The 144,179-nt window shown below is 38.3% G+C and overlaps 3 protein-coding genes and 1 long non-coding RNA gene across 5 annotated transcripts; 1 reads left to right on the forward strand and 3 right to left on the reverse strand.

Moving 5' to 3' along the window:
* Positions 1-23,148: 23,148 nt before the first annotated feature.
* LOC117342783 lies at positions 23,149-24,042 on the reverse strand. Of its 2 annotated transcripts, XR_004535893.1 has the most exons (3): positions 23,680-24,042; positions 23,371-23,447; positions 23,149-23,193 (listed from the first exon to the last, which is right to left on the reverse strand). It is a non-coding gene; the product is annotated as an uncharacterized LOC117342783 (long non-coding RNA). The 2 variants fall into 2 exon arrangements; XR_004535892.1 differs by having other exon boundaries at positions 23,371-24,042.
* Positions 24,043-26,347: 2,305 nt separating this feature from the next.
* On the reverse strand, positions 26,348-27,484 carry LOC117341729. The gene is made up of 2 exons (XM_033903593.1): positions 26,919-27,484; positions 26,348-26,831 (listed from the first exon to the last, which is right to left on the reverse strand). Exons 1-2 carry the CDS (start codon positions 27,482-27,484, stop codon positions 26,348-26,350), a joined length of 1,050 nt encoding a protein of 349 aa, XP_033759484.1.
* Positions 27,485-42,248: 14,764 nt separating this feature from the next.
* Positions 42,249-74,981, forward strand: LOC117342799. Its single transcript, XM_033905058.1, has 5 exons — positions 42,249-42,445; positions 65,313-65,485; positions 71,194-71,302; positions 74,186-74,285; positions 74,673-74,981. The coding sequence occupies exons 1-5, from the start codon at positions 42,365-42,367 to the stop codon at positions 74,759-74,761; spliced, it is 552 nt and encodes a 183-aa protein (XP_033760949.1). The 5' UTR covers positions 42,249-42,364; the 3' UTR covers positions 74,762-74,981.
* Positions 74,982-102,981: 28,000 nt separating this feature from the next.
* On the reverse strand, positions 102,982-123,319 carry LOC117342800 (integral membrane protein 2B-like). The gene is made up of 6 exons (XM_033905059.1): positions 123,143-123,319; positions 112,671-112,829; positions 111,903-112,205; positions 110,577-110,687; positions 104,210-104,363; positions 102,982-103,312 (listed from the first exon to the last, which is right to left on the reverse strand). Exons 1-6 carry the CDS (start codon positions 123,221-123,223, stop codon positions 103,176-103,178), a joined length of 945 nt encoding a protein of 314 aa, XP_033760950.1. The 5' UTR covers positions 123,224-123,319; the 3' UTR covers positions 102,982-103,175.
* Between the last annotated feature and the right edge of the window lie 20,860 nt (positions 123,320-144,179).

A 144,179-nucleotide genomic window follows, 5' to 3' on the forward strand; every position in this document is an offset into this window, starting at 1 on the left:
CGGCAATCACTTCTTTGCCTTCGCTGTTCAAAGTTTAGCTTCTTGAAGGCGTTTAGCACTATTGAACATTATTTAAACGTTTTGCCTGCTAGTTGTTCAAATGTCAGCAAACGAGGGATCCATTTGGCACCAAGTTTTTTTTTCTTTTCAAATTTCTAACACTTGCAAGTAAGTGACATGTGCTGTCTTTTAAAACACAGGACCATGATAATGTGTTGATGTTATGCTAAATTTTAATCTAGATATCTTATATCTTTTATGGGATATCTTATATCTTTTATGGGATATCTTATATATTATATAAGATATTTTATAAACTTTAAATAAGATATCTCATAAACCTATAAGATATCTTATAAACATATAAGATATATCATAAACATATAAGATATCTTATGTGATATATAAGATATCTTATAATATAATTTGGTAAAATACTGGATCAACATTGCTCCGCGAATAAATGACAACTTGGCTTGCCATAATTCAGCAATGTATAGCTTGCTCAATTCTTTTCTGATGGTGTTAAAACTCTACAATTGTAGTCCAAAGCCTTTGTGGTGTGCGAATTCGTACGGTAGACATTTAGTGACATAATTCAATGAATGACCCTCGTAATTACAGATTTAAAACAATAGGCCATGTTATTAACAACACAGACACATGTAGTAATGACAGGCTACAATCAGTTGCCCAAAAACGTGTGGCCATTAATATAAAAAGCAGAAGAGTACAAAACGAATATATTTGATCACGAACAAACAACATATCCGTGGAAAGTATCCGAGGTTGATTCAAGATATTTGTCTGTTTACCTAGTTACTATAATGATGTTGTCAAAGTAAATAGAAAACGTGTGATTAAGCAGTGATCGATACGACGATTCGTGGCAAAAATAAACAACTAATATACAAAATGCCTGTACATATTTACACAAGCTCACATCCATTTAATGGAGTCTATACCTGGTCTGGGATAAAGCGGTCTACTCATTGATCCATTCCTCCTCTCTATTTATCAAATATGGCGGAAACCCTATCTGGTTTTTATCGTTTGTTTCTCACTTCGCCAAATGTATTTCATATCTCATATAGTCCAGATTTAGCCCGTTTTTTTTAAATCTTACAAAAACTGCGAAACAACTTATATTAATTACTTTGATACTCTGTTTGGTAGAGCACGGGTGTCTGAATGTGAGAGGATACCGGGGTACCCTGGGAAAACCCACGTGGTCGGGCAGGTGACCCCTTAATATTTTCCGTCCGATTGAGGAATTGATCCCTGGTCGCCTTTGTGAAAGGCAGGTGCGCACATAACATTACGTCATTCCCTAATATATCCGTAAAATCAGGTCAGCAAACACACTACATTACGTCATTCCCTAATATATCTATAAAATCAGGTCAGCAGACACATTACATTACGTCATTCCCTAATATATCCGTAAAATCAGGTCAGCAAACACACTACATTACGTCATTCCCTAATATATCTATAAAATCAGGTCAGCAGACACACTACATTACGTCATTCCCTAATATATCTATAAAATCAGGTCAGCAGACACATTACATTACGTCATTCCCTAATATATCCGTAAAATCAGGTCACATTACATTACGTCATTCCCTAATATATCTATAAAATCAGGTCAGCAAACACACTACATTACGTCATTCCCTAATATATCCGTAAAATCAGGTCACATTACATTACGTCATTCCCTAATATATCCGTAAAATCAGGTCACATTACATTACGTCATTCCCTAATATATCCGTAAAATCAGGTCACATTACATTACGTCATTCCCTAATATATCTATAAAATCAGGTCAGCAGACACATAATATTACGTCATTCCCTAATATATCCGTAAAATCAGGTCACATTACATTACGTCATTCCCTAATATATCCATAAAATCAGGTCAGCAGACACATAACATTACGTCATTCCCTACTATATCCATAAAATCAGGTCAGCAGACACATAACATTACGTCATTCCCTAATATATCCATAAAATCAGGTCTGCGGACACATTATATTACGTCATTCCCTAATATATCCTTAAAATCAGGTCAGCACACACATAACATTACGTCATTCCCTAATATATCCATAAAATCAGGTCTGCGGACACATTACATTACGTCATTTCCTAATATATCCGTAAAATCAGATTAGCAGACGAATAACATTACGTAATTCCCTAATATATCCATAAAATCAGGTAAGCACACACAACAATACTTCATACCCTAACATATCCCTCATGTAGCCCTGGTAAATACTAGCTAATATATCGCTCGGCTAGAGAGATCTTCTCTTTAGCTCGATCGGTTGAGCGTAAGGGTCATGACCCCATCCCCTTTTTCCGGAGGATGAATTTTTTTACAGCCCCCAGACCCCTCGCCAAAAAAAAATCAACTCGCGCCTAAGGCGCTCGCATTATCACTAAATTACTGGACCCCCCATTTCCAAAATCCTGGAACTGCGCCTGAAATATATATTAATGTCGATGTTGTGACGTTACTCCAAAATGAGTCCAGTTGTTTTTGAAACTGAATACATTTGGGTCTTGAACATTTTATGGTAAAGAGTTCCAGCTGTCCCCAATTCTTTGAGTGAACGAGTATTTCCTAATGTTCAGTCTACTCCTTGATTTTTCAAGGCTGAGGGAATTCCCCGGGTCCTTTTCTCTTGTTTTATTGGCAAAGGACCATGTGATGCTATTGACTCATAGCCTCCCTTCAAGATTTTGAAAACTTCCATCATGTCGCCCCTGTTACATCATTATAGTAACGATGGAAGTTTAAGACGACACAATCGTTCTTCATACGAAATTTTATTCCTGTTAGTAATTTCGTAGCTCGCCGTTGAACGTTTTCAAACAGATCAATGTCTTGTTGTTTGTATGGTAACCATGCTGTATGCATGCTCCATATTCCAAATGGAGTCGAACAAAAGCCTTATACAGTAAGCAGAACGATTTCTTATCCAGGTGTGTTTATGGTAGTCTGATGGCTCCAAGTATTCGGTTCGCTTTGTTTACGACTGCTTGTAGAAGATTTTTAAAGTTTAATTTATTATCGACAATTACTCCAAGGTCTTTCTCTGCCGCTTCCTCTGATAAAATTACAAATTACATATCCTAATATTTCCGTAAAATGTTGTTAGATAATCTACTTGATTTCATATTACCTTTATCAGACAATTCGTTGTATATTTATTGTTATGGTTCTATCGATAAAATATTGTTATATAGTACTGTAATATAATCCAATCAGAATGGCATTTCTATTGATTACACTGAAACGCAACTTATGTAAGCACATAATAGTAAGATGATAGCACAAGCTTGCGCGTGACGCCTAACAATTAAAATATTAAAATTCCCCACAAAAAAGATTTATTTTGTAATTTTTGGAGTAAACTGTGAAAAAAATAGAAACAGTGCCAAAAATACGTTGTTATTAGCAATCATACAGTTGTACATACAGTACAAAAAATAGGTTGCTTCTAGCGATCATACATCTGTACATAGAGTACCAAAAATACGTTGCTTCTAGCAACCATACAGTTGTACATACAGTACAAAAATAAGTTGTTTCTAGCGATCATACTGTTGTACATACATATGTACAGTACCAAAATAGCTATGCAAAGATTGGCTATATACGGGAGCTGGGAACGGACATCAAATAACACTATTATTGCGTTGGAACGAGATAATATTGGATGGGAACGAAATATTATTGCGTACGTGTTCGAACGAAATATTATTGCATGCGAACGAAATATTGTTGTGTGGCAATGCAAATACTATTACGCGACCTCGGTACGAGATATTACAGCATACAACATCGTGATTATATGTTTTATCAATAAGAATATACTACTGGTGTACACCATTCCCAGCCTTATTTATTATCAACAAGAGTTTATACTGTTGGTTTCTACCACAAAAAAATTAATACTCTGTGTTATTCAACTCTCAGAACATCAGTTAATCATTACAGCTGTTGATTAACAATCTGTTTATACCACACGTGGTATAAACTCTGTACGCATTTTGATTGGCTAACACGGTGAACTTTGACCCAAGCTGCAATTGTCATTGACGTCATCAATAATCTAATGACGTCACATCACCGGGTCCCGGACGTCACCGGTACACTTTATTTATACTTGGCCACGTTTCTATGGGGCGCCGTTTTACTATTTATTAACAAATGTGGATATCCATAATTCGAATTTTGGATATCCATAATTCATTTTTGGATATCCAAAATTCGAATTTATGATATCATTAAATAATTTTGGATATCCAAAATTAATATTGGATATCCAAAATTCGAATTATGGATATCCAAAAATGAATTATGGATATCTAAATTCAAAGCATTTTAAGATATCATCAATTCGAATTATGGATATCCAAAATTCGAATTTTGGATATCCAAATATCATTTCTTGATATCTATAATCGAATTTTGGATATCTTAAAATGCTTTGAATTTAGGATATCCATAATTCGAATTTTGGATATCCATATATCGGGGAAATGTTAATATTTTACTGTATAATGATTTCTTCCTGCTACATCCTGTTCCCGCGGGCGCGTTTTTTTTGTAGGATCGGAAGTCCTCGGACTTCACTATACGAATCAATGCGAATCCAAGATGGAGCGAACAACGTTGCGCTGCCAAAATCTTCCCCCTAATGTGCCGCAGTATGTCTGTCGCCATGTTCTGTTTTGTACAAATTTCTCCGTTGACTTGTCGGAGCACCCTAAGTAGTAACTTTTGGTAAATGTTGTATGTAAGGGCCTAACTGTCTGGGGAAGTTTGTCCTTTGGAACTCCTCTGCTGTATTCTATTTCGTAAACGTTGTTTCCGGTCCATTATGCGTATTTACAAGTTCGTAACAAGGGTCGGTTTTGACCGGTAGTAGTGCCGGGAGCAATCCAATTTGATAACACTGAGCATTTTTGGATATCACAAATTCGAATTATGGATATCCAAAAATACATGGAATTTAGGATATCCATAATTCGAATTTTGGATATCCAAAAATGAATTATGGATATCCTAAATTCGAATTATGGATATCCAAAAATGAATTAAGGATATCCAAAATACGAATTATGGATATCCTAAATTCAAAACATTTTAAGATATCCTAAATTCGAATTATGGATATCCAGAAATGAATTTTGGATATCCTAAATTCGAATTATGGATATCCAGTTTTGTTAATAAATAGTAAAACGGCGCCCCATACGTTTCCCTTTGATTCAAGCCGATATTATTGTGGTAGAAACAGGTCACACGACTCGAAATTGTTGGATATGGAATTTATTTCACACTCGTAAGTTATTTTTTAAAAGTTGCAAAAAACACTCGCTAAAGCTCGTGTCTTTTGTAACTTTTAAAAAATAACTTACTCGTGTGAAATAAATTCCATATCCAACAACCACTCGTTGTGTAACCTCTATATACACCATTCCCAGCCTTATTTATTATCAACTAGAGTATATACTGTTGGTGTACACCATTCCTAACCTTATTTATTATCAACAAGAGTCTATACTGTTGGTGTTTTACTGTAAAACCCACCGTTGCATTGTGGGACTAATTTTCATAGAAACTTGGTCCGGCAGCCACAGTTATTATTTTTGGGAGCTCCCCGTATACTTTAATAAATACACATTTTCTTTCAGTTTCTTATTCACGATAGTCTTAGATATGTATCAAGTCCGAAAACTGTAAAAAGCTCAAAATGTAAACATTGATATATGTTTCTTCGGAAGTATGTGGCTTTAAATAATATGAAGAAGTTCGCATGCAATAATATTTCTTTCGTATGCAATAATATTTCCGTTCCTATGCAATAACATTTCGCAATAATATCTTGTATATGATGTCCGTTCCCAGCCACCGTAGCTATATGTAATTCCTTAGACTACACGAACACAATATACTAAATATAATGATGAAGATTAGATGCTACATCGACGATAAAATCACTATGATTGATTGAAAACGAGAATACCCCATTATATAGTTTATGTCATTTCCACCTTCCAGAGACTTTGACAGTTTCTCTTTTCATCTTTAAGATATAAAGTTGATTGAGTGTATCCCTGTTTTATTGTGTTCCGCCTATATATATCAGTTTGAATCATTTTGGTGATAATACCATGCGCGTAGCCAAGTTATTTTGTATGTGTATGCAGAGAAATGTAATGAGGGGTGAATGAGTACCGTATTATGATATACAGTTAAGTGTTTGGACAATTTAAGTCCGTCATTTAACGATGTCCGAATTGTTACGTTGTCCTGAAAAAACAAGAGCCTTGTACAGGATTTAGAATGATAATTTGTGTCGACTTTACCTTATTTTGCACGCTTGGAACACATTTACATAATGTCCGAATATGTGTCCAATAACCATACTTACATAACCATAGTCCATTGGGAAAAGCAATACTTTTCCTGTGGGAAGGGCTGTAAAAGAAAGAAATCAAGACCAAAACCCTGAGATCAACCTTGTATTTAAGTTGCGTTACCGTAACACGACGTTTTGGGATGCTCATTGCGACAATGGGTGATGTTTTCATGACGGTATGTGTAGGTAAAATACGTTTAGATATAAAAATACAGTTGTAGTTATAAAAGTTCCAGTAAAGTCGAATTGAATTTAATATAAATGAATCTTTCAACTGTACCGGTGGTCATAACATAGCATGACATATGTTCAAGAGTTAAGTTAAAAGTTGGAATTATAACGATTATCATTATACTCAGATAGGGGTTGATTGACGAGGATTATTGTCCTTGTTCCGGTTATAGCCGAGCCTAGGACACTCTCTCAGAAAGGGGTCAGAGTTCAGAAGCTTAACTACCAGGGAACTGTGTTCATGTGACAACTTTTTTTAAGTTTCATAAAATTTCATTCAATATTTACAGATAAAAACGTCATTCAATAATTGGAAAGTAATATGGAATCAACATTGTAATTATTATCAATACATAACTCCTTTAAAAAAAACCATTTTAAATAAATAAATAAAGCACAAAACCATCGATGTAATTATAAAGAAACAGATCGGATACCAGTTTACCCTCTTGGATGGAGCAAAATATATTTGTAGTACACCAGTACTCAGAGAAAATCATCTGGGGAAAACGGGAAAAATCAGATTGCATACGCATACAAATGTTGTTAAGAAAATGGCAGACAAGAGAATTAGAAGTAGGTGACTTTTGGTACAATTTCTTGGAACAACGGATAAACCAAATCGATGATAGGGATTCTGCCATTAAATACAGAACAAGAGACTTTACTTTTAGAGTGAGACCCACAGGGGCATGAAAACGCCAAAACTCTGAATCAGTAGGGACCTTTCCATCTGAAATCTGGTGTACCCAAGAATTAACTAATGCAACTAAAGGTTGAATAAAGGAGCATTCATAAAATAAGTGCGAAATGGTTTCAAAACCATCACAAAATGTACAATTTTTCGACGCATCGACACCAAATTTGTACATGCGAAAATTAACAGGTAATATTTCATGAACAATTTTAAAAACTACATCCCTAGAGCGGGTATCCAAAAACTTGTTGCATACATTCAGAAAAACAGACTTGAAGTCAACTAATGGAAAAAGTCTTATAACAAGTGGTGCCTTAACAATGCCAGACAATATTTGTAAATAAAAATCTTTAGTCGACGATGACTCAAAATTACTATCCGGAAAATCCGTTTGATACTTTTTGAACAGTTCATACATACAAGTATAAAAAGGGGGACACCACTCACTATGAGGGAAATTATTATCAAAAGAATAAAAATCACGAAACTGAATAGAGAGCCAATACATAGTAAAAAATCTCCACTTGGCTTCAGACTGTTCACAAACAAATTTTGACAGTGCCTCAGCCGAATAGCTTGTAGTTTTACATTAATATTAACAATAGAGAGTCCACCACTAGCAGGATAACCATAAGCTACGGAGCGCGCAAGTGGCTCCGCCCTGGAATTCCACAGAAATCTAAACAGCGTTCTCTGATAAAGTGCCAAATAATGCCTAGGCATTGTGACAATAGTACCAACATACCAAATTTTACTGCACGCAAGGACCTTTATAATAATTGATTTTTGTTTCAAAGATAAATTTCGCATTTTCCATAAATCTAAGATCCTTGAAAATTTTATAAAAACCGGCTGCCAAATCTCGTCAGGGGTAATATTATTACCTACCAAAACCCCACAAATTTTATGCTTCTCTATCCAGCTTATGCCAAAAGGATGATCAGAACGAGATTTCCACTTCCCCAACCAAATTCCCTTAGATTTTAGCCTATTCAATTTAGCCCCTGACGCCTTGCCATACAAATCACACCAGAAGAATAGTTTTTGAATAGATGAATGGGTGCATCAAATGCCAGTAATATCGTCAGCATAAAGGGAAATGTTTGCAGACTCAGCGGAACCCGGAAGTTTAATACCAATAATGTCGGGGTCATCACGAACTTTTTTAGCGAAGGGTTCCAAAACCAAAATGTACAAAAGGGGAGACAAACTACAGCCTTGTCTTACCCCACGAGTGATGGAAAAAGGTTCAGAGATAAACCCATTAACAATAACAGAGGAAACTACCTCATTGTATAGAATACTTACCCATTTGATGAAATCAGGGCCACGTGACAACCCAGGCAAGCCAAGAAAACCACACTTGGTCTCGTTTGGAGACGTTAATCCCACTATTTAGCAGCCTTGATATATAAGGCAAAACATTCGTGACAGCGTTGGTGTGCAAACCTAATGATTAAAAAATACATTAATTTACTAATTTCATTTTAAGATCAGACAAAGGGTACATATAAAATATCAAAATCTGTACATTTGAAAATTAGATTTCTGTGTCTATCTGTGTTCAGAAAGCTGTGTTTCATTATTTTCAATAACATTCCTAAGCATACGTATAGTAACGTTCACATAACGTTTGAAAGCAAACGATTTCCTTAAAAGTATTGATTCATTTCTGCATCTTACCAACTGTCATGTAGTGAGGAAAATTCCAATAGTGAATTTTGTACTCTATGCGCATATATAACTCCGGACCTGTTCTTTTGGTTAATGTTTTATAATTCATTTTAAGATTAACAGTAACAAATATGTAAATCAGACTTCACCCTGGTGTCCGGTTGTAAGTAGTCCTTTATAGGAATGGCACCAAAGGGAGGATGGAGGGCTAGATCAGACCCCAGATTTTTTTTTAATGTTACTATGCTCAAATTTTAAATCATATTTAAATCAGCAATTTGAATATGTAAATTAGATATTATCTCAAATTTTCACTATTCGCTCATTCACTACATCTACGTATAACAATAGATATATAGGGGCTTATTTTACTTTTCTTAATTGAGAAAGTATCAGATTATTTTTCCTACAAGTTTCATGCAATTTGTGTCGAAATACACACACACATATTGAAAAAAAAGAGAGTTTTTTTTCGTTGTGTATAATTGTTATTATGGAATGAGTTAAATTATAATTCTATGTTGTATTGTGTTTCGGCATATTATCGTGATAACATATCTTATATAACATAATATCTTTAAGGGATAGGAGATCTAACAATGCTATATAGTTTACATTCAGCACGTATCTGAATATATATATAGCTGTTAGATTGTCTGACATGTGTAAAAGAGCTTTCAGATACCCCTTTTCCTCGTGGAATCAATTGAAATCTACTTTTACCTGAAATGGTTTTACATGTACGTCTAACTGCAAAAAAAGCAAATACGTGTACTTGAGACATATTTAAAAATATAATCTGTTTAGTATAAAATTGATAATTTGAATTGTATAAAATAAATATGTATTGTAAAAGGGAATGGTAGGAGAGATAAACAGAAGAAAATTAGGAGAATTTAGAAAATAATTTGCTCTATTTTGAAGGTACAATACCAAATAGACTGATTGATCAAGACAAGAGAGGTGTAGGACGCCAAACCGGAATCAAGTTAATAATCATTTAGTAGAGTTAAGTTACAAAACAATATTATTGAATTATTCTATTTTTTTCCTTTTAATTTGAGTTTCCTATGTTTAGGACTTAACGTTTTTGTATCGAAGCTCATTTTAAACTGTTCGAAACACTTTTAAGTCTATATTAAGTTTTTAAGTCTATATTAGTATATATATCTGGCATCTTTTTTATTTGACAACTAATTTTGAAATTATTTGGATTTATTTTCATTTTTCCCATATTTTGTGTAAACCGTTGGATATCAAAACTAAGTTTTGTGTGCTATCTAGGATTTGCTTCAACCTCTCATATATACATATATCTTGCAAATTTTTGCAGGTTGCCGGATTTTTCTTTGTCCCACTTTAACCGACCGATTGATTGCGTTCCCTACCATGTAATGACTAGTTATATAAATTAGTGGGTTTGACTAGAACCATCCCCTAGGGACAGCATTCATAGTTTGTGTATAGATAAGCTCATATAAATAACAGAGTTTTTTCTTTCTTTGTTTTGTTTGTTTGTTTTTGTGTGTGTGTTTTTTTGTTGTTGAAAACTGATGTGTACGCAACTGCGTATTTGCGTATAGGCAGCTACGCGCCTGAATACGACTGCATTTCAATCAGGAATATAATTGTATTAATGTGTCATTTGAAAAGATGCATCCACTTATTCAGCTTGCATTTATACTTAGCTTTGTTCCGTTTTTAACTGCATATCTGCATTTTGCATTTACTGCTACATTGACCAATCACATACTTCATCTTGACCAGTAACGCCACCTGTCGCGTCATTTCCGGGGACAAAAGAATATTAGACGGCTATGCCGAAAAAGCTGTCGTTACAACCTTTCCCATAGTGCATTGCGGTTACCCTTCATAACACATGGTGTTGTGTAGTGTAACCGCAATGCACTCTGGGAGAGATTGCTATCATTATTTTTCCTTTTGCTTGATTTAAACATGTTTTATTGTATCTTAATATATACATGGGAATTGGGCACAAGTTATCAAACTTATATTAAGCCCTTTCCCTATATAATTTTACATACATATAATACATTTATTTTTACAAGATGACATATATTTACATATTTGAGAGAGAGAGAGAGAGAGAGAGAGAGAGAGAGAGAGAGAGAGAGAGAGAGAGAGAGAGAGAGAGAGAGAGAGAGAGAGAGAGAGAGAGAGAGTTAAATGAATATAAATGAAGATATAATTAAAAAAATCATTATGACTATAGATTATCTAATGAATAAACAATTCAAGTAAACTATTCCAATAAACTATTCCGATGCCGATAGCAGAAGTTCACACTATTCACTTTTCAAAACACTCTGCTGTTTCTAAAGTTCATCACATCCTGTGCCATGGTTAACTCTCTCCGTTCGCTTCCTATGCCTCCTGGAAATTCGATTCTCTTTTGTTTGTTTTGTTATGTTTGGGAGTAAGTGATAGCGATGTAGGATCTTTGAATCCACCTAGATATTTTGATATGGCTCTCCGTTATAACAAACTCGCCAAAACTAGTAGTGTTATTATTCTCATTTGAATTAGTAACCAATCTTAATCAATTTGTGTCTCTATCCTAGATTGAATAAAAAATGCATAAAAATCCAATATATCCACTGTTTACCAAACAACCCGATATTGTTAGTTTTCCTATAGATTACAGCATGCCATTAAATCACTGTCCACGTGGGATATAGCCGGGGCTCACTATTGTATATCGACCCTTTACACGGTATAAGGGCCCTCTACTCCACACGCTGTGATGTAAGAAGCCTTAGCAAACACTGTTAGAGCTTTCACGTGTTATACAGCACGGTAACTGATGGGACCCACTCGACCTTCGGTTAATGTGTTACTTACCGGTTACACGTGAAATCAAATGTGTGTTTATTTTGTGGACAAACCGTGAAATGTAGGGATGCAGTATTCTACTAGACCAGTGGTAGATCGTGTACCACGCATCAGTGACTCTATAAACATCGATTATCATTGTATCTACCATCATAGGAGTTAGATATTTGTCGTCCAATAAACAGGTCATCTTAAGACCAGATATAGATTAACATAACCTACATGTTTGTTTTATAATCCCTCTATAAACTCTATTTCGTAATGTACATTATCCTGTACATTCGTTATCATTCAATTAGACTCTGTATAAACTTCCCCATACACACACTCGAGATACCCTCCTAAGATAATTACGATCCGTAAGTTATTTACCATTTCTTCTTTAGTTATTTCGCACAGTGAAGTATTATATATTATAAAAACTTCAGTTTTACTACAAATATGTGCCGTGTTTCCTTTCAGATTCGGGTAAATATAAGTAAGGTCGCAATTTTAACTCCCAATCAATAAAAAGTCATGGAAACCATTAACAGGACCAGGAACGTAAGGCCAGATATAAAGATGGCAAAAAGGATTTTCTTGATTATATTCAATTTGTCCTTGTCTAACCATACCAACATTTAGTATGATGTATACAAGAAGGGACGCAACTCTAGTTACATATCGTTACGAAGGACAACTCTGACTGCCTTATGTATCTAAATTTACTGCAGTACTGGGTCAAAGTAGGCGATCCTAGTTGATGGTACATGATGCGGAGTAACTTGGTCGCAAAATGGTCTGTCTAATGCGATATCAGATATTGTACTCAAATCATTCACAAAATACAACCAATTTGGGCTACCAAAAACGAACAGTGAAAGGCGCTGAAAGAGTGTGCATAAATACATACTGGCTAAATGAAAAAATAAAATAAAAAAATATATATAAGTAAATAAGTAAATGCGGTCGTTAATAAGTATATATCAAATAACATTAGATAGTTCAGCCTTTGAAATGTGTTAATATATTTGTATTATCAAAATGTGTAAATCCGAATGATCTCGGTCGCTCTCGTTGACCGTTGTCTGGTATGTCAATAGTTTCATCGAAAATTCAAGTTGCCAGACAGATAACGATAGTGAATGTTGAATTGAAAAAAATGCAGTTGTGTCACATTCTGATAAATTACACCTGGACACGGTAGTGTCACATTCTGATACATTACACCTGGACACGATAGTGTCACATTCTGATAAATTACACCTGGAGACGATAGCGTCACATTCTGATACGTTACACCTGGACACGATAGTGTCACATTCTGATACATTACACCTGGCCACGATAGCGTCACATTCTGATACGTTACATCTGGACACGATAGCGTCACATTCTGATACATTACACCTGGACACGATAGTGTCACATTCTGATACATTACACCTGGACACGATAGCGTCACATTCAGATACGTTACACCTGGACACGGTAGCGTCACATTCTGATACATTACACCTGGACACGATAACGTCACATTCTGATTCATTACACCTGGACACGATAACGTCACATTCTGATACGTTACACCTGGACACGATAGCGTCACATTCTGATACATTGCACCTGGACACGATAGCGTCACATTCGGGCGAGACGTCCTTACCGCGAGGTATAAGACCAGTAGCCAAACTGAGAACCAATGCCATATGTTTGTCCCAGGCTGGAGACATAACTCATTGCCTTCCTCGCTGTCGTGGGTTTTGGGTTTGTTTGTTTTTGTTTAACGTCCTATTAACAGCCAGGGTCATTTAAGGACGTGCCAGGTTTTAAAATCAACCGGCCTACGGTCAATACCTGGCAACTACCCAGAGGTGGAGGGCTAGTGATAAAGTGTCGGGACACCTTAACCACTCGACCACCGCGGCCCCCTAGCTGATACGCTGTGGCGGGCTTTCAACACCACGTGAGGTTGAATCAGAGATATTCTAAATTCCACATGGATGCTGGTGATACAAAAATGCATGTTTTGGTCGCTAATATCCACAGTGTCAGATCTGCAGCAACAATGTCCAACACAATAATTCTTATGATAAACAAGGTATCGTAAATAACGTGCAATTAGTCCCGATGCCTTTTCGTTTGAGGTATTCTCATACTTGACTACGAGTTTGGTTAAAATACAGAACGTAAAGAAATGGCCAAAGCGTTGACAAATTGTTTTTATGAACTTTGAACTCTGAAACACGGACTCGATCGAGGTATTCTCATATTTCACCATTAAATGAGAAGTTTGACCAAAATGCTTTCAAAAATGAAGTCACCAGAGTGCTAACAAAGATCGGGTGGCGGATGGCAATATATATCATTTATATATTGTCATTTTGGCGGACTAATCTATCTTCCGCTCACCTTTGCTGTATAAGGTGTTATTCATACAAAGAATTCAAAGAAATACTATTAATAATCAAAATCTTTTCAATTATCATTATCAACATAAAAGAATGAAAATTAAATAAAATAATTGCGGCCACTCCTAAAAAAGTGAGCCAATTTATCGCCACACATTTGTCTTGCTGGTTTTTATTTGGTACACGCGTTTAGAATGAGTCAATGCAGCAAACAGAGCTCTACAACATGGAGGTAACATGTCAAATAACAAATTGATTTGTAAAAGGGAGGAGGATAAGCACTTGTCATAAATTTGAAGAGAGTTTTATTACAGTGGAGGCAAAAATAATAATACATTGTCCTGGACTTTACCAGACTTAAACACAAACTCGTGCGTACATATAATGTGTACTCATATACTCACATATCAACGTACGTACATACCAACGTACGTACATACCCACGTACGTACATATAATGTGTACTCATATATCAACGTACGTACATACCCACATACGTTCATACCCTCCCACGTACTTTCATACCCACGTACCTACATACCCACGAACGTACATACCCACGTACGTACATATAATGTGTACTCACATATCAACGTACGTACATACCCACGTACGTACAGATAATGTGTACTCACATACTCTCATACTCACATACTCACATACCACGTACGTACATACTCAAGTACGTACATTCGCACTTACATACAATTTGTACTCATATACGTACATACCCACGCACGTCGCACCCATTTACGAAAGATTTCATCGTAACATTCATACCATTGCGACAATATTGGCGACCAAATTCATTGTATTGTTTACGTGTCCTTCAACAGTTGATATCGTACACGTGGTAACCGCCACGGTGGGAGGGAGTTAACAACTAGGAAAAACTCATTATGAGAATATCTGTAAAATCTTTTAAATGGTCTGTATTGGTAGATGTGGTCGATGTTCATAAACGTTTTGTTATTTTTAAGACAGCAATTCGTCTAGTTTAGTTTTCATGGAAATTATAGAAATCGCAAAATCTGTGTGTTACAATACCCTGTCTGAGAAGAGCTCTTCCATCTAATCAGGTATGCTAATTCTAAATGTTACCTAACTCATTATATCAGGACAGCATCACAGTGAATACGGCATAGATTAGTATTGAAACTGATTACCAACAATTTTATGAAACTATTTTCAAACAATCTATTTATTTCAGACTGTCTGTCTCTAGAATGTGTTGCTTTACTGGTAGTAAGGTATCTCCCTCTCCTAGGGTCAAGAAGGTTATTTGATGCGTAGAAATCCTTCCTGGTTTACACATTAACCGCGGTAATTTTCCATCATAAACTGCGCAATAGATAATTTAAATTGTCATATGTTCTATAGTACACTGCAGTATATATACACAGCTGGCATTGTATCTGAAGTACTTGTATATATATATGTACTTATATATGTACTTAATAGACACAACTTGACCTACCACACGGTGCTGTATTTTACGAACTTAATAACAATCCATAACATATACGAACGGAAGAAAGAAACTGTTCATTTTGAAATCTAATTTTATCAGAAGCTACCGAACGTTCTCAATAAAATTTCATGGGCATATTATCGTGTCATATCATATGCTATCACGTGGTTAGGTCACCTATCGCACGTGTGTTTTGAGACATACCTGGGCGATATGATTTAGACGTTATTGGAAGGCAGTACAGGTGTAAGTGAATACCTATCGTTATTTTTGTGTCAGTATCTTTCTATGGGTATCATTTGAAAAAAAAAAAAAAAAAAACCCCAAAAAACCTAGTTTAAAGAAATCGCAGTCTCTGGTAATGCCACGGTTAACGGAAAATGAGTCTTTGTGGATAATAGGCATACTGGAGGAAGGAATGGCCCTAACATAACGCCGCTCAGCGTTTCCATGTGCATAGAAATACCATACAGTCTGTGGTGAGACGTTATCGGCAATATGGCACAAATCGGGATGGACCGCGTTCAGGACGTCCGCGTGTAACGTGACGTCAACAGGACAATCACACACGGTTATTGCATCTTAAAACTCGTTTTCAAATGGCCAGTTTAACGTCTGGATACATTCCTGGACTACATGTAAGAAATATCCACCGAAAAACCGTCCATAACCGGTTGAGAAAACACGGAATCCGGCCGCGACGCCTCGCCATACGTCCTGTATTGCTTTAACGTCATCGCCAAGCACGATTAGCGTGATGCCGTATGCATATCTGATAAAGCCAACGCCAATGGACGGGTATTTTATTCACGGATGAGCCAAGTTTTCTTTTAGATAGCTGTCACGGCCGTGGATGCCTGCGCCGTAGCACGACGTTCTTTTGGTGATGGCAGTGTCGTGGTTTGGGGAGGGATCACTGTCCATGCCAGAACCCCTCTTGTGTTAGTCCAAGGTAATTTGAGTGAAACTCAATACAAAGATGTAATCATTGCACAATATGTTATGTCCTTCATTCGTGCCCAAAAACGTCAAGTGACGTTACAGTAAGACAACGCCCGTCCGCATGTTGCACGCGTTGTTCCTGACTATTTAAACCAACAGAACATCAATGTTCTTCCTTGGCCGGCCTTTTCGCTAGCACCCAGGGAACATGTGTGGGACGAGATAGAACGTCGTCTACGTTAACTGTCTAATCAACCATTGACGTTAAATGAATTCGGCCAAGACTTGATCAGAGTGTGGAACAATATTCTCCAGCGCTAATTTGCTCCATAAGAGGTCGTTGAAAAGCTTGCATTGACGCAAATAGTAGACACACTCGATATTGACATTGTGAGTTCGGTTTTGATCACTCCGAGGGGGAGAGTTTTGACTCATGACTGATCAGGAATGAAACAATTGTTTTGTTACCTGATTAATCCACAATATTTCACATATAGGCTATTTTATTAGGCCGAGGAATGAGTAAACAAATCTTCAGTAAATTGTTAATTGGTGCATTTTCGAACTCCAAAGTTGACGTTTCTTTGGTCTAGCAGTACACTCTCAGAATTCATTAAGACCCTTTTATGACATTTTATGTGGTAACCAAATCCCCATTTTCAATGAGATACAACAAACCCAGATTAGAGATTTCTTCGAACCTTTCTGACTTCGAATCTCGGCGTTGCTAGGGATACTGTTTACAAATCACGATCAGAAAGACGCTTCATCGTAATCATTTGGTGTTTGGGCGCGTGCGGATGTTCTTCGCAAAAATATTGACCGATCAACAGTCGAAAAATACTTAATCTACATTTACATAAAGAGTCAGGTAACAGTTCAAAATATAGCTTATGCGTATATCTAAGGAAAATCAAACGCATAATGTAATAAATAAAATTATTACCAAATATATTCAAACATGAAATATATCAAACTGATAACCAGGCATACTAGATCTATATACAAGATATTCTAATATGACTATAACTGAGAGGTATATAAAACGCTAGAATTGGGATCGGTAACATAAAAATCCCGCCTATTTGACTCTCTATGATCCTATTTAGATCTCATTAAGATTGAGCTGGACTATTACAACTCTTATGAACCCTCTCTAGGAGTTATACACTATTAGGCTTGGCTGCTTGTTGAGACACGAGAGGAGAGATTGACAGAGGCCCCTGTATAGAAGTACCAGTGACCACCCTCTTGTATCCTCCTCGAATTACAGCCATCCATTGTGGTGAAGATACAGACATCTCCCTACTTATACTGCCCACAGCTGTCCGAATGGTTATGTTTGTTCTTAACAAACGATAATTAGCTGATCTTCTTTTGTAAATGTCATCGATGAGATGATGACTATATATCATCTTATAAGAGATGTAAGTGGGTAGACACTCCTCGTCCTCTAAAGAGGTTCTCGATGGTATTCCAGGCCAATGTGATTTCATCTAGCTTATTCAGTGCAATCACTGGGGCTCCAAGTTTAGCCCCAATACCAGTCGGAACTCCTCGTCATTGTCTACGAAACTAGACTCCCAAGCCTACGTTGGCAGACGGAGGCGAGGTGTTCCGATTGGCCCCGATAAATGGATACATATCTGACTAGGCGATTAGGTACCGTAGATAGTGAGTTCGAGGCGCCGTCAGGTCACGAGTCATAAAATTTAGTCAGTGGTTAGTTTCACAGACCCGGCACCGTTTTCCTTAATTAATCGTGTTGTGTACATACGTTAAATTAAATCGCGTTCATGTTTTAGTTTTAATAGAATTTAATCACATTTCTATTGTTTACGATACAATTATGCTGCTGATGATGAAAGACAAATTGATATAACATATATTTGGAAGTTATAAGCAACTGTGATTGGATAGAAATAAAACAAAACGTGTGCTGAACGAACTTTATTACAAGAACTCGGCATTCACAACGGGCTAAGGCTTAGCACAAAACCAATATCTCCGCGGGTAGAGAGAAGCTTATCCCAGCCAAGGCGAACCTCACAATGGAATCTCATCTCGCGAGATTACGACAAAATCCCCAATTTCGTCATTCATCTCCTACATGGACGTCACAAATCCAACCTGTGAGCAGATCAACTTTGTCTGTTATTTACAAGGGTACTCCATCTTTAATCAGTCTAATGAAAACAAACAATAACCGCTAAATTACACCAGTTATCATACATGAGACCTGGGAACAATACGATTACATTGATACGATTACAGTAATTTGGTTTAAAATGATATTCATCCAACACCTTTGTAATCAGTCACTATATACGGGGATTGGCAGGCTACTGCGTCTCAGAATTTATTTCTACACCTTAATTTGGAAAGAAGCTTAATTATAAGGACACAATATACTTAGTCGGATAGTTTCCACGTCCGATTAGGACCAGTCGCCATGGTGATAGGGGCGTGTGCTGTCCATTGTGTCATCAGAACAGGATTTCGATTTAGCTGGTGATGATTGTCTGTGAATATGTAACCGTTTTTAGTAGTTATCTTGTGGTAGACACTATTGGTGGACATTTGAACAGTGACATGGTTCAGAATATTCACATGAATTTGTTTCTTAAATTCAATACATGTATTTAAAATCATGAAAATGATTAAATGATGAGTATTTTACACTTTAGGTTCTTATCACTTACATTACCTAGAAGGACAAAACAACTGTATGGTGTAGTTTAACTGATTTTGTCTCGACTCTATCTAACTCTCAATATGTTTCAAAATGTACTAATATACTTTTGTACAGACATTATAACGAAGGCATCTTATCACACTGCCATATTGTAATAGTATTGTGACATTGTCATGTTGTAATAGTATTGTCACACTGCCATGTTGTAATAGAATTGTCACACTGTCATGTTGTAATAGTATTGTGACACTGTCATGTTGTAATAGTATTGTGACACTGCCATGTTGTAATAGTATTGTCACACTACCATGTTGTAATAGTATTGTCACAATGTCATGTTGTAATAGTATTGTCACGTTATCATATTGTAATAGTATTGTCACACAGCCATGTTGTAATAGTATTGTCACATTATCATGTTGTAATAGTATTGTCACATTATCATGTTGTAATAGTATTGTCACACTGCCATGTTGTAATAGTATTGTGACACTGCCATGTTGTAATAGTATTGTGACACTGTCATGTTGTAATAGTATTGTGACACTGTCATGTTGTAATAGTATTGTCACATTATCATGTTGTAATAGTATTGTCACACTGTCATGTTGTAATAGTATTGTCACACTGCCATGTTGTAATAGTATTGTCACACTGCCATGTTGTAATAGTATTGTCACATTATCATGTTGTAATAGTATTGTCACACTGCCATGTTGTAATAGTGTTGCCACACTGTCATGTTGTAATAGTATTGTCACACTGTCATGTTGTACTAGTATTGTCAAACTGCAATGTTGTAATAGTATTGTCACACTGCCATGTTGTAATAGTGTTGTCACACTACCATGCTGTAATAGTATTGTCACACTGCCATGTTGTAATAGTATTGTCACATTATCATGTTGTAATATTATTGGCACATTATCATGTTGTAATAGTATTGTCACACTGTCATGTTGTAATAGTATTGTCACAGTATCATGTTATAATAGTATTGTCACACTGCCATGTTGTAATAGTATTGTCACACTGCCATGTTGTAATAGTATTGTCACACTGTCATGTTGTAATAGTATTGTGACACTGTCATGTTGTAATAGTATTGTCACACTGTCATGTTGTAATAGTATTGTCACACTGTCATGTTGTAATAGTATTGTCACACTGTCATGTTGTAATAGTATTGTCACACTGCCATGTTGTAATAGTATTGTCACACTGTCATGTTGTAATAGTATTGTCACACTGCCATGTTGTAATAGTATTGTCACGTTATCATATTGTAATAGTATTGTCACACAGCCATGTTGTAATAGTATTGTCACACTGCCATGTTGTAATAGTATTGTCACGTTATCATATTGTAATAGTATTGTCACACTGTCATGTTGTAATAGTATTGTCACACTGTCATGTTGTAATAGTATTGTCACACTGTCATGTTGTAATAGTATTGTCACACTGTCATGTTGTAATAGTATTGTCACATTATCATGTTGTAATAGTATTGTCACACTGTCATGTTGTAATAGTATTGTCACATTATCATGTTGTAATAGTATTGTCACACTGCCATGTTGTAATAGTATTGTCACGTTATCATATTGTAATAGTATTGTCACACTGTCATGTTGTAATAGTATTGTCACACTGTCATGTTGTAATAGTATTGTCACACTGTCATGTTGTAATAGTATTGTCACACTGTCATGTTGTAATAGTATTGTCACATTATCATGTTGTAATAGTATTGTCACACTGTCATGTTGTAATAGTATTGTCACATTATCATGTTGTAATAGTATTGTCACACTGTCATGTTGTAATAGTATTGTCACACTGTCATGTTGTAATAGTATTGTCACACTACCATGTTGTAGTAATATTGTCACACTGTCATGTTGTAATAGTATTGTCATGTTGTAATAGTATTGTCACCCTGGCATGTTGTAATAGTATTGTCACTATACAATGTTTTGATAGTATTGTGACACTACCATATTGTAATAGTATTATCACACTGTCATATTGTAATAGTATTGTCACACTGTCATGTTGTAATAGTATTGTCACACTGTCAAGTTGTAATAGTATTGTCACACTGTCATGTTGTAATAGTATTGTCACACTGCCATGTTGTAATAGTATTGTCACACTGTCATGTTGTAATAGTATTGTGACACTGTCATGTTGTAATAGTATTGTCACACTGTCATGTTGTAATAGTATTGTCACACTGTCATGTTGTAATAGTATTGTCACACTGTCATGTTGTAATAGTATTGTCACACTGCCATGTTGTAATAGTATTGTCACACTGTCATGTTGTAATAGTATTGTCACACTGCCATGTTGTAATAGTATTGTCACGTTATCATATTGTAATAGTATTGTCACACAGCCATGTTGTAATAGTATTGTCACACTGCCATGTTGTAATAGTATTGTCACGTTATCATATTGTAATAGTATTGTCACACTGTCATGTTGTAATAGTATTGTCACACTGTCATGTTGTAATAGTATTGTCACACTGTCATGTTGTAATAGTATTGTCACACTGTCATGTTGTAATAGTATTGTCACATTATCATGTTGTAATAGTATTGTCACACTGTCATGTTGTAATAGTATTGTCACATTATCATGTTGTAATAGTATTGTCACACTGTCATGTTGTAATAGTATTGTCACACTGTCATGTTGTAATAATATTGTCACACTACCATGTTGTAGTAATATTGTCACACTGTCATGTTGTAATAGTATTGTCACACTGTCATGTTGTAATAGTATTGTCACACTGCAATGTTGTAATAGTATTGTCACATTATCATGTTGTAATAGTATTGTCACACTGCCATGTTGTAATAGTTTTGTCACACTGTCATGTTGTAATAGTATTGTCACACTGTCATGTTGTAATAGTATTGTCACACTGCAATGTTGTAATATTATTGTCATGTTGTAATAGTATTGTCACCCTGGCATGTTGTAATAGTATTGTCACTATACAATGTTTTGATAGTATTGTGACACTACCATATTGTAATAGTATTATCACACTGTCATATTGTAATAGTATTGTCACACTGTCATGTTGTAATAGTATTGTCACACTGTCATGTTGTAATAGTATTGTCACACTGTCATGTTGTAATAGTATTGTCACACTGTCATGTTGTAATAGTATTGTCACACTGTCATATCGTAATAGTATTGTCACACTGCCATGTTGTAATAGTATTGTCACACTGTCATGATGTAATAGTATTGTCACATTGTCATGTTGTAATAGTATTGTCACATTGTCATGTTGTAATAGTATTGTCACACTGTCATGTTGTAATAGTTTTGTCACACTGTCATGTTGTAATAGTATTGTCACACTGCCATGTTATAATAGTATTGTCACACTGTCATGTTGTAATAGTATTGTCACATTCTCACTCTACTATGTTTTACCATCGCGATACCGTGTATTTAATACATTTGATTACTTTTTTTGGTGTTAATTCCCTATTTAGAATTTTCCATTTATTTATTGCAGCGTGTCAGGATTTGTTGCCAAGTTGGTAAAAAAATCTGTTATGTCGACATGATCATGATTGTTTGTAAAAAAATATTTCATTGTGCTAAATGTCGACTTGATGTTGTTCGCGTTTCCCGTCATTTGTCATTTTGGTTCCAATTGTAGCGGGGTGTAATATGTCTTAAAATGATGACAATGCCGCTGGGTTCGTTTGATTTCAAAGGTTTTATTATTACTCAAAAACCCACGTTCTGAAACATACATAAATAAAACATAATTAATTTCATTCACAAACCATACATCTGTCATACAACAATAGTTCACGCGTACAATTACATATAAATGAATAATATTTCCAACACAACGTTAACACGATAAAATATCACAGATAATGACGATTACTTGGTAATATAAAATCACACACTTACAACACGTATAGTGCATCAACGTGAGGCTTAACACTGCTCACTTCCATGACCGTCATATACCGCACAACAGATGTAAACTACAATAATAAAGTATAGTTTTCACACTTGTACAATAGGTTTCAATATGAACACTATTACATTTATAAAAAATATCTCTGCTGTACGATAACCGTGTACAGTACATATACGTATATTTATTCAAAGTATTAAAAATATGGAAAACATGATCTTATCACTTATAACTTTCAAATATCATTCTTACAGAAACAGGAACAGGGCAAAACAACTAAAGAAAGATATCAAACTTACCAATACAGGAATACGACTCTATATGGTGACAGATGAATTCGAAGACCTACATTTTGTAGCTCCGGCTTCAATGACGTCGAAATTCAAATGTCCCGAAACACAAAGAAACAAAGACTAAAACCACAGATAAGAACTTTCAACCAATCAAACAACTTTGTTACAGTCACATGTCACGTTCGTCAGTGAAATATACTCACAGGTACAAAGACATACACATACCAATATACAAACACGCGCACGGGATCGCCGGTAACGAATATATATATACGCACGGACGCAGGTAAAAGGTCGCGAGGGCCTTATACCTCAATAATAAATACCTTACATATTTATTATATTTTATTAATAATTATCACACATATACATGTACACATTTCACAAATATCAAACACTTTATTAAAAATAACCCTATTACACAATGTCAGAATACTTTTTCGGCGATGTTATTACTTTGTTTTAAATTTTAAATATTCAATAACAAAACAAAAAACAAAAAACTGAACCACAGATATTGTGGTCATCACTTCGCCCTCTTCTATGTAGACAATATCGGTGGTGATAGAGAATTGTCTTGGAGAAGTACTTCAACAAGTGATATACAATAACGTCTGATAATAATATAATACAGCATTATAAGTCTATACATTGGGTGTGATCCCTACTGTACAGTGCAGTGTTCTCTTTTTGTAGTTCAAGGTTTATACAACCTTAATACGTTTTATTTTAAATTCCGTTAATATTAGCTATTCATAATTGACAATTTGATAAGTAATTAGGTAAGCACAGTTCTGTCTTAAACATTTGTTTGTCCAGTTCTTATTTTCAGACCAACCTTCTGGTTTTAAAGAGGCTTACCCGCAGACGGACCGGTAAACGGCACATCTCCGATCACTAAATAAACTTCAGTACACGTTTCTATGTGACAAAATTAGAGGCTTTCCGACTTTATTTCTTGAAAACAATTACAGAATATGTATTTAAAAGACGTTTTAAAACTCAACCTGAGAGGGAAATGTATGGAATATAACGGCAAATCTTCTTTGTAAATCGCCGCTGACTTTGAAGTTATCACTGTGCGGCACTGTGCACGTGCTTGTTTCTTTGATGTGTCAATCAAATTAGACTTATTGCGGGTTGCGATTAAATAAATAATATTTAAAAATGAGGTTTTAATATCACTTTTCAGCGTTTTATAAGGAAAATAAAATGAAAAACTCAACAGTTCCAACAATCTGTCATGTGTAAAAAATCGTTTTCTATTAGCCAATTTTTCTGATCTCTCTGCGGGCAAGCCTCTTTAAACACCAGAGTCGAGACCATGTGTTTCGTAAGAGTAAGTGTCTTCTGTTTCATCTAGGATTCCCGCCATACAAATCTAGGTCACGACGACACCAGCCATACAAATCTAGGTCACGACGACACCCACCATACAAATCTAGGTCACGACGACAACAGCCATACAAATATAGGTCACGACGACACCAAACATAAACATCTAGGTCACGACGACACCCTTCATACAAATCTAGGTCACGACGAAAATCGCCATACAAATCTAGGTCACGACGACACCCACCATACAAATCTAGGTCACGACGACACCAGCCATACAAATCTAGCTCACGACGACATCCGCCATAAAAATCTAGGTAACGACCACACCAGGCATACAAATCTAGGTCACGACGACAACCGCCATACAAATCTAGCTCACGACGACATCCGCCATACAAATCTAGGTAACGACGACATCCGCCATACAAATCTAGGTAACGACGACACCCACCATACAAATCTAGGTCAGGACGACACCCACCATACAAATCTAGGTCACGACGACACCAGCCATACAAATCTAGGTCACGACGACATCCGCCATACAAATCTAGGTCACGACGACACCAGTCATACAAATCTAGGTCACGACGACAACCACCATACAAATCTAGGTCACGACGACACCAGCCATACAAATCTAGGTCACGACGACAACCGCCATACATATCTAGGTCACGACGACGCCAGCCATACAAATCTAGCTCACGACGACATCCGCCATACAAATCTAGGTAACGACCACACCAGCCATACAAATCTAGGTAACGACCACACCAGCGATACAAATCTAGGTCACGACGACATCCGCCATACAAATCTAGGTCACGACGACACCCGCCATACAAATCTAGGTCACGACGACAACCGCCATACAAATCTAGGTCACGACGACACCAGCCATACAAATCTAGGTCACGACGACACCAGCCAAACAAATCTAGGTCACGGCGACACCCGCCATACAAATCTAGGTCACGACGACACCCGCCATAAAAATCTAGGTCACGGCGACACCCGCCATACAAATCTAGGTCACGACGACACCCGCCATACAAATCTAGGTCACGACGACACCCGCCATACAAATCTAGGTCACGACGACAACCGCCATACAAATCTAGGTCACGACGACACCGCCAGTCATACAAACCTAGTCCGGTTTAAGTCACAACCTGTAATGAAAGTTAGGATTGTGACAAAAATCAAACACGTCTTACTTCATATCGCATGAGGAATTATAATGTTTCCGTGTGGGATGTGATGTCGGCCATAAAACTTTCCTACGGTCTCCATCAACCTAATATCTCCATCAACCTAATATCTTGTGTCCTTAAACCTTCCTACGGTCTCCATCAACCTGTCTCACTAGACTCCTTGTGTCCTTCTCTCCATCAACCTGTCTCACTAGACTCCTTGTGTTCTTCTCTCCATCAACCTGTCTCACTAGACTCCTTGTGTCCTTCTCTCCATCAACCTGTCTCACTAGACTCCTTGTGTCCTTAATATCTCCATCAACCTGTCTCACTAGACTCCTTGTGTCCTTCTCTCCATCAACCTGTCTCCCTAGAATCCTTGTGTCCTTAATATCTCCATCAACCTGTCTCACTAGAATCCTTGTGTCCTTCTCTCCATCAACCTGTCTCCCTAGAATCCTTGTGTCCTTAATATCTCCATCAACCTGTCTCACTAGAATCCTTGTGTTCTTCTCTCCATCAACCTGTCTCACTAGAATCCTTGTGTCCTTAATATCTCCATCAACCTGTCTCACTAAAATCCTTGTGTCCTTCTCTCCATCAACCTGTCTCACTAGAATCCTTGTGTCCTTAATATCTCCATCAACCTGTCTCACTAGAATCCTTGTGTCTCACTTCTCTCCTTGTGTCTCACTCCTTGTGTCTCACTTCTCTCCATCAACCTGTCTCACTAGACTCATTGTGTTCTTCTCTCCATCAACCTGTCTCACTAGAATCCTTGTGTCCTTAATATCTCCATCAACCTGTCTCACTAAAATCCTTGTGTCCTTCTCTCCATCAACCTGTCTCACTAGAATCCTTGTGTCCTTAATATCTCCATCAACCTGTCTCACTAGAATCCTTGTGTCCTTCTCTCCATCAACCTGTCTCACTAGAATCCTTGTGTCCTTCTCTCCATCAACCTGTCTCACTAGGATCCTTGTGTCCTTCTCTCCATCAACCTGTCTCACTAGACTCCTTGTGTTCTTCTCTCCATCAACCTGTCTCACTAGACTCCTTGTGTTCTTCTCTCCATCAACCTGTCTCACTAGAATCCTTGTGTCCTTCTCTCCATCAACCTGTCTCACTAGAATCCTTGTGTCCTTCTCTCCATCAACCTGTCTCACTAGAATCCTTGTGTCCTTCTCTCCATCAACCTGTCTCACTAAAATCCTTGTGTCCTTCTCTCCATCAACCTGTCTCACTAGACTCCTTGTGTCCTTAATATCTCCCATCATTAGTCGACATCTGACATGGAAATCGTGATAATTGGAACAAGTCCTTGTTACGTAAAGCAGGTGTGTTCGTCATCACTCTCTATATATTATATATATTCAATGTTTCTTACTAATTAATATTCTAAAATCATAGATCTACGACATTCCTGTATTCTGGAAAAAACACTCTTAATGTGAATGAATGAAAAAAATACCTTAAACAGTTTTGTTTTCACGGTCATTATCGTAAATAAAGATATATTGATGATTGCTTTTCGTCGACTAATTTTTATCGTAAACCTACCGATTTGGAACGTACGGAAATCGCATTTCTTCTCAAATATTCAAGATTAAGGAATGTTTCATACGATGTTTTTTGCGTTTAATTTCATTTTCTTTTGTATGTCATTAGTACCATCATAATAACACATTCGTAGCGAAACTGGTTTATGTTATTATTCTCAGGATACAAGAACTTCTTGATAGTCACACCGTCTCCTAAAGTAATTTAACAAGACGGTTGTGGGATTCAGTTTTAAAGAGAGGAGTTCTATTGATTAGTTTCTATTGGAGAACTTGTCAAAGATACAGGAACAAGGAAGGTGGCGTTACACGGTTTCTGAGTGCGGAGCCGTCAGCATAAACCTATTATATCCCGCACATTTCTGTTAACTACGTAATAGGGAGATAAATATAATTGCTGTTCTATGGTAGGCCTAACCTTTTCATTAATAGCTAAATGTTGTTGTATTATGTGGGTAGATATGTGGTATAGAGTCCTTATAAGAGGATTGAACAGTTGGTGTTTTGGGTTCCGCTTAACCTTTCCTTTTATAAAAATACAAATTATTTTACTAGGGATAATAATATATGACGGTGAAATCTTTCAATAACCTTTAACCTTTATAAACGATGACGCAGGTTTTTTTTCATTATTAGGTAAATGCTTTACTCGCTGTTAACATCTAACGTAGCTACCCACACGTGTATGTGCCTTGTACAATAAAAAATACATGTAGCTCTATAATTAGATGGACACAGCTCCCATAATAGGCAGTAATGTTTAATACCCTTTTGTCGTAGTTACTCGTGGATAAGAATACATATACAGATAAAGAAACTCGCAATAAAAAGCTACTGCAGCGGAAGTAGGAAATAGTAAACTAATTCATCCAATCTCATATTATTCATAATTGATTTTTTTCCGGAGAGAAATAGAGACTGGATGGGTAAGCACAGTAGCCAGTTTACCGGTACTACGAGACAGAATGAATTAACATATACATATCTCATTAACACTGTTAAGTGTAATATAACAACTTCATACAATGGCCGTCATTATTCCCCACTCAGACAAGTGATTGGGACGGAATGATACTACCTGTGTCTATCCGACACCAGACAGATCGTTAACGACAGGTCCCCTCTACAATAGAACCTCCGTACGGTTCTCCATGGGTCCGACCTGCTACACTGTACAGCAATAATAGGAAAATGATGGCGGTAAGTTAGGAATCATTGCGATATTATCGATAAACTCGTCAATCTAACACTGTTACACTGCTGGCTGTAGTCAAAGTTAATAATCTCCTGTGAGATCCTGATGTGGTACTAACTTAAATGTTATGTTGTATGGTAGGACAATCGACCCCTTTTGTCCTAATTACATCGTATTGAGAGTACAGGGGATGGAGAAACGTCGTTGGAGACAAAGACACGGCTATCGAGTTAAGAGAAGATATGATATATTAAATTAAAAAAAAAACTCCGTATGAATAGGAATGAAAATTTTCACAATGTTTTTGTAAATGCTGGACTTTTCGTGTTGTCGTGTCTTTGAAAACGAGTCCTTGTGACGACATTGACAAATTTTGGTAATTTCCCATCTATATTAGCAGTAACTAACGCCACGACTTGTGAAGTTGTTTATTTTTGCTGTTGTGGCTTATGTGACTAAATGCAGCGGGTTGAAGTTAGCAGCGGTTCGTTAGAATCCGATCCCCAATCCGCTGCTGACCGTTATTCGAATCCCCACTAACGAATAACGAATCCGCTGCTAACTTCAGCCCGCTACTAAATACTAACTATTTTAGAAACTAGGCCTGTTGATACGAAAGTAAAAGGCTGTCATTTTGAATTTGTTTTACCAAGAACACCCGGAGCTTTACAATTGCAGTCTACAGTCTCATAACTACAACACCGTTTACTAACGACATTTAGACAAATACAACACAGAATGTAAATATTACATGTCTATAAATACCGACACCGTTTTTTGGTCCCCGATGTTACATAAGTCTATATATATAACAAAATGTTCTTGTGTTCCTGGTCCCGAAGGACAGGCGTAATTGTTATGTAAGTGATATAAAAAAAATAACGTGGGTATCATATCAATATGTGAAGACCCCGAAATCTAATTAACTATCCATCGTATTAACTATCGGGAAACATTATCTAACTTTTGAGATATGGACATTTCTGTAACATGTGACCTCGAGATTATAGTGGATGACTCGGATAATTACGAAATACCTCGTTTAGGATGCAAACAGTGAAAAATAGTTCTTTCTTATTTTAATGCAATAATGAAATATTAAAGTCATTACGGGTTTTTATCTCGGTAAAACATCTGCATGGCCGTGAAGATATATGGGTCGTGAAGTGTTCTTTGAATGGTGTTCTCAGTAATTGGTGAACCTTGTAGAAATTGATTAATTCCTCGCCACTTCTATGCTGAGATTGTCATATCTCATTCTGTGTAGTCGTATGATCGATTTCTCTAAAATTACTTCATATTGAAACTTGCTTTCAAACATCCTATTTTTTATTGAGTTGTATTGTGACAGTTTGTTCCTGATGTAATACCATTCTTTAAGATTTATTGTATGTTTACCATCAACCGTGACCATAGCCTGCAAGAAATCTAACTTAAGCATTAGAAAATACCTTCATAATAACAAAACCGTTTTTCTAAAATAAATAAGTAAATCAGATTTTTAAAAAATCCAAAAAACGAAGGCAAAAGATGAACAGAAATATAGATTTGTACAGAGACTCTTGAAAGGTTCAATGACAATAAGACCAGGTGCTCTGAGAGAATAAACGTCTTCAGCTTCACTGGCGATACCCGCCCTAAAATCTAGGTCAAATCCAGATTAAGGTACAACCTCAAAATGTCAACAAGAATACGTCGGACTTCATATCTCAAAGGAAAGTGTTCCTTTGCAAAGTATGGTGTAAACCTTCATATGTCTTTGAGCGCTGTAAACTATCAATCACAAGTCTGACAGTTAATGTCTGACGTCACTTCCTAACGTATGAGTAACAGTGAGAAGACTGCTTCCTCTCCTCGGTTAACTGCACTGTGAATATTTTCTCTGGTAAATGACACCAAACTTGTTTACCACCAATGATTGACTTGTCGATACGTTTTCACGTCAACACATTTTAATTAAAAATCTTTTATCACTAGTACCTACTATTTTTTTTTTTTTTTTTTAAACGGCTTTTTTATTTTGTAGCGAGGTTTTTTTTCCGATGTTAGAATTACACTATGATTCACCATCATGGCACTCTTTGTACCGTACCGGTCACCAACCGTTATCTAAAACTTTGTCATTTACATGGTATTAAATATAAATAAATAAATAAATAAATAACAAAAAATAACAAAACAATCGTTAACATATAGAAATGTAAAACAGTCCCAGATCGGTGAGATGTACCTTGAACAATTATGGAAATTGTAATTCCAGCACATATATTGACATCAACTCTGTCATATAAACTATTGATAATTGATTGATAATACAATTTTTATCAAGATGCAATTATAAAGTGGAATGGAAACCGTTAAGATAAAACAGTTATCACCGCGAATCATATTTGTCCCTTTAATTGTTACATTTACAGATAGTATTTATTACCATAGAATGGTATTTTGCACATTCTCTGATTGGCCAAAATAGTGTGACGAGATTCCTGATAAAGAACCATTAACCGACCGTGAAAAAAAGAAGAAGAAACTGTTAAAAATGCTGGTTGTGACTTGGTGTTTCTAAAATAGATGTATAATAGATCACTTCCCTTGGTATAGGCCAACAGTGTAAAATATCTTGTGTGCTATTGAAGCATGACAAGTAACAACTCTGATGCATTAGTTTACTTTTGATTGTGTGCTATTTAAAAGATATAATGAATATATATATATATATGATTACAAATGCTCCACAAGCAGACTCTTTCAAAACTGTTATAGCCTTTTTATTTCGGTAAATACGTGGCTCTATGAAAATGAAAAAAATATATGCATAGGTTTTCAATGACAATGACAATTGTTAATTCTCGTAAACAGTACATACAGTACAGAGAATATGAATGGATAAAAACAGGATGTACATCATTATTGTGAATTAATTATCTCATTTATATCAAAAATATATTGCCAATGATACAAGTTTATTTTGAGTTACGTAATTTAATAGTATATGAAATCTAAATGTATTTGGTCTATCATAATAATATCTAGACATATATTTCCTTCTGCCATTGAGTATAAGTTGTTGATCACAGTTTAATAAATAATTTCTCTTAAATTACATAAAGTGCAAATTCTATTTTCACGTGGTATATTAGACCATCTACCATTAACGATTGGTATTTTATCGTACCTGTTCTAAATTTACAGTAAGCTTTGCTAGTTTGGGAGGGAGTTTTAGTAAATCGAAAGAAGCTTGGAGTAGTATAATTGTGTTCTCGATAAAGCGACATTAGACAATATATTGTAGCGTGGAGTAACGGCTTAACAGCAACTATAGTGATGAACCGTGTCATACGCACGAGGCTTGTATTAACACAATTTTTAGTACGGAAGTAATATTTTATTTCAGATGTCTTCTTTTTACTTAAAAATAGTAAACCCTTTTATATCGAATATGGCACTTTACCCGTCGTAGGCCTGGAATACGAGCTGCGTCAAGTTGGATCGATTCTAAGGCGTTATATTTTCTCTCTGTACAATTGGCCCAAACTATATTCACTTACTCTTGTATCGATCTATTAGAAAATGAATATAAGATTCAAAGGATTTTTTGTCATTGATTTTATTTCAAAATTCTAAGAATTTTTAATTTAATTCTTTTATAATCTTTTTCATTGATATGACCGATTTGATTAGACCAATTTTCACGGCTGTTAAAAACAATTGTGACTCGTAACTGTTGTACATGTAATTGGTAAACAGGTCCGTCTCACAGTCATAATAATGATAACATTTTAAAACCCGAATACCTAGACTGAAGTATTTATGTCATGTCGGATACAAATTTTGGTATTAGAAAACCTTTCTGTATCACACAGTTTACAGACTTGTTTGATAGTGTCGTAGGGACGTTAACAATACTTCACTGGCAAAAAAAAAAAAAAAATGAAATACACACGTCGTTCATATGTAACAAGAAAAAGAGAAAAAGGGTAAGTAGCTATTATATGTACTTGTCGTGCGCGGGAATTATTACATTGTGCTGATCTATCCACAGTTATTTTTGGAAACTTCATCTGATCAGACGGATTCAATTACACGTACCATCTACATTTACTGTAAGAACGTCAATACCATAAACAGCTTTTATAATTTGATATCGGGCTTCGTTACATCAAATTCATCAAACAAACGAAAAGTTCAACCAAAGCTATTTCTCTATTTGATTATGACTTATATCGTTACATCCCCATGTAACAAAAACAAAACAAACCCACCTGTAAACAGATATGTAATGATTACAAATCGAGGAAACGATCACACGAAATATTTACTTAAGTGGCAATCATACACAGGCAAAATGTCTTCATGTCAATTTAATCTGAACAAAAATTGACCTGAAATTGACATGAATTTGACCTGAATTGACATGAAGAGATTTTGCCTGTGTAATAAGAATGTTGACTCCGCAATTTTAATCGTTATCTATTAACAACTATGAGTTTTAGCCTTATCTACGAGTATGGACGGCACAATGATATAAATCCGCCATCGTGGAAATCGTAGAAAGCAGACTCCTATGTTGTATCAAGTGTAAATTAAATTTTTTCGTTACGTTGTTTGGCCTTCTGAAATGAATTTTGTGCCATTTTATTTTAACACACCTTCAATATTGTGGTTGTCTCTCCGGACTCGAATATTCTATTGTCTTTACTAACTGTGAAGAAACGACGAATCTTAACCATAAACATTTTATTTGTATTCTCAAGTTACATCTCGTCACAAACACAGTTCTCGGTTAATGATTGTTTATGCGGTGGTAGCGTTCATTATTCCATACCGTTGCGCTCGTTAAGGATAATATCGTCAGCAGTAACACAGAGAGGGCCCACTGGGTGTCGTGTCATAGGGGCAGATGTTAGATGTTCTCTTGTAACCTCGATTTGACTCGGTATGTACAGTTATGTGATCGCACAACGTTCCACGCTGTGCGATGTGCTCACGCACGATGTGCGAACGATGTGCGATGTGCGCACGATGTGCGATCTGTGCGATACGGACCGTGCAGGAAAATGTGCGCACGATGGGCGATTGGAACGGTACATGTGCGATATGTATCGTGGTCGATATAAAATGAGGAACGCGTCATCTAATTATTCAAACGTGTGGAACGATTGTAAAATATATACAACGATTAACATTTTACGAGGCAGCTAATTACCATATTTTTGGTGAAATATATGCAATAGTTATTAGGAATGAAACTAAATACCGATGTATAGTTAAATAAGTTATCTAAATGATTATTAAAGAACTTTATATAATTTGCTCGGACGTCGTCGAGGACACCACTAAGCCTTGGCGAGTCGAAGAAATGTGTATTCAGCGAGATTATATCACAGGCGTCTGAAGTTCTGACAGTAAACTGAGATATAATACCATAGAAAAAATACGAGTATCTACTATAAAAAAAGAACAGGTATGCAACGCCTCCGATGTCAACAATCACTTAAATCTCTGCAAACGGGAAAAATATACGATTTACAATATAATTATTGGTATACACAGATGCCGCTAACATTATTTAACACTCGACAAGCATAAACCATTACTCACTGCGTTTAATAAGTTCTATTTCAGCTAAAAACTTTCTGAGATGGTCTGTCACGTCAACCATGTCGTGAAAATGGCGGACATTGTTATGCAGGTCCGCAGTGAATATCGAGGTAATACCTTTTAATTCATGAAAAAATAAGAGTTACCTGCCCTTTATTTTCAAACGTTTTAAAAACTGAGAAACATGTTACACCAGAAGTATTAAAAATGTTTCAACGACACAGAATATAAATATAAATTGAAAGAATCCATGTGCTTATAGAGTTCTTTTTTTATTGTCAATATCATGAATTAAAAAGTATTACCTCGATATTCACTGCGGACCTGTATAACAATGTCCGCCATTTTCACGACATGGTTGACGTGACAGACCATCTCAGAAAGTTTTTAGCTGAAATAGAACTTATTTGAAATGTAACCCTGGAAGTGTACAACAAGATAAAGAGTTCTGGAAAGGTAAATGAGTTATGTTTGAAATCTATGTTAAGCTGAAATAATATCACGTCAACCCCCCTCCCACCAATAAAAAAAATCTCAAGATAATACTGACATGTAGACAATTCTAACTCGAACTCAATAAAACGAGAAGATAAACTAATGAATTCGGAGACGGACAGGTGGTAAGAGAACCAGAACAGATGTTTAGGAAGGGTAAGTCAGTTATGGTTCACTGACGACGCCCGTCACATCAGGACAGATGTTTAGGAAGGGTAGGTCAGTTATGGTTCACTGACGACGCCCGTCACATCAGGACAGATGTTTAGGAAGGGTAAGTCAGTTATGGTTCACTGACGACGCCCGTCACATCAGGACAGATGTTTAGGAAGGGTAAGTCAGTTATGGTTCACTGACGACGCCCGTCACATCAGGACAGATGTTTAGGAAGGGTAAGTCAGTTATGGTTCACTGGCGACGCCCGTCACATCAGGACAGATGTTTAGGAAGGGTAAGTCAGTAATGGTTCACTGGCGACGCCCGTCACATCAGGACAGGTGTTTAGGAAGGGTAAGTCAGTTATGATTCACTGACGACGCCCGTCACATCAGGACAGATGTTTAGGAAGGGTAAGTCAGTTATGATTCACTGACGACGCCCGTCACATCAGGACAGATGTTTAGGAAGGGTAAGTCAGTTATGGTTCACTGACGACGCCCGTCACATCAGGACAGATGTTTAGGAAGGGTAAGTCAGTTATGGTTCACTGGCGACGCCCGTCACATCAGGACAGATGTTTAGGAAGGGTAAGTCAGTTATGGTTCACTGACGACGCCCGTCACATCAGGACAGATGTTTAGGAAGGGTAAGTCAGTTATGGTTCACTGGCGACGCCCGTCACATCAGGACAGGTGTTTAGGAAGGGTAAGTCAGTTATGATTCACTGACGACGCCCGTCACATCAGGACAGATGTTTAGGAAGGGTAAGTCAGTTATGATTCACTGACGACGCCCGTCACATCTAGGTCTAGTCCAAGGAACGTCATATTCGTTCCATAAAGAACATGGATACTGACACCTTAAACATACAGCTCCCATAAAAAGTAAACATGTTAAGATCACTGTTTTCATTAAACCATCATATTACACTGGGCTTTCTATTTGGATACCAATACATATAACGAAAAGTTTGGAGGTAACGAGATCAAAGTCGCTCAGAACGTAATATGCTTGACCAATGATTTTACATCAACTGTAAGATTCATCGTTCAGGAGTGATATATTGTTTTCTATACATGTTTTACTCGCATGCAGTGTTTAAATTTAAGATCTATAGTTATGTTTACTAACAGAAAGGTTAAGGCTATCATACTATCATATACATTATATACAACATACAGTATTCACAAAATTACATCCCGTATCGAGACACAGATGTATGACGTAATAGAATGACATCATGCTCCACATAATTTATCAGGAAATAGTGAAACCAATTTCGCAATTGTTATTTTACTCTAATTTGTCTTTAGCTTATCCCCCCCCCCCCCCCCCCCCCCCCCCGCCGAATTTTGAGAGACATTGTTATGTAAACTCAATTTAAACGTGAATTTCATTTCATCACTTCAAGCAGAACATTTATGAGGGGGACGTAACTCCTGATAAGAACGTTTTACTAACGTATGAAATATAATGATGTAACCAATTGCAAATCAGGGTATCAAGAAAATGCAAAAAAAAAAGTGTTTAAGGCCACGGATTTGCCGTTGAAGTCTGTTGGTAGAGTTTAAGGCCCGTCATTTTCCGTTAAAGTCTGCTAGTAGAGTTTCCATGCTACATACAATTTCTTTATGAATAGTGATATCGATTTGAGAAATCAAGTTTCTTTTCCTTATAAAGTATGTAACCCCAAATTGATTAACGAGATTGATTTCTATTGTTTTAATAAAGGAGTCAGTACCCCCTCTGTATTGTAGGTTAGTTCAGCTTTTCTTAGATCGACCATTTCCATCTCCACGGATTTCGTTAAGTTTATTACTTAGCATCACTGGCGGGTCTATCAAGTTACAGCGACTGCATGATGTCCCTAGAATCACTGACGAGTCACAAAAAACGCAATAGCTCTATAAGATTCATACCATTAATGACGAGTCCTAGAATGACGAAGCATCTGTATGATATACCTACCACCCCCACTGACGAGTCTTAGAAGGATGGTACATATTAATAGATCCTTAACACCACTGACGAGTCCTAGAAGGATGGTACATATGTATGATATCCCAACCACCCCCCACTGACGAGTCCTAGAAGGATGGTACATATGTATGATATCCCAACCACCCCCCACTGACGAGTCCTAGAAGGATGGTACATATGTATGATATCCCAACCACCCCCACTGACGAGTCCTAGAAGGATGGTGCAAATGTATGAGATCCCTAATACCACTGACGAGTCCTAGAAGAACGGTACGGCTGTATGAGATCCCTAGTATCACTGACGAGTCCTATAGATGAAGCACTTGTATGGTGTCCCTAGTATCACTGACAAGTCTAACAGATGAAGCACTTGTATGATGTCTCTTGCATTACTGACGTGTCCTAGAAATGCAAAACTACTTTATGAAATCCTTAGCATCACCTACGAATGTTAGAAAGATGAAGCACTTGCATGAGGTTCCTAACATCACTGACGATTCCTAGGAAGATAAAGCAAAATATGCTAGATGTCCCTGGCATCACTGAAGTGTCCTAGAAGGAAGAAACAGCGGCGTGATGCCTCTGGTATCCCTGACGAGCCCTATGTAATGTAGAAACTCTATGATGTCCCTGGCGTCAGTGACAAGTCCCATAAGGATAGACCAGCTATATGATGTAGTTTTGTACTCCCTGTCAGCTCTAAAACAACAATGTGATTTCTGGATACATTTTAAACAGAAGACGCTTACTCTTTCTAAACACATGGTCTTGTAATAGTTGTACTTTTTTCGAGGTCATCGATACAGATCTTTATTTTGTTTCATATTTGCCACCGTTTTGTAATAAGTTAAATTATGTTTTCGTGTGTGTGACAAAATTTTCTATTATTGTTATTGTCCTCAATTTTAACTTCCTATATCACGTACCTAACGAATGTCTCCTCAATGTTATATTTTATATAAAGTTCCTATATCACGTACCTAACGTATGTCTCCTCAATGTTATATTTTATATAAAGTTCCTATATCACGTAGCTAACGTCTGTCTCCTCAATGTTATATTTTATATAAAGTTCCTATATCACGTAGCTAACGTGTGTCTCCTCAATGTTATATTTTATATAAAGTTCCTATATCACGTACCTAACGTATGTCTCCTCAATGTTATATTTTATATAAAGTTCCTATATCACGTAGCTAACGTGTGTCTCCTCAATGTTATATTTTATATAAAGTTCCTATATCACGTACCTAACGTATGTCTCCTCAATGTTATATTTTATATAAAGTTCCTATATCACGTATCTATCGTGTGTCTCCTCAATGTTATATTTTATATAAAGTTCCTATATCACGTAGCTAACGTGTGTCTCCTCAATGTTATATTTTATATAAAGTTCCTATATCACGTACCTAACGTATGTCTCCTCAATGTTATATTTTATATAAAGTTCCTATATCACGTATCTATCGTGTGTCTCCTCAATGTTATATTTTATATAAAGTTCCTATATCACATACCTAACGTATGTCTCCTCAATGTTATATTTTATATAAAGTTCCTATATCACGTAGCTAACGTATGTCTCCTCAATGTTATATTTTATATAAAGTTCCTATATCACGTACCTAACGTATGTCTCCTCAATGTTATATTTTATATAAAGTTCCTATATCACGTACCTAACGTATGTCTCCTCAATGTTATATTTTATATAAAGTTCCTATATCACGTAGCTAACGTATGTCTCCTCAATGTTATATTTTATATAAAGTTCCTATATCACGTAGCTAACGTGTGTCTCCTCAATGTTATATTTTATATAAAGTTCCTATATCACGTACCTAACGTATGTCTCCTCAATGTTATATTTTATATAAAGTTCCTATATCACGTACCTAACGTATGTCTCCTCAATGTTATATTTTATATAAAGTTCCTATATCACGTACCTAACGTATGTCTCCTCAATGTTATATTTTATATAAAGTTCCTATATCACGTAGCTAACGTATGTCTCCTCAATGTTATATTTTATATAAAGTTCCTATATCACGTAGCTAACGTGTGTCTCCTCAATGTTATATTTTATATAAAGTTCCTATATCACGTACCTAACGTATGTCTCCTCAATGTTATATTGTATATAAAGTTCCTATATCACTACCTAACATTTATCTCCTCAATGTTATATTTTATATAAAGTTTCTATATCACGTACCTAACGTATGTCTCCTCAATGTTATATTTTATATAAAGTTCCTATATCACGTACCTAACGTATGTCTCCTCAATGTTATATTTTATATAAAGTTCCTATATCACGTACCTAACATATGTCTCCTCAATGTCATATTTTATATAAAGTTCCTATATCACGTACCTAACATATGTCTCCTCAATGTTATATTTTATATAAAGTTCCTATATCACGTACCTAACGTATATCTCCTCAATGTTATATTTTATATAAAGTTTCTATATCACGTACCTAACGTATGTCTCCTCAATGTTATATTTGATATAAAGTTCCTATATCACGTACCTAACGTATGTCTCCTAAATGTTATATTTTATATAAAGTTCCTATATCACGTACCTAACGTATGTCTCCTCAATGTTATATTTTATATAAAGTTCCTATATCACTACCTAACGTATGTCTCCTCAATGTTATATTTTATATAAAGTTCCTATATCACGTACCTAACGTATGTCTCCTCAATGTTATATTTTATATAAAGTTCCTATATCACATACCTAACGAATGTCTCCTCAATGTTATATTTTATATAAAGTTCCTATATCACGTATCTATCGTGTGTCTCCTCAATGTTATATTTTATATAAAGTTCCTATATCACATACCTAACGTATGTCTCCTCAATGTTATATTTTATATAAAGTTCCTATATCACGTACCTAATGTATGTCTCCTCAATGTTATATTTTATATAAAGTTCATATATCACGTACCTAACATATGTCTCCTCAATGTTATATTTTATATAAAGTTCCTATATCACGTACCTAACGTATGTCTCCTCAATGTTATATTTTATATAAAGTTCCTATATCACGTATCTATCGTGTGTCTCCTCAATGTTATATTTTATATAAAGTTCCTATATCACGTACCTAATGTATGTCTCCTCAATGTTATATTTTATATAAAGTTCCTATATCACTACCTAACGTATGTCTCCTCAATGTTATATTTTATATAAAGTTCCTATATCACGTACCTAACATATGTCTCCTCAATGTTATATTTTATATAAAGTTTATATATCACATACCTAACGTATGTCTCCTCAATGTTATATTTTATATAAAGTTTCTATATCACGTACCTAACGTATGTCTCCTCAATGTTATATTTTATATAAAGTTCCTATATCACAACCTAACATATGTCTCCTCAATGTTATATTTTATATAAAGTTCCTATATCACGTACCTAACATATGTCTCCTCAATGTTATATTTTATATAAAGTTCCTATATCACGTACCTAACGTACGTCTCCTAAATGTTTTTTAACTTAAAATTTTATTTGGTTTTCCAAGCAATTAGTTTTCATGACATAGTGATATATATATCCTCCATACCCAACGTCTATCGTTCCATGGCAAACCTCCCTACATACATAAACATTTGTCTCATTACTAAACTTGTTATCGTATTTCCAGCTCGAACGATTTTTTCGTTACATGTCACGTGATTTTCCCGCATAATTGAAGTTGATCTTAAATATTCATGTTTATCTTATCAGTAGCATGTTGAAATTATCCTAACGGGACATGCATCCTCAACTGGAAGATAATAAAGACATAAGTACAAAACAAAAACAAAAACAACGAAAACAACACAAAAAGAAGAACGCCTCTTTTTACGAGAACATGTAAACATAAAAGGCTGGTAAATAGTGATAAATCAAACCTGTCTTCTGTTTGGCTGAGTACACAATTATACTATTTAAAGTGATATGATCTACGGTATTTTCACGTGAAAAGTATATGCCCAGTTTTTAGAAAAACGACATTCAAGTTGAATGAATTAAAAATACCTTACATTGTTTTGTTTTCGCTGTCGTAATCGTAATTAAGGAGACAATGAAGGTTGTTTCCCGCCAGTTGATTATTATCCTACCGAGTCTCAATATACATGTATAATAACGTATTTCTCACGAAATATCCAAAGAAAAAAAAACTGTTCTTGCGTTTTTTCTGTACATATTATTATAAATATATCAAATAAAACGAACAATGTTTTGAGAAAAAATTCATTAGATCGTTTGCATTGCATTTAAGCAAACTTTTCTGTGTAAGATTAAAACTGACAATTGCGTTAGACAAGAAAATGCTATTCAATAAAATACAAGACAAAATATGAGTTATATGCGAAATTCTAGAGAACCATTTCTCCTAAAGACGATTTACCGAATCACAGTAAAAATGATGCTGTACACAAAAGAAAAACAGAATAGCACAAATAAAACATGACGAGATAAGTTTCTAATATCATATCGATAATATTCAATTATTTCATGAATAACAAAATATCGGTTACTAGCTTATCTTATAGTCTGACATTACACTGCAGTACGTTCAATATCATCTTAATAAACCTATAGCGGATTGATAAGGGGAGGAATATCAACTCTAACTACCGAAGGGGTCCATATCGGAATCATAAACAGTTCTTCCCTTGTCAAATCAAACCCCAAGCGTCGTGTAAACTCTATATAAACCATGCGGATCGTAATTCAATCAATGCTGGACTGACAAACTCTGTTGATTATGACTTAGTCGTAATTTGACGGCATCACAGAACGATTTGGAATATTTAGAAGTCTTCAATATGAGAGGCTAGCAAACCCTTCACTCAAACGCCCCCTTTAACCTATCAATAAGCGCACGTAAGATGTTGATTGACCTTTTTACCTCCGTAGGAAGCCGTATGACCTTTGCCCTTGTTAGGACCGCGCTGAACCACCCCTCCATTTGAATGACAATGAGGAAAGGTATTAAATTATGACAGACTGTCCAATATAAGGCGACAGACGGACGAAGTCTCCTGCCAGGGACCAGTGCCTTATACCGAGAGAGTCCTGCTGTCACTAGATCATCGCTGTGTTGGGATAAGGTACAGAGGCTCATCATGTGTTCCACCACCGGCTGGATCGTCATACTGGCGATATTTGTTACGTGCACACTCGGCACGTCAATCACACGTTACCAGGTAAATACACGTACTTTTTATTTGGAAATATTCTGAATGCTTTATTTATTATTTCACGGACTGCAGATTATCTATGTCTTGACGGAAACCTTTCTCCATGATTTGTTTGTCTTGGCAAATAAAAATGTTAAGTATAAATTGAGGTATCGATTCATGGAAAAGTTTTAAAACTCTGAAAATATTTTGATATTGATAAGTGAATATATTTTTTTACCAATTTAAAACTGTGTCATCCTGTAACTTCTCAATTATTTAGATGAACATGTCTTCCGAATTACTGGTTAAATGTTTAGCCTTGTTGAATGACAGATATTAAATGGAGTGATGATAAAACTATAACTCGTGAATGAGAAAAAACTATAGAAAAGCAACAGGAAAACGGAAAATGTATGTAGATGATACCCATTTGTGAGTGCTTTGGACCTGCTTTGGATAGTAATAAAAGTATAATTTTTCGTTATCCGTCTATTGGCCTCGATTTCCGTTTTTGACATTGTTGAAATAACAATACAATTGTTTACGTATTATCGTAGAATGAACGCAAGTATTTCTAGCTGTCTATAAATTATCATAGTTTTCTTCTGAAAGTATTCCATAATATCAAAGTTTCCAAATGAGTTTAATTTTTAAAATCCGTTAATCGGCTTTTTTTAGAACCTAGCACAACGTAACTATTTGGTTGTTTAAGTATTTGCTCCTTGATACTCATGTCGTCCAACGTTACAGAACCGTCACAGTCATAGCCGGACAAATATCTTTGTCTCAGCTGACGTAACATCACCGTCACAGTCATAGCCGGACAAACATCTTTGTCCCAGCTGACATAACATCACCGTCACAGTCATAGCCGGACAAATATCTTTGTCCCAACTGACGTAACATCACCGTCACAGTCATAGCCGGACAAATATCTTTGTCTCAACTGACGTAACATCACCGTCACAGTCATAGCCGGACAAATATCTTTGTCTCAACTGACGTAACATCACCGTCACAGTCATAGCCGGACAAATATCTTTGTCCCAGCTGACGTAACGTCACCGTCACAGTCATAGCCGGACAAATGTCACATCACCGTCACAGTCATAGCCGGACAAATATCTTTGTCCAACTGACGTAACATCACCGTCACAGTCATAGCCGGACAAATATCTTTGTCTCAGCTGACGTAACGTCACCGTCACAGTCATAGCCGGACAAATATCTTTGTCCAACTGACGTAACATCACCGTCACAGTCATAGCCGGACAAATATCTTTGTCTCAACTGACGTAACATCACCGTCACAGTCATAGCCGGACAAATATCTTTGTCTCAGCTGACGTAACATCACCGTCACAGTCATAGCCGGACAAATATCTTTGTCCTAACTGACGTAACATCACCGTCACAGTCATAGCCGGACAAATATCTTTGTCCTAACTGACGTAACATCACCGTCACAGTCATAGCCGGACAAATATCTTTGTCTCAACTGACGTAACATCACCGTCACAGTCATAGCCGGACAAATATCTTTGTCTCAACTGACGTAACATCACCGTCACAGTCATAGCCGGACAAATATCTTTGTCCCAACTGACGTAACATCACCGTCACAGTCATAGCCGGACAAATGTCTTTGTCCAACTGACGTAACATCACCGTCACAGTCATAGCCGGACAAATATCTTTGTCTCAACTGACGTAACATCACCGTCACAGTCATAGCCGGACAAATATCTTTGTCTCAGCTGACGTAACATCACCGTCACAGTCATAGCCGGACAAATATCTTTGTCCAACTGACGTAACATCACCGTCACAGTCATAGCCGGACAAGTATCTTTGTCTCAACTGACGTTCAATCACCCATGTTGTAATTTTCTTAACAAAGACGGAATTGTTCTATTGTGTAATAAGTATGTTTTTAACTAAGCTATGTATTTACGATATATATGGAAGGCTTCTTTTGTGTTGTATCTCCACGCATTTCATAAGAAAAGTATTCAAGTGACGAATGGAAAAAACACAAAACAATCTATTAAATATTGACAACAGATGCAATATTATCCTAAACTGCAAAGAGTTTCTGGCAAATCTTTTGATTTGTCATGACAGTCTGACGAGTAGTTTTAGCAAATAATATACATACAAGGAAACCTATTTAAGAAACTATTACAATAAATGTCTATGAGTCTTAATGATGCCAACAATGAATTAAGAACAGAAATAAAAGCGTAGTCAATCCTACGACTTGTTATATTTTGACCACTCACGGTTAAGAACGGAATCTTTGACAGCTTGTTGTACTTGCACCGGTCCTATGAAAGATCAACTGAGTAATGAACATATCTCGGTTGAATTGTATTTAGATGGTTGTAGGTTTATTCGAAGCGTTGAAGTAGACTACTTAGCTTGCCACGTGGCTTCGCTGTGACTAACCCGTTTCTTATTTTGTTAACACTGACTTTCCATGATATTGACTGAAATTTACACGGCAACGGTCGATGACTAAACAGGAGACTCGTACATTTCTAAAACACGTGGTCTTGTTCTTGTAAATGTCAACTGATTTGTTGCTGATCTCCATTTTGTTTATTGGTTTCCCTTGTCTGATTATTTTGTTAGAATTTTGGTTTTGTTCACACGTCTGTATTCTCATGTTGTTTTGTTTCAACACGATAATCAATATCTACGTTAGACTTTGAATAGGTAGATAATTGTTTTGAACTTAAATATGTGTAATTCTTTAAAATGTTTAAAAAGATGTGAAATAACATCTTCTCTATCTTTGTTAACAGTTATGTACTCAATTTGTGTTTTTCTACACCAATTTGTTTTTGTTTTAATGAACTGAGTTTGTTCTGAAAGACTCGGTACAATTGAGACAGCCGCTAAGGTGTTATATCGCAGATAAATGTCGGAACGGTAGAACAGTAAGTTAAATGGCATTCAGGATTTTAACAAATCAAAGTGAAAAACGACAACCTATCAATTAAGTATTTTATTGTGTTACATGTAAATAGTTTGACAGGGACAATTATGGGACAAAGAGCTGTCATTCATACTTGTTAACTCAGTTTTAAACTTACAGGTTCTTCGTTGTTGTTGGCACTCGTTCAATCTTGGTTAAAATAAAACCTGTTAATCAGGATGTTTCATCGGTAACATAAAAACGAGCTAAATCACACAATAAATCTTCAAAGTTTCCCGAATTGTTTTAGTGCGATTTTTCAATTAACCGATTTGAATGGATCTGAGAAATAAGATACATTTATTATCCAAGCTCTGCCCTTGTTTGGGAACTGGCTATTTGTTTGTTAGGGGGCGCGTGATTGCGAACAAAATTAACATTCATGTTTCTCGAATGCAAAGGCAATAAAACATAACACAACATGGGTTATCAATAATTTATGTATTATCTACCATAACAAAACACAGTCTTGTTATATGAATTTAAAAAATACAAAAAAGGGGGCGACTCGATCGGCAAGACACAGTCACAAACAGCGACTAGGGAGTTTACTCGACACGTGTATGGCCTGATCATTTATATAGATGAGGTCTGATGATATGAAATAAAAAAATAACCTGCCTTAAAACATTCATATTTGTCGTAAACGTGTATTTGGATTGCTATCGATTTTACTTATCACAGACCTTGACAAGATATCCATCCACAATTGGATGTCGATGGTATCATTGCACTAATTTATGTCAAAACTCCTTTTTGTCACATGGCATGGTGACGATTTTATGACTAAAGTGTCGGCCTTGAGTAGTTTATCGATAGTCGTAGCATGAAAATTAGAGATACGTTCGGATGATATTAGGTGTTACAGTCGATAGGTTGTTAACCGCTGTGTTTCTGCTATCACCATATTGAGGCTTCCCCTCTCTGTGCTATCTGGGATTCAATCGAGCAGTAACATTTGTTTATGTCTGATCTGACCTCAATGAGATGTCACGTTAACCACGGGCCAATAGGTGCACGTGAAACGAACATAATACGATACCAAAATATCAAAATGATGGAACTTGTTCTCGTTATCAGAACACTGGATATGACTCTTTTACGATATTTAACGAAACAACGATTGTGCGACAGATGAAAAAAAGAACGATAGTGACACAACAATCTCCGATAGATGATCGAAATGACGATTGTGACGCGATTTTCTCCGATAGATAAGCGAAACACTGATTGTGACACGATATTCGCAGATAGATCAACGAAACACCGATTTTGACGCCCTTTTCTCTTAAAGGTTATCGAAGCGACGATTGTGACGCGATCTTCTCCAATAAATAGCGAAACGCCGATTTTGACGCCAATTTTCACCGATAGGTTATCGGAACGTTGGTTGTGATGCGATCTTCTCCGATCGATGAACATAATAGCGATTGTGACGCGATATTCTACGATAGAGGGGCGAAACACTGATTGTGACACCATCCTCTGCGATAGATAGACGTAACATCGATTTTGATGTCATTTTCTCTAAAAAAAAAAATGCACAAAATACCGGATGCATCGTCATCTTGTCCAAAAGTCTAACACAATGCCGGGTATGGCACCATCTGCTCCGAAAGCTTGATATTTTACAACGGCACTGACTTTTTTCTCTGAAATCACAACACCTGGTAACACACCCTATCCATTAATGTCAAGTTTACTAGAATCTTACATATGAATTACGAAAAGAAAGGGATATAAACCGAATAATCGATAAAACTCCACCATACAACTGTGTCGTCGTTTTAGGACTCGACACACCAGTAATAATAGGTTGGAAATCTAGGGGGAACTTCGGGATATCAAAATGGATCTAAACTAATGTTAATACTATAAAATGGTAGGAGTTCCCTATTTCCTAATCCTAATTATTTTGTTGTCTTATCTAATCAGTTTCGTGTTTGCGATATTGAATAATTGGATATTTAAAAGAAATAATTTTTCTTTTTTATTCTGGACCGGTGCCACCTGAACCGAGTTTTCAGAGAAACGACAAGCCAAGTATACCCAATAGGTTCCTATAGTAAGGGTTGCCGTTTTACGTTACCCTAACGTCTAACAACGCAAACTCACAAACTAAGTGAGATGCTTAGTCCTCAGGGGACAACTCAAGGTAAAATCAGGAAATCTTGTTATGTGGAGAGCGACCTGGAAACTTCAAAGAAATGACATCTTTTGCGTTTTAGGTTTTCTTGTGTACACACGTTTTAGTAAAAAAAAATAACAAGAAATTAGCATTTCATTTAAATGATACATATCATCATCTTTTTTTTAAATGAATACTCTAACAGTTCCAGTGTACATCTAACCATTACATGCAAAACAAATATCCAAGCAATTTGATATAGAGGGCTTTCTAGAGAAGGAATTTCTCAAAGTCTGTATTCTCAATATTCTGTGTTAATGTACTCTCTTGTTCGCATAGTAAATCCCGTTACAGTTAACACGATTAGAGCCGCAGTGTATTTACCCTAATGAATACCAATGCCTTACTGCTATAGATTTTAATCCTGGCAGACTTAACTCTATTGTAATTCATTTAAATTTGAAATAACAAATTCCACTTAATGGCATTTGCTTGGAGACGTTAATATATGGTAATAAAGTACACCTAAATGTTACCATCCCCCTGCTGACGTGGTGAGGTGCTCTCAGGAAAATTTAGTGCCTGACAAAGGTTAAATGCCGAACAACAACGTTAGAAATGCACTATATGTTATGCGGAAGAATACATGTTCAAGTAAATGGAAAAAATGTGTACCTCCGCAAAAAGAAAAAAAGTAGTGCTCTCAGCAATGGCAAATAACCTTTGTGAAATCGCCTTTATTGTTTCTTGTTTTTGAAATGGCTATCATTTTCCAGCAAAATGCAGGACCTTCTCAAAGTTGGAAACTAAAATGATCTGTACTAGATACGGATTAATCAATGATTATAGACCAGTTTCATAATAAAACTTTATCTCTGTAACTAGATTCATTACATTTATATAATAAAACTGAATCATTAATTAGATATCGTAGCATTCACTTCTCCACTAATATATATGCATGCTTATAAATGTACAATGTATGTAATATATTTTTTGAAACAATTCAACAATATATAAAACTATGAGTGAGGAAGTGCGTATGAAGCTTATTCAAGTAGTAATAAGTTATGGCGAAATTAGAGTCAGGTTTAGATGAGGTGATTCCCATGGACGGATGGTATACATCGTAAAGGGATAAGGTAATATTTAAGGTTGTACCCCATTTTAACTGCGTTACGGTAGTATGCCCGCAGTTGGCAACGATAATTTCCTATGGTTAGCGCGTTAGCGCTCAACAGGATATGTTCGTTGCCAGCTGCGAGCATACTACCGTATACGCAGTTAAAATGGGGTACAATCCTTATATTTATATCAAACAGATCGTTTGAATACAGTCCGAAGAAAATACCATTCAGGGTATGTTGCGACGTTGGTAACTACGACAACCATGGTTGCTAAGATAATATAGTTCCAATGAAGACACCAGTATTGTTAACAAAATTAAAAGACACAACTCAGCATCTTTATGCTTAATACCTTTAATGTTTTTAATTAACTGATATATTCACAATCCACAATTTCCGTCTCAGAATTACTATGGTTGTCAAGCACAGCGTGTATTGACACATATTAAGTAGTGACGTGGTTAAATGTTCTATAGGAACTGTACGCTTCAGCCATTTGTTGTTAGCTTACCTCATGGAGAAGTTCAATATTAATTCATTTCCGCAATATTCAGTTTAGTTTTTGACAAAATATTCACTTGACCTTATCTTTTTGTTCAGAGATCGTCGGTATATATAAGAAAACGCTAAAATTATTGACGTTCCGGTAACGTCACAAATAGACAACGTCATAATTATGTCACCGATTCGGCGCTTTTTAATTCGCTGAACCTTTTTGGCACTGCGTACACGCTTATTTATTCGCAGTCAGAGTTTACTAAGCTGTAGAAGGGAGAGATGTAAATATACATTGTATGGAGATGAAAGGAATGACCCCATCAAGGTCAAATTGACTGACGACTTTGGGTGAAGAGTTCTTGTAATTTTTCACCGGACAGATTGGCCTAACGGTTGGTTAGTGTGTCTACTGCCAGCGATTCTCCGATGTCAGGTTAAACAACTCTTTATGATAGAAACGATTTGTATATCGCTAACAAAACCCCTGAATGTCGAAGATGTTGTTCAGATAAAATATCCAAGAACTAGTGGAATTAGAACTCATCTTGTGTATGATAAATGGTTACATCGCCCTAGTAAGACCAGTGGATACGCGATAATAGTATGTAAGTATACTTCTCTTTGGACATCAGATTCTCTAACAAACGATCTCTACAATTAATCCCACTCATATACTGGAGTCAAATTCTGACACTCGTGGTTAAACGGACGAGAAATGTTTGACGGAAATACCGACAGCTTGACACTGTCATATGTGTAGTCTCCGGGGAACCATATATAATGGTTGAGGTCGTGTTTTAGATAAACTCGGAAAAATACTGTACTGTGTCAAACTTGTATTTCAAATTTACATTGCCTCTTAAATTATCCTATCGGAGGTTTACGAGAAATTATATTCTGTCAACTTTTGTAAATTCATAAAACCTGTATTGTAAAAAAAACTCAATAAAAATACCACAAGTAAGAGAGTTTTTTGCACTGAATGTTTTACCGTGTGTCATCGATTGTCTTAAAACATTGTACGACCCCTGGTACATATCTAATGTTTATTAGGTACAGCTAGTGCTTTGGATCATTGTAGCGTGGTGAGTGCAGACAGGAACGAATGGTTGGGAGAAAATGGCTATTTGATTGTAAAGGAGAAAATAAATTTCATTCTTTCATTCTGACAATTAAATAGTCGTTGGTTTTATACTGTAAATGTCAAGGTTCAATTTAAATTTGATTTTAACTTAGTAATATAATTTATGGCTCTCAAGGTAAACATATAAGGTATGCTAGAGAATTTGGTATAAGATCGCATTTTTTCTGAAATAATCAGGAGATTCTAGAAGGCGACCCTTAAAATGTATTTATTTATTGTTTTTGAAGAACTGATGAACAATCTCAGCTAGACAAATCATATAATTCCAGTTTTATGTACCAAACTTTATTATGTCCGTAAAATGTTATCTGTCGATCGTCTCCGAACATGTCCTGGACAATCATCTGCTGAATCGAGTTTAAAGAGGATTTTCTGAAGGAGCTCTTCATTTATAAGCTAATTTAAAACGTGATTGTAAATTTAGCTATGTTTGTTGATTGGTGATTGAGACACGACGGAGAGGATATGGGGCATCAATACAAGGAAATAAAATCTGAAAAGTATTAACAAAAAAGTGATGTCCTTTCTTGTCATTGGAGTTTTATAGTATGGGTTGCCATGATGCATTTTATACATGGAACTTTAGCGATGTCCATCAATTTAGCTTCAGCACAAACCTGACCAGCGGTGATTGAGGGGACATTCTTCCAAGTATGTTAAAACAGTTCTGTTGACCATATTTGACGTTCTTTTCAATAAAAATGGGACAAGACAACTTCTTTAAGACAATGTTAAATATTAGAATTAATTTTAAAACTCGGCTATAATCGGATATCACCTTCGGTGTCATAGCTTGGAGTGCGGTATTGACTCATGACGCATTGTTTAAAATGTGTTTTTCTTGTTAGAAAAAATAATTTTAAGTGGCTGAACTGATTATGAAAAGTGCTTTTGATATCACAATGATCTAATGACGTATTGATAACATTGTGTGTAATTGTCTTTTAAAGCAAGGAAATTGAATGGAGACAATATTACATTAATTGTATGCCAGGTTTGTGATAATGGAGACAATTTAATTATGCTCCATGGAAGTGTGATGATTTCTGCGACAAGGTGGTGTATGATTAATACCAAGTGCTCAGAAGTATTTGGCCCCATCTAGTTGATATTTCAATATGAATGTCTTGCTCATGTAACAAATATAAAGATTGCTGTAGTTTAACCGCGGAGCACGCTCGCCCTTCTGGACCGCCTGGTCTGATTATATAATATTTGTGTGTGTTTTTGTTTTCAAAGCAGATAAACTCCGGAAGGAGAGAAGACATACTCACACTGTTCAAAATATCACGCATCAATTTACGTATGAAGTGCATATCGGCAGGAAAGCAAATTTAATTTAACTTCTGATTAAAGAAATATTGAATGACGCATTCTAAAGGGCATCTACATGTCCTTCTGCCCTAAAGGATCCCTGACATCTCATAGAGGGACTAAACAGTTGTATGATAGAGTTTCATCTCTTAATACACCCACCTCATATTTGAGCAAACTGTCTATTTCTCTTATGCTCCCATTTTACCTAATCTACGACCCAACAAACTATTTCTCTTAATCTATAATAAGCGATAGTTCGAGCTTATATTGAAACGTAATTGCAAATGGTAATTCAGAAGTAAATAATGTTGCTTCAGCTAAACTTTTATTATCTAATTTAAAGGGTATCCGCCAGGTTTAAGTGCATTTTGACATTTCGTAAAGGACGTGATATCTCAGTAATACAATCATTAAGATGTGCAGTACTTTTCTTGTTCATGGAACATTTAAATCACTTAGGATTACCTAACTCACAAACCGGACATTTTTCGAAAATCAGCGCAAACTAAAACAACATTAAAAATTGATGATTCTCCTTAATTCAATTACCGCATCTCCGTTATATATTTTTGTATTCAACGAACTTTCTGAAAATGTGAAAACGCTAGTATGTCTTCCCAATGGCACAACAATTAGGGAAAGATCTTTGTTTCAAACTACATACGGGTAACGATATGGCCGATCGTTATGACGACAACTCGTCCGGTGGTTGATACTCATCCGGGACTTGGTTTATTGCTAAACCTTGTTGGAGAAGAGTGCATTGTATTAACAGGAGTGCTCTTGGTTTAGGATAAAAATGTCGTTGTTTTTTCGGGTGTCTCCACTGTCATTTCCTATTGTATATTTTATATCCACAATTCATCTGTACGTCAATTTGAGTTGTCTCTTCTGTGATTTCACACTCCATTCTGTCGTTTCGACTTTGGATTTCTATTCAACAAGATATATCCCCGTCGATCTTTGCCTAGTTCCTATGGCCTCTGATTTCATATCTATGTTCTGTTACGCTATACCCCCCGTGATTTCTTATTGATTTCTGGTTCAGGTTTATATTGTCGACGACACTGTGTGTCAGTACACACAAACTAATAATAGCGTGAAGTATGTAACGTAAGAATTGGATTGAATCTAAAGTAGGTTTAAATGTGATATCACCGTTAAACAATACTAAAGAATAGTTTTAGTATTTCTTTTGAAAGTATCCAAAGTTTAGAAATTGCGACATTGATTAAATAATGGGATGAATGTATCTCCTCACATAGTTTAATGTTAACTAAGGTCCAATACAATTGTCCTCTCTTATGCATAACCAAACGTTTGCCCATGTGACCGTATTGAGGCCACAAGTCACTGTCTGGATGGGAAAGGGCAGAGACTTATCACCCCCTTTGAAGATTTGATAGCAAGAAAATATCTACAACGACAGTTATATCTCTCTCTGATTGATATAGCTTAGTAGGAATGTAGCTATATACCCGTGGTCGTCTACTGTGGAGGTGTTCACAGGTTCATGGAGGATTCCATACGTTCGTCGAGAAGCCCACACGCTTGTTGAAGAATCAACACGTTCGTGGAGAAGTCCACATATCCGTGGAGGAGCCCAAACGCTCGTTAAAGAATCCGCACGTTCGTGGAGAAGCCCACACGTTCGTTGAAGATTCCACACGTTCGTGAAGAAGACCACACTTTCGTGGAGGAGTCTGTACGTTCGTGGAGGAGCCCGAACGTTCGTTGAGGAATCCACACGTTCTTCGAGGAGCCCATAAGCTCGTTGGAGAATCCACACATTCGTGGAGGAGCCCATAAGCTCGTTGAAGAATCCACACGTTCGTGAAGGAGTCTGTACGTTCGTGGAGGAGCCCACACACTCGTTGAAGAATCCACACGTTCGTGGAGGAGTCCACACGTTCGTGGAGGAGCCAACACGCTCGTATTCTTGTGAGCTGCTATTTTGTCCAGTCTTGTTTACTCTCGTCAAGTCTCCTTTTATTTGATGGATAACCCAAATTGACCAAAACTTGACCAAAAATTGTTGTCGATTTTGAAAGATTGTACAAAATAAAAACGAGATGTTCGTACATTTCTTAACGAAGGAAGGGTAAGATGCAGTAGCTCAAAAATTCAATACTGCATCCTACAGCTGTTTCATCCTTCTAGGACACGTCAGTGATGTCAGGGACATCATATAGCTGTTTCATCCTTCTAGGACACGTCAGTGATGTCAGGGACATCATACAGCTGTTTCCTCCTTTTAGGACACGTCAGTGATGTCAGGGACATTATACAGCTGTTTCATCCTTCTAGGGCACGCCAGTGATGCCAGGGACATTTTATAGCCGTTTCATCTTTCTAGGACACGTCAGTGATGTCAGGGACATCATACAGCTGTTTCATCCTTTTAGGACTCGTCAGTCATGTCAAGGACATCATACAACTGTTTCATCCTTCTAGGACACGTCAGTGATGCCAGGGACATTTTATAGCCGTTTCATCCTTCTAGGACACGCCAGTGATGCCAGGGACATTTTATAGCCGTTTCATCCTTCTAGGACACGCCAGTGATGTCAGGGACACCATACAGCTGTTTCATCCTTCTAGGACACGCCAGTGATGTCGGGGACATTGCATAGCTGTTTGCTCCTTCTATGACTATTTAGTGACGGTGAGAACCTAAAGTGTTTATACCCAGGGGAGGCGACTAAAACAAATTCAGCATAGGTCAAAAGAAATGTAAAAATCTGTAAGGTGCAAAAGTATAATAATTAAGTAATTATTTTAAAAGAATGTTGAATACATGTATATATCCTGAAACTTGTCACTCTTCACATCAATCTACTTTCAAACAATTTGAAAAAGCCTACAATTCGACCCAGTTGATGACAGATACATTGTTTCAATTTGTCCCTGTAAACAAATAGATTCAGTCGCAACAACATTTGTAAGCACAGAATTAATACGTAAGTTTACTGCACCCACAACGGGGGTCTTACTGCGTATTTCATTGACCTTGAAGATAATATCATTTTATGGTACTGATATAACAAATATATACTCTGTAACTCATAGATACACTCACACGACATACATGTTATACTAGTAATAAAAACCATTATCTTTCAATTGGCCAACTATATTGTACCAAATATCTATTATAGATATAATAGCTCATTTATTAATAATCAATATCTGTTCTACATATCGTTATCAATGTTAATACTATCATATACCACACTTAAAGGCACGATGTCTTCATGTTTTAGAGGCATATATTCAAATTGACAAATTTAATTGTGGAAGCCAACAAGAGGTCGGTAACGTACATAGAATTGCAAACTTGACGAGTACTAGAAGGACGAAACAAGACTATGATTTACATTAATTATTCTTTTTATATCGATGGTTTAATTAATATTTACAGGTGAAATTAACTTATTTTTGTTTAATCCTGTAATAGAAGTTTGGGCAATTGTATCGGTGGGCCTGGCCATTTAACACTCTGGGAGAAAAGTTACCATGAGTTTTCGCAAGCTCGCAAACTTAAGGTTTTTGCATACTTTTCGCTTTCAAAACCAATTTTGAGAATTGGCTTTTTTTTTCATTTTATGTCGATTCAGATTTGAGAAAAATGATACACTTTGAGTTAAACCGAATTGGATTTTTTGTCTAGTTTTTTTTAATGTAAAAATCAATAAAGCACACGAACGGGTATCTGATAACATTTATTAGAGATGTGTATTTGACAATTACTTAACGAAATGTGACCGTTTGTCATTACTTTTGAAATGTAATAAGTATCGTTTTACAATACAGCAGTAAACATGGAATTTAAGATCCAGTTTCATTAATTTCTTAAGGTTTCTATTCAATGTCGTTAACGCTGTATTCTAGTTGGCCTAATGATAAAAAACCTATTAAGTTTGACAGATATTTCAATTTGTTAGCTCGTTATGAAACCGTATTTGTCACATACTTCACAGGGTGAACCCGTCGGTGGCTAGGGTTGGTATAACCATCTCATATATACGGGATATAGAAAGACAGCTGACACGTGCCATGACGCCACTCACAAGAGCGTAACGTCATCATTTCATGTATCGTAACCACGTCGCAAATTAATAACGTCGTCAATTTCAGCGCAAATTTCATGAGAAATTGATGATGGTGCGATGAAAAGGTTTTCACAACACCTTACAATTTGTTACTTGTTTAAGCATTTGAGAAAAACAATCAAACATGAGTCTGTACCACGGACAGGGATATCTCAACACTCCCTATCCCTGTCAACAGAACAGGTCCATGTAAGATTCTATTATTCCACACGAGTGAGATCTGGTATATACTTTGTTACTCCATTCAGATCCATCTAACATATTGTTACATATAACAAACAAAGGTCTACCATTTCATGTCCTTCAATTGTTCAAAAGTTCAATATCGACCGATTGTGGTGAAATGTGATATGCCGGTACGTGTCAAATGGCACTTAAACATTGTTATCATATCAATTACTTCATTCTCGATTGGATGGGCCGTGTAGGGACATATGTAATCATGCCCATTACAATTAGTACGTGTTACTAATGTAATAGAAAAAGACCTTAAAACCCCACTGGGACCCATGTAAACGTTACTTAGCCAGTAACCAACTGAAGAGATAATAACTTATTTCGGAAAAGCTTGGCTTTTATTCAATTAATGTAGCTACACATGTATGTACGACTTTTAATAGCACTTCAGGGACCAAATATCGCAAACAATGGCATATGCCGCAAACCCTTATTTCGATTGTAAGATTCTTAAAAATATGTGGAATTGCAAAGTTAAATTTTTCAGAAGATTATTGGATATTTTTTCTTGAATTTATCTCATATAACTGGTCTTTAATGACTTCGTGGAACTTTTATTCGTTTTTAAAATCAAATTAGTTTCTGCTACATTTGCTTTCTTGTAATTCGTTTAAGCCCATTTCGATTTTCTTGATTTTCCTTCTGAATTTCAGTACATGTGTCCAGTAGCTTCACTGACGAGTCCTCGACGGACGAAACAACTTTACTGACGAGTCCTTGATGGACGACACATCATTACTGACCTAGATGGACGACACATTATTACTTATTACTCACCTTTTGCAATATATAACTAGAATAATAGTTAAAGGACTTGCGTATCGTCTTGCAATCTTTTGAGCTTTCTTGACGATAAGCGCTTCTGGTGGACTCAAACACAAAATACTTCTGGTAGAATAACGTAACCATAATTCCAACTCAAAATCGGTAAAATAAAGGGGCAACTTACATATATATATATATTAAAAAAGATTTTCAAGGAAGCCATAGGAAAAGTTACAAACAGAATAGACCATATGTTTCGGGAAAGTAAGCGTCTATTTCTTCATCGACGACACCCGTCATACAAATGTAGGTCACGACGACATCCGTCATACAAATGTAGGTCAAGTCACATTCTCAAATGAGAGTTAGGGTGGTGACACAGGTGCCACCGGGGATAACAACAAGTATCGAATACGTCTGACTAGGAGTTCAATGAGAGGACTGTAAGTCCTACAAGTTTACTGATATCCTGCATGCTATGTTTGAATTCTTAAGAAGGGTTTCATAGTGCATAATAGCCACACGTAATTCACAGTCTTTTTAGATTATGTAATATCCTATAACTACATTATGTACAACTATTTGAGATCAAGTTTGGTTTGTATGGTTCGTCACTATGTTCAGCATCAGACTGTTCAATACTTACTTACACAGTAGTCAAGGGGACAGCTGATATATTTTCTCTAATAGGAGTAATTATTCTAATTTCCCTTATTTGTTAGGACGAAACAGTTACGTGGTTCAGTTTGAATAATGTTTAGCCCTACTGTATCTACCACTCATTTTCTATTGAATGGTGTTGATATCATGCTCTATGTTGGATGGAATGCCTGGTGGCTCCCTCGTCACCAACCTAATTCTCATTCTGAGTACAGCGTGTAATAGGGATTGGAACTTAAGAACATAGCGAGTACATTGACTAAAATAGAGGACGCTTACACTTCTGGAACATCTGGTATGATTATGTGAATAATATTCAAATGTCTCCATATAAATCTATATTTTGTTTGTATTTTCTTTCCTTTTATCTGTCGAATGTGTTTACTTACATTTTCAATTATATTTTGGTATCTCTTTAACACTTATTTTGCTACAGCCATCTGCATGTTTTAGATTTTAAAAACAACGTATTCATTTATATACAAAGCTATTCTGCAAATATTAAACCAAACAAAACATCATTTTAAGATCTTGGTAATGTTAAGATTCAAAACACATGTTTATATGTATTCAAATATCGATACAGATACCTAATTTGAACGACCGAACACATATGTTACGATAATGGGCTTAGATTTAGTGCAGTACTAATACTACATTATATAATAATTTCATACTTAAAACAAACTTATCTTTTGGTAGCCATATTTTAGCGATTAAAACAGATTCCCGAGCTCCATATACGACTTGAATTCCCCATTGCATGACCGTAAGAGGCGAAACGTTTGGCCTTTAGATTAGCGTTCACCTCTTGTGAGGATGGTTTTGGTGTCTATCCTCTAACGACAACATATACCAGAGTCTATAAAAATGATTGTTACTATTCCTGATAAGCGCTCACCTGATAATATTCGGGAGTGGGAAGACTGGTTCGCCCGTTGTGTCAGTATAATGTGACCGGGTGGAGTGTCCTGCTGGGTGTCTTCGGCAGTATGCTTCAGTGAGGTCGCACTATGAAGTCGACATCAGAGTTGAGCTATCATAAGGAGACAAACATGAACATGTCGCAGCGATTCAAACATTACACTTAATTATGAGTGCTGATATTGGGTCGTTTTATTACATATACTGTGTATGCATTAAGCCATCTGTACACCAGTTTCATAATGAGGTAAGAAAATGTGAAACGCATATGCACGTTTGAAGTAGTCCTTTTAAATTAATCAATTGTACTGTGAAATGTTTTCGGGATCACCTCAACGCCTATGTTGTCATGTAGATGTATTGGGGGTCACCGTAACGCCTATGTTGTAATTTAGATGTATTTGGGGTCACCGTAACGCCTGTGTTGTCGTTTAGGTGTATTTAATGGTCACCTTAACGCCTGTGTTGTCGTGTAGATTTATTGGGGGTCACCGTAACGCCTCTGTTGTCGTTTAGGTGTATTGGGGGTCACCGTAACGCCTGTGTTGTCGTTTAGGTGTATTGGGGTCACCGTTACGCCTGTGTTGTCGTGTAGATTTATTGGGGGTCACCGAAACGCCTATGGTGTCATGTAGGTGTATTTAATGGTCACCTTAACGCCTGTGTTGTCGTTTAGGTGTATTGGGGTCACCGTTACGCCTGTGTTGTCGTGTAGATTTATTGGGGGTCATCGTAACGCCTATTTTGTCTTGTTGGTGTATTGGGGGATTAACGCCTACCGTTCTATTCTTTATCACATACTCACACGCTAAATACAAGCGAAGCTACATTTTCAAAGCTAAGAGAGAACTTAGGGTGTGGTGAAGACGACAAGGGGTAGTAATGAGCATGATCAAATAGTCGATATTTTTTATGGTACAGAAATCAACAGAATTCGCCTCTGTATACAAGTGACGACAACAGTGTAAAGTGCCAGACAGGTTCTTTGTTAAAAAGTTTTCGATAAGCCAAGGGAGTGGGCACATTTGGTCTCGTGAGTATGAAAATCTCAACAAAGGTTCAATTGGGGAGTTCATAGCTTACATATAACGGTACGTCTCCTTAGAAATGTTTCCCGTGTTTAAGCAGTCCTGATTCTTGTTGCAAACAGCATTTATAAGCGTTTGCAGAAAAAAGGTTTCCACACAGGATATGACAAAACAACAGACGTATCATACAAAACTCTGAATACATTGAGGAATAGGAGAAAAAGAGTTGTATATGGCTTCCATTTTTGAGATACTATGATTTAGAACCATCAGCCTGATAACCTTATAGCCTTATAGATGATATACTCCCTCCTAACACCCGTATTGTCTGGTGAAGAGTTCAATGGGATCCATTAATTTGGAATCACCTTTCTGTAGGATTGTCTCGATTTTTCACAATGTGATCAGTTCTGTAAATCAGTATCAACCATGTTCTTATATTATAAAGGTGTTAACACCTAACACAATTGTAACATTAATACCCCCATCATATCAAAACCCCTCCCTATGTATTATTGGTTTATTAGTACGCCTCCACGATTTCTGGTGAACTATGCACTATCGCCTTCAGCCACACACGGCGTCTGATTCCATTAGAATGAGAGATGTGTCCCGCATACAGATAGAAAGGGGCTCGTTTCTGGACAAAACGAACCTATCACGTACATGCACGGTCTCTATGGAGCCAGCAAAACCGTGTCTTTATGTACTTGCTAAACAAATTCTTGACAATTGTCAACATGTATCAATGTTCGTGTGGTGATGCATTTACAGCTGTATGGTGTGTGTGTTGAATGTTCTCACAATAAAACAAGATCGTGATTTTAACTCAATACCGTAAAACAAGCGACAATATCAACATCATACAGCTTCGCATGGAAAGCTTTGAATAAGTACTAAATACAGAAGACCAGGCCATGGCTGCATCAACGTCCCTTAACTTAAAAATGTCAAAAGGAAACCATAACAGAATTCAAGGATAATAGTTAAGGAACCTTCCAATAATTATGTAATGCTTTCATATTGGAGAATTGAAGTTATGGAATTCACGTATGTTAAGGAATATTAACGAAACTTTCCCCAGGTGTTGTGTCCGGAACAGGTAAGTTCCTTCTTCTAAACCCTGACGCCTACAATATAAGTAATGCCACGTCCTGTAATTGAGAATTAGGGTAGTGACAGCGAAACCGTATAGCAACGACTGTCGAACTCGAATGACTTCAGAACGCACAAGACAGTAGAACACTTCCTAATGTCATGTCGATAATAAAACAATTGTCTTTCTCATCTCTCATCTCTCGTCTCTCATCTCTCATCTCTCATATCTCGTAATCCTCCATTGTGAGGTTCTATAAGCAGTTTGTATCTTTAATGAAAATCGTGTAAATGGGGACAAACCCTTGAATATTGAATAAACTGGAGTATGTAAAAAAACGAATGTATGGGGAGCAGGAATAAAACTATCAAAAAATGGAAAGATTAACAAATCATCATTGTTACCTTACAGTTTTATCACACAAGGCCCTATTAGTAACGTTACTAGAGAAGACTGTGATGAACTGCTGATGTTGAAGAGTCTCTAGTGTCCTGGACTTCTTTAAATTATATGGGATTGGCATCGCCATTTACCGCTTCGTCATTTACCGCTTCGTCATTTACCGCCTCGTCATTTTGAGACAATGTATCAATTGATAATGGATGAAGTTGTCGACAAGAATTTATTTTCACTTTTTCATTCTGGGTTTAATCTATATACACCATGATGTTTAAAATATTAAATTCCAGTAAAGTAACTGTACAGACGTTTGCCTTCCTTGTGAAAACGGTGGTCGTAGTAAGTGAATAAAGATGTTTATAGGGTTTTGAATAGAGTATGGTAGGTATGGTTAAGACTAGAAAACTAATACATTTTGATAGGAAGTTAAAAAATGATCAAAAGTTCTTTTGAGTTATGTAAAATCCACATTTAATTCATTCCGCTTATGGAGTATGTAGTATTACAATACGGCTTAGTGGTATTACCAATAGTGGCATGAACTTTGAATAAAGGCTTAGCTTAAGCAACGGTCTGTACATAAGAATAAATATGAAGTTTAGGTATTCAAAATGAACGTGGTAGATCTTCACCCTTAATTAGCATCAGCCTGTCATTTTAAAGACTGCAATACTGAAGTATGAATAGTATTTCCCCTTGAAAACAAAAGAAGATAAGTGTAGGTAGTGTTTCTACATTTCGTGCGCTAAATGAATGTACTTTTGGATAGAATCGAGATCTAGATACAGTAAAGTAAATTAAAAGTTAAACTGCCCGATACTTCTGTTCCAACCATCTAGACTCGTCAGTGATGTTCGGGACATTACACAGATGTTCCATCCTTCTAGGACTCGTCAGTGATGTTAGGGACATCTTACATCTGTTTCGTCCATCTGATCAATTTTTCTAGGAGGCGTCAGTGATGTTAGGGACATCATACAGCTGTTGCGTCCATCTAGTACTCATCAGTGATGTTAGGGACATCACACAGCTGTTGCGTCCATCTAGTACTCATCAGTGATGTTAGGGACAACATACAGCTGTTTTATCCTTCTAGGACCCGTCAGCGATGTTAGGGACATCATACATCTGTTCCGTCCTTCTAGACTCACCAGTGATGTTAGGGACATCACATAGCTGTTTTCGTCAATCTGATCCATTTTTCTAGGACTCGTCAGCTAAGAGCCTAAATTGTTGATACCTAGAAGGCGACGGAGGAAACTCAAAATGGGTCGAAACAAATGTCAAAGTGCAAAATACCAACAAAACTTTAGATTTGCACGAAGATCCTTGAACATGTACAAGGCGAAAAAGACCAGGTGTTCAGGAAGGTTCAGCGTCATCGACGACACTGTCATATAGTTCTGTCATATCCGCGTATAAGGTCCCATTCCCAAAATAACTTGTAAGAACTAGGATGGTATCAACGGAATCAATAGGCATATTAACAAGCATCGAAATTGCCTGATTTCTTATCGCACAAGGAAATTACACCACCTTATGCAATATACTACAAATGGCTGTCAATGGACATTTCTGACTATCTGCAGGAAAAAAATGCAATACTAATTTTAACACTTTCATCCGATATCTAAACTTCGATACTGATTGCATTACGACTTGGACCTTCCTGACCATACATGAAGAGTTGTTAATGGGCTGCTGGACCAATATCGCGTGAAAATTGATGAGAATTCTTAACTTTGAGATCCAAAAGTTGTATTTGACAGACGTCACAAAATGGAATCTTAAAACTTGGTATGTAACTTAACCTGTCGCTGTTAATATCATCATTAAAACCGAAATTAGGTAAAATTACAATTTACAGCTGGAATTATGACTTACCACACGTCAAGAAAAACTTGATAATTGTGATTCTATCCTATCAAGCGACAAGGCCGATCGCCTTGAACTCTAACCTTCAGTCCAATCTGTACTCGAGCTACTCGTTTTGTTATCGTCTGACTTCAGCTGTCATGTACAGAAGCAACTTCCCGTAGGCGTCCCATTAAGACAGGGATCACCAAACAATGAAAACAGGTTCAGTGAAATTTGTATATTTAGTGCATATCGAAGAACCGTTCATCCCATACAGATGCTGGAATCCAGCGCGTGTCATCGTTTACTTTTTATGCACAAATGTTAAACGCCGATGCGAGCAATTAAAAACTGTTTAATGGAATTTTACGAAAAAACGATGTATTTTAAACTAGGCAGTTTCATCTTTCGTCACGCGAGGCCCCCACTCATGATAAGAGTTTTGTTGATGTCAAGCTTAGGCTCCCGCTGGGATGACTATAAAAACAGAGAAAATGCTATTTACTATGTGATACTTATCAAATGTTATATTTACACATGAATAGCGAATATTTGTTTTAATCAAACCTTCCAATAGGAGATGTTAGCTTTGGAGACCTCTCCCGATATTGTATTCCCTTTTCAATTATCATCTGTGCTGTTGACACCGATCGTTACCCCGGGATATGAATCCTACCCCTGTTTTGATAATTGTTTGATTTTTTACCAATAGTAAATCAGCGTAAAGCATTTATCGCATATCAGCACGCGCGTGCTGGTCCGGGGACGCTACTGGAGTTCCTTGACCTCTTTAACCCCTGTATAAATATCACTTATGAAGGAAATCTGAAATAGGAATGGTAATGGAGGCAAAAAAGTACAATCATCAGCAATTAGGGCGTCATTGATATGGTTCCTTACCGTATAAAATATAGGATAATATCCCACAGATATAGCGTATTTTGTAGGAGCCTTTGTGTCCACGGGCAATAGGTCTAATATACTCGGCTGGCAGTAATATCGTAAAGTCACTCAATGTAAGCTGGACAAATCAGGATTATAAATGGCTCCATCAACAGGTATATTCCTGCTTCTAAACAATCAGGATTATAAATGGCTCCATCAACAGGTATATTCCTGCTTCTAAACAATCAGGATTATAAATGGCCCCTATCAATATATATACCCCTGCTTCTAAACAATCAGGATTATAAATGGCCCAATCAACAGGTATATCCTTACTTCTAAACAATCAGGATTATAAATGGCCCCATCAACAGGTATATCCTTACTTCTAAACAATCAGGATTATAAATGGCCCCATCAACAGGTATATCCTTACTTCTAAACAATCAGGATTATAAATGGCCCCATCAACAGGTATACCCTTACTTCTAAACAATCAGGATTATAAATGACCCCATCAACAGGTATATCCTTACTTCTAAACAATCAGGATTATAAATGGCCCCATCAACAGGTATATCCTTACTTCTAAACAATCAGGATTATAAATGGCCTCATCAACAGGTATTCCTTACTTCTAAACGTGTCTTATGTCGATCATGATTACATTCTTTATAGCTGTGTTACCGGGATATATGTCAGATGTATGAAGGTCGGAGAAAGAAATAGTTTTCTTTCTCAATTAGACATACACAGGCAATATTCCTTCACGTGAAATTAGAAATATTGCCTGTGTAAATACGTGAATATTTGTATTCATCAATTAGATCAAATTACTCTTATGTTCAATGTCAAGTGTAATCCTATATTCGGGATTCAAGAGTATCCTGTAATTTAAACCAAAAAGACTTTGCTTAATTAAATTCTGGAATCATTGATTGCTGATATCGGTTTTTGCCAAATATGATAAACTGTTGTACATAATTAGTGACCTGTGACTTATTGTGTGGCAGACAAAAGTAAGGCCAGGAGTATAACATGTTATAACTATATCGAAGGTTACTGATCGAATGTACCGGCTGATGAATAAAAAAGTTTTGTCTCTCATCATTGTCCCTTCATATTTTGAATATTTTTTGTTGTTGCTGTGTGTGTGAATGTTAGAGTGAATGTTAGTTTTAATGAATGTGTGAGTATTGAGTTGTAAGTAAGTACTTACTTTATGTAAAAATGAAATGTGTGTGTAAATGTGTGTAACTTAAAGTAACATGGGTTTATGTGCCGTGTTCCAATTTTCATCAAATCTAATATACATGTATGCACCGAATTTATAGGAAATGACTTATATATATGTCTTGACTGTTGTCCTATCCTTTTGTACCATTTGTGAAAATGTTGTCACTACCTTTGTTCTCATTTTGATGAGTTAACATGATCTTGATTTGATGAAATAAAGCAGAAGTCCCCCCATACCATCTAATCAAAGCCATTAACAATAGAGTCGCCGGCTCATACAAGCTGGCGAATCATGGCGTCTGACCCGCTTGTAATGGAAACTATAGTCGAGTGACAAATTCCGGTAGGGCTTTGTAGGAGATGGCGAGTTCTGTTTGAAATGTAAAATCAACCTTATATTCAAAAAGTTATTTATATTAGTCAATCATGCTTTTTCAACTTTTCAATTGGATTGCTTCGATATTATCTCTAGACTGTTTCTGTTTTTTCTACTTCTAGCACTACCCACTCCCGATGTGTTCCGAAGACACTGTGTGTTCTGAAATAAGCGAGATACCATCAATAAAGGAAGAGAATAATTATTTCAGTTGGATGAAGTGCCAGTGTCCAGGGGATAGTGTGTGTCCCAGGAGTCCCGGCGCACAGACCATAGAGGTCACGGGGTCAAAATGGTAAGCTATGACGTCATAAGAATGTTTTTTAGTCACCTAGATTGATTCCATTTTATATTTTACATTTGAAATGACAGGTTTGGCTTCTGTGTACTTTTTACCATTTTTGTAAACAATTTTTAACATCTCCGACAGAGCACACGCTGCATATCACAAAAATGCACGAAATGGTTACCATGGTAGAAAATATATCTTAACATCAAGTAACATAAATGATAATGAGCATAGCACTTCAAAAATCGAAAGTTACATACAAAATATCAAGACCGCACGATAGAATTTTTTGGGATGCACGTTATTATTTGTTAACTTCAAATTAAAAGAATAAATACATAAAAGGAAGTTCAAACTTCAGAAAGGTATTAAAAGTGTAAGTTCTAACAGTTGGTATTGTATAAAATGTACAATAACTTAATCTTGTTTTCAATTGATTATAATTACTCTTTGTCAGAGATGTTTTAAACAAAAACCAATTCGGTAAATTGATGACTTTAAGATTGTTTCCAGGCATACAAATCTTTGTATCTTATGTATTATAATATAGACCTCGAGTAATCTATCATCTTAACTACTGACCAATGAGAACAGTGTCATCTTAACTACTGACCAATCAGAATTGTGTCATCTTAACTACTGACCAATCAGTATGGTGTCATCTTAACTACTGACCAATCAGAATGGTGTCATCTTAACTACTGACCAATGAGAACGGTGTCATCTTAACTACTGACCAATCAGAATGGTGTCATCTTAACTACTGACCAATGAGAACGGTGTCATCTTAACTACTGACCAATCAGAATGGTGCTTACTTCATTCAAACCAGCAACATTTTGAATAAACATTAACGGATACTTTCAGTAAACGTTTAATTACGTGAGTTAGTTAGCTTATTCAAAGTGTTACAATAATAGATAGTGTTATTCCTTCACATTTGGGGCCATGCAGAGATGTCCGCGGTACCAACCGATTAACTCTTGAATATTATATATTGCAGCGTTACAGAGGAATAGTGATGGTTTCTACAAAAGCGAAACCAAACAATATACAGTATAACGTAGTGACCTTATATACGAGTGAAATTTTAGATGACATTCAAAAGGAATAAAATAAATGTATAAACTATTCACCAGCTTTCAAGTCGCCGCTGAAGTCTGTGAATTATTTCTATACTTTTTCATCTTAATTCTTTCTGGACGATACAATAATAAACTTGTATTGCGGTTTGCGATATATCATTGTCATGTTTCATCATTATCAGAAGGTGATGTTCGGTAAATGAGTTTAACTGCTGCACCTGCTTACCTTTCTACAAAGTTCATTTGTCATTAAATTTGTCCCTTTCCGATTATTTCTACATTATCTTTAATTGTAGTTTCAACATAAGAAATGACATTAAGTATATATCAATCGGTTTGAAGTACACCAGGTTTAACTTACAAAGTGATATTAAAGGACGTTTGACGTAATAGAGTCGGAAACAGTACTCGTTTATTTTGTAGTCATCACGAAAATAGCAAAGATTCTAAAGATCATTAAAGGTCATTTTAATAAAAGACATTAAAATCATCAAGCTACAAGCTTATAATTCAAACAAATTTGTTATAAAAATTTAAATAAATCATTAAAAATAAAGGTCATCAATTAACGAGATCGATACATTGGGTCATTTTGAAAAACAATATCTTGTTAGGAATGACGTGTGGCGCGATGTTTACGTCCGATCCCATTTATTACGGTCAACATTTCGTCATCAATACCGCATTAAATATCCGGTCTTGTCACTGAAATCTGCTCTCTAAATGAATCTAAAGGCTATAAACGGTCTATCAATCATTTTCTGTATTGCCATCATCATCGATATTCTCATAATACCATCCGGGCCAAGACAGTGATCGCTGTCAGGAGCAGCAGTACGACAGCCATTTTGAATAAATAGGAATGTTTTCCAGTTTAAACATTTGAATAATTGAGGGTCTGTTTGACATCGCCCAACATGGCATATACAGGCATCAAGGGATTTCGAGTTCTATAAGAGATGTGGTCAAGCACACCGATCTAAAGGCGGTAATAAGAACGCCATCAAGTGGTGGATTTTCAACCAGGCACAGATTGATGGAATTATCCATTACCGTTCTCAGGGGACCGGAAATCAGACATTTCTGTCTACACCGTTTTATCGGATGATCCGGTCTTTATATGGGTCATTGTTTAACTGGGCATTAATTACCCTCCGGACCGTTGGGACTTTATATAAGGCGGTAATTTTCGTGAGAATGGCCGATCTCCAACCCCAAGTGAATACTTATTCACGACAGTCCTGATACTTTTTTTGCAATTTAAATTTGAATGGTAGATAATTTTGCTAGGCGTCTTCTTGTCTGCTTTTCTGGTAACAAACTTGTCTTGAGTTTGTAGGTGTAAGCACGACCCGTAGTGCCAAGAGGTAAACCAGACATGATATGCATGTATATTAAGCTTAAATTATTATAAATAGTTGTACCGGTTCAGAATATACACGCAAATTTCATGTTTAAATTGAATTAAGTAACGAAATCAATAGAATCAATGGGTTGATGCCAACTTCTTTAAACATCTAAATCCCATTTTGGTTTTCCTTCTTCTCATCTGGATTTCAATACTTTCGGTTTCTGTCATCACTAACGAATCCTAGAAGGCTGGATCAACTGTGCAATGTCCTTACAATCAATGACGATTCCTAAAAGGACGGAACAGTTGTACGATGTTCCTAGGGATTCTGACGAGCCCTAGAAAGACAAAACAGCTGCAGGATATCCCTAAAATCACTGACGAGGCCTAGAAAGACGAAACAGCTGCAGGATATTCCTAAAATCACTGACGAGGCCTAGAAAGACGAAACAGCTGCAGGATATTCCTAAAATCACTGAGGAGTCCTAGAAGGACGAAACAGCTGTATGATGTCCCAAACATCACTGACGAGTCTTAGGACAAAATAACTGTGGGTTGAAGTTTGAGGTTCATTATTATGGAACACCGACAGGGTCAAAATTCTAACTGATTATTTGTTTTATTCTTATTTGCTATTCTTCAATCCTGATCAATTCAGCCGTTGGGGAGAAAACGAAAATAACTAACTGCTTGGGACACGAGCTCAGCCTAGGCTCGGGATACACAATTTCAACCCAATTGTTTGCTGTACAGCGACGCCTGTTGTCATAATAAGGAACTAAATATTGTAACTTTCGTTCTGCTTTGTGCTATGTCTCATTCTTGTTGCCTTGACAACAACAATTTATTGCCGACTGCAGTTTGTAACGGAAACATTAATTAAATAGTTACCATTGTGTAAAACACTAATATTACAGACAAAAACACCAATCAAATGGCATTTGGAAGTTAGAATATTCAGATTGCAACAAAGAAAGAATCGTTATATCGTAAGCATGTATGGACTAAGACAAACTGAAATACAAAGTAGATACATACAATAAGGCAGTATCGCTTACAACAAACATCAAGTCGTTCTGTGTAGGAAATGATTCAATTCCTGTTGATAAGGAGATGTTTCTGTGTAGGACATGATTAACTTGCTGTTTATAAGGAGATGTTTCTGTGTAGGAAATGATTAACTTGCTGTTTATAAGGAGATGTTTCTGTGTAGGAAATGATTCAATTCATGTTTATAAGGAGATGTTTCTGTGTAGGAAATGATTCACTTCATGTTTATAAGGAGATGATTATATGAAGGAAACGATTCACTTCCTGTCTATAAGGAGATTTTGTTTTTGAGTAGGAAATGATTCACTTCCTGTTTATGAAGCAATGTTCCGGTGCCAAATTGGTTAATAGTTTTATCTTACGATATCAGCTTCAAGAAACCAGAAAACCAAGCTTTATATTAAATGAAATTTGAGATGCATGAAAATCTAATTCCAATTTAAGTAAACGAATATAATTAATGTTATAGAAATAAAGCGTACATAAATAGCAAGTCCTTTGAATCAATTGTTAAACAGAAGTCGCATTAATATTAGATAGTCATAGTCGTGTTCAAGCAGAAGAAGACAATGAAACACCAAGAGAATTCGATAAACACTTATAAACACAGTCGACAATTTAACAGAATTGGCGTCACGTGTTAGCCTACAGACACAGACGTGATGGCGTCACGATTGTTTCTTACCTCCTCACCCATCATTTGTGCAACTGTGAAGGCTTCCCGCTCACTGAGTCGTTAAATACTCCTATATCATCTAGCATTTCATTGATGCCATAGAAGAGATATTTTGTCTCCTTGTAAGGTAAAATGTAACCTTAAACCTAACGTCTAGACAAAGGTCTTATCAAAAACATTTCAGACAAATATACTAGTCTCTAACATGTCTCGAATTAGTGAACCATTTTACAGAAGCATTGCGTATCGCTACAGTTAGGATATCCGCATATCAATTGTGTTAGACGCTGTGACAATATCAGCTCGTTAAATGTATCCCTGTGAAAAAATGAACATGCCTATGCAAATGAAACTTAAGTGCATTCATTCGTTAGATTAGGAGATTACTAGCTGGCTTGTGGAGGAAACAATGTTTTGATTTTTCTATATTTTGTTAAAAGAAAATAAAGAAAAATATATAATAAAGTCAATAGAAAAACAAAGGTAGGCTAATTGTTTTCCAACTGATGACGTTCAGAAAGACATGCCAATTATCCACGGGGCCTTGTTAGAGGAAGCAGATGAGACATAATTACGTTATCTCTTAAGCGTTCATGGAATGTTTAAGGTCTAATGGCTGATCACGGTTTTAATTTTCAATATTAGACGGTTTCTAGGCTTTTAAGACGTTGTGCATGGCCCAGCGAAATTTAGATAGAATGTATTATTAATAAAACCACATTTGTAGCATGTATGTTTTAGATAGAAAACAAACGTGTACTGGACTGTTCTAGAAAAGATAGATGCACGCTCCAATTATGTATATATGATAGGTTGTCTATATAGGAACCGTACTGTTGAAATATAAGTATTATCATATTGATGTTGGTGTTCGAATACAAGTTGAAGTTTAACAAGTACTTGTCTTTGTCAGTGTTATGTGTGTTTCCCTGTACTTAGCCCGAGTTTTCTCTGGCCCTGTCACCATGTCTGGCGTAGCGCCAGAGCGCATTACTATATGAAAACGTGGAATTATCCGACACCGTTTGGTGTCGCTAAGAATTTGGGGCAAATACAATAAAATCGGGTGTGACATAACACCTACCTTACATGTATGGATAAATGAGATATTTATTTACCCCAGAACACCCATTTAGTCCCATCTAGGTGTTTTATTCAATCCGTATAGACCCTCGCTTTACGCTAGTCAAAATTTCATACTTGACTCGACGCCATATTGCTAACTATGAAGGTCGCGAGCGGCCTAATTACCCTACCCTAAGTCAAGGTAATGCTTCACAATTTTTGAGTCAAGGTTATACATTGTGCAAATGTTTAGAGTCAATGTCATAAGTTATATAAATGATTTGAGTCAAGATTATAAGCTATATATATATATAAATATATATCTAAGAAAGGTCTAGTGTTGCCAATATTAAAAGTTACACTAATGTTTGGATATGTATATAATGTATACCGGGGATACCCGTTATACTGGATTAAATATATTTTCCCAGCAGTGATATAATTCAGACAACTGTGCAAATGAAGAACGATATTATTGTTTTCATAGGTATGGTATGTGTAGACCAAAGTCTAACATTCGACCGTGTTCCCGAGGGGAAGTGGCAGAAGAATACTATATGGGAGTTCGGGAAATTCCATTTGGAACATTCACGAAGGTAAGCGTTATTCCTCCATTCTCACACATTTGTCATTAACAAATACTATAAGTATGTGTGTCATTATATATATCATACTGTTACGACATTGAAGAAATGTTCCCTCAAATAGAACATAGTCACATATTCGTTGCATTGTTGTGTCTACTGCTCTAAACAGCCAACCATATCTAAGGTATCTATGATATTTGCTTCTATTTGTGTGTTTGATCAAGGTAGTGAAAACATCAATTGCTTTATAGAGCAAATTCAATACCAGGCTGTGTGAATTTAAGGTTGTTTTAGCTACACCTCTTTCTAAAGCTTTCGCACGCTTCCTCACTCTCCTTTACTCTTCCTAAAACTTCCCCAAGCTTCCTCACTCTTCCTAAAGCTTCCTCACTCTTCCTCACTCTTCTGCACTCTTCCTAAAGCTTCATCACGCTTCATCACGCTTCCTCACTCCTCATTAAGCTTTCTCACTCTTCCTCACTCTTCTTCACGCTTCCTCACTCTTCCGCACGCTTCCTCACGCTTCCTCACGCTTCCTCACGCTTCCTCGAAGTTCCTCATTCTTCCTCACGCATCCGCACAACAGAATATTACACTCTGACGTCATTAGTTAGAGAGAGGCAGATAAGTTCAAATACAGGTTAACATATATGTCTATATATATTGTCGACATCTTTAAATAGTTACACACAACAATGATCATCAATTAAACGGTTTGGTGACATACGACATCGTAACAATGTGTACTCAATGACTGGTCCTACACTATTCCTCGGGGTAAGTCTCTAGGCAGAGTCAAACTGACCATGAATTAAGCAGTGATCTAAGATTAACGTCACATAGATTCTCATTTTAATAGCTACTTAAAAGGCGAACAACAGCTCGTCTCTCACTACAGAATAACGTATCTAAGCATTAAACCAAATATGTCTGTAAGCAATAAAGCAAATTGAAACTTAATTGCTTTCATTTATCTTTAACATGTTTCCTGTTTTAAAATAAAAGCCAAATCCGGTAGGTTTTTTTTCTACATAATCTGTCATCTTGATATATGAGGATTTACAGACGTTGTGCCGAAAAGTACTCCGATATATCATCGAAACCTAATGGTCTTCACATTACAGGATATATATGTATACGTCCGAGGTTATCCGAGTGTACCCTAATGTGGTATTCAGACAACTTAAAGTAATACATGTATCATAATCAATCATAGATCGAACAGAGCAAATGAGATACCGACAAACATATATATATATATATGGTATAATGATTACATTTTAATGAGACACCATCCTACGTTCCATCGTCAATAACCATCTCAGTAATAAATGTGTTACCAAATATATTAGTTTGTTGGTTATAAACTGTATGAGATTATCGGTGGTATAGCGTCAATTAGGACACTAACACCATTAATCATACCTAAAGATAACAATCTATACAAGTCAGACGTTCACAAGTAATGGAAATAAAGTATAGAGCGTACAGTGTTCATATCGAGTAGACGTATGACAAAGTTTTATAAAAGTGTTTCTTTAAATTATGATGCGCAAATTGTACTTTCTACATAATATTCGATATATGAGCAAATAAAGAGGGTGCATCACTTGATCACTGAGTTAATCAGTTAGTTAATACTTGAAATGCAGTAAAATCTGGGTGTGCAATAATTATTAATGTACTTTCAGAATCATATCTTCCAAACACCTTATCCCTACAACACTTCAGAAGGATCAATATTCTACTGCGTCAAATTCTAAGTTAAGCATATCTCATCATCAGCCTACGAGGCAACAGGCATCCACCACAGTTAAAATATCAAAACAGATAAAAATGAAGAAAAAAATCTAAAATAAGCAGCAACAAAATCTATAGATTTAAAAAAAAGTCCTGAGCTGTATTCACACAACCGTTCCGTGATATGGTCATCTACTCTAAACCTAACGCTGATTCGATGGCCTCGTTACTATTTTACGGCTACAGAACCACCTGTGAACATACCGTTGTCCAGCATAAGTGGTCAATTTGATGTGCCAATCATACATTGTTCACTTCGGACATGTCTATGAGTTCAGACCCATTGGTCGCTGATCATCCTACTTGACCACTTAGTCAATTCAACACAGGACAGTGACCGTACAGTCTCAATGATACTTATGTTTCCCTGACAACAATGGATAGCGGTCTATTGTTCTCGGACGGTGTAAGAGATGTTTTGATGGACAGATACATTCTCGGTATGAGAGGTCGTTAAAGAACGAACTTTGTATATCAGAATCACAAGGTATCGAGAAAATATCTGTGTATAAAATGATATGATTGATTGATTGATTTTAAACATATTTATTGCCCCAAAATTGAGCAGAGAATTAGTTTTTCCAACTTATCAACGCCTTTTCCTCTAATACAGTTCATATATTGATATTTACATGATGACATTTAACAAGGCATACAAATCACAATATACAATCAATACCTTTTACTTAAAACCTGTTGCTGGATTTGATGAAAATATGCACGTGTCTGAAAACTGAAAAATGGTATGACAAAGTTTAGCTTTAAATGACCCCAACTGTCAAAACGCCGTAAAATACAACAATGAGACAATTAAATTAAAAGGTATGACAAAGTAAAAAGTTCAACAATGGGTGTATACGGGACTTATCCTTTGGATCATAGCGTAAAGAAGGGAAATATAAGGAAACCTAGGTAAAGGCCGCCAATGAAACAATTAGTTTCACTAAGAATTATTTTTAAAACTAATATGAGTGCTTTGCAGACCTTTTTTTCTAATAAAATGTTTCACTAACAAAAGCATGCAATTTAAATATTTAATGCGAAACTCACGTTGCATGTATTTCTATTAACTGGCTTTGTTTGCTGCCACAGGTTCATTGCACGTGCCCGCTGTTAGAGTACGAGGAGATGCCGTCAGGGATGGAGTCATCTAACTCTAAAACCATCTATCAACTTATCTGTTCCGGAAGAGGTAAGCTATTTCCAATTAATTTCGATTTTTAAAGCATTACACACAAAGTTATCGTGTTCACAATGATTACATTTTTAAATGTTAAGTAAGGATAAAAGTCCATGACATTGAATCAGTGTTTGAAGTAACTGTATTCTTAACAAAATTAAGAATTACATTCCAGCTTTGAAGCGGGATTTATATAACTTAAAATACAACTTGTCCATTACGCATCGAGGATTAATTTCCTGTATTTGTCCTTACAACATCTAATTGATGAATTGGACTGTAAAAGCATCGCAGAAAATTCATCTTGTCTGAGATGATGAAGAAAGCAATACCTCATGATTTTGATTATAATTTGAAAAAAAAACCAACATAACTGTAACTTGTGTATATTAATTACAGGATTGCAAGCAGCGATGAAGAGAGGCAGAGGAGGCGGGAGATACGGAGGGGGAAGCAATGGCCGCCGGTTCTACTTTTACAGAAAATAAACATGACGCATTTGCGAATAAATACTTTGTTTATATTCAAGAGAGGTACAATCTACCAAACAAGCTAAGACGTCCTCGTTCGACGTCTAGCAATCAATGTTAAAGCATATCTAACGTATCTTTACTTTCTATTTGAACTGTAATCCATCACTCACGTGTGAAGGTACATGAATGAAATGTCATGGCTTTGTAAATAAAGTTTACAAACTATTTGAGTGAAGTTAGCTGATTTGATTTATTTGTCCTGTAACAGTGACGCGCAGATTGGGCTTCCTTCCATCATTCACACATTTGTCTATCGGTCTATCTGTTCAAAAGATTTCTTTGTCAAGCCTTAGGGTATGGCAGATAGCACGTGCTGGCAACAATGCAATGACGTCACGACAATGATGAAATTACATCACGTCGACATTTCAATCACGTCACGTCAACCTTCTATTGCATTACGATAGTTTTTGAAATATTTGAACAGCTTGATAATAAACAAATAAAACAAAACAGTAAAGTGGGAGAAAAACAATTATCATCTACCTTGAGGACGTCACAGAAAAATCTCCAATTCTCGGGATATGAAAAGAAAACTATAAATACATGTAATACCACACATCGGTTTGGAGATGTCTTTGTCATACACTCAACGTAGGGGAACATTGATAGAATCTGCCCCTACCTTTAGGGTATGATAGAGACATCTCCAATCTTCCCCTACCTTTAGGATGTGATAGAGAAATCTCCAATCTCCCCCTACCATTAGGGTGTGGTAGAGAAATCTCCAATCTCCCCCTACCTTTATGGTATAATAGAGAAATCTCCAATCTTCCCCTACCTTTAGGATGTGATAGAGAAATCTCCAATCTTCCCTACCTTTAGGATGTGATAGAGAAATCTCCAATCTCCCCCTACCTTTAGGATGTGATAGAGAAATCTCCAATCTTCCCTACCTTTAGGATGTGATAGGTTAATCTCCAATCTTCTCCTTACCTTTAGGATGTGATAGAGAAATCTCCAATCTTCCACTACCTTTAGGGTGTGATAGAGAAATCTCCAATCTTCCCCTACCTTTAGGGTGTGATAGAGAAATCTCCAAACCCCCCACCTTTAGGATGTGAAAGATGAATAATAGAATCTAACATGGGTGTGTTCCGTGGACAGGGAAATCTCAACCTGAGTGTAAGAGTTTGGCCAGTCAGCACGAAGCTTGCCGAGTACTGGCAAGCCAAACTCTTACACGAGGGTTGAGATATCCTTTTCGCGCAACAGACCCATGTTTGATTATTTTGCTCACATACTTCCAAGCAAATGTAAGATTTTATGACAGTTTTTCATCCCGCCACCTTCAATGCTCCTGGGAACGTGCGTCAAAATCATTGATGTCATCATTAAAGACATGGTTACACAACGTAAAATGATGACGTTATGTTATTGTGAGTAGCGTCATATAGCGCGTGCCAACTGTCTTTACCCCCCTGTGTGAGATCGATTATTTTTTTCCATGGCAACTGCAGGATAACCCTATGAAGTGTGTGAGAATCTCCATTCTACTCCCTACCTTTAAAGTATGATAGAGAAATCTCCAATCTCCCCCTACCTTTAGGGGTGGATAGAGACACCCCCCCCCCCCTACCTTTAGGGTTTGATAGAGAAACGGTCAAGAATATCATGCCGAGAATTGGAGATTTTTCTGTCACGTCTTCAAGGTAGGGGATGGTTATTTTTTTCTCTCATTCAACTATTTTTATTACCCAGGGTCCAGTTCTTTCAATATTTGGAAAAAAAAAAAACAATAATGACGTGATATGATTCAATTTTCACCGTGACAACATTGAATTTTGGCCTTGGCCGTGTCTTCATTGTATTGTCGCCGTGACGTTATTGAAATTTTGCAAGAACGTGCGATCTATCATACCTAAGGGGTTGACAGAGTTATCAAAACCTAAAGATTGACAGAGATATCACACCCTAGGGGTTGACAGAGATATATCATAACCTTGGGATTGACAGAGATATCACAACCTAGGGGTGGCAGAGATATCACAACCTTGGGATTGACAGAAATATCACAACCTAGGGGTGGCAGAGAAATCACAACATAGGGGTGACAGAGACATCACAACATAGGGGTTGACAGAGATATCACAACCTAGAGGTTGACAGAGATAGCACACCCTAGCGGTGACAGAGACATCACAACATAGGGGTTGACAGAGATATCACACCCTAGGGGTGGCAGAGAAATCACAACCTGGGGGTTGACAGAGATATCACAGCCTAGGGGTTGACAGAAATATCACAACTTAAGGGTTGACAGAAATACCACACCCTAGGGGTTGACAAAAATATCACAACGTATAGGTTGACAGAAGTATCACAACCTAGGGGTTAACAGAGATATCACAGCCTAGGGGTTGACAGAGATATCACAACTTAAGGGATGACAAAGATATCACAACCTAGGGGTTGACAGAGATATTGCAATCTAGGGGTTGACAGAGATATCACACTATAGGGGTTGACAGAGATATCACATCTTGAGGGTTGACACAGATATATCATAACCTTGGGGTTGACAGAGATATCACAACCTAGGGGTTGACAGAGATATCACAACTTAAGGGTTGACAGAGATATCACACCCTAGGGGTTGACAGAAATATCATTACCTTGGGGTTGACAGAGATATCACAACCTAGGGGTTGACTGGGATATCACAACTTAAGGGTTGACAGAGATATCACACCCTAGGGGTTGACACAGAAATATCATTACATTGGGGTTGACAAGAGATATCACAACCTAGGGGTTGACAGAGATATCATACCCTAGGGGTTGACAGAGATATCACAACTTAAGGGTTGACAAAGATATCACAACCTAGGGGTTGACTGAAATAGCACAACCTATGGGTTTAAAGAAATATCACACACTAGGGGTTGACAGAGATAACACACTTTAGGGATTGACAGAGATATCACATCTTAAGAGTTGACACAGATATATCATAACCTTGGGGTTGACAGAGATATCATACCCTAGGGGTTGACAGAGATATCACAACTTAAGGGTTGACCAAGATATCACAACCTAGGGATTGACAGAAATATCACAACCTATAGGTTTAAAGAAATATCACACCCTAGGGGTTGACAGAGATAACACACTCTAGGGGTTGACAGAGATATCACATCTTAAGGGTTGACACAGATATATCATAACCTTGGGGTTGAAAGAGATATCACAACCTAGGGGTTGACAGAGATATCACAACTTAAGGGTTGACAGAGATATCACATCTTAAAAGTTGACGCAGATATATCATAACCTTGGGGTTGACAGAGATATCACAACCTAGGGGTTGACAGAAATATCATAACCTAGAGGTTTAAAGAAATATCACACCCTAGGGGGTGACAGAGATATCACATCTTAAGGGGTTGAAAGAAACATCACAACTTAAAGGGTTGACAGAGATATCACACCCTAGGGGTTTACAGAGATATCACAACCTAGAGGTTGACAGAGATATCACACCCTAGTGGTTGACATAGATACCACACCCTAGGGGTGACAGAGACATCACAGCCTAAGGGTTGACAGAGATATCACAACCTAGGAGTTGACACAAATATCACAACCTGGGGGTTAACAGAGATATCACAGCCTAGGGGGTGACAGAGATATCACAACCTAGGGGTTGACAGAGATATCATACCCTAGGGGTTGACAGAGATATCACAACTTAAGGGTTGACAAAGATATCACAACCTAGGAATTGACAGAAATATCACAACCTATGGGTTGACAGAGATATCACAACTTAAGGGTTGACCAAGATATCACAACCTAGGGATTGACAGAAATATCACAACCTATAGGTTTAAAGAAATATCACACCCTAGGGGTTGACAGAGATAACACACTCTAGGGGTTGACAGAGATATCACATCTTAAGGGTTGACACAGATATATCATAACCTTGGGGTTGAAAGAGATATCACAACCTAGGGGTTGACAGAGATATCACAACTTAAGGGTTGACAGAGATATCACATCTTAAAAGTTGACACAGATATATCATAACCTTGGGGTTGACAGAGATATCACAACCTAGGGGTTGACAGAAATATCATAACCTAGAGGTTTAAAGAAATATCACACCCTAGGGGGTGACAGAGATATCACATCTTAAGGGGTTCAAAGAAATATCACAACTTAAAGGGTTGACAGAGATATCACACCCTAGGGGTTTACAGAGATATCACAACCTAGAGGTTGACAGAGATATCACACCCTAGTGGTTGACATAGATACCACACCCTAGGGGTGACAGAGACATCACAGCCTAAGGGTTGACAGAGATATCACAACCTAGGAGTTGACACAAATATCACAACCAGGGGGTTAACAGAGATATCACAGCCTAGGGGGTGACAGAGATATCACAACTTAAGGGTTGACAGAGATATCACAACCTAGAGGTTGACAGAGATATCACACCCTAGGGAGTGACAGAGATAGCACACCCTAGGGGTGACAGAAATATCACAACCTAGAGGTTGACAGAAATATCACAGCCTAAGGGTTGACAGAGATATCACAACCTAGGAGTTGACACAAATATCACAACCTGGGGGTTAACAGAGATATCACAGCCTAGGGGGTGACAGAGATATCACAACTTAAGGGTTGACAGAGATATCACAACCTAGAGGTTGACAGAGATATCACACCCTAGGGGGTGACAGAGATAGCACACCCTAGGGGTGACAGAGACATCACAACCTAGGGGTTGACAGAGATATCACACCCTAGGGGTGGCAGAGAAATCACAACCTGGGGGTTGACAGAAATATCACAGCCTAGGGGTTGACAGAAATATCACAACTTAAGGGTTGACACAGATATATCATAACCTTGGGGTTGACAGAGATATCACAACCTAGGGGTTGACAGAGATATCACAACTTAAGGGTTGACAGAGATATCACATCTTAATAGTTGACACAGACATATCATAACCTAGAGGTTGACAGAGATATCACACCCTAGCGGTTGACAGAGACATCATAACCTAGGGGTTGACAGAGATGTCACACCCTAGGGGTGGCAGAGAAATCACAACCTGGGGGTTGACAGAGATATCACAGCCTAGGGGTTGACAGAAATATCACAACCTAGAGGTTGACAGAAATATCACAACCTAGGGGTGGCAGAGAAATCACAACCTAGGGGTTGACAGAAATATCACAACCTAGGGGTGGCAGAAATATCACACCCTAGGGGCGGCAGAGAAATCACAGCCTAGGGGTGACAGAGACATCACAACCTAGGGGTTGACAGAGATATCACACCCTAGGGGTGACAGAGAAATCACAACCTGGGGGTTGACAGAGATATCGCAATCTAGGGGTTGACAGAGATAGCACAGCCTAGGGGTGGCAGAGAAATCACAACCTAGGGGTTGACAGAGATATCGCAATCTAGGGGTTGACACAGAAATATCATTACATTGGGGTTGACAAGAGATATCACAACCTAGGGGTTGACAGAGATATCATACCCTAGGGGTTGACAGAGATATCACAACTTAAGGGTTGACAAAGATATCACAACCTAGGAATTGACAGAAATATCACAACCTATGGGTTGACAGAGATATCACAACATAAGGGTTGACAAAGATATCACAACCTAGGGGTTGACTGAAATAGCACAACCTAGGGGTTGACAGAGATAACACACTTTAGGGATTGACAGAGATATCACATCTTAAGAGTTGACACAGATATATCATAACCTTGGGGTTGACAGAGATATCATACCCTAGGGGTTGACAGAGATATCACAACTTAAGGGTTGACCAAGATATCACAACCTAGGGATTGACAGAAATATCACAACCTATAGGTTTAAAGAAATATCACACCCTAGGTGTTGACAGAGATAACACACTATAGGGGTTGACAGAGATATCACATCTTAAGGGTTGACACAGATATATCATAACCTTGGGGTTGAAAGAGATATCACAACCTAGGGGTTGACAGAGATATCACAACTTAAGGGTTGACAGAGATATCACATCTTAATAGTTGACACAGATATATCATAACCTTGGGGTTGACAGAGATATCACAACCTAGGGGTTGACAGAAATATCATAACCTAGAGGTTTAAAGAAATATCACACCCTAGGGGGTGACAGAGATATCACATCTTAAGGGGTTGAAAGAAATATCACAACTTAAAGGGTTGACAGAGATATCACACCCTAGGGGTTTACAGAGATATCACAACCTAGAGGTTGACAGAGATATCACACCCTAGTGGTTGACATAGATACCACACCCTAGGGGTGACAGAGACATCACAGCCTAAGGGTTGACAGAGATATCACAACCTAGGAGTTGACACAAATATCACAACCTGGGGGTTAACAGAGATATCACAGCCTAGGGGGTGACAGAGATATCACAACTTAAGGGTTGACAGAGATATCACAACCTAGAGGTTGACAGAGATATCACACCCTAGGGGGTGACAGAGATAGCACACCCTAGGGGTGACAGAGACATCACAACCTAGGGGTTGACAGAGATAGCACACCCTAGGGGTGGCAGAGAAATCACAACCTGGGGGTTGACAGAAATATCACAGCCTAGGGGTTGACAGAAATATCACAACTTAAGGGTTGACACAGATATATCATAACCTTGGGGTTGACAGAAATATCACAACTTAAGGGTTGACACAGATATATCATAACCTAGAGGTTGACAGAGATATCACACCCTAGCGGTGACAGAGACATCATAACCTAGGGGTTGACAGAGATGTCACACCCTAGGGGTGGCAGAGAAATCACAACCTGGGGGTTGACAGAGATATCACAGCCTAGGGGTTGACAGAAATATCACAACTTAAGGGTTGACAGAAATACCACACCCTAGGGGTTGACAGAAATATCACAACCTAGAGGTTGACAGAAATATCACAACCTAGGGGTGGCAGAAAAATCACAACCTAGGGGTTGACAGAGACATCACAACCTAGGGGTTAACAGAGATATCATACCCTAGGGGTGGCAGAGAAATCACAGCCTAGGGGTGACAGAGACATCACAACCTAGGGGTTGACAGAGATATCACACCCTAGGGGTGACAGAGAAATCACAACCTGGGGGTTGACAGAGATATCGCAATCTAGGGGTTGACAGAGATAGCACAGCCTAGGGGTGGCAGAGAAATCACAACCTAGGGGTTGACAGAGATATCGCAATCTAGGGGTTGACAGAGATAGCACAGCCTAGGGGTGACAGAGACATCACAACCTAGGGGTTGACAGAGATATCACACCCTAGGGGTGGCAGAGAAATCACAACCTGGGGGTTGACAGAGATATCGCAATCTAGGGGTTGACAGAGATAGCACAGCCTAGGGGTGGCAGAGAAATCACAACCTAGGGGTTGACAGAGATATCGCAATCTAGGGGTTGACAGAGATATCACACCCTAGGGGTGACAGAGACATCACAACCTAGGGGTTGACACAGATATCACACCCTATGGGTTGACAGATATATTACACCCTAGGGGTTGACAGAAATATCACAACCTAGGGGGTGACAGAGATATCACAACTTAAGGGTTGACAAAGATATCACAGCCTAGGGGTTGACAGAGATGTCTCAACTTAAGGGTTGACAGAGATATCACAACCTAGAGGTTGACAGATATATCACACCCTAGGGGTGACAGAGACATCACAACCTAGGGGTTGACAGAGATATCACACCCTAGGGGTGGCAGAGAAATCACAACCTGCGGGTTGACAGAGATATCACAGCCTAGGGGTTGACAGAAATATCACAACTTAAGGGTTGTCACAGATATATAATAACCTTGGGGTTGACAGAGATATCACAACCTAGGGGTTGACAGAGATATCACAACTTAAGGGTTGACAGAGATATCCCATCTTAATAGTTGACAGAAATACCACACCCTAGGGATTGACAGAAATATCACAACCTAGAGGTTGACAGAAATATCACACCCTAGGGGTTGACAGAGATATCACACCCTAGGGGTTGACAGAAATATCACAAATTAGGGATTGACAGAAATATCACAACCTAGGGGTTAACAGAGATATCACAGCCTAAGGGTTGACAGAGATATCACAACCTAGGGGTTGACAGAGATATCACAACTTAAGGGTTGACAGAGATATCCCATCTTAATAGTTGACAGAAATACCACACCCTAGGGGTTGACAGAAATATCACAACCTATGGGTTGACAGAGATATCACAACTTAAGGGTTGACAGAGATATCCCATCTTAATAGTTGACAGAAATACCACACCCTAGGGGTTGACAGAAATATCACAACCTAGAGGTTGACAGAAATATCACACCCTAGGGGTTGACAGAGATATCACAACTTAAGGGTTGACAGAGATATCCCATCTTAATAGTTGACAGAAATACCACACCCTAGGGGTTGACAGAAATATCACAACCTATGGGTTGACAGAGATATCACAACTTAAGGGTTGACAGAGATATCTCATCTTAATAGTTGACAGAAATACCACACCCTAGGGGTTGACAGAAATATCACAACCTAGAGGTTGACAGAAATATCACACCCTAGGGGTTGACAGAGATATCACAACTTAAGGGTTGACAGAGATATCCCATCTTAATAGTTGACAGAAATACCACACCCTAGGGGTTGACAGAAATATCACAACCTATGGGTTGACAGAGATATCACAACTTAAGGGTTGACAGAGATATCCCATCTTGATAGTTGACAGAAATACCACACCCTAGGGGTTGACAGAAATATCACAACCTAGAGGTTGACAGAAATATCACAACCTAGGTGTTAACAGAGATATCACACCCTAGCGGTTGACAGAGATAGTACAACCTAGAGGTGGCAGAGACATCACAACCTGGGGGTTGACAGAGATATCACAACCTAGGGGTTGACAGAAATATCACAACCTAGGGGTTGACAGAAATATCACAACCTAGGGATTAACAGAGATATCACACCCTAGCGGTTGACAGAGATATTACAACCTAGAGGTGGCAGAGACATCACAACCTGGGGGTTGACAGAGATATCGCAATCTAGGGGTTGACAGAGATATCACAACATTGGGGGTGACAGAGATATCTTTTTTTTTTTTTTTTTAAGAAATAGATTAAAATTCGTTGTCGGTATCTCGTATAATGCTTTTATAGTGTTTTGGCTACCTCTGTCCGTTGATAATGACTCAATCTCTACGTCTGTGACGTTTTGAAAACGCGTGTGTTGATCCATGTTTGACATTTTCGTAAGAGAAAACAAAATTTTAGGCTACCGTCTGCAACAACAAACAATCTCTGTCATTTAAGCGCTTGCATGTCGTTGTGTCTTTCAAACGTTCTGACGACGTTACAGCAGGGGTGTGACAGTTCGCCGTGTGACAGTTTGCCGTGTGACAGTTTTTTCGAACTGTCACACGGTGTGATAGTCCTGGAAACACATGCGCAATCCTCTCGAGGCTGATAGTCAAATTATCGCATTACTTTTATATAGAGAAAAAAACGTAAAGGTATAATAACACAACTTAAGGGTTGACAGAGATATCACAACCTAGGGGGTGACCGAGATATCACAACTTAAGGGTTGGTAGAGATATAAAAACCTGGGGGTTGACAGAGAAAGAAACACGGGAACCAAATATCTAAATGAAGAAAAATTATGTGAATTTCTTTCCGCCCTTGTGGTGTCTTTACTGAGGACGACCTCCGTTGAGACTCTTTGCCATTCATTACGTGAAATCAAAAGATGAAATACAAATACATGTTTATTCACATCTGTATCATAAATCAAATTGGAATTAAATTCGTTTATGACACATTTCGTCAAGACTTCAAATGAATAGCTTTTCGCAATTTCAAAGAAAATTAAATTTTCTAATTGTAGTGTGTTATTTGATCTTTTAACGTATTAGCTGTAAGACGTTATTCTCATTGAAACTCGCTAATGTTTATCGTAATTTGTCAATCCAATTTCTTTATGTAATTAAATATCAATACATGAGCCCTGTTTTAATCGAGTTTATGCGAAAGGGTGACTATAATTATGATTTCTTCTGATGACTTTTAGCTTCATCTTGCCTCTAAATAATAATATCCCTGTGATCTAACATCCAATTAACAAACAATTTCAGATTCGTGAAACTATAGAGATTACTCAAAGTGAATGACACCTAGCTTTGAAATGAAAAATCAAACAATAACAATACTACAGGTAGGTAATTAAAACACACAATCAAACAATAGCAATACTACAGGTAGGTAATTAATACACAAAATCAAATAATAACAATACTACAGGTAGGTAATTAAAACATAAAATCAAACAGTAACAATACTACAGGTAGGTAATTAAAACACAAAATCAAACAATAACAATACTACAGGTAGGTAATTAAAACACAAAATCAAACAATAACAATACTACAGGTAGGTAATTAAAACACAAAATCAAACAATAACAATACTACAGGTAGGTAATTAAAACACAAAATCAAACAATAACAATCCTACAGGTAGGTAACTAAAACACAAAATCAAACAATAGCAATACTACAGGTAGGTAATTAAAACACAAAATCAAACAATAGCAATACTACAGGTAGGTAATTAAAACACAAAATCAAACAATAACAATACTACAGGTAGGTAATTAAAACACAAAATCAAACAATAGCAATACTACAGGTAGGTAATTAAAACACAAAATCAAACAGTAACAATACTACAGGTAGGTAATTAAAACACAAAATCAAACAATAACAATACTACAGGTAGGTTATTAAAACACAAAAACATGGATTATAATTACATACACTAAACAGTTTAACGTATGAAGCAGTAAATTCTTACTCTTCCGAAACACCTGGACCCTTATACATGAAACGGTACGCATGCTCAAATACGCATTTTGAATTATTTTCGTTTCAAATTTGTGTGATAAATCTGGTATCTAATATATATTTCAATGATTTGAAGGAAGTGAAATGTGATCTTTTGTGTTGATCTTTTTTTTTTTTTTATCTGCTGCTTTATGAATAAAGCAATTTCAAAGGAAGTTTAGTTGATCTCATGTTTTGAACATGAGAATGGTTTCGTGAATGGAGGCCCCTCCTAGCCTTATTCTCTTTGTGCTTTTTCAGAATTTTGTTTATTTTTGTCGTAAAATAGATAAAGTGTTTATTTAAGAAATAATTAACGATGATTCGTGTATTGTTGCAGGATATACCACGAGGACGAGGATATTTTGCAATTAAATTAATAACGAAGGCCGCAGGCCTGAGTTATTAATTAAAATTGCAAAATATCCGAGTCCGACTTGCATATCCTGCAACAATACACGAGTCAAAGTTGATTATTTCTATTCTACCATGTACTGTTTAGTTCTGAGATCGACCTCTTTCTAATAGAAAAACAGCAAAGAAACCCCGGGAAAACCTTGTAATTTATTTCTTGAGTATTGCATTATTTGTTGATGAAATATACATTTCTTTACAGACACTACAGTACTACGATCAAGAGCATCTATCATATGGCATCGATTTTGAAAATTAAAAAAGGGATAAAAAAAGAAAAGAAAAAAAAAGGAAGGGGCCTCGTAGGATTCGAACTCGCATCGTGACAAAAAATTGAACGAAAGACTAACCCATTACCCCACTCGGCTATAGTAACCTTATATAAAGAGTGTGAATATTAGATATATAAAATTGTAACAGCCTTGACTCACGAGCGTGTATTATTGGCACGAGCGTGTATTATTGGAAAATAATACATGGTTTTAAACCAATCAAAACTGGCGTTGCATAGCAAACATGGTAGAATAAACAATAGATAAAATGCTGATACAACAATAGATAAAATGTTGATAATAATAGATAAAATGTTGATACAACAATAGATAAAATGTTAATTAATCAATAGATAAAATGTTAATTAATCAATAGATAAAATGTTAATTAATCAATAGATAAAATGTTAATTAATCAATAGATAAGATGTTGATACAACAATAGATAAAATGTTGATACAACAATAGATAAAATGTTGATACAACAATGGATAAAATGTTAATTAATCGGTGACCAATTTATCAATAGATAAAATATTTTTCCAACATTAGATATAATGTTGAGTCAACAATAAACAAAATGTTTATCCCGGACATATGAAATATCTGGCAGGATTTTTCAAACATGTCTCCTGTCGGTTGATCTCCAGTCTTACTGAATACAGACATCGCTCTACAGGGTGTAGGCTAGTTATTGCTCGGTTTGTACCGTTTATCAGCCATTAATTGTATGATTCACACCGATCTTGTGACACAAATATCTCTGTGTCAGAAAGATTTTTTCATTCAAGAACTAATTAAATCCTAAAAAAAACTAAATATAATTTGAAATTAAAATTAATTGTATTTCATTTTAGTCCTTGCCCTTTTAGAAGATTAGTTAATAAGCATGATTAGGCGTGAGTTAACGCTTGAGTTTAAACACACTATTTCCCTACGGGATCAGATGACGAACCAGGAGGCCGTATACAATGTCTCGCTATTCTACCGCCATGTTAGTGCGCTAAGGAAGGAGAGACCATCTCTCAAATAGTGCTGGCGCATAAATTTAGTTCGTATAACATCAAGGTAGTAGCGATCTGTAAAACAGGAACAAAAATGCGCACCCGAGAGGAATCCTGGTCCCAGTGCTGACCTGCGAGGGGACACTTAATTATCTCTCCTCAATGTCCCCTTTGAAAACCTACGATTCTGCAAAAGTATATCCTCTTTATTTGTCTAAATAACCAAGGCACAGGAATTACTATTAATTTGTTTTACTCTTATAAAACAAAAGTAAAGGTAATTAGAAAACAAGTAATAGGATATTTATCCTAATCTCTTTATAAACACATGCATCAATCATATATCAACAGCGGTCTTTGTTGGCTTATTTACAAATTAGGACCAGTACCAGAAGGCTATTATAAACAGTTATACCCAAGCACATCCAAGATTTTTCTTGCCATCACGCCTTCAAAAAGTCTATGGAAAGTAACCTCAGTGTTAAACAAGTGCAATCAATGATTGCGAAAGCTCACCGGCGGCAGCAATCACACTATGCATTCATTTTTTATGTATGTATAAGCATGTCATTTTGAAATTGTATTTCACATATTATCACTCCTAGACCTCTAATGGATGTATAAACCAAATAAGAAGGGTGTGGACTTACAAGCTTTCCAAAACTAACCCCCAACATCTTTAAAGTGAGTTTTTGTGTCAAAAAAAGTAAGTCCACTAAATAGTAAAATGCCAAAATGCCAATTTGTTTCTGCATGATTTGCCACAGCATCCCTCCTGGATCTCTAATGAATGTATAAACCAAATTAGAAGGGTGATAGGTGTATACTTTTGGACTTACCCCCAAAACTTTAAAGTGAGTTTTGGTGCAAAAAAAGTTAAGTCCACAAAATGGTAAAATGTGAAAAAATCTACATTTTTTTTCTGCATAATTTTGCCATAACATCACTCCTAGACCTCTAATGAATGTATAAACCAATCTAGAAGGACATGAGGTGTATACTTTTGGACTAACAAACTTTCCAAAAACTGACCCAAACAACTTTAAAGTAGGTTTTGGTGCCAAAAAGGTTAAGTCCACAAAATGGTAAAATGCGAAAAAATCACATTTTTTTTCTGCATAATTTTGCCATAACATCACTCCTAGACCTCTAATGAATGTAGAAACCAACTAAGAAGGGCATGAGGTGTATACTTTTGGACTTACAAGCTTTCCAAAAACTTACTCCAAAAACTTTAAAGTTTTGGGGTGGAACACCGACGCCGACGCCGACGCCGGGGTGACAGCATTAGCTCTCGGTTACTCGTAACCGGTGAGCTAAAAACACATTAAAACGTACTTATGGGCATCCATAGAAGAGGAACGCCCGTCAGCGATAGCCCATCACGACATGGATATTAACAAAGATAGTATGATTGACATGGTCAAAAGAGAACAACAATAATCTGGCATTAGTTTTATGTAGAAGTTTTTTTTTTTGGTTGTTTGTGTGTTGTGTGTATGTTTATTTGTTTTTGTTTTTAGTGAACGAAAATCTAGTGTTGCTAAACACGCGCATCATTTTATCGACAATCGTACCATTTGATGTAGTCATACCAAGAGTACAGGTAGCAGTCACATCATTCATTTCATTCTATAATTTGATTTCGGCCATGTACGTGGACTTATTTTTTGCACATTTTCAAAATAAAGCATGTGATTGTTATTAAATGGCTTAATCTCTTTAATGCAAAAGCACACTGCTGGCCACATTTACCTGTGACTGAACTTAGTAGTCTTGCTCTGAAACACCCTTTAAACGCCCGAATCACGTGTGTGTGCATCACTTTTTATTTATAGACCCAATCACTATTTATGTTACGGTTCCGGTGTCAAGGGACACTGACGACATTGCTCGTCGCTTTGTTACAGATGGGAAGAAAAATGGTAACGGTCTTCTTTCTATTAATGGAGATGAATCACTAAGTATTTTGTAACGGAAGAGGTTTTAAGCAGGCTTCCTAGAATGTGGAAAGAAAAGTCGCTTATATGTTGTCAAATCTTTAAAAATCGCATTGCAATCGGTGAGTAAATGAGAAGAAAATAGCGTAACCAAGGGCAACGTCATGAAGGACTCCGTGACGGGGCGATAACGTAGGTCTGGACGGGCGACGGATGAATTCTGACAGACGTAGGTCTAGACGGACGGACGGACGGACGGATGGACAGATGATTTCTGACAGATGTATCTATAGTTGTCAGAGCACTGTAGGCAGGGTATGAATATTCGTTCTACGTAAGACTACGGCAGACCGAGACAGAAAGGAACATCTACGCCATCGGAGACTGATTTCAGTCCGTTTGAAGTACCTTAGGATTTTGGACGGATATGTGAAATAATCTTCAATCTTCAGGAATTAAGGATGATATGTCGACGCTGCAAAGAACTCTCTTGTCAATCCCACATGTACTTATGGATAGGGGTGTCATCATTATATATGTATATGGAGAGTAGGACAAGAATGGAATCAGATATTTATATTTTAAAGTTGACCATCCTGACAATCCACGTAGTAACCTAAAAATTCAATGTAGTTTTGCGCCCCATACCAAGTTGAGTTGTAAGAAATTTGCTCAGAGAATAGAAGTCAAATAGAACGAAATTATAAAGAAACCGTATGGTGTTCCGTTAGGGCCAAATTTCTGATATCGCTCCTTCGCTCCTTCGACCTACATGTAAACGCGAAAGAGCGAAGGAGCCAAAACACGATGGCGAAGGAGCGATGGAACTTCGCTCCTTCGCCATCGTGTTTTCGCTCCTTCGCCATCGTGTTTTCGCTCCTTCACCATTGTGTTTCGCTCCTTCGCTTCCTTGCTCTTTCGCCATCGTGTTTCGCTCCTTCGCTCCTTCGCAGAGATTAGCAGGAATATCGAGTATCTAACGACGTTATGAGTAAGGAACGAGACGCGGAGTTTAAGTTACAAGAAAAGGTCCGAAGCTGAGGAATCCAAAACCCATGTTTATCGAGTGAGATGCCTTCCCATGGACATGACAATAGAATGAATACAAAAATCAAAAAAATATTTCAATTTCATAGTTATAAAATTACCAAGAACCAGATATATTTAGCACATGACAACCTTAAGATGAAAACTATTGTACTGGTATTTTGGCAAAACTATTTGTCACCGTTCAAGACTTTTAAATGATATTAGGTAATGTTTTATACATGGGTCTGGATATTTCCGGAATGGTGAGTACAAATAACGTTACGGAAATCCGTTCCCTGACATCTCCGTCCGGATTGTGAGTTTTCCGGACTATCGGCGTCCGGATTATCGCGGGTCCACTGTAGAGGCCTCAGGCCTGCGCCAATCGCCATCCTATCATATATCACATCTGAGAAACCCATTTCGTTGGTTCTTTGCTTTGTTTCCATGTTTGTGTATTACTTTACTTCTGTGTTCACGATACAGTTTTTGTTATCCCCTCACCATCTTTACATTGCTTTACTTGGTTCTACGTTTGATGAACTACCTGATGTAGATAATAAATTCCAATGTAACAATAACACTTCCTGGCGTTTTCTACAGCTGCTGCTCCCCAGTGTTAACTGTAAGATAATAAACATTTCTCCGCTGGTAAAGAAGCGGTGATACAAATCGAATTTCAAAAGGCAATACAAATGTATCTTAATCAAAACAGACGAAAAGTAAGACATATATCTATATTTACCTCCATGTACCTCAGTATAAAATACAACAATCACGAGTTTTTTTACGATTATTTCGAGACTTTACGATAGGTGCCATGTTGTTCAGCTGGCTCTTAATTCCACAGAACAGCTGATCTCGGCACTAAAACTTTACGTGTGTTAATAAGAATACAAATACCATCAGAAAGATATTATTCTAGGATGAAAAGTTAAATATTTCTTCGTTATGGAATCACATCACAAAACACAGGAGAACTCTTCAAAATCTTCAAGTGAAATCTTTATTAATCCAGCCTGGATATAAACTATTCTCACCTTTCTCTAGTGGACGATATCCTCGGGGAAATTAGTCCGCGACTTCATTAGCCAATCAAAAACAACATAAGAAAGACGTTATTTTTGATATTCTTGGTGTTTGCCAAGTTCAAATCAGAATTAGATAGGGCCCTAGTTCTGTTTGAAATGACATGTATATTCTTTCGCTTCTCCATAAAAAGGGCCCTGAATCTACAAATACAGCTATACATACATATAAAGTAATACTTTGATTACAGGATGCTGTATCTATAAGATATATACGGAATGATAACATAAATTACCGAGGCCTAATGTCAATGTTGTAGAGTAGGCAATATCGACATTATGACGAAGCCGTAATTCTAGCTACAAGTTGACAAAAGAAGGACAATAACCGAAAACAAAATGTAAAATTGCACGGATACCCTTCATAAATAATAATGAGAATAAGACCAGGTGTTCCGGAATAGTAAGAGTCAATATATATCGTCACCCGCCATGTAACAGGTGTTCCAGAATAGTAAGAGTCAATATATATCGTCAACCGCCATGTAACAGGTGTTCCAGAATAGTAAGAGTCAATATATATCGTCAACCGCCATGTAACAGGTGTTCCGGCATAGTAAGAGTCAATATATATCGTCACCCGCCATGTAACAGGTGTTCCAGAATAGTAAGAGTCAATATATATCGTCAACCGCCATGTAACAGGTGTTCCGGAATAGTAAGAGTCAATATATATCGTCACCCACCATGTAACAGATGTTATGGAATAGTAAGAGTCAATATATATCGTCAACCGCCATGTAACAGGTGTTCTGGCATAGTAAGAGTCAATATATATCGTCAACCGCCATGTAACAGGTGTTCCGGCATAGTTAGAGTCAATATATATCGTCACCCGCCATGTAACAGGTGTTCCAGAATAGTAAGAGTCAATATATATCGTCACCCGCCATGTAACAGATGTTCCAGAATAGTAAGAGTCAATATATATCGTCACCCGCCATGTAACAGGTGTTCCAGAATAGTAAGAGTCAATATTTATCGTCAACCGCCATGTAATAGGTGTTACAGAATAGTAAGAGTCAATATATATCGTCACCCGCCATGTAACAGATGTTCTGGAATAGTAAGAGTCAATATATATCGTCAACCGCCATGTAACAGGTGTTCCAGAATAGTAAGAGTCAATATATATCGTCAACCGCCGTGTTACAGATGTTCCGGAATAGTAAGAGTCAATATATATCGTCACCCGCCATGTAACAGGTGTTCTGGAATAGTAAGAGTCAATATATATCGTCACCCGCCATGTAACAGGTGCTCCAGAATAGTAAGAGTCAATATATATCGTCAACCGCCATGTAACAGGTGTTCCGGAATAGTAAGAGTCAATATATATCGTCACCCGCCATGTAACAGGTGTTCCGGAATAGTAAGAGTCGATATATATCGTCAACCGCCATGTAACAGGTGTTCTGGAATAGTAAGAGTCATTATATATCGTCAACCGCCATGTAACAGATGTTCCGGAACAGTAAGAGTCAATATATATCGTCAACCGCCATGTAACAGGTGTTCCGGAACAGTAAGAGTCAATATATATCCCACTTTTTCGACTATTTAAAGCGGTGTTCAACAAAATCTCCTAGTATATTTTGAATTACACACTCTATAGTTTTACCATTCTTATATAAAGTATATAATGTAAGTACATGCTGTAAAATATTTAGACCACTAGTTAAAATTTCAACATGTTACACCGGTTCAACCAAAACATATACATTAGTACAAATTAAGTAGAAATAAAGGGAGATAATTCTCACACACCTCATGTCGTTCTGGTAACGCTATATAGTTTATTGATGTGTACACTGCGCGAGGCCTATGAGGATTCCCCCCGGTCAGCTAAATCGTAGTGTCAAATTAACATAACAAGATTTTAAATTAATAAAAGAATCGTTTCTTTTTTATTTGATTGAGGATGTTAACACCGCGTATAAAACACAAGGGGATTCTGAGTAATAACATTTAGCCAGATGTGATAGAGTTCCTGTGTAATGCGGAGGCTCCCAGCAATAGCAGAATGATTTAATATCGGGATCCATTTTCTTATGTTTCTGTTACTCGTTTATATTAAATAAAAACAATGAATGCTGTCGCGAGCATTAGTTTCGGTCTTCATTTGTCCATAATTTGAAGCGGTATTTTTGTTTTGTTTTTTATTACATATTACTCATATGAACTAGTTCACGGTGAGATTTCTGAGAATAACGTTCAGGCTGGTTACACCAGGGGTTAAGTTCACTTTCGTTATAACTTGTTATTTGATCGGCGCCAGGGAAAACCTGACCAATCGCTAAGCTGATGCATTCATTTTAAGGTTACAGCTAGAGGGGCAAAAACCAAGAAGTCGACTTCGAGATTAGTCTCACTCTGACGTAGCCTAACGGTCAAACTTTTTTGTTATAAATAAATTACTTCATTTACAGTTACCCGCGTTATCGACAACAGGAAAACTTCTATGGATGGCAGGCGCAGATCCAGGATTTTCGAAAGGGGGGTGGGGGGTCCAGTAATTTAGTGATAATGCAAGCGCCGTAGGCGCGAGCCGAATTTTTGTTGGCGAGGGGTCTGGGGCAAGGCCCCCACCGGGTCCAGGGCAGCGCCCTGGTAGAGGGTTCCCTCCGTCGGAAAATGAAAATAGCAAATTTGCAATCATTCGGGATCAGGCGCGGATCCAGGATATTCGAAAGGAGGGTCCAGTAATTTAGTGATAATGCGAGTGCCGTACATAGTATAGAAAATATACCAAATAAAGTATAGTAAATATACCACATAAAGTATAGTAAATATACCAAATAAAGTATAGTAAATATACCACAGAAAGTATAGTAAATATACCCAATAAAGTATAGTAAATATACCAAATAAAGTATAGTAAATATACCCAATAAAGTATAGTAAATATACCAATAAAGTATAGTAAATATACCCAATAAAGTATAGTAAATATACCAAATAAAGTATAGTAAATATACCAAATAAAGGATAGTAAATATACCAAATAAAGTATAGTAAATATACCAAATAAAGTATAGTAAATATACCCAATAAAGTATAGTAAATGTACCAAATAAAGTATAGTAAATATACCAAATAATATACCCAATAAAGTACATTAGGACAACAAAATACTATACCGTATATATGTGCTCCCATCCCTGGGGACAACTCTCGGTTTATATTGTACCCTATATATGGGGCCCCATCCCTGGGGACCACACTCAGTTTATACTGTACCGTGTATATGGGCCCCCATCCCCGAGGACCACTCTAGGTTTATACTGTACCCTATATATGGGCCCCCATTCCTAGGGACCAGACTCTCGGTTTATACTGTATCCTATATATGGGCCCCCATCCCTGGAGACCACTCTCGGTTTATACTGTACCCTATATATGGGCCCCCATCCCTGGGGACCAGACTCTCGGTTTATATTGTACCCTATATATGGGCCCCCATCCCTAGGGACCACTCTCGGTTTATACTGTACCCTATATATGGCCCCCCATCCCTGGGGACCACCCTCGGTTTATACCGTATCCTATATATGGGCCCCCATCCCTAGGGACCACTCTCGGTTGATACTGTACCCTATATATGGGCCCCCATCCCTGGGGACCAGACTCTTGGTTTATACTGTACCTTATATATGGGCCCCCATCCCTAGGGACCACTCTCGGTTTATACTGTACCCTATATATGGGCCCCCATCCCTGGGGACCACCCTCGGTTTATACTGTACCCTATATATGGGCCCCCATCCCTGGGCACCACTCTCGGTTTATACTGTACCCTATATATGGGCCCCCATCCCCGGGGACCACTCTCGGTTTATACTGTACCCTATATATGGGCCCCCATCCCCGGGGACCACTCTCGGTTTATACTGTACCCTATATATGGGCCCCCATCCCTAGGGACCACTCTCGGTTTATACTGTACCCTATATATGGGGCCCCATCCCTGGGGACCACCCTCGGTTTATACTGTACCCTATATATGGGCCCCCATCCGTGGGGACCACTCTCGGTTTATACTGTACACTATATATGGGCCCCCATCCCTGAGGACCACTCTCGGTTTATACCGTACCCTATATATGGGCCCCCATCCCTAGGGACCACTCTCGGTTTATACTGTACCCTATATATGAGCCCCCATCCCTAGGGACCACTCTCGGTTTATACTGTACCCTATATATGGGCCCCCATCCCTGGGGACCACTCTCGGTTTATACTGTACCCTATATATGGGCCCCCATCCCTGGGGACCACTCTCGGTTTATACTGTACCCTATATATGGGCCCCCATCCCTGAGGACCACTCTCGGTTTATACTGTACCCTATATATGGGCCCCCATCCCTGGGGACAAGACTCTCGGTTTATACTGTACCCTATATATGGGCCCCCATCCCTGAGGACCACTCTCGGTTTATACTGTACCCTATATATGGGCCCCCATCCCTGGGGACAAGACTCTCGGTTTATACTGTACCCTATATATGGGCCCCCATCCCTGGGGACCACTCTCGGTTTATACTGTACCCTATATATGGGCCCCCATCCCTGGGGACCACTCTCGGTTTATACTGTACCCTATATATGGGCCCCCATCCCTGGGGACCAGACTGTCGGTTTATACTTCATCCTATATATGGGCCCCCATCCCTGGGGACCACACTCGGTTTATACTGTATACTATATATAGGCCCCCATCCCTGAGGACCACACTCGGTTTATACTGTACCCTATATATGGGCCCCCATCCCTGAGGACCACTCTCGGTTTATACTGTACCCTATATATGGGCCCCCATCCCTGGGGACCAGACTCTCGGTTTATACTACACCCTATACATGGGCCCCCGTCTCTGGGGACCACTCTCGGTTTATACTGTACACTATATATGGGCCATCATCCCTGAGGACCACACTCGGTTTATACTGTACCCTATATATGGGCCCCCATCCCTGAGGACCACTCTCGGTTTATACTGTACCCTATATATGGACCCCCATCCCTGGGGACCAGACTCTCGGTTTATACTGTATCCTATATATGGGCCCCCATCCCTGGGGACCAGACTCGGTTTATACTGTACCCTATATATGGGCCCCCATCCCTGGGGACCAGACTCTCGGTTTATACTACACCCTATACATGGGCCCCCGTCTCTGGGGACCACACTCGGTTTATACTGTACCCTATATATGGACCCCAATCTCTGGGCATCAGACTCTCGGTTTATACTGTACACTATATATGGGCCCCCATCCCTGGGGACCACTCTCGGTTTATACTGTACCCTATATATGGGCCCCTATCCCTGGGGACCAGACTCTCGGTTTATACTACACCCTATATATGGGACCCCATCCCTGGGGACCACACTCGGTTTATACTGTACCCTATATATGGGCCCCCATCCCTGGGGACCACTCTCGGTTTATACTGTATCCTATATATGGGCCCCCATCCCTGGGGACCACACTCGGTTTATACTGTACCCTATATATGGGCCCCCATCCCTGGGGACAACACTTTGTTTATACTGTACCCTATATATGGGCCCCCATCCCAGAGGACCACTCTCGGTTTATACTGTACCCTATATATGGGCCCCCATCCCTGGGGACCAGACTCTCGGTTTATACTACACCCTATACATGGGCCCCCGTCTCTGGGGACCACTCTCGGTTTATACTGTACACTATATATGGGCCCCCATCCCTGGGGACCACACTCGGTTTATACTGTACCGTATATATGGGCCCCCATCCCTGAGGACCACTCTCTGTTTATACTGTATCCTATATATGGGCCCCCATCCCAGGGGACCACTCTCGGTTTATACTGTACCGTGTATATGGGCCCCCATCCCTGGGGACCACTCTAGGTTTATACTGTACCGTGTATATGGGCCCCCATCCCTGGGGACCACTCTCGGTTTATACTGTACAATACTCTAAATCAACCCCTATATTGCTGAGTGGAAGGGGCATGTTAAAGATATGTCTTATATTATCCGCCATTCGCCATAGCTGAACTTAATATGATGCTTTTTACCTGGTTCAAGTTTTCAAGAGCTGAGTTAGTGCCCAAGGTCTACATTTCCACTTTCATATGAATCAATTTTCAACGAGACACTAAAGTCTCTAATTTTAATCCTAGGTTCAAACTTCACCTGACTCCAGGATGAAGTACATTAGGCGCTCCTCGTGGCTGTCATTGTGACTGGTACATTTTGTTTTAAGTGTCTAGATCTGTTTCCTGTAGATAACCAACACCACCATCCACTTGTTAAGTACTGAAGCGTACCTATCACTTTAACCATGTCCATACAAGCAACTCTTGATTTCTTTTCCAGGAAGCATGGCCAAAATAATCCCATTTATATTAAAGTTACACATATTTCTCCTTTAGGGTTAAAATCAAGGAAGTGTTCTCTACAGTTCTCCTATTTTTCTCTACTATAATGCTAAATAAATTCACTCCTGTCCAAATAGAAACAGGGCTTCCTTTGCCTGGAATACATATTGCTATCTGGACAGTCAGATTTCATGGATTTATCAATTTCAATTGTGAGCGACACCTGTTTTTACAAAATGAGTTCCTCCCACCCGTTAATGATCCAGATCAAATTTGGGCAAAGGTCCTAAATGGTCTCCATTCCTAGCCATAGGCACTGCACCTCCACCCCAGGGGAACGAGACATCCCAGGGGAACGAGACATCCCAGGGGAACGAGACTCTCCACTCAGTCATACTCCAAATTTGAACTACACTAAGTAGTTCTGTAGTAGTGTTTTAATATCCATTGAGCGCCCACTTGGATATTAAGCACAATAGTGAATTATTGTCATCGAAACCTATATACAGCATGATTTCTCAGATAATGCTTTATGAAATAGTTATTGAATATGTGACCTTGTGGTATTGAAAGCAAGTCAATGTCACCATAATAAGCTTCCTATTCTTATTATTCTCTGTCATCTTTGACCATTGTGACCTTGAAAATAAATAAGTCATAAGTCAATCATATGAAGCATTATTTTAGCAATACAACCCATGTTTTTGCAGACCAAATACCATAATCGTGAGTCGTTGAACTGGAAAAAAATAGTTTTTGAAACAACTAGTTTCCCTTCCACAGGTTCCTTCCAGTCAAAACAAGGGTTTTCAGAGGACATCATAACTCGCTGAGTGGATTGATATTCAGAATTCAGTTCGTTTTAAAAAGTAGATCAAAAGTCATGGTCAAGGTCAGTAGGTCTACATATGTAGTAACAATGGAAATTGTCTTGCGACAAGGAGCACACGTCTAATATGAAAACCCTATTTTATACGTTTAATATAGTGGCCAAGGTTTAGGTTTTTAAAAAGTAGATCAAGGTCACAACGAATGTAGACAGGTCCGCAAATATTGGTTTATATAGTGGCCAAAGTTAAACTTTTATTTATAGTAGGTCAAAGGACACGTCAAGGTCAGCACTAGCAGGTCCGCAATGTGGTACCAATGGAAAAATCTTTTGACAAGGAACACATATTTCAAACACGAAAGCCCTATCTCATAGGTTGACATCTGTGACCAAGGTTTAAGTTCAGCATATCTTAGTGTGGCCAAGGTTAAAGTTTGTACCCGCATTCCTAATGTCATGATCTAGATCTTCTAACACTAGAGAAAAGGATTATTGAACATTAATACTTTGACTCAAGCAACCTTGAAAATAGGTCAAGGTCATTATGATGAGGAAACATCATAGCACACAATTCTAGATACTTTCTTAAACTTCCTTCAGTGAATTTGAACTTGTAAAGATTCTCGATTTGTTTAATATGTTTGACCTCTGTGACCTTAAAAAGTAGGTCAAAGTCATTCATATAGGGAAACTTTCTAGAACTCCAAGGAAACCAGTGGTAAAGTATGAGCACCACTTCAGACAAGATTAGTTGACAAATAGATGGCAGATCTGTCACCATAGCACAAGGCACAAGCTTGCTGGCACTATCTGGTCACTGACCCTGTCTTACCTAAAAATGCTAATTAAAAGTAATAAAGTTGTCCACCCACAGGATACCGGAGATAGTAATCGTTCTATTTTCTTACTTTCGGTAAATGAGCACAGCATGAAGTTCGAGTTTGAGCTGCCCAAGAGAACTGGAGTGATTGTACGGAAACAGAGTTTCAATTTATAGTGACCTTAACCCGGTTATCACAAGCTTAAGGAAATTAATTTTCTATTTTAGTAACTGTGACTCCCAAGTAATTAATATAAGCACTTATGGTAAGGAAGATCTGCATAAAGTTAGAGTTTGATATTGGCCCAAGGGAAGTTGAGTTACCACCGCACGGAAACTTGTGTAGACGCCTCCGCTGCTGGCTATATGGCGATATCTACGGTATGTTGCCTGAATTTTGCAGGCGACACAAAAAATTAATGCCATAAATGTCCTTTACACATGTATTCCAATTTCACATAATACTTAAGCGCTGTTCCCGAATTTCTTTGTATGCATGAAATAACAATAAAAGGATAGAACAATCAACTTTTATTAAAAGATTTCATTATACAATTATTAGAATACAAAATGACAATATGATAAATAAGATGTTTAGGAAAGACAGATAAGAAGGAGAGTTGGAAAGGGGAATTAAAACAAAAATGGACAACAAGAAAAGTACAAAATTCAACTTTAAAACAAATTCTCATCAAATATTTTTTAACTTGCTTTTAAGATTTTTTTTCCATCTTTACAAATAGAAGTATGGCCATTTTTTTGTGTTCAAGGAATTCTAAACCTCCATCAATGATTACCACTATGGATACTACCAGGATAATTGGTTAGGCCAATTTAATACGAAAGCTCAAATGATATCGGGTTGGCAAATGAAGTAACATCGTCTGCAGCCAGGTGTTTCTAATTACACTGGGTAACATATGGGTGTTCTTATCAACAGTACCAATGTATGTATAAATTATTGCTGTCACAATACAGGGAGTCTCTGGGTTCCTTGATTTGATAAGATTTTGTTGTGTATCACAAGTTGAACAGCTCTTAGTGTTTTATTTAATCATTTAAATTTACATACCAAGATAAAACTGACTAATGCTGACATACACAGAGACTTTTGTACTTTCCTTTTTGTCCCAGATCAACTTTTTCTGTGATCAACAATGCCATTTCTCTGTCTTCACTGAAAGCTCTGTCTATATGTAAAAATATCTACATCATCTACTTATGCGCTCTGTCTACTCTACTTCTCTCGGCTCACATACGCTCCTATTGTCTGCCCTCCACTCAACTGACTCCTCTACAAAAACATTCTGTAAAATTTTATTTCCCTCAAATCATAAAATGTAGGGAATATTGGCAAAAATGAAAATGTACAAAAAATATCTCCTTTGTAAAACAGTTCTTGCTAAGCAATTTTGTTTACCAAAATGATGAAAATTATTCACCTTTACATTTTGAGTTCACCATTATCCCTTCTCTCACAGCCTTTTTCCGTTCCCATATCTCGGAGTATACACGACTCAATACCTTGTAACCAGAGCTTTAATCACAGAGAAATCCATCTTCTCCCCTTGTCTCCACAGATAAACATGGTAAGGAAATCCAAAACAAATACAAGGTGTTATTAAAACTGTATGCATAACATGTATGTACCAATCTGAATGTCTAGATACCGTAAGTAACATTTAAGATGACAGGGTGTACAATCTAGGTGAGGATATCTATACGTCACAATGACAAACATTCTCTCTTTGAAACAATGTGATTTTACATGCTCCTAAAGGCTTATGGCCTTTTAAGAGAGACAAAAGTAGTTTGATTTCAATTTCAATTATACTGATGACAAAAGTCATGATAACAATGATATATCATTATAATAATTAATGCAGAGGTGCATATTCAACTGTATGAAGATAAAGTAGTCAAAAAACACTGGAATCTTTTAAAACAATATGCCCCCATCATGTCCTAATTGTAATGCAAGCATTCTATTTCAATATTTTTCAAAATTGCATTTTTTTTTCTTATATCAATTTGCAGAAAAGCTGAAGCGGTGATAAATGTATTTTAAAGTGTAAGTTTTTCTTGTGATTTTTTCATTGTTAAATATATTGGTGTCGATGTATACCATGGTAAAAATTGAGGCAAGAGAGTATGTTGGAAGGGGGACAACTCACAGAGAAAAATACATAAAGTACAATATTACGTTGTAGTACTTAATGCTGGTAACATATTACTCCGCTACACTTAAGACTACAATGGTCCTATATATAAATATATATCTCACTAATGAAGCACTTGCTTTACAAAGTCTCCTGTTCTACAGGTCTGTAAAGCTCCAAAAACATGCATTAACTTTTAACTCAAGTATTTTGCTGTATTACTTACTTAAACCCAACCCAGAATTTTAAGTGCGTGTAAGTAGGGCAAAAAATAAAAAACAAAAAGAAAAATTACTCGGTTCTCAGGCACTCCCTCGTCTGCATTGAAGTAAAAGAAAAAAGCCTATCTCATATTTATATTTTTCCTGGTTGTATAATATCCTTTACTCTTTTTGAAGAAGAATTTGTCAAAAACAGCACTGCCAACAGACCTTTCTCCTGTAACATCCATTAAACCAAACTGTTTAACAATAAAAGTACAGCACACATTCATTAATGTGAAACAAAGACAAAGAACCATGACTAATCATTGTTTTCAATATTTTGAAGCAGTTTATATGAAAATGGATCCGGATAATAATTGGTTAAAAAACATGTTTTTTCACGAATAAAATGATGCAAAAAATATACTTACTCCATCATCTCCTTTTAGAGAAATTGGCAAGAAAAATTATTTTATTTTACAATCTTTTTTTTTTTGATATTAGTCGAATTGGTTTGACAGAGTCCTAACACTTATGCCTTATAATTAACAGTTATTTTTTTTTATATAGCACCTCAGAGATGATGGTCTAAATAAAATCAAAATTTTGAGGAGGATATTTTTTCTGGGTTAGTAAGTTAAGACAAAATCATAATCTTATTTAAAAACCTTACATAAGGTTAAGACAAAATCATTATCTTATTTAAAAACCTTATATGAAACTAAGTTCCATTTTATTTAATATCTATGATAACTCAATATCACCAATCACATTTCATCTTCTTATCCTTTGAGCAAAACATGCCTGATTGCAAACTCGGAAAAAAGTTTTTAAAAAGTACACATTTAATATAAATTGATATTTACATTATGCACATGAACTGCTTAAAATGAAAAACAAAAAATACAATTATGACAAACAAAATTCTCTGATGATCTGTACACAATCTCTCACTCACTGACATATACCACTCTCATCCATGTCTTGTGACTTCTCTGCTTGGATTCTTTGTTAAGAATTACACAAACTATGACCAAGTATAGATGTTTCAGTACAAATACAACACAGCAGGACAAATGTGTGCTATAGAATTCTTCAGTTTGTGTGCCTGAAGTAACTCTTTATCATGAAGTTTACAAGCTGAATCCTTTTTTCTCAGCTTTGTTCATATACAACCTCCACAGCTGACTCTCCTCCACAGCTCGGACTGGTGTTGTGCTGAGTTTGTAAATCCTAGCTATATATGATGTTGGCCATTATCTGGGGGCTATATATGTACACTGTGAATCCTCTGCTATCGTATCCTTAGTCGTAGCTCTGCACAGTTGGCAGGAAGATGTCGTACTTCATCAGGGATTTTGTCAAATCATCGTAGTAGCCATATTTCCTCTCTTGTAAGACCTCCCCAGCACTTCTCTTCACAATGAGTCTGCGCATCATTTCTGTCAATACAAAAGTGATTAAAATCCTGATCAATTCTGTAAATGAAATAAATAACACCCATAAATTCTGTAAATAAAATAAATAACACCCATCAATTCTATAAATAAAATAAATAACACCCATCATTTCTGTAAATAAAATAAATAACACCCATCATTTCTGTTAATGAAATAAATAACACCCATCATTTCTGTAAATAAAATAAATAACACCCATCAATTCTGTCAATACAAAAGTGATTAAAACCCCGATCAATTCTGTTTATAACACCCATAAATTCTGTAAATAAAATAAATAACACCCATCAATTCTATAAATAAAATAAATAACACCCATCAATTCTGTCAATACAAAAGTGATTAAAACCCCGATCAATTCTGTTAATAACACCCATCAATTCTGTTAATAAAATATATAATGTACATGTATATGTTTTAGTGTTATATTCTGCAAATATAATGATATCTAACACTGCCATCAATTATGTTAAAAGAAAACAATTTTTGTCAATTCTGCAATATCAAACCTAGAACTGTAACCAAAAGCTAACTTATATGTATACCCTGGCTCAAACTAAATTCATGTAGGAAATCATAATGATTCCCCTGACCCCTGAAAAGTCTTGTACGTACTACTGCATTCATTGACAATGTAAGGTCCAAGATAGTGATATTCTTCAGGGCAGAACTCACCACTCAGTTTCATGAGCATTAGTTGAGCGAGTAATTATATTACTCTTGACAAACGTATCAATATAAACTTTATTTATTTTACAAAAATGGGAAAAATGTTCTATGGACTTATATTAATCACTGTGAGAGGAAACCAGAGTACCCGGGGAAAACCCCTGTGGTCAGGCAGGTGACCCCATACCTTTTCACGTACGATTTACTTACCATCATCTCCTGCCAGCCTCATCAGCTGAAAGGTCTTGTATGTACTGCATTCATTGACAATGTATGGACCAAGGTAAGTGATGTTCTCCAGGGCAGGACTCACCACTCGGTACTTCCTCCTCAGGATATTTGCTCTCGGAAGGTAGTAACCAGTCTGTGTAGGTAATATACAGTAATTAGCTAGTCAGAACATTACTGAGTTTGTGGAGGTAATATACAGTAAGTTAGTCAGAACATTACTGAGTTTGTGTAGGTAATATACAGTAAACTAGTCAGAACATTACTGAGTTTGTGTAGGTAATATACAGTAAACTAGTCAGAACATTACTGAGTTTGTGGAGGCAATACAGTAAACTAGTCAGAACATTACTGAGTTTGTGTAGGTAATATACAGTAACCTAGTCAGAACATGACTGAGTTTGTGGAGGTAATATACAGTAAACTAGTCAGAACATTACTGAGTTTGTGTAGGTAATATACAGTAAACTAGTCAGAACATTACTGAGTTTGTGGAGGTAATATACAGTAAACTAGTCAGAACATTACTGAGTTTGTGGAGGTAATATACAGTAAAACTAGTCAGAACATTACTGAGTTTGTGGAGGTAATATACAGTAAACTAGTCAGAACATTACTGAGTTTGTGGAGGTAATATACAGTAAGCTAGTCAGAACATTACTGGGTTTGTGTAGGTAATATACAGTAAACTAGTCAGAACATTACTGAGTTTGTGGAGGTAATATACAGTAAACTAGTCAGAACATTACTGAGTTTGTGGAGGTAATATACAGTAAGCTAGTCAGAACATTACTGAGTTTGTGGAGGTAATATACAGTAAACTAGTCAGAACATTACTGAGTTTGTGGAGGTAATATACAGTAAGCTAGTCAGAACATTACTTAGTTTGTGGAGGTAATATACAGTAAACTAGTCAGAACATTACTGAGTTTGTGGAGGTAATATACAGTAAGCTAGTCAGAACATTACTGAGTTTGTGGAGGTAATATACAGTGAAACTAGTCAGCACATTACTGAGTTTGTGGAGGTAATATACAGTGAGCTAGTCAGAACATTACTGAGTTTGTGGAGGCAATACAGTAAGCTAGTCAGAACATTACTGAGTTTGTGGAGGTAATATACAGTAAACTAGTCAGAACATTACTGAGTTTGTGGAGGTGATATACAGTAAAACTAGTCAGAACATTACTGAGTTTGTGGAGGTAATATACAGTGAGCTAGTCAGAACATTACTGAGTTTGTGGAGGTGATATACAGTGAGCTAGTCAGAACATTACTGAGTTTGTGGAGGTGATATACAGTAAGCTAGTCAGAACATTACTGAGTTTGTGTAGGTAATATACAGTAAGCTAGTCAGAACATTACTGAGTTTGTGTAGGTAATATACAGTAAGCTAGTCAGAACATTACTGAGTTTGTGGAGGTAATATACAGTAAGTCAGTCAGAACATTACTGAGTTTGTGGAGGTAATATACAGTAAGCTAGTCAGAACATTACGGAGTTTGTGGAGGTAATATACAGTAAACTAGTCAGAACATTACTGAGTTTGTGGAGGTAATATACAGTAAGTCAGTCAGAACATTACTGAGTTTGTGGAGGTAATATACAGTAAGCTAGTCAGAACATTACGGAGTTTGTGGAGGTAATATACAGTAAACTAGTCAGAACATTACTGAGTTTGTGGAGGTAATATACAGTAAACTAGTCAGAACATTACTGAGTTTGTGGAGGTAATATACAGTAAGCTAGTCAGAACATTACTGAGTTTGTGGAGGTAATATACAGTAAACTAGTCAGAACATTACTGAGTTTGTGTAGGTAATATACAGTAAGCTTAAGCTAGTCAGAACATTACTGAGTTTGTGTAGGTAATATACAGTAAACTAGTCAGAACATTACTGAGTTTGTGGAGGGTAATATACAGTAAAACTAGTCAGAACATTACTGAGTTTGTGTAGGTAATATACAGTAAACTAGTCAGAACATTACTGAGTTTGTGGAGGTAATATACAGTAAACTAGTCAGCACATTACTGAGTGTCTCTGGAGGTAATATACAGTAAACTAGTCAGAACATTACTGAGTTTGTGGAGGTAATATACAGTAAGCTAGTCAGAACATTACTGAGTTTGTGGAGGGTAATATACAGTAAGCTAGTCAGAACATTACTGGGTTTGTGGAGGTAATATACAGTAAACTAGTCAGAACATTACTAGGTTTGTGGAGGGTAATATACAGTAAGCTAGTCAGAACATTACTGGGTTTGTGTAGGTAATATACAGTAAACTAGTCAGAACATTACTGAGTTTGTGGAGGTAATATACAGTAAACTAGTCAGAACATTACTGAGTTTGTGGAGGTAATATACAGTAAGCTAGTCAGAACATTACTGAGTTTGTGGAGGTAATATACAGTAAACTAGTCAGAACATTACTGAGTTTGTGGAGGTAATATACAGTAAGCTATAGTCAGAACATTACTGAGTTTGTGTAGGTAATATACAGTAAGCTAGTCAGAACATTACTGAGTTTGTGGAGGTAATATACAGTAAACTAGTCAGAACATTACTGAGTTTGTGGAGGTAATATACAGTAAACTAGTCAGAACATTACTGAGTTTGTGGAGGTAATATACAGTAAGCTAGTCAGAACATTACTGGGTTTGTGGAGGTAATATACAGTAAACTAGTCAGAACATTACTGAGTTTGTGTAGGTAATATACAGTAAGCTAGTCAGAACATTACTGAGTTTGTGGAGGTAATATACAGTAAACTAGTCAGAACATTACTGAGTTTGTGGAGGTAATATACAGTAAACTAGTCAGAACATTACTGAGTTTGTGTAGGTAATATACAGTAAACTAGTCAGAACATTACTGAGTTTGTGGAGGTAATATACAGTAAACTAGTCAGAACATTACTGAGTTTGTGTAGGTAATATACAGTAAACTAGTCAGAACATTACTGAGTTTGTGGAGGTAATGTACAGTAAACTAGTCAGAACATTACTGAGTTTGTGTAGGTAATATACAGTAAGCTAGTCAGAACATTACTGAGTTTGTGGAGGGTAATATACAGTAAGCTAGTCAGAACATTACTGGGTTTGTGGAGGTAATATACAGTAAACTAGTCAGAACATTACTAGGTTTGTGGAGGGTAATATACAGTAAGCTAGTCAGAACATTACTGGGTTTGTGTAGGTAATATACAGTAAACTAGTCAGAACATTACTGAGTTTGTGGAGGTAATATACAGTAAACTAGTCAGAACATTACTGAGTTTGTGGAGGTAATATACAGTAAGCTAGTCAGAACATTACTGAGTTTGTGGAGGTAATATACAGTAAACTAGTCAGAACATTACTGAGTTTGTGGAGGTAATATACAGTAAGCTAGTCAGAACATTACTTAGTTTGTGGAGGTAATATACAGTAAACTAGTCAGAACATTACTGAGTTTGTGGAGGTAATATACAGTAAGCTAGTCAGAACATTACTGAGTTTGTGGAGGTAATATACAGTAAAACTAGTCAGCACATTACTGAGTTTGTGGAGGTAATATACAGTAAGCTATAGTCAGAACATTACTGAGTTTGTGTAGGTAATATACAGTAAGCTAGTCAGAACATTACTGAGTTTGTGGAGGTAATATACAGTAAACTAGTCAGAACATTACTGAGTTTGTGGAGGTAATATACAGTAAACTAGTCAGAACATTACTGAGTTTGTGGAGGTAATATACAGTAAGCTAGTCAGAACATTACTGGGTTTGTGGAGGTAATATACAGTAAACTAGTCAGAACATTACTGAGTTTGTGAAGGGTAATATACAGTAAACTAGTCAGAACATTACTGAGTTTGTGTAGGTAATATACAGTAAGCTAGTCAGAACATTACTGAGTTTGTGGAGGTAATATACAGTAAACTAGTCAGAACATTACTGAGTTTGTGGAGGTAATATACAGTAAACTAGTCAGAACATTACTGAGTTTGTGTAGGTAATATACAGTAAACTAGTCAGAACATTACTGAGTTTGTGGAGGTAATATACAGTAAACTAGTCAGAACATTACTGAGTTTGTGTAGGTAATATACAGTAAACTAGTCAGAACATTACTGAGTTTGTGGAGGTAATGTACAGTAAACTAGTCAGAACATTACTGAGTTTGTGGAGGTAATATACAGTAAACTAGTCAGAACGTTACTGAGTTTGTGGAGGTAATATACAGTAAACTAGTCAGAACATTACTGAGTTTGTTGAGGTAATATACAGTAAGCTAGTCAGAACATTACTGAGTTTGTGGAGGTAATACTGTATACCTGGTAATTTTTGCCCCCGTTTAATTTTCGCGCCATTTTCGTCCTTTGAAGATAGGGCTAATTTAAGATGAAGGCGAAAATTTCAAGCTGAGTTGAAGTATTTATAAACCATAGTACATGGGCCAAGTGTAGTCAGATCACAAAAATACCCTCCTACTTTTCAACTGTTAAATCCCGTACTAGGCTTAGCATTTTCAATTAAAAAATGATACATACTAAGTTATTTTAAAAATTCAGTCATTTTTTTTAAAATTATGTAGTCCAGGATCCAGTCATGATAAAAATGAAATACAGAGTGGCATCAAATTCCTGCCATGGAAAAGACTAATTTTATGAGTTCACCATCGCTTAATTATATAATTCTGGCTTCCATGCATGTGAACAAGAGAAAATCACTGATCAGTCATTAGTCTCGGTGCGGTGAACTTACAATTGATCGTGTTTACTTAAAGTCACCCATGCATACCCGATACTACTTGAATTAGCAGGGACTAAAAGAAAATCTGAGCACAGGTAAACGTTCTTTGTTTGACACCTGATCACATTTTACATCTCATTCTGGCCTGGTAAGACAATTGGGGAACTTGATAAGTCCCGAGTGGTCAGAGTGCAACTTGTATTGAGAATTCCGAACTGAATATTTCGATTTTACAAACGAGGAAAAGGATATTTCTTGAAAACCATTTAGGGCGAATTTAAAACGGGGCGAATATGTTTTGTGTTGCTCAAGGGCAAAAATAACCTGGGGCGAAAATTACCAGGTATACAGTAAGCTAATCAGAACATTACTGAGTAACAACTTGTATCGCAGGATGGAATAATATACATTGTACTCCGGGGATCCCTTCTGGATACCAAAGTGACATTATTACAAAATCTTGCACCAAAATACATGAAATATTGAAATTACAAGAATTGATCAATTAAACTAAAGCTTCAGAAACAAATCATGGTTTAAAACAGTGTCAGAAGATCCAGATAAGAATTACTAGAATAAATAAAGGGTAAATACCGTATTATATGACCTAATAAGGGTGCAGGGCGCGGGTAATTGACAGTGGGGGCGCCCTTATTAAGATTAATTATTTTGAAGTTTTATGAAACAGACGATATACCTTATAGCAGAATACCCAAGGCTGTGGAAACGGTCAGTACCTGGCAACTGCCCCACGTAGGTTTCGAACTCGCAACCCATAGGTGGAGGGCTAGTGATAAAGTGTCTGGACACCTTAACCACCTGGCCACTGAGGCCCCTATTTTTCTATAAGCTATATATATATATAGCATACAAGTAGCACACAATATATTGTCTTATGGTCATGTGGTTCTAGCAATTTTCACAAATATATCAAATGGACCACAAAAAAGAATTAGTCAACAGGAAATACCTTTGTGCTCACTAACAAATTCCAAAACAGAAATTGAAGTACTTCCGAAATCTGAATAGTCAAAAAATGAACACTTTACTCTTAAACATTTACTTCAAGTCCTTGAAACTTTAACCTTAAGATAGGGTCAGAGTAGAGACACAATGAACCGCTGTAAACAGAGCTGAGACATGAGTAGGTATATATGATGACAGCTATCCTCAGTTGACTGCCAGTATAGTTAACACTGCCAGTATGGTTAACACTGCCAGTATAGTTAACACTGTCAGTATAGTTAACACTGTCAGTATAGTTAACACTGTCAGTATAGTTAACACTGCCAGTATAGTTAACACTGCCAGTATAGTTAACACTGTCAGTATGGTTAACACTGCCAGTATGGTTAACACTGCCAGTATAGTTAACACTGCCAGTATAGTTAACACTGCCAGTATAGTTAACACTGCCAGTATAGTTAACACTGTCAATATGGTTAACACTTTCAGTATGGTTAACACTGCCAGTATAGTTAACACTGCCAGTATAGTTAACACTGTCAGTATGGTTAACACTTTCAGTATGGTTAACACTGCCAGTATAGTTAACACCGTCAGTATAGTTAACACTGCCACTATATAGTTAACATGATGCAGCTGTTTTACTCACATTGATTTTGTTGAGGAGGTCGATGAGGTTCCTTGGGGGTGACACTTCATTTCGGTTCAGATTCATCACATAGCACACTTTGTCATTGTAATCCACAATGGCAGACTTGTTCTGAAAGAGACAAGCAACAATACACATCCATGATAGACTTGTTCTGACAGGGACAACCAACAATACACATCCATGATAGACTTGTTCTGACAGAGACAACCAATATATACACATCCATGATAGACTTGTTCTGACAGGGACAACCAACAATATATACACATCCATGATAGACTTGTTCTGACAGGGACAACCAACAATACACATCCATGATAGACTTGTTCTGACAGAGACAACCAATATATACACATCCATGATAGACTTGTTCTGACAGGGACAACCAACAATATATACACATCCATGATAGACTTGTTCTGACAGAGACAACCAATAATACACATCAATGATAGACTTGTTCTGACAGAGACAACCAACAATAAACATCCATGATAGACTTGTTCTGACAGGGACAACCAACAATATATACACATCCATGATAGACTTGTTCTGACAGAGACAACCAATAATACACATCAATGATAGACTTGTTCTGACAGGGACAACCAACAATATATACACATCCATGATAGACTTGTTCTGACAGGGACAACCAACAATACACATCCATGATAGACTTGTTCTGACAGGGACAACCAACAATACACATCCATGATAGACTTGTTCTGACAGGGACAACCAACAATATACATCCATGATAGACTTGTTCTGACAGGGACAACCAACAATATATACACATCCATGATAGACTTGTTCTGACAGGGACAACCAACAATACACATCCATGATAGACTTGTTCTGACATAGACAACCAACAATACACATCCATGATAGACTTGTTCTGACAGGGACAACCAACAATATACATCCATGATAGACTTGTTCTGACAGGGACAACCAACAATACACATCCATGATAGACATAAAATCACCTCATTAAACATAAATCACAATTGTACACTTTGTTGTGAAGATCTGATGGTGGCTTTAAGTAACCTTGAACCTGGTTTTATAAAATGTTTAACCTTGAATCTTGTTTTATAAAATATGGTACCTTGAACCTGGTATAATTTGTATGCAATGTTTAACTTGGAACTTGGTATGTATGTAATACGTAACATTCAATCTGGCTTAACTTAATGTCTAACTTTTTATTCTATACACCACTGAATATGTAAATCATTAGACTTAGAATTTGAGGTTTTTACAGTGAGGTGAATTTGACATAAGCTTCAGTGCAGAGACAGACTTGAGCTTTACCCTTTCAAAGTCATGCAGGATAAGAGACTTGAGAATATCATCTATTTCTGGCATACTGATGCGCTCAAAAACGTTGTCAGTGACCTCGATCACCTCCTCCATTTTGACAGTGGTGAAGAGTGACCCGTGATGGTGTTTACGGTGCTTGCGATGATGGTGTTTGCGAGCTGGAAGCCGGTCTGGAATGGTAAGACCGCCATCATCAATCTTTTGCAGGTTGTTGGTGTCTTGAAACATCTGACTTGTGGGGTCTTCCTCAGTTTTCCTCAGTATAAAGGAGCATCGACCTTTGGCATGCTTCAGCTGTAACAATCATTACATTAAGGTTTACAAATTAAAAGTGGGTGAGTGTTCTTTTTCAATTTGTTAAGAATTCAAAATTCCTTTCTTTTTCTGATTCATCAGGACAATTTATCCACATTGTTTGCGGTTTTGCCTAAGCTTGCTGAAATTGAACAATTTGTAATTTGTTTTTTTGTTGTTGTTTTTCAAAACTAGAGTGGAACAATTTATTAATGATATTCAGGAAAAAACTTCTGTCTGCCCTGATTACTACTTTCATATTATTTTATACTTTCAAAACACATAATTGACAACTTTCCTGGTTTATTAATAGTCAGGAGTGTCCCGATTTTAGTCTCGAGCTCCCTGCCCCGTCTCCTGATCATAATGATCAAATATAAGGATATCTCCCGATTATGGGAGACCTCTCTTGATAATTACCAATTATTAATGCAAATAGCATGCTAGATTGGAGAGCATATATACCTTGCTGGGAGACATGTGGTTCTTGTACAGGTAATAGCCAGCAGTTGCTCCTGTTGCCAGAACAAGTAAGGCAATAAGGATGAGGAACAGATTCAGCCAGGTTTTCGACCGCTGTTGTCGCACATTGATTTGTACTGGCTCTATATTCTCTGCTTCAGTCTACAACAAAAAGTTGACCCATTTTTTCTTATTATTCAATATGCGATCAAAAAGGATTTAAATTATTAACTAATCATTATATTATGTGTATGTATTGCAGGTAGCGGTCATCCTTTGATTGAGTAGAAATAAAGCCAGCTTGACAAAGGAAGGTGTTGATTCGATTCTCATTTAATTATTTTCTTGTATTTCCCCTCATTAGCTCTAACAGTTTGCCCCAAGAGGCCTCAAGCTTAATATTGACATGACTTCTGTTAATTTAAGCCCATATTTCATCCAAGGATTCTCTAAACTAAAATTAGACCAAAAAAAACCTTGAATTTGAAAAATTCTCTATTGTTTACACTCTCAGACTTGGCCCAAGGGTCATCCATATCATTTTCTTAACAAGATTGGGATCCTTATAATTAGGACTTGATCATGAGCTCACATTTAAGAATTCCAGGATTAGTTTGATCTTTCCAATATACTTTTTTGCAGTATGGCCATGTAATTATAAATGTACCTTAAAATACTACTTTCAATTCCTTAAGAGTTTACTGACTATATATAGCTATCTTATTTGACCTATCATTTATAATTATAAGGGTACATGCACACACATTTTTTTTGTCTGGTATATATACTGGGCCTGGGTTAGGACAGGGGCCATATATAGGCGCCTTGAAAATTCATAATGGCCTATAGCTATATAAAGAAATTTAAGTCTTGCATAGACTAAGAGGAAATGGCCTGGCCCACAAGAATTTTGAAAACAGTTGTAAATGGCCAGCCCATGCCATGTATATGTAAACCTAGACGCATGACCTCCCCAATCCCTGTGGTAAAGAAAATGGGTGTGCTTTCATCAAAGCTATAAACTCAAGCCTTTCAATCTTTTGACCAAAATCTTTGCTCAAGGAAAATCAAAAGAAGAAAAACAGCCTACTTGTGTTTCAATAAGGACATGATGCTCCTGCAGTTAGGCATATATACTGCATGAAATGTTCGGAATATGTTGAAAAGTCATATATTGAATAACATATCAATTATGTAATTGGTTGCAATTGCCAGCATGCATATATATGTTGTCACAAATTTTCTTTTCTTTTTTTTTTTTTTTTAAGGGTACAAAATACTTTTATTTCCCAGACATTTATGCATGAAGACCACTGCCAAGGTTGGGACCCTGGGATCAGTGTCCGAACAAATAGGTCCTCATGGAAGAGGGCTCTCATTCAACATACAATATAGTACAATGTACCAATCATTCATTCATCCATTCATTCATTATTCATCCATTCATTTTTCATCCATTCATTCATTTATTTTGAAATTATTTATTCATTCTGTAATTCACGTAATTCATTCAGTCATTCATTCATTATATATATCATACTCATCCTATACTGCATTCATCACTCATTCATTCTATACCTCCTTCATTTATCCACTCAGTTATATCCATTACATAAACAAATTTCATATTAAAAATATAATAGAAATAAATGAAAATCTGTGGCAAAGTACAACTGGTTCGGATTGGTTCCCCCCTGGCATTGGCCCTCAGTCGCTTGAGTATGAGGCTAAAACTTAAAAGTCACTTTTGTAACCTGTTAGTATATTCATTAAGTGGATATGTATAAAATATGATTTACTTGAAAGTATGCCCACACAGAAGTATTAATGCCACTAAACTAATGGCAAATATGATTTGTTTTTTTATTTGAGAATAAACAGGTACAAAGTGTTTAAAATCGTAAAGGGAGAGTACTCTTACATGATTTACAATTTAATTATTTAATATTTCAACAAATGATCCCCACTTTTCCTGAAATGCCTGATTTCTGTTTTGTTTTGCTGCAATATATTTCTCTAATTTGATGACTTGAATAAAATAAAATTTGCATATCTGAAATGATGGATGGGTGTTTTTCCACTTACTTGCATAAATATGGTATCTTAGTAATAACAAAAAGTGATTCAACCTTTGCTTAAATCTTATATTTCCAAATATAACATCAGTTATACTTAAGGTGAAGTTATTTTCAACATCATCATTCTCACAATACCATACAATAAATTCTTGCAATAATTCATTTGAGAAGTAACAGCTATATAGGATGTGTTCCAGTGATTCTTCTTCTCTACTACAAAAATAGCACAAATTATCATTTTCAATGTTTATTTTAAAAAGAAAGGATTTTGTTGCTAATATTCTATGATGAATCTTAAATTGAAAAGCTTGTAGTTTAGTTTCTCGTGTGTAATTAAATACAGATGAATATGTGTCAAAGTCAAAATTATCCCTTAAATCTAATTTCATTTTCCACTTTTCTTGACTTTTAATAGGTTTTTTAAAAACTGACTTCACAAGTTTTTCATATAGGAATTTCAAGTTTTCAGTGAATTTTATTTGATGAATTATACTATTAGTTTCACAAACCTCTATATTTTCCCCCTGTGCAATTCTTATTCTATATTCCGCTTTCCATTCTCCATTGATTTTATTAACTAGTGCATAAAACTGTAAAAATCCTAATCCCTGGATATGATGTACCTCTGGCCATTTTTTTACTATCCCATTTTGAAAAAGATCTATAACTTTATTAAGCCCAAATTGTTTCCATCTAATACCTTGATTAATTTCATTGAAAGGAAGAAAGTTGATCAAATCTTCATTCAGATATTCCTCTAAGGTTTGTGGTTTATTTTGAACATCTACTAGTGCAAAAATAACTTCTTTCCAAAACTTATTTTTTATCTGTTTTCCTACTTTTTTTAGTATATCTGAATTTAATTGAACTGTGATATTTGGATCTATAGGCAAAATGTAAGATACTAGTGATTTCCAGGGTGCCTCTCCAGTGTCAAGTAGTCTTTTCAACCATTTTAATTTCAAATATTTGATAAAAGAAGTTATATGAATCATTTTAAGCCCTCCATCCTCTAATAGACCAATCAATGTGTCTCTTTTAATTTTTTCAACTTTGTAATTCCAAATGAATTGATATAGTATGCTGTTGAGCTTTTTAATAATATTTGGTGAAGGGTTTGGAATAGAACTGAATAAATGAATATATGTAGGAATAATGATAGATTTAATCACTGTTACTCTACCAATTAATGAGAGATCTCTTTTAGCCCAAAATCTAAGTTTTCGTTCTGTGTCTTTTAATCTATTATTATAATTGAGTCTTTCCATATCTTCCAAGTTCAAAGAGAAGATGATTCCTAGTAATTTAAAGTTCTGTGTAGACCATGATAAGTTTAAATCCTCACAAATTCTTTCTCCTGAAAACTTTTTGCTGCCTAGCCAGTATATATACATTAGACTTCGTAGTATTTATTTTCAGACCTGATGTGGTAGAGAAAAGTTTTAATGTTTCAACTGTGGCATATAAAGATTGACTAGATCCATCTAACAGCATATAGGCATCATCTGCATATTGACCTAAAAGGAAGGTTTTTCCTAAGATTTTAAGTGGTTTTACATCTGGATTGGCTTTTAGAGCTAATGATAGAATTTCCACACCTATGATAAAAATGTAGGGAGATAATGGGTCGCCTTGACGACAACCACGGTGAAGACTGAAAAAATCTGACATATGTCCATTATTAATAATACAACTTTTTGAATTTTTATATAAAGTTTGAAACCATCTTCTTATTGATTCTCCAAAATTAAAACTTTCCAACGATTTATCTATGAAATCCCACTCTATGGAGTCAAAAGCTTTCTCAAAATCAATCATGTATAATAATCCTGGTATGTTTTGTTCTTCTAAAAGTTGCATAATATCATAAAGTTGTCGTGTGTTTTCCCCTATAAACCTACCCTTGATAAACCCTGTTTGTGTATTACTAATTATGTGAGGTAATAATGGCTTTATTCTATTAGCAATGGCTGCTGCTGCTATTTTGTAATCTACATTTAATAGGGATATTGGTCTCCAATTTTGTATATATCTTCTATCCCTTCCCTCTTTTGGCAAACATGTAATAATACCTTGACATTGAAAATCTGAAAGTTTACCATATTCATATGCATAATTAACTGATCTACAAAGAAGAGTTCCTAAATCTTTCCAAAAGAATTTATAGAATTCTGCCCCAAAACCATCAGACCCTGGACTTTTCCCATTTTTCATATTTTTTAAAGCTAAGAATAGTTCACCTACTTTCAAAAAACCCTCACAACTCGCTTTTTGTTCAGCACTTAGCTTTACCATATGATTAAAAAACTCTGAGCTCTCGGTGTCCTGCAGCTCCCTATCACTAGACTTATACAATTTGTTAAAAAAATTTGCTTCTTCCTTTAAAATTTCATCCATATCCTCAAGCTCATTACCGGAATCTGTTACTAATTCACAAATTGTTTTATTTACATAGTTTCTTTTTTCTAAGTTACAGAAATAATTTGAATTTCTTTCACCATCCTCATACCAAGTGGCTTTGGATCTAAACATAACTCCGTTTATTTTTTCTTTTCGTATGTTTTCTAGAAGTATTTTCTTATTTTCTATTTCAGCTAAATTTTGTATAGAAGGGTTTTCATTAACTAATAATTCTAACTTTGCAATATCTGTTTCTAAAATTTTCTCCTGTTTAATTATATTTCGTGCTTTATTTCCAGAGTAAGAAATAGTCAGAGTACGTATTTTCATTTTCAAAATTTCAAAAAGTAGTTGATAATTTACACGAAAAGTTGCATTCTCCAGATCCTGCAAGTCACCACTAGTAATGTATTCTCCTAAAGTTTCACTAATACAATTTTTAACTAACCTAACATACTCTATATCACCCAACAGTTTAGTGTTATGTTTCCAATAGCCCCTTCCTCTCTGTGTATTGTCCAAGTTTATTTCTAAGGAAATACAAGAATGGTCTGTTCTATATCCTGGAAGAATAAGTGCAGCTTTAGTCTTAGTGAATAAGTCATTTGTTATCAAGAAATAATCTAACCTGCTTTGCTTGAAAGGTGTTTTTTGTCGCCAAGTAAAAGTTTTTTGCTCTGGGTTGAAATTTCGCCATGGGTCTACAAGATCAAAATTTTCAATAATATGTTTTATAACTTCTTGACACTTCGGATTATTATTTCTGATTATATTATAAGTGTCAATATTCTTATCTTGAACTGTATTCCAGTCTCCACACAAATTTTCTCACATTTAATGTGATGTGAATGTTTTCATTTTTTATTTCTATTGCCACTGCCATTTTATATATTGCATGTCTTGATTCCACTTTCATCAGATATATGATAATGCAAGTATAGGTTGTTAATTAATGAGCTTGTACCATATGGCCAGTTGATTATACTTTCTATAATTAGACCAAATAAAAATATAGTTGTGTTTCCCCTTTCCCGACCGACCCTATTTATTTTCCACCGACCCTAAAACATTTCATTAAGTTTGGCTATGCAGGTCTCAAATTTTTTTACGATTTTCCGGATTCCGCTACAGCGTTTATAATGAACGTAAATCGTAGTCATCGAAGCGCTTCTTCCGCCATCATGGCGACCGGCACAGCCATGTCAACTGTATTAGCAATACAAATGGAGAAATGTAGTCATCTAGATAAAGATGTTAAGTATAGGTCGGCTTTCCCAAACAATACATTGATCGCTACAATTTTACATCGCGATCACAATATAAAGGGAGCGAACGTGTCTGTATTCGGCCAAACTGACATCGTCGATAGTTCCAAGGGGTTCTCGTTGGAGAGTGGTCTAACAGTTGAGGACATTAGACAATTTGGTGTGAAATGCATTACATTCAAATGCAACGGCGAATGACATGATGATTCGGTGAATATCAATACTATAATTGATAACGCAGCCACGTCGGATGCAACTAAGAAAACCATAAATGCATTTGAGTTTTTGATGGCAAATGGGAGAAGATATCCTCACAAGAAAACAACTAGGTATGTTAAATAATGTCTCAAGTTTTAAAGTGTGTTTAAATGATCAAACCAAAACATTTAGTTCCTTGTTCTTGTTTATAATTCATTGTGTCTGTATTTATTATCTCAAGCTTCAAGCCGTCCAGATGATATAGATTTGGGTTTTTCTTTCTGTCTGTAAGACATATTTTGTTTTCATGCAATCACAGAAACAAATATTGACCAATTTTCTGAAAAATTAGTAACAAGATTAATTAATACCTTTGATATTAGATAAAAAGGTTGTTGATACTGATGTAATTCAAGCATATTCTTCCCCTATATTTATATCCCATATAATGAGATATCATTACACTTTGCCATAAAAAATATATAATAAAAAAATGAAATAAAATGTTTTTCCTACCTACCTACCCTATTTTTTTGGGAGCCGAAATGGGAAACACAACTATAATTTTATTTGGCCTTACTACAAATCAGTTTCTTTAACGCATGATATCAATACACAAGAAATTCAAAATCATTGATTATGGGTTTTAACAACCAATTTGATAATTTCTTGTCATCAACTGATCATAGATTATAGTTTATAACTGAAAATTGGCTAAACATTAGTGCTGTAACTATACATCGATACTTATCGATATATGTTCGTTTTGTGCCGCGATACGATACATCGATACAGTCATCCCTGTATCGTAATATCGCCGGTATGGGTGCGGGTCCATGTCACACATTTGATACAGCGAATCGAGCGCGCCGAAGCGCACCGTCAGTAAAACGCTTGTAACCGGATTGTATGAAGTCGCCAATGCAGAGCGCCTTGATGATTGCGAATAAATATGGACAACGGCTAACGCTGACAGCCATGTGTAATTCCGTTTAACTTTATCTCTCTATCTATATCTTAGTACTAAACCTCCTCCGACTTGTAAATCAAAGATATTCGTTGACTTGAAACAAGTCAAGGGTCCACGGCACATGGAACTTACCTATCGAAGTAGAATATTCAGTATTCTCGTATTCACAGAATGGGAGGCGGAGTTAACGTATTCCGGGAACACAATAACTTGAATTCGCATTAACCCTTTGCCACATGTAAGCGCCTCTGGACGCCTTTACCCCTTGCCACATGTAAGCGCTTCTCGACGCCTCTGTATTATCTCCATGTAAGCGCTTCTCGACGCCTCTACGTTATCTCAATGTAAGCGCCTCTCGACGCCATGCCGGTTCGGTAAACTTAGACATGGAAAATCCCGTGATTGAAAGCGACACCTATCTGGAAATCCCTGATACTATTTTAAGAAGATATCAATGCATCGACCAATCAGATTTATACACGTCATTCATACGAAAGTTTTTGAATAAATTAACCTAGAAAGTGTGAGTCATGAGTGTAGAAAAGTGTGACAACAACGAGGCGTAATGGCGGCTGTGGCTACGATTTTGCGCGACATTTTTGACGACGATGATGATAATTTAGAGTTCGATGGCTTTGGACCTGAATACATTGAGTCAGATATTGATCTTAACGATGTTCTAAATGAACTGTCAACAGATAACGAGTCCGAAAATGAGGACGAACGGCGACTAGTTGTACCGCCGCCATTAGGTAATGTTGACCGAGATTTTTCGCCGATCACAGTAAATGATTTTGTTAGGGAAACGGGGCCAGTACTTCCAGAAACTTTTGATATTGATACTGCAAGTCCCATTGATTATTTCTACCTTTTCTTCAATGAGAATCAGTTTTCCACCATAGCTCGACACACTAATAACTACGCTCGCTGGCATTTGAAAAACGAAGGTAGATTTGACCCAAAATGGTCGGATACACATTCCTTCGTCGCGACATCGGATATAAAATATTCTAGGCTTAAGCCTGAACTGTTGAAATATTCTTGTGAAAACTTTGAAAATTCAGTTTGTTTCATTTGGGAGTTATAATTAATGTTGAATCATTTCATGTACAGGAATTCAATGAATTATAAATTACATTGTCAAAATATTTTGAAATTTGTCTGTTCTGTTTGTATACAGCGCTAGCTGATTTCGTGGTTATGTGTTGTTGGTTTTATAAAGAAAATAGCACAGAATTAAAATTTAAGAAATTCTGAACATAATTGTAACTTAATAAAAATGTCTAAAACAACTATTTCACTTTCAAAATTAGGTTTAGAAAAATTAATCAAAACAAAGCTTAATTTCTCAAAAAACTGCCATTGAGATGGTGTATGTATATTTCAGTCAGCGCAATAATGTTGCATTGCAACAATGTATCTTTGAACTATCAGCACAGAGTGCTGAAGTGTTATAACCTGCATGTGGCAAAGGGTTAAATCGGCATCACCCTCATTTGACAATTTTACACCACCAGCAAGACAAGTATTGAAAACCGAAAACCGTGGACAGGTTTAACACAAATAAAGCCGAAAACCACTATGTTTAAAAGCTGATAGCAAACATGCTACATGATGTATCGATAACTAGTTTATAATAAATGATCTGCGCCCTTTTCGGCAGTGGAAATGAATGTTTCCGTGAGTTGTAACTTGTTGCACGTTGTTGACCCAAGTTATAACATTCAGAGTCGACAATGTTTCAGTGACAAGACTCAAGAGTCCTGTTTATATTTGACATTTATTTAGATTTGTTTAATTCTACTGTTTTTGTTAAAAATGTATTCAATGAGTGTCATTAAAACTTCAGATTGAACGTTAAATATTGTTTGATTTGTTTCAATTTATGACAATTTCACGTATACGCGATACGTATCGTATCGTGATGTCTGTATCGCAATACGTATCGTATCGTGACATTGTTGCCGATACACAGCACTACTAAACATACACAGTTATCAGGATTCAGATAAAGGGCCTTTTAATAATTAAACCTATACTATAAGTGTACAACTGACTATAACAATATTACTAAAATGTGTACATCACATGGAAACAACATGCCATGTACATATATTTATACATAATGACACCATTAGTAAACTAATTAATGAAATTGGAAAGTTGCCATAAAAAACTGGCAGCTGAACAGTACATACAGCCAACAATAAAAACTTCCTGATCTATATCCTCATATAGTATGACTCAACAAAATACTCTTATCATCATGTTAAAAACCAATTAGCAAAGGCCCTTATATGTTTATAATTAGCTGATAATGTCACGATGGTAACTTATCACATTTCCTCGCAATGCACCTAGCTTTAATCCATCGAGCAATTCTTGTATATGTGTATAATATAATTTATGTACCTAACACAAGATCAACTCTCACAACAAGTGATTTAAAGACATGTCACATGCCCATGATTGTAACACTATAGACCACTATAGATCACAATGATGGGTCATTTAAATTTTTTGATTATGATAGAAAATTAATTGAAAAATGAAATGAAACTTACATATAAAGCCCAAAATTGAAATGGCAATTCATTTGTAGTTTCAAAATAACAAAACAAATACCTTGGTATTATATAAACACAAGTTTATACAAGGAATTTTTATTTCAACTTAGAGGAATTATAACCATAATGTGCATTTTTGTTCAGTATCCAAAGCATCGGAATTCCAAATAAAATAACACAAGATACCTGCATTTTAATTTCATTAAAAACAACCATTTAACAGTAAGTTAAATGGAGCAGATTCCAAGAACTAGAATTTGAAAAACAATTGTCATGATTGAAAGTTTTCAGATGATTCAAATTTATCGAATTTTTATTTCTTAAAACCTTTAATTGGTTTACGACTTCGATTCCATGGCATCCAGTATTGACTATGTTTTTGACACCCTAAAATCATACTCTTGGGATTGAAGGAACATTGTCTATCTGGCAATGTTTTCACTCTTAAGATTTCTGAGAAGTGACTTGACAAATGACATAAGCATGTGGTTTATATATAGCTGTCTTGTATAACTAACAAGTTGTACTGCGAGCACTCAAACGTTTAATCTTATCATCATTATTAATTATGTTGATCAACATACACATGTAAACATGGCAGATACTGATACGTAATAAAGCAGTTGAAATAGAAAAGCTATCAAAAAGAACTAAAGGAGAACATAGGGTTCAGTGAAATTCAAACGAATGTTCGTTGACAGCAATGTTTTCACCTGTCAGTGCGCAAAAACAAATTTAATATCAAAGGGCTACTCCGGCGCATATAATTTTCATTTAAAATTCAAGTATGTCAAGATATTATGCTAATTGTGGTTTACATCTCTGAGGTTTTTATTCCTTTCTGTTATGAGCATGCGCAAATGTACTTTTTAATTCCCGTTAAGTTTTTACGGACGTCTCCAAAACACATACAATGGCAATGTTGATAGTCCGACATTTTATTTTTGTGAGAATCCCGGAAGAGACCAGTCGTACCCAAAACAATAACAGCACTTACCAAGGGAACAGTCAGCACATCTTTTTCTACAAGTTTCTTCTCCTCCTTCTTGTCTTGTGGAATGACTTTATAGATAGTCATGGTGCCGAGAAATTCAACAACCCCACGGATAATTACTCCTAGATGTGACTTTTCCCAAATTATTATGGTGGAGTTCCGGTTTTGATATACGTCACTTGACCGAAATCTCGTTTGTCTAGACGAGATTTAGTCTGCGCCAATCAACTGTGTACGATTTCGCGGTTTATTTAGATTTGTAAAAAAATGCAAACTTGGAGTGATTTTCTCCTCTTATGCCGAACTAGGCGCTCTTTACTAAACGAATAAAACATTCTGACGTCAAACTTAGAAACGGTGGCTATCATCCAATATCCCAATACTGAGTTCGAAGGAATTATTATACTTTAAATATATCATACTGTAACTTATGGTGGATTTCCAATACTAGTCCGGTCTATTTCCCCATTCTAAGTGACACGAACGTATCGGCCGTTATTTAAAACTAGTATTTACATATATAAACACGCATATAGAGTAGTACATGTACATATCATTTTACCTTACATACAGTTGTACATACGGATTGTATTCTGACAATGTAGGAAATTAAATTCCTTTTTTGACAGTAATCAGCTCTGGAATAGACAGTGTTTGTATTTACTCAATTATTTGACGGGAGAGTGTTCCATACATCGACAGTTCTCTGTGCATACAAGTTATTTTCTGACATTTAACACGTACGTTTTTTTATAGATCTTGACGCCATGCCCAGGTGTTGAGGAACCATCCCCGATTTGAAAGATATCTGACACTTCACAATCCTATTTCCCGGATAGTATTTTGTAGACCTCTATCATATCGCCACGTGATCTCCTACATTGTATATGATAGTGTTGTAGATTCAGTTAGTTTAAACATATTTTATTGTCAATTAAGTGGACAAAAGGATAAGGCACAAGTTATGTCAACTTATTGACGCCCTCTCCTAAATACAATATAATATTTATTGGCCTAGACAATATTAATGAAATATAACACATTATATACATGTATATATATATGTACGAATGTATATCTTAAAATCTTTTGCTGGACTTTATAAAATAATGTACATGTCTGAAAATATTTAGATTTACATTATCGGCATACAGATTGTTATCATACAATAAAGCATTCAATGCTATATTAATATTTAAGTTTCTTAAATTGTCAAATAAAATGCCTCTGCAATTTACATAATTTTCACAATCAAAGAAATAATGATAGGCACTCTCGCAACGATTTCCACAACTACAATCTGGACTATTTATGATATTTACACGGAACAAATCATAATTCAATGCACTGCATCTATGTCGTAATTTAGTATGGATAATATTTGTCTTTCTGTCACCAAAATTATAAAATGTTGGGTATTTTTCTTCATCAGACCTGGATATACTTTTTTTTAAAGTTGCCAAGGAAGGAGATGATCTAGTAGATTCATCCAGGTCATTCCACATGTGTAGAGATAAAGGTATAAAGGAGGAGGTAGTAAGGGAGTCTGTAGTGGGGAATTCTGTAATTATTGTTAGTTAGTAAGATGTAGTTGTTAGTATCGCCGACATTTGGAGGAAGAAGAGAATTAAGATAATGTGGAGTTAAGTTCCTATCCATTTTGTAGAATAGACTTAATTTTCTGCGTTTTCGTCTCTTAGAGAGTGTCTCAAGGCTCGTTTCTGAGTATAAAGCTGAAACATTTACATATGATGGTAAACCAGTGATAATTCGTGCTGCCTCACGTTGGACTAATTCTAATTTTATAGAGTCTGATATTGAACACCCGTCCCAAAGTTCACATGCGTATTCTAAAATAGGTAAAATAAAAGTTTTGTAAATTCTAAGTAGAGCATCTCGTTTTAATATGAATTTCAATTTCCTTAATATATTGATCTTTTTCATAGCGGATTTATATATAGAATTAACATGATCTCCCCATTTAGCAGATGAACTGATTAATACACCAAGATGCCGGTGAGTCTCGGTACAAAAATTCCATCAAAAACAATATCAAGGTTTGCTTCAAATTCGTTTCAGTTTTTGTAATCTTGCGGTATATGGTATAAGTCCTTCAGCCCAGGTACTTGTACTTCAGTTACAAAAAAGCACATATGCACTGAATAATAAGCTATACATTTCTAAATGAGAATCACTCATTAGATGGAAATCACCTATTAGTCTTGTTTTTTTTCCAGATATGTTTATGTTAGATTATTAAACACTGTACCAAACACTGGTATTATACCACAATCTTGTGACTATGGGACTATTTAAACCAATATACAATAACAAGGGAGACATCAATGATCTCCATAATAACTTTAGTTTCATGTTTGGGAAAATTATTTACATCTATATTAAATGATAGATTGAACCAGTTGTCTGATCAAATAAATCTCATTGGAGGGAATTAAGCCGGATTTAGGAAAGGCTATGCAACCACTGATAATATTTTAAATGTAATTTATAACTTATAATAACACTAAGTCTTGTGTAAAAAACGGAAACGAACAAACTCAGTTTTTCTCGTGTAAAATTTATTGCCATTTTTATTTTCAATTTATTTGAATGATTAAGAGGAGTTTCATAGTAATAACGAGGTGAAATGTCTACAAGATATTAATAACCTTAGTCAAAACTTCATCGGAATGTACCTAAAACTATTTATGTTGTTATATGCCGACGATACTGTCGTGCTAGCAGAATCACCCGAAGGTTTACAGAAAGCATTAGATGTACTGGTGTCCACTGTAAAGAATGGAAATTAGAAGTTAATATAAACAAATCTAAGATAGTTATCTTTTCGAAAAGAAAATCAAAAAATAGTCGTAAGTTTATGTTGTACGGGCAAGAAATTGAAATTGTAGATTCTTATCCATACCTTGGATTATTGTTTAACCACACTGGAAACTTTGCTAAGGCAAAACAGAAATTAGTGGACCAAGCTCAACAAGCATTATTTGCAGTGTATAGGAAAATCAGAAATATCAATTTACCAGTTGACCTACAGTTTACACTATTTGATACACTAATATCACCTATATTGTTATACGAATAAGAGATTTGGGGATTTGAAAATATTACCTGCCTAGAGACAATTCATTTGAAGTTTATTAAAAAAGGTGCTTAATATAAGAAAAGGTACCCCAAATTATATGGTATACGGGGAATCAGGACGAAAAGTAGAATTATTTTATTTTGGCACAAATTAATTACAGATGATAAATTATCAAGTAAGTTATATGACATTATATATGTAATGCATAAAATGGATGTATTTCATTCAAAATGGTTACAATTTGTAAAAACAACACTCAATAAATTAGGTTTGACATATGTATGGTCTTTCCAAACAATTAATAGTTTAGATCGGCAAAAACTGAAATATATAGTAAAACAAAAACTAAATAATCACGCTATTCATTTATTCATTATCGGCTATTGTTACAAAATGTTCCATTTACCTACATGTTCTCTCCCCACCCTTCCTCATTTACCTACATGTCTTCTCCCTTCTCCCCACCCCTTCCTCATTTACATACATGTCTTCTCCCCACCCCTTCCTCATCTACCTACATGTCTTCTCCCACCCCTTCCTCATCTACCTACATGTCTTCTCCCCAACCCTTCCTCATCTACCTACATGTCCTCTCCCCACCCTTCCTCATTTACCTACATATCTTCTCCCTTCTCCCCACCCCTTCCTCATCTACATACATGTCATATCCCCACCCCTTCCTCATCTACCTACATGTCTTCTCCCCACCCCTTCCTCATCTACCTACATGTCTTCTCCCCAACCCTTCCTCATCTACCTACATGCATGTCTTCCCCCCCCTGCCCTTCCTCATCTACCTACATGTCTCTCTCATCTCCCACCCCTCATCCCTCATCTACCTACATGTCCTTCTCCTTCTCCCCACCCCTTCCTCATCTACCTACATGTCCTTCATCCACCCCCTTCTTCATCTACCTACATGTCTTCTCCCCACCCCTTCCTCATCTACCTACATGTCTTCTCCCTTCTCCTCACCCCTTCCTCATCTACCTACATGTCTTCTCCCCACCCCTTCCTCATCTACCTACATGTGTTCTCCCTACCCCTTCCTCATTTACTTACATGTGTTCTCCCCACCCCTTCCTCATTTACTTACATGTCTTCTCCCCTCCTTCCACATCTACATACATGAGCGTTTCTCCCCACCCCTTCCTCATTTACCTACATGTCTTCTCCCCACCCCTTCCTCATCTACCTACATGTCTTCTCCCCACCCCTTCATCATCTACATACATGTCTTCTCCCCACCCCTTCATCATCTACATACATGTCTTCTCCCCACCCCTTCATCATCTACATACATGTCTTCTCCCCACCCCTTCATCATTTACTTACATGTCTTCTCCCCACTCCTTCCTCATCTACATACATGTCTTCTCCCCACCCCTTCCTCATTTACCTACATGTCTTCTCCCCACCCTTCCTCATCTACCTACATGTCTTCACCCCACCCCTTCATCATCTACATACATGTCTTCTCCCTTCTCCCCACCCCTTCCTCATCTACCTACTTGTCTTCTCCCGACCCCTTCCTCATCTACCTACATGTCTTCTCCCCACCCTTCATCATCTACATACATGTCTTCTCCCCACCCCTTCCTCATCTACATACATGTCATATCCCCACCCCTTCCTCATTTATCTACATGTCTTCTCCCAACCCCTTTCTCATTTACCTACATGTCTTCTCCCCACCCCTTCCTCATTTACCTACATGTCTTCTCCCCACCCCTTCCTCATCTACCTACATGTCTTCTCCCCACCCCTTCCTCATCTACCTACATGTGTTCTCCCCACCCCTTCCTCACCTACCTACATGTCTTCTCCCCACCCCTTCCTCATCTATCTACATGTCTTCTCCCCACTCCTTCCTCATCTACCTACATGTCTTCTCCCCACCCCTTCCTCATCTACCTACATGTCTTCTCCCCACTCCTTCCTCATCTACCTACATGTCTTCTCCCCACCCCTTCCTCATCTACCTACATGTCTTCTCCCCCACCCTTCCTCATCTACCTACATGTCTTCTCCCCACCCCTTCCTCATTTACCTACATGTCTTCTCCCACCCCTTCTTCATCTACCTACATGTCATATCCCCACTCCTTCCTCATCTACCTACATGTCTTCTCCCTTCTCCCCACCCCTTCTTCATCTACCTACATGTCTTCTCCCTTCTCCCCACCCCTTCTTCATCTACCTACATGTCTTCTCCCTTCTCCCCACCCTTCTTCATCTACCTACATGTCTTCTCCCCACCCCTTCCTCATTTACGTACATGTCTTCTCCCCACCACTTCTTCATCTACCTACATGTCTTCTCCCCACCCCTTCCTCATTTACCTACATGTCTTCTCCCCACCCCTTCCCTCATCTACCTACATGTCTTCTCCCGACCCCTTCCCCATTTACCTACATGTCATCTCCCCACCCCTTCCTCATCTACATACATGTCATATCCCCACCCCTTCCTCATCTACCTACATGTCTTCACCCCACCCCTTCCTCATCTACATACATGTCATATCCCCCACCACCCCTTCCCCATTTACCTACATGTCCTCTCCCAGCCCCTTCCTCATTTACCTACATGTCCTCTCCCCACCCCTTCCTTATCTACCTACATGTCATATCCCCACCCTTCCTCATCTACATACATGTCATATCCCCACCCCTTCCTCATCTACATACATGTCATTTTCCCATCCCTTCTTCATCTACCTACATGTCTTCTCCCCACCCCTTCCTCATTTACGTACATGTCTTCTCCCCACCCCTTCCTCATCTACCTACATGTCTTCTCCCCACTCCCTTCCTCATCTACCTAAATGTCTTCTCCCCACCCCTTCCTCATCTACCTACATGTCTTCTCCCCACCCCTTCCTCATTCTACGTACATGTCTTCTCCCCACCCCTTCCTCATTTACCTACATGTCTTCTCCCAAATCCTTCCTCATCTACCTAAATGTCTTCTCCCCACCCCTTCCTCATTTACCTACATGTCTTCTCCCCACCCTTCCTCATCTACCTACATGTGTTCTCCCCACTCCTTCCTCATCTACCTACATGTCATCATCCCGACCCCTTCCTCATTACCTACATGTCATACCCCCACCCCTTCCTCATCTACCTACATGTCTTCACCCCACCCCTTCCTCATCTACATACATGTCATATCCCCACCCCTTCCCCATTTACCTACATGTCCTCTCCCCGCCCCTTCCTCATTTACCTACATGTCTTCTCCCCACCCCTTCCTCATCTACCTACATGTCATATCCCCCACCCTTCCCTCATCTACATACATGTCATATCCCCACCCCTTCCTCATCTACATACATGTCATATCCCCACCCCTTCCTCATCTACCTACATGTCTTCTCCCCACTCCTTCCTCATCTACCTACATGTCTTCTCCCCACCCCTTCCTCATCTACCTACATGTCTTCTCCCCACCCCTTCCTCATTTACTTACATGTCATATCCCCACCCCTTCCTCATCTACCTACATGTGTTCTCCCCACCCCTTCCTCATCTACCTACATGTGTTCTCCCCACCCCTTCCTCATTTACCTACATGTCTTTCCCCACCCCTTCTTCATCTACCTACATGTCTTCTCCCCACCACTTCCTCATTTACTTACATGTCATATCCCCCACCCCTTCCTCATCTACCTACATGTCTTCCCCACCCCTTCCTCATTTACCTACATGTTTTCTCCCCACCCCTTCCTCATCTACATACATGTCATATCCCCACCCCTTCCCATTTACCTACATGTCTTCTTCCTACCCCTTCCTCATTTACCTACATGTCTTCTCCACACCCCTTCCTCATCACCCCTTCCTCATCTACCTACATGTCATATCCCCACCCCTTCCTCATCTACCTACATGTCTTCTCCCCACCCCTTCCTCATCTACCTACATGTCTTCTTCCTACCCCTTCCTCATTTACCTACATTTCTTCTTCCCACCCCTTCCTCATCTACCTACCTGTCTTCTCCCCACCCCTTCCTCATTTACTTACATGACTTCTCCCCACCCCTCCTCATTTACCTACATGTCTTCTCCCCACCCCTTCCTCATCTACCTACATGTCTTCTCCCCACCCCTTCCTCATTTACCTACATGTCTTCTCCCCACTCCTTCCTCATCTACCTAAATGTCTTCTCCCCACCCCTTCCTCATTTACCTACATGTCTTCTCCCCAACCCTTCCTCATCTACCTACATGTGTTCTCCCCACTCCTTCCTCATCTACCTACATGTCCTCTCCCGACCCCTTCCTCATTTACCTACATGTCATATCCCCACCCCTTCCTCATCTACCTACATGTCTTCACCCCACCCCTTCCTCATCTACATACATGTCATATCCCCACCCCTTCCCCATTTACCTACATGTCCTCTCCCCGCCCCTTCCTCATTTACCTACATGTCTTCTCCCCACCCCTTCCTCATCTACCTACATGTCATATCCCCACCCCTTCCTCATCTACATACATGTCATATCCCCACCCCTTCCTCATCTACATACATGTCATATTCCCACCCTTTCCTCATCTACCTACATGTCTTCTCCCCACTCCTTCCTCATCTACCTAAATGTCTTCTCCCCACCCCTTCCTCATCTACCTACATGTCTTCTCCCCACCCCTTCCTCATTTACTTACATGTCATATCCCCACCCCTTCCTCATCTACCTACATGTGTTCTCCCCACTCCTTCCTTATCTACATACATGTCATATCCCCACCCCTTCCTCATCTACCTACATGTGTTCTCCCCACCCCTTCCTCATTTACCTACATGTCTTTTCCCCACCCCTTCTTCATCTACCTACATGTCTTCTCCCCACCACTTCCTCATTTACTTACATGTCATATCCCCGCCCCTTCCTCATCTACCTACATGTCTTCTCCCCACCCCTTCCTCATTTACCTACATGTTTTCTCCCCACCCCTTCCTCATCTACATACATGTCATATCCCCACCCCTTCCCCATTTACCTACATGTCCTCTCCCCGCCCCTTCCTCATTTACCTACATGTCTTCTCCCCACCCCGTCCTCATCTACCTACATGTCATATCCCCACCCCTTCCTCATCTACCTACATGTCTTCTCCCCACCCCTTCCTCATCTACCTACATGTCTTCTTCCTACCCCTTCCTCATTTACCTACATTTCTTCTTCCCACCCCTTCCTCATCTACCTACCTGTCTTCTCCCCACCCCTTCCTCATTTACTTACATGACTTCTCCCCACCCCTTCCTCATTTACCTACATGTCTTCTCCCCACCCCTTCCTCATCTACCTACATGTCTTCTCCCCACCCCTTCCTCATTTACTTACATGACTTCTCCCCACCCCTTCCTCATTTACCTACATGTCTTCTCCCCACCCCTTCCTCATTTACCTACTTGTCTTCTCCCCGCCCCTTCCTCACCTACCTACATGTCTTCTCCCCACCTCTTCCTCATCTACCTACATGTCTTCTCCCCACCCCTTCCTCATTTACCTACATGTCTTCTCCCCACCCCTTCCTCATTTACATACATGTCTTCCCCGCACTCCTTCCTCATTTACATACATGTCTTCTCCCGACTCCTTCCTCGTTTACTTACATGACTTCTCCCCACCCCTTCCTCACCTACCTACATGTCTTCTCACCACCCCTTCCCCATTTACCTACATGTCCTCTCCCCGCCCCTTCCTCATTTACCTACATGTCTTCTCCCCACCCCTTCCTCATCTACCTACATGTCTTCTCCCCACCCCTTCCTCATCTACATACATGTCTTCTCCCCACCCCTTCCTCATCTACCTACATGTCTCTTCTCCCCACCCCTTCTTCATCTACCTACATGTCCTCTCCCCACCCCTTCCTCATCTACCTACATGTCTTCTCCCCACCCCTTCCTCATCTACCTACATGTCTTCTCCCCACCCCTTCCTCATCTACCTACATGTCCTCTCCCCACCCCTTCTTCATCTACCTACATGTCTTCTCCCCACCCCTTCCTCATCTACCTACATGTCTTCTCCCCACCCCTTCCTCATTTACCTACATGTCTTCTCCCCACCCCTCCTCACCTACCTACTGAGTACACTCCCCCGCCCCTTCCCATTTACCTACATGTCTTCTCCCCACCCCTTCCTCATCTACCTACATGTCTTCTCCCCACCCCTTCCTCATCTACCTACATGTCTTCTCCCCACTCCTTCCTCATCTACCTACATGTCTTCTCCCCACTCCTTCCCCATTTACCTACATGTCCTCTCCCCGCCCCTTCCTCATTTACCTACATGTCTTCTCCCCACCCCTTCTTCATCTACCTACATGTCTTCTCCCCACCCCTTCCTCATCTACCTACATGTCTTCTCCCCACCCCTTCCCCCCTCTACCTACATGTCTTTCTTCTCCCCCCCCTCCTCATCTACCTCATGTCTTCTTTTCTCCCGTCTCCCCACCCCTTCCCTCATTACCTACAATGTCCTTCTCCCCAACCCCTTCCTCATCTACCTACATGTCTTCTCCCTTCTCCCCACCCCTTCCTCATCTACATACATGTCTTCTCCCCACCCCTTCCCCATTTACCTACATGTCCTCTCCCCGCCCCTTCCTCATCTACCTACATGTCTTCTCCCCACCCCTTCCTCATCTACCTACATGTCTTCTCCCCACCCCTTCCTCATCTACCTACATGTCCTCTCCCCACCCCCTTCCTCATCTACCTACATGTCTTCTCCCACCCCTTCCTCATCTACCTACATGTTCTCTCCCCACCCTTCCTCATCTACCTACATGTCTTCTCCCCACTCCTTCCTCATCTACATACATGTCTTCTCCCCCTCCTTCCTCAATCTACTACATGTCTCTCCCCCACCCCCTTCCTCATCTACCTACATGTTTTCTCCCCACCCCTTCCTCATCTACCTACATGTCTTCTCCCCACCCCTTCCTCATCTACCTACATGTCTTCTCCCCAACCCTTCCTCATCTACCTACATGTGTTCTCCCCACCCCTTCCTCATCTACCTACATGTCCTCTCCCGATCCCTTCCTCATTTACCTACATGTCATATCCCCACCCCTTCCTCATCTACCTACATGTCTTCTCCCCACCCCTTCCTCATCTACATACATGTCATATCCCCACCCCTTCCCCATTACCTACATGTCCTCTCCCCGCCCCTTCCTCATTTACCTACATGTCTTCTCCCCACCCCTTCCTCATCTACCTACATGTCATATCCCCACCCCTTTCTCATCTACATACATGTCATATCCCCACCCCTTCCTCATCTACATACATGTCATATTCCCACCTTTTCCTCATCTACCTACATGTCTTCTCCCCACTCCTTCCTCATCTACCTAAATGTCTTCTCCCCACCCCTTCCTCATCTACCTACATGTCTTCTCCCCACCCCTTCCTCATTTACTTACATGTCATATCCCCACCCCTTCCTCATCTACCTACATGTGTTCTCCCCACTCCTTCCTCATCTACATACATGTCATATCCCCACCCCTTCCTCATCTACCTACATGTGTTCTCCCCACCCCTTCCTCATTTACCTACATGTCTTCTCCCCACCCCTTCTTCATCTACCTACATGTCTTCTCCCCACCCCCTTCCTCATTTACTTTACAGTGTCCATATCCCCCGCCCCTTCCTCATCTACCTACATGTCTTCTCCCCACCCCTTCCTCATTTACCTACATGTTTTCTCCCCACCCCTTCCTCATCTACATACATGTCATATCCCCACCCCTTCCTCCCATTTACCTACATGTCCTCTCCCCGCCCCTTCCTCATCTACCTACATGTCTTCTCCCCACCCCTTCCTCATCTACCTACATGTCATATCCCCACCCCTTCCTCATCTACCTACATGTCTTCTCCCCACCCCTTCCTCATCTACCTACATGTCTTCTTCCTACCCCTTCCCCATTTACCTACATTCTTCTTCCCACCCTTCCTCATCTACCTACCTGTCTTCCTCCCCACCCCTTCCTCATTTACTTACATGTCTTTTCCCCACCCCTTCCTCATTTACCTACATGTCTTCTCCCCACCCCTTCCTCATTTACCTACATGTTTCTCCCCACCCCTTCCTCATTTACTTACATGACTTCTCCCCACCCCTTCCTCATTTACCTACATGTCTTCTCCCCACCCCTTCCTCATTTACCTACTTGTCTTCTCCCCGCCCCTTCCTCACCTACCTACATGTCTTCTCCCCCACCCTCTTCCTCATCTACTACATGTCTTCTCCCCACCCCTTCCTCATTTACCTACATGTCTTCTCCCCACCCCTTCCTCATTACTACATGTCTTCGCCGCACTCCTTCCGTCATTACATACATGTCTTCTCCCGACTCCTTCCTCGTTTACTTAAGACTTCTCTTCTCCCACCCCTTCTCACCTACCTACATGTCTTCTCCCACCCTTCCTCCATTACCTCATGTCTCTCCCCCCCCCTTCCTCATTACCTACATGTCTTCCTCCCACCCCTTCCTCATCTACCTACATGTCTTCTCCCTTCTCCCCACCCCTTCCTCATCTACATACATGTCTTCTCCCCACCCCTTCCTCATCTACCTACATGTCTTCTCCCCACCCCTTCTTCATCTACCTACATGTCCTCTCCCCCCCCCTTCCTCATCTACCTACATGTCTTCTCCCCACCCCTTCCTCATCTACCTACATGTCTTCTCCCCACCCCTTCCTCATCTACCTACATGTCCTCTCCCCACCCCTTCTTCATCTACCTACATGTCTTCTCCCCACCCCTTCCTCATCTACCTACATGTCTTCTCCCTTCTCCCCACCCCTTCCTGATTAACCTACATGTCTTCTCCCCACCCCTTCCTCACCTACCTACATGTCCACTCCCCGCCCCTTCCTCATTTACCTACATGTCTTCTCCCCACCCCTTCCTCATCTACCTACATGTCTTCTCCCCAACCCTTCCTCATCTACCTACATGTCTTCTCCCCACTCCTTCCTCATCTACCTACATGTCTTTTCCCCCACTCCTTCCCCCTTTACCTACATGTCCTCTCCCCGCCCCTTCCTCATTTACCTACATGTCTTCTCCCCACCCCTTCTTCATCTACCTACATGTCTTCTCCCACCCCTTCCTCATCTACCTACATGTCTTCTCCCCACCCCTTCCCCATCTACCTACATGTCTTCTCCCCACCCCTTCCTCATCTACCTACATGTCTTCTCCCTTCTCCCCACCCCTTCCTCATCTACCTACATGTCTTCTCCCCACCCCTTCCTCATCTACCTACATGTCTTCTCCCTTCTCCCCACCCCTTCCTCATCTACATACATGTCTTCTCCCCACCCCTTCCTCATCTACCTACATGTCTTCTCCCCACCCCTTCCTCATCTACCTACATGTCTTCTCCCCACCCCCTTCCTCATCTAACCGACATGTCTTCTCCCTTCTCCCCACCCCTTCCTCATCTACATACATGTCTTCTCCCCACCCCTTCCTCATCTACCTACATGTCTTCTCCCCACCCCTTCCTCATCTACCTACATGTCTTCTCCCCAACCCTTCCTCATCTACCTACATGTCTTCTCCTCACTCCTTCCTCATCTACCTACATGTCTTCTCCCCACTCCTTCCCCATTTACCTACATGTCCTCTCCCCGCCCCTTCCTCATTTACCTACATGTCTTCTCCCCACCCCTTCTTCATCTACCTACATGTCTTCTCCCCAACCCTTCCTCATCTACCAACATGTCTTCTCCCCACCCCTTCCTCATCTACATACATGTCCTCTCCCCGCCCCTTCCTCATTTACCTACATGTCTTCTCCCCACCCCTTCCTCATTTACCTATGTGTTTTCTCCCCACCCCTTCTTCATCTACCTACATGTCTTCTCCCTACCCCTTCCTCATTTACCTACATGTCTTCTCCCCACCCCTTCCTCATTTACCTACATGTCTTCTCCCTACCCCTTCCTCATTTACATACATGTCTTCTCCCCACCCCTTCCTCATCTACCTACATGTCTTCTCCCCACCCCTTCCTCATTTATCTACATGTCTTCTCCCCACCCCTTCCTCATTTACTTACATGACTTCTCCCCACTCCTTCCTCATTTACATACATGTCTTCTCCCCACCCCTTCCTCTTTTACCTACATGTCTTCTCCCCACCCCTTCCTCATTTACCTACATGTCCTCTCCACGCCCCTTCCTCATTTACCTACATGTCTTCTCCCCACTCCTTCCTCATTTACATACATGTCTTCTCCCGACTACTTCCTCATTTACTTACATGACTTCTCCCCACCCCTTCCTCACCTACCTACATGTCTTCTCCCCGCCCCTTCCTCATTTACCTACATGTCTTCTCCCCACCCCTTCCTCATCTACCTACATGTCTTCTCCCCCACCCCTCCTTATTTACGTACATGTCTTCTCCCCACCCCTTCCTCATCTACCTACATGTCTTCTCCCTTCTCCCCACCCCTTCCTCATTTACCTACATGTCTTCTCTCCACCCCTTCCTCACCTACCTACATGTCTTCTCCCCACCCCTTCCTCATCTACCTACATGTCTTCTCCCTTCTCCCCACCCCTTCCTCATTTACCTACATGTCCTCTCCCCGCCCCTTCCTCATCTACTTACATGTCTTCTCCCCACCCCTTCCTCATCTACCTACATGTCTTCTCCCCACCCCTTCTTCATCTACCTACATGTCTTCTCCCCACTCCTTCCTCATTTACTTACATGACTTCTCCCCACCCCTTCCTCATTTATCTACATGTCTTCTCCCCACCCCTTCCTCATTTACTTACATGACTTCTCCCCACCCCTTCCTCATTTATCTACATGACTTCTCCCCACCCCTTCCTCATTTACTTACATGACTTCTCCCCACCCCTTCCTCATCTACCTACATGTGTTCTCCCCACCCCTTCCTCAGCTACCTACATGTCTTCTCCCCACCCCTTCTTCATCTACCTACATGTCTTCTCCCCACTCCTTCCTCATTTACTTACATGACTTCTCCCCACCCCTTCCTCATCTACCTACATGTCTTCTCCCCACCCCTTCCTCATTTACCTACTTGTCTTCTCCCCGCCACTTCCTCACCTACCTACTTGTCTTCTCCCCACCCCTTCCTCATCTACCTACATGTCATATCCCCACCCCTTCCTCATTTACCTACATGTCTTCTCCCCACCCCTTCCTCATCTACCTACATGTCTTCTCCCCACTCCTTCCTCATCTACCTACATGTCTTCTCCCCACTCCTTCCCCATTTACCTACATGTCCTCTCCCCGCCCCTTCCTCATTTACCTACATGTCTTCTCCCCACCCCTTCTTCATCTACCTACATGTCTTCTCCCCACCCCTTCCTCATCTACCTACATGTCTTTCTCCCCACCCCTTCCCCATCTACCTACATGTCTTCTCCCCACCCCTTCCTCATCTACCTACATGTCTTCTCCCTTCTCCCCACCTCCTTCCTCATCTACCTACAATGTCTTCTCCCCGCCCCTTCCTCATCTACCTACATGTTCTCCTTCTCCCCACCCCTTTCTCATCTACATACATGTTCTTCTCTCACCCCCCCCCTTCCTCATCTACCTACATGTCTTCTCCTCTCCCCACCCCTTCCTCATCTACCTACATTTCTTCTCCCCACTCCCCTCCTCATCTACCTACATGTCTTCTCCTCCCACCCCTTCCTCATCTACATACTGTCTTCTCCCCACTCCGTTCCTCATCTACCTACATGTCTTACCCCACCCCTTCCTCATCTACCTACATTTCTTCTCTCCGCACCCTTCCTCATCTACCTACATGTCTTCTCCCCACTCCTTCCTCATCTACCTACATGTCTTCTCCCCACTCCTTCCCCATTTACCTTTATGTCCTCTCCCCGCCCCTTCCTCATTTACCTACATGTCTTCTCCCCACCCCTTCTTCATCTACCTACATGTCTTCTCCCCAACCCTTCCTCATCTACCAACATGTCTTCTCCCCACCCCTTCCTCATCTACATACATGTCATATCCCCACCCCTTCCCCATTTACCTACATGTCCTCTCCCCACCCCTTCCTCATTTACCTACATGTCTTCTCCCCACCCCTTCCTCATCTACCTACATGTCTTCTCCCCACCCCTTCCTCATCTACCTACATGTCATATCCCCACCCCTTCCTCATCTACCTACATGTCATATCCCCACCCCTTCCTCATTTACCTACATGTCTTCTCCCCACCCCCTCCTCAAAGCTACCTACATGTCTTCCTCCTCCCACTCCTTCTTCTCATCTACCTACATGTCCTTCTCCTCTTCGCCCCACTCCTTCCCCATTTACCTACATGTCCTCTCCCCGCCCCTTCCTCATTTACCTACATGTCTTCTCCCCACCCCTTCTTCATCTACCTACATGTCTTCTCCCCAACCCTTCCTCATCTACATACATGTCTTCTCCCCACCCCTTCCTCATCTACATACATGTCATATCCCCACCCCTTCCCCATTTACCTACATGTCCTCTCCCCGCCCCTTCCCTCATTTACCTACATGTCTTCTCCCCACCCCTTCTTCATCTACCTACATGTCTTCTCCCCACCCTTCCTCATCTACCTACATGTCTTCTCCCCCCCCCCTTCCCCATCTACCTACATGTCTTCCCCCCACCCCTTCCTCATCTACCTACATGTCTTCTCCCCACCCCTTCCTCATCTACCTACATGTCTTCTCCCTTCTCCCCACCCCTTCCTCATCTACCTACATGTCTTCTCCCTTCTCCCCACCCCTTTCTCATCTACATACATGTCTTCTCCCCACCCCTTCCTCATCTACCTACATGTCTTCCTCTCTCCCTTCTCCCCACCCCTTGTCCGATTTCCTCATCTACCTACTGTCTTCTCCCCAACCCCTTCCTCCTCTACCTAATGTTTCTCCCTTCTCCCCACTCCCTTCCTCATCTACATAATGTCTTCTCCCCACCCCTTCTCATCTACCTACATGTCTTCTCCCACCCCTTCCTCATCTACCTACCGATGTCGTCTCCCCACCCTTGTCCTCATCTACCTACATGTCTTCTCCCCCCTCCTTCCTCATCTACCTACATGTCTTCTCCCTTCTCCCCACCCCTTCCCCATTTACCTACACTGTCCTCTCCCCGCCCCTTCCTATTTAACCCTACGATGTCCCCCCCCTTCTCCCCCACCCCTTCTTCATCTACCTACATGTCTTCTCCCCAACCCTTCCTCATCTACCCACATGTCTTTTCCCCACCCCTTCCTCATCTCCATACAGTCCAATATCCCCCCCCCCCTTCCTCCCCACCCCCCTTCCCCATTTAACCTACATGTCCTCTTCCCCTCCTCCTTCCTCATTTACCTACATGTCTTCTCCCTTCTCCCCACCCCTTCCTCATCTACATACATGTCATATCCCCACCCCTTCCTCATCTACATACATGTCATATCCCCAACCCTTCCTCATCTACCTACATGTCTTCTCCCCACCCCTTCCTCATTTACCTATATGTTTTCCCCCCACCCCTTCATCTACCTACCTGTCTTCTCCCTACCCCTTCCTCATTTACCTACATGTCTTCTCCCCACCCCTTCCTCATTTACCTACATGTCTTCTCCCTACCCCTTCCTCATTTACATACATGTCTTCTCCCCACCCCCTCCTCATCTACCCTACTGTCTTCTCCCCACCACCTTCATCTTTATTACATGACTTCTCCCCACCCCTTCCTCATCTACCTACATGTCTTTCGCACCACCCATTCGCTCCTTTCTACTTGTCTTCTCCCCGCCACTTCCTCACCTACCTACTTGTCTTCTCCCCACCCCTTCCTCATCTACCTACATGTCATATCCCCACCCCTTCCTCATTTACCTACATGTCTTCTCCCCACCCCTTCCTCATCTACCTACATGTCTTCTCCCCCCCCCCTCCTTCCTCATCTACCTACATGTCTTCTCCCCACTCCTTCCCCATTTACCTACATGTCCTCTCCCCCCCCTCCTCATTTACCTACATGTCTTCTCCCCACCCCTTCTTCATCTACCTACATGTCTTCCTCCCGCACCCCTTCCTCATCGACCTACATGTTCTTCTCCGCTTCGCTCACTGCTTTCTCCCTTCTCCTCCCCACCCCTTCCTCCCCATCTACCTCCAGTCTTCTCCCACCCCCCTTCCTCATCTACCTACATGTCTTCTTCACTTCTCCCCAACCCCTTCCTATCTACCTACATTTTCTCTCCCCACGCCCTTCCTCATCTACCTACATGTCGTCTCCCCCACCCTCCTCATCTCTCCTACATTCTTCTCTCCCCCCCCTTCCATGCTAACCTACATGTCTTCTCCCACTCTTCCCCCCATTTACCTACATGTCCCTCTCCCCCCCCTTCCTCCTTTACCTACATGTCTTCTCCCCCCCCCCTCTTCATTACATCTACCTGACATGTCTCTCCCTTCTCCCCACCCCTTCCTCATCTACCTACATGTCTTCTCCCCACCCCTTCCTCATCTACATACATGTCATATCCCCACCCCTTCCCCATTTACCTACATGTCCTCTCCCCACCCCTTCCTCATTTACCTACATGTCTTCTCCCCACCCCTTCCTCATCTACCTACATGTCATATCCCCACCCCTTCCTCATCTACATACATGTCATATCCCCACCCTTCCTCATCTACCTACATGTCTTCTCCCCCCCTTCCTCATTTACCTATATGTTTTCCCCCCACCCCTTCATCTACCTACCTGTCTTCTCCCTACCCCTTCCTCATACCTACATGTCTTCTCCCCACCCCTTCCTCCCATTTACCTACTGTCTTCCTCCTCGACCCCCTTCCTAATTTACAACATGTCTTCTCCCCACCCCTTCCTCATCTACCTACATGTCTTCTTCCCCCCCCCTTCAATTCATTTTCTACATGACCTTCTCCCCACCCCTTCCCTCATCTACCTCATTCTTCTCGCCACCCCTTCCTCCTTTACCTCCGTGTCTTCTCCCCGACCTTCCTCACCCTCCTACTTATTGTCTTCTCTCCCCACCCCTTCTTCATCTACCTACATGTCATATCCCCACCCCTTCCTCATTTACCTACATGTCTTCTCCCCACCCCTTCCTCATCTACCTACATGTCTTCTCCCCACCCTTCCTCATTACCTCCCTGTCTTCTCTCTCCCCCACTACCTTCCCCATTTACCTCATGTCCGGCTCTCCTGCCCCTTCCGCCTCCCCGCTTCCTCCTTTACCTACATTTCTTCTCCCCACCTGCCTTCTTCCTACCATACCTTTCTATCTCCCCACCGGGCTTCCTTCCCTCTCTACCTACATGTCTTCTCCCCACCAACCTATCCCCATCTACTACATGTCTTCTCCCTTCTCCCCACCCCTTCCTCATTTACCTACATGTCTTCTCCCTTCTCCCCACCCCTTCCTCATCTACCTACATGTCTTCTCCCTTCTCCCCACCCCTTCCTCATCTACCTACATGTCTTCTCCCTTCTCCCCACCCCTTTCTCATCTACCTACATGTCTTCTTCCCCACCCCTTCCTCAATCTACTACATTCTTCGTCCCTTCTCCAACCCCTTCCTCACTACCACCTACATGTCTTCTCCTCACCCCTTCCTCATCTACCTACATGTCTTCCCCCACCCCTTCCCATCTACCTACATGTCTTTCTCCCCCCCCCCTCCCCATCTACCTACATGTCTTCCCCCCCCCTTCCTCATTTACCTACATGTGTTCTCCCCACCCCTTCCTCATCTACCTACATGTCCTCTCCCCACCCTTCCTCATTTACCTACATGTCTTCTCCCCACCCCTTCCCATCTACCTACATGTCTCTCCCCCCCTTCCCCATTTACCTACATGTCTTCTCCCCACCCCTTCCTCATCTACCTACATGTCTTCTCCCCACCCCTTCCTCATCTCTACATGTCTTCTCCCCACCCCTTCCCCATTTACTACATGGTCGTCCCCCCCCCCTTTCCCCATTTAAACCACTGTCCCTCTCCCCCCCCTCCCCATTACCTACATTCTTCTTCCCCCCCCCTTCTCATCCCCCTACATGCTCCCCCTCCCCACCCCTTCCTCATCTACCTACATGTCTTCTCCCCACCCCTTCCTCATCTACCTACATGTCCTCTCCCCACCCTTCTTCATCTACCTACATGTCTTCTCCATACCCCTTCCTCATCTACCTACATGTCTTCTCCCCAACCCTTCCTCATCTACCTACATGTCTTCTCTTTCCTCCCTTCTCCTCACCCCTTCCTCATCTACCTACATGTCTTCTCCCCACCCCTTCCCTATTTACCTACATGTCCTCTCCCCGCCCCTTCCTCCTTTACCTCCATGTCTTCTCCCAACCTCTTCCTCATCTACCTACATGTCTTCTCCCCAACCCTTCCTCATCTCCCTACATTCTTACTCCAACACTCCTCTCCTTCATCACCTCCATGTCTCTTATCTCCCACTCCCTTCCCCTCTTGTAACCTAACATGTTCCCTCTCCCCCCCCCCTTCCTCATTTACCTACATGTCTTCTCCCCACCCCTTCTTCATCTACCTACATGTCTTCTCCCCACCTCTTCCTCATTTACCTACATGTCTTCTCCCGACCCCTTCTTCATCTACCTACATGTCTTCTCCCCACCCCTCCTCATTTACGTACATGTCTTCTCCCCATCCCTTCCTCATTTACTTACATGACTTCTCCCCACCCCTTCCTCATTTACCTACTTGTCTTCTCCCCACCCTTCCTCATCTACCTACATGTCTTCTCCCCACCCCTTCCTCATTTACCTACATGTCTTCTCCCCACCCCTTCCTCATCTACCTACATGTCTTCTCCCCACCCCTTCCTCATCTACATACATGTCATATCCCCACCCATTCCTCATCTACCTATATGTCTTCTCCCCACTCCTTCCTCATCTACCTACATGTTTTCTCCTCACCCCTTCCTCATCTACATACATGTCATATCCCCACCCCTTCCCCATTTACCTACATGTCCTCTCCCCGCCCCTTCCTCATTTACCTACATGTCATATACCCACCCCTTCCTCATCTACATACATGTCATATCCCCACCCCTTCCTCATTTATCTACATGTCTTCTCCCCCCCCCTTCCTCATCTACCTACATGTCTTCTCCCCACCCCTTCCTCATCTACATACATGTCATATCCCCACCCCTTCCTCATTTACTTACATGTCCTCTCCCCGCCCCTTCCTCATTTACCTACATGTCTTCTCCCCACCCCTTCCTCATCTACCTACATGTCTTCTCCCCACTCCTTCCTCATTTACATACATGTCTTCTCCCGAATCCTTCCTCATTTACTTACATGACTTCTCCCCACCCCTTCCTCACCTACCTACATGTCTTCTCCCCACCCCTTCCCCATTTACCTACATGTCCTCTCCCCACCCCTTCCTCATTTACCTACATGTCTTCTCCCCACCCCTTCCTCATCTACCTACATGTCTTCTCCCCACCCCTCCTCATTTACGTACATGTCTTCTCCCCACCCCTTCCTCATCTACCTACATGTCTTCTCCCTTCTCCCCACCCCTTCCTCATCTACGTACATGTCTTCTCCCCACTCCTTCCTCATTTATCTACATGTCTTCTCCCCACCCCTTCATCACCTACCTACATGTCTTCTCCCCACCCCTTTCCCATTTACTTACATGACTTCTCCCCATCCCTTCCTCATCTACCTACATGTCTTCTCCCCACTCCTTCCTCATCTACCTACATGTCTTCTCCCGACCCCTTCCTCATTTACCTACATGTCATATACCCACCCCTTCCTCATCTACATACATGTCATATCCCCACCCCTTCCCCATTTACCTACATGTCCTCTCCCCGCCCCTTCCTCATTTACCT

This window comes from Pecten maximus, chromosome 14 (genome assembly GCF_902652985.1).
Source record: "Pecten maximus chromosome 14, xPecMax1.1, whole genome shotgun sequence".
Taxonomy (NCBI): domain Eukaryota; kingdom Metazoa; phylum Mollusca; class Bivalvia; order Pectinida; family Pectinidae; genus Pecten; species Pecten maximus.

Bases quoted from the DNA above. Each gene is read 5' to 3' on its own strand.
- LOC117341729 (XM_033903593.1), bottom strand. From the start codon at position 27,484: ATGGGAGATATTAAGGACACAAGGAGTCTAGTGAGACAGGTTGATGGA. The intron at 26,832-26,918 runs GTGAGACACAAG...TAAGGACACAAG, and splicing joins AGACAGGTTGATGGAGAGAA to GATTCTAGTGAGACAGGTTG.
- LOC117342799 (XM_033905058.1), top strand. From the start codon at position 42,365: ATGTGTTCCACCACCGGCTGGATCGTCATACTGGCGATATTTGTTACG. The intron at 65,486-71,193 runs GTAAGCTATGAC...TTGTTTTCATAG, and splicing joins GAGGTCACGGGGTCAAAATG to GTATGGTATGTGTAGACCAA. The intron at 74,286-74,672 runs GTAAGCTATTTC...TATTAATTACAG, and splicing joins ACTTATCTGTTCCGGAAGAG to GATTGCAAGCAGCGATGAAG.
- LOC117342800 (XM_033905059.1), bottom strand. From the start codon at position 123,223: ATGACTATCTATAAAGTCATTCCACAAGACAAGAAGGAGGAGAAGAAA. The intron at 112,830-123,142 runs GTAAGTGCTGTT...TTTTTGTTGTAG, and splicing joins ATGTGCTGACTGTTCCCTTG to ACTGAAGCAGAGAATATAGA. The intron at 110,688-111,902 runs GTAAAGCTCAAG...TGTCTCTTTCAG, and splicing joins TCCTGCATGACTTTGAAAGG to AACAAGTCTGCCATTGTGGA.